The sequence below is a fragment of the Diceros bicornis genome, chromosome 11 (genome assembly GCF_020826845.1).
Source record: "Diceros bicornis minor isolate mBicDic1 chromosome 11, mDicBic1.mat.cur, whole genome shotgun sequence".
In the NCBI taxonomy this organism is placed as follows: Eukaryota; Metazoa; Chordata; class Mammalia; order Perissodactyla; family Rhinocerotidae; genus Diceros; species Diceros bicornis.
In genome coordinates, this window is record NC_080750.1 from 20,156,444 (window position 1) to 20,281,282 (window position 124,839).

Genomic DNA, 124,839 nt, shown 5'->3' on the forward strand with positions numbered 1-124,839 from the left:
AAGAAAAAGTTAAATAAATTTGACTGCATAAAAAGAAAAAGCTTTTGCATTAAAAAAAAAAGCGTAAGCAAAGTCAAAGTATAAACGACAAACTAGGAGAAAATATTTCAACAGATATCATATAAAGGGCTGATCTCGGGGCTGGCCTGGTGGTGCAAGCAGTTAAGTGCACTCGCTCTGCTGTGGTCGCCCCGGCTTCACCTGTTTGGATCCCGGGCGCGCACCGACACACTGCTTGTCCAGCCATGCTGTGGCGGCGTCCCATATAAAGTGGAGGAAGATGGGCACGGAGGTTAGCTCAGGGCCAGTCTTCCTCAGAAAAAAGAGGAGGATTGGCATCAGATGTTAACTCAGGGCTGATCTTCCTCACAAAAAAATAAATAAAAATACAGGGCTGATCTCTCCAATATGTAAAAAATTCATAAAAACTAAGAGGAAAAAAGTCCCTATCATGGGGACCATGGCCATAATGGAGTAGCGGAGACTAAATTACTCTCATCTTAAAAAAATTGAAAAACCAGGCAAAACACATGAAAGAATGGTTTCCAGACACTGGACCACAGGCAGCACAGGGCATGATCCCTGAGAGAAGCAAAACAAATGAAGTCATGCCTTTGACGGCCCCATCTCACTGCCTGGAGAGAGCTTCCAGGCCACAGCAAAGGGCAGGGGAACCCAAGTAAAGCCAGGCTGTCTCCACTGAGTCGAGAGACAGAGGTAGAATTTGAGAGGGTCAAGGTGGAGCAGAGTACAAGAGAGGAGAAAGATGCATGGAGGGGAGAGGGTTGTGCACATTGAGAACTCCAGAGGTCTGAAGAGGATTCCTCCTGAGTCTTCATCTAAGTACCACTAAGAACACCTATGTGAGGAAAACTCCTGAGGCCAGAGAAAGAACCACTGGAAAGGAGCAGACAGAACAATCCTCAGAGCTTACACAGCACCAGGTATAGTTTGTGTCCCCACCAGCCAGAATGGAGAAACCTCAAAGGAAATGGGAAATCCAGTAGAATAAGAATCTCTAGTGACAGGAGGGAGGTCAGTGTTTGCCTAGGGATAGGAGTGAGGGAGGAGAAAGAGATGGATTACAAAGGGCGTGAGGAAACTTTTGGGGATGATCAGTATGTTCATTATACATATACGTATGTTAAAGCTCAAGAAATTGTATATTTTAAATGTGTGCAGTTTATTGTATGTTGATTATACCTCAATAAAACTGCAAGGGGAAAAGTTTTTAAAAAATTAAGAGGGAGAGAAAAGAAACTAACCCCAATAGAAAAATGGGAAGACAAGGGCAGACAGTTAAAACAAAAGGATAAATAAATACCCTTAAACATATGAAAAGATGCGTAATTTCACTTTCCAGGTGGTAGTGCAAAATGGTATAATCCATTGGGTGGGAATCGGGAATATCTACCAAAACTTTGCATGCATTTATTCTGTGTTCCAGCATTCTCACTTCTAGGAATTTACCCTGAAGATACACCTCCACAAAACAAACAAACAAAAGTTTATTCAATGTGACATTACCGGTAATAACAAAATATTAGGAACAATCTAAATGCCCCATAGGAGCCTGGCTGAATAAACTATTGAACATCTACACAATTGAGTATTATGTAACTTTAAAGTTGAATTTTAATAAAAACAAATGAACTTAACTAAACACAAGAGAACCATGGAAAATTGTCTCCCAACACCCAGATCTTGGTGTCTAAATATCATCCCCCACTTGAAAAAAAAGGACTCCTTTGATAAATAGCTGATTATAAGTTTGGGGCGGGGAAAGTACACGTGAGTCTGAAATACTTAGTGTGTCAGAAAGCAAGAGAATCCTGAAAAATTAATGAAGACATTCAAAGAAACACAGGAGCTAGAACAATTTCAGCATCAAAAAGAATAATTATGGAACGGATTATAACACATTAAATATAAAAAATCCACGAGGCCATAATAATCCTTTTAAAAGGTGGTGGAGGCAACTCATCTTTACTGAAGAATACCAGCTAATATCAAGTGAAGAAGCAAGGAAAGAATGAAAAATAAGTATGGATCATCAATGAATGCTGTTGGTTTGTAAACCGGCCCCCGTACAAGGAGGGCAAGGAGAGACTGAAGAAAGAGGCAGACCATTCCAGATTGGCAGGTGGCAGGTTTAATAAGCAAGGGAATTTACTTGTGAAGCTTGTCTTGGATGGCTGCAAGGTGAGTTGATCTCCACACTCACTCACTAGAATCTTAAAAGTTTATATAGAGGCCTTAAAGGAGTTCAGCCACATATACCGTCCAGGTGATCTCAACAACACATTACTATCTCAAGGCTGTGTCCTTGGAGCAGCTTCTAACGCAAGAAGGCAAGCAGAACACATTCCTGAGACAGGGGAGTGAGGAGCCTCCAATTGCTCAGGTCCAGCTCACGGGTCAACCGGTGGTCACGTCCTCTCAATGATCTCCTCCAACAATGTCAAAACTCTTGAGTAACAAGTTGTTGAGGAACACAACCTTGACATATCACTCCAAAGATTGTTTATTGATTACAAATTGAAAGAGTAAATTTCATAGTGGGGAAATCGGACAAGCTCCACTTTAACCAAGTAATTAAACTTTACATCACCAATGATGAGGCACATTGACATTATATACCTCCTGGTGCCATGCACTCAAAGCAGTATCATCTATGTAATATTCATGTCAAAAACATTTAATCTGCATTCAGTCATGAGGAAACTATAAGATAAATCCAAATTGTGGACCATTCTACAAAACAACTGGCGTGGGCTCTTCATAAATGTCAAGTCAAGATCAAAAACAACAAAAAAAAAGACTGTTTTGGATAAAAGATTAAAGAGACATGACAACTAAACTTACCAAATAATTATTGGTTGGCTCCTGGTTTTTTACAAAGCTATTAAAATAGTATTGAACAATTTGGAAATTTGAAAACATGGATCATTTATTAGGTAATACTGGTGTATCAATAATGTTGTGGCAGCAGTAATGTGGTTATGTAAGAAAATGTCCTTTTTCTTTGGAAATATATGTTAAAGTATTAAAAATAAAGCAACTTGATATCTGCAACTTATTTTCAAGATGTGGAAAAAGAGTGCAAATGTGGAAAAATGCTAATAGATGAATTCTAGGTGAGGGTTTATTGTACCGTTCTTCCAAATTTTCTGCAGGTTTTTAAGTTTTCAAAATAAAAAATCAAGAAACAATTAATAAGTCACATTCCCTGGCCATCTTTCCGAGCTGTAATCCTAATCCCTTATGGACTTTCAGCCCACTCATCTTTACGATCATTTAAAGTACCTCTTTGGAAACACTTGCTGAGTTCCTTATAATTTTAATATAGAGTATCACCCAAAACTGCGCAAGGAATTCTGCTATAAGAGCACCATATCTTTGGCCTAGAGTTGATAATGGCCTTTATTTTATATCCAATATCAACATTTTGTTTAAAATCTTGAATTTCTAGACTATACACCTTGAGATTATATCTTAATTGACTCTCAGGTCCCTCGCCTGGCTCGTAATTGATACACATAGATAGATCTAATTTGGATTAATTTCCTGTGTATTTTCTATCACTGAAATTAAATATGCCCTTTTTTGTCTATTCATATGGTTATCAAGATCTTCCTACAGTTTATTCCATAGTCATTAGAATTTCCAAAATAGCTCAGCAACAAGTGATATCTTCAAATATGAAGATGTCATTGTCTGTGCCTGCTTTCCATCATTTACAAACTGTTAAACCCATCCAGCTCCAGCTTTGTTTTTGGAGGCCCCTACTGTTCACCGTTCTCTTCCCAGAGACTTTTTGTTTTCTCTAATACTATTCTTTACACCTTTTATATTGTCTACTCCCCTCATCACCATATCCCACTGTAACATTGGAAAATTTCATGAAAGGCTTTTTGAACGATAAAACAACTTACGTATTGTTTCTCTGTATCCTCATTCGTATATGTCCCCCCAAAATAAACATAAGCCAGATGTGATAACCACTCACTTTCTGTGCAGCCATTGCCTTATTTCCTTTTAGTTTTCATCTCATTTCCTTAATTCTCAGTTATGTGGACACATCACTCTATTTTTGCCACTTCACCATGTCCTTATTTACATTTTGACCACGACAGACTAAAAGGCACTTAACAAAGGCTCAAGGGCTTTGTAGCACTTCTCTGTCTAGTGCCTCTTCCCACACAGGTTCTTACACATTCTTATAGCTAACCTCACTTCATCTGTGAGATGCCCTTAAAGGTAGAGAAGGGTGGTACAGTCCATTATTAAACAGCATTAGTGTCAGCAGCTCGCACAAACACACAGAATCCAAGAGCGTGTTCAAAACACATTCCTGTATTCTAAGACTGAGTTGCATCTTCCAACTTAAGAAGCTATAGGTGTCGCTAGTGGTCTCTATGCGACTCAATTGATTCCCAGATCCTGAGGAGGGAGGTACATGCCAGGCCCTGGGGAGAGGAGTAGGTGGAAGAAAGAGCCCTTCCTATCTATTTTGTTCTACGGATTTGCACACAAAAAGGATTTGGATCCAGGCAAATAAAACTTTATCCACCTATTTGCCTATCATTCTATCTATCTATCACTCCACACATTTATTAAATGTTTAGGAAGAAAAAGCCTTAATGTGGGTTCAGTGGTCTTGGAAATGGCAAGTGTATATCAATAGGATATCAGACAGTGGAGGTATAGATGCTCCTGCTAGGTTCTGTAGAACAGCAGTGAGAACAGCCTGAGACAGGGCAGAACCTGGTGGGTCAGAGCTGAGAGCCAATTCCTGAGAAAGTGACCAGGATCCCTGACTCTGTGGGAGGCTGAGCATCAAACAAGATGCCTCCACTAGTTAGGAAGATGCAACAGGAACCAAGTGAGTGATACAAGGTTTTAAAAGCATTTTTAAATGATAACACAGTAATATGTATTTAAAAGTACTCATTAAATATTTGTTAAATCAATGAGAAAAAGTCAGAACTGCTAAATTGTTGTAACTTTGCCATTATGCCCCTTCAGTGTCTGGAAGAGCATACAAACAGGTATAGATCATTAGCAGAAAGAACACAATCTTACCAGAATTCAATCATGAACACACTTGAGAGTCCAGAGGGTACAAAACATTTCCTCAATATTTACATAACATAGGCTAGTGTGTACTCAAAAGCCCTATTTCTCTTCCTTATTCCTACTCAGCCTTCCCCTCACCTCCTACTTATTCCATCCTGCCCCTGCTGGGGGACCCATCCTTCTGGTGTCTTTTGTGGCCAAGGTCTTTTGAGGTCTACTTTTTGTTCCATTTTCTAGGGCAATGGTGGATCCTCAAATTCTTCATAAATGAGCACCTACTCAACACGTAAAACTCTCCTGATAATTTATAACAATTTCCATCTATCTTTAGGCTAAAAGACCCTTCCTAAATGATGAGGCGTAAATGGACATTGAGAAGCCTGTTCTGCCAATTATAAAAACTGAACAGAACTAATCTCTTTAGGTAAAGAGTAAAGATTAGATCAAGATATTTCTACAATTTTTAAAATCTAGACATCCTATGTACGTATTGTCCTGGAAGATAGAAGTAAGACTCCACTCCATGCTTTCACCTATGTTATGTCTTTTTCCTAAGGCGGAGAGTACACAAATGGTCACCACCTCAAAGCTGTGAGAGTGAGACAGAGTTGGCATGGACAACTGAAGCAACCAGAAATGCTCGAGAAGGAAAAAAGTTTCAGAAACTCTCCAAGCATTCACACTCCACTTCATTTTTCTGTTGAATGTTGGATTCTACTGTGCAACATCCTTGCCAGGGGTCCTGCAACCTCTGTTGATAAACTCCTCCAATGACAGAGAGCCCTGTCACATTACAGAGTCTTTCATATTGCATCAGATGCTGTGACGCACCACCCCAACCCCTCCTCCCTCTGCACCCTCTCTGCCCCTTTTAGGAAGAAGGCATTCATCCCCATGCTGCTGGGAATGTTGACAGGTGAGGCTGTCAGCTGAGTCCCTCTCCAAGAACTGCCCTCAGCTGAAGAGGGTCACTTTGCTCAAAATCACACCTCATTTCTGGGTTGAACTGATAAGAAGATACAAAGCTCTGTCCTTGCCTCAACTCAGGACAACTCTGCAAGACCATCCCATATCAAGCCCATGGGATTGGCTGGTGGCTTTGCTGAGACTGCATTACAGTTCAACTTCTCACTCTGCCCAATCCTGCTCCTTTCACTGTCCCCACAGTTGTTGATCCCATCAGGACTTCCCAATAAACTTCCTACATGGAAATCTCCATTTCAGAGTCAGCTTCCCAAGGAACTCAACTTGCAATATATATTAGGTATAAATCTGGCTTCCTACAAAAAAGTCTACTTGTTCTAATTCTAACCTCAGAAGCTGTACTGGTTAAAACAATCTCTGTTCCACATGATGGCCTTTCAGATATTTGAAAGCAGTTACTATGTGTCTTGGGGGTAGAACTCCAACCTTTAGAGTTTGTGAGAAGGAAAAGGAGCCAGACAACGCAATAGGACTAAAGCCAGGAGAGTGTGGTGTCTTGGAAACCGTGCGTGCATCAGAGCTGCCAAGCACTGCGAGAGATATTCCCACCCACAGGACCGACTGGTTTCACAGACAATTTCCCATAACCAACCTTGAAATCACTCTGTATTAGTTTTCTATTATGCAAACAGTTCCTGCATTAAAAAAGTTACCACAAACTTAGTGGCCTTAAACAGCACCCACTTATTAGCTTACCATTCTATAGGTCATCAGTCCAGGAGGGCTCAACCAGGGTGTCACAAAGGCAAAATCAAGGTTTCACCTGAAAGGTCTGGGGGAAAATCCTCTTGCAAGCTCATTGAGGCTGTTGGCAGAGTTTAGTTCTTTGCAGTTGTAGGACTGAGGTCCCCAGTTCCTTGCTGGCAGCCAGCCAGGGGCAACGTTCTGCTTCTAGAGGCCCCCTACATGCATTCTCGCATAGTCCCTCCATCTCCAAACCAGCAATGTTTTGTACAGTTCTGCTTATGCAGATTTCTCTAACTTCCTCTTCTGCCATCAAACAGAGACAGCTCTTTGCTAAGGGCAAACAAGAAGCTATAGATATATCTCACTTTAAGAAAATATGACACATATAATCTCAGATTTATTATGAAAACATAACTGAATAGTGATCTATAACATCATGGACTTCACAAAATTTGAAGTCAGAATGAAAAGTTATCTAATAGTTTCAAATAAAAGATAAATTAGTAAGAACTTTATGTAAAGTAGTAATTATCTGAAATAGCTACAAAATAACTATTCCCTATATAAAAGATTTGTAACGGGCTTTCTTTAAAAAGCACGCTACCCATGTATCCTTAAATGATACAATATTTTGCAAACCTACTTATGTATATCTGAGAACAGAAATCTAAAATAGATAATTAGAAATTTTCACCTGCAGAATTCAGTTGCCAATTTTTCTTTAAATCATTCTTTTTACATATTTATACTTGAATACATTCTGTTTGAAAAGTAATATATATTTATTGTATAAAATCTTGAAAAATACAGAAAAGCATAAAAGAAAAAATAAAAATCACTCATAATTCTACTTCTAGATGTAGTCATTTTTAAGATTTGATGAATATCCATCCAATCAACTTCCTAATTTTTACATGGTTAACAAAGGACTGTATGGTTTTGTCTCCTGAATATTTGTTAAAGGTTAATCTATAAATATTTTCTCATGCCACTAACCTTCTATTTAAATTTCATTTTAATAAATACATATTAATTCATTGTATGAATGAACCTTAACCTATTTAAGCATTACACTAATTTTGGATATTTATGCCTTTTATATATTTGCTATATATGTTAATACTGTGGTTAGCATCATGATTTTCATTTTTTATCATTTCCTTGGGATTAATTTCTGAATCAAAAAACAGGAACATTTTCAGATTCTTGAAACTCTTGTACTCAAGAACACCAGGCAGAGTGTAGTGCAGAGGTGAGGCAACTTATTTAAAATAGAAGGATTAAGTAAAAGTCTATATATATTAAAAGATGAGATCCCTATCACTCACTCTCTTCACCCATTTGGCTCCCAGAACACTGGCAGCCAGGATTCAAGAAACTGACCCAAAAGAAAAGTCCTGCATACATCCTACAATGAAATCCTACAATGAATAGCTAAGTCCCATCTAATAACTCTACAGCTTAAAATTAATTTATTATCATTTATAATTAGTCTGTAATCTATAATCAGTAGTACTTTATAATTAAAACTGCATTTTCCTGTGTCTTCTCCATTTATCCACCATTATAGTATCAGACATAATAGTTTCACTGCCCTAAAAATCCTCTGTGCTCTGCCTATTTATCTCCTCCCATTCCCCTGGCAATCACTCCATAGGTTTGCCTTTTCCAGGATGTCATATAGCTGGAACCATATGGTATGTCACACTTTCAGATTGGCTTCTTTCACTTAGTAACATGCATTTAAGATTCCTCCATGTTTTTTCACGGCTTGAGAGCTCATTTCTTTTCATTCTGAATAATATTCCATTGTCTGGATATACCACAGTTTATTTATCCATTCACCTACTGAAGGATATCTTGGTTGCTTCACAGTGCTGGCAATTATGAATAAAGCCACTATAAATGTCTGTGTGCAGGTTTTTAAATGAACATAAGTTTTCAGTTCATTTGGGTAAATATCAAAGGGCATGATTGCTGGATTGTATGGTAAAAGCATGTTTAGGTTTGTAAGAAACTTCCAGACTGTCTTCCAAAGTGGCTGTACCATTTTGCATTCCCACCAACAATGAATGAGCACTCCTGTTGCTCCACATCCTCACCAGCATGTGTTGCCAGTATTTTGGGATTTTGTCATTTTAATAGTATGTAGCGATATCTCCTTGTTGCATTAATCTGCAGTTCCTTAATGACATATGATGTGGAGCATCTTTTCATGTGCTTATTTGCCATCTGTATATCTTCTTTAGTGAGGTGTATGCTCAGATCTTTTGCCATTTTTTAATCAGGTTGTTTGTTTTCTTATTGTTGAGTTTTAAGAGTTCTTTGTATATTTTGGATAACAGTCCTTTTTCAGAAATGTCTTTGGCAAATATTTTCTCCCAGTCTCTGGCTTGTCTTCTCATTATCTTGACAGTGTCTTTTGCACAGTAGTAGTTTTTAATTTTAATAAGTCCAATTTATCAATTCTTTCTTTCAAGGACTGTGCTTTTGGTATTGTATTTAAAAACTCATCACCATACCCAAAGTCATCTAGATTTTCTCATATGCTATCTTCTAGGGTCAAGTGTATTTTTAAAGCAAATAGATCCCAAAAAGAGACTACTAGTCCATACTAGTCAGGTCAGCGACCAAGTTTAACTTATCCTTTTACCTCCAAAGACTAGAACGCAGCCTGGCACATAGCAGGTAATCAATATACGTTTCCCTGGATGGATGAATGTATATGGTTTCTTTAGGCAGAATTTAAATTCCCACCAAGAACCGACAACTAACTCGCCTTTCTTTCCCACTCATTTTCCAGTCTTCCGTGCGGCAGCGGGGGCCACAGGAGCCCCTTCAATGCCTCCTCCTCTCCTCCCTTGTTCCGGGCCCTCCAAGCTGCAGGTGGTAGCCTCCTTTGCCGGAGGCGGTGCCTGGACACCGGTGTCCGTCACCTGGGACAGCATCGCTGTCCAGGAAGGAAGCGTGAAGAGCACTAGGCGGCGAAAGAGCGCAGCTGTGGGCAGCCCGGCTGGAGGCGCTCGACGGCTCGCTGCGGGCGCAAGGGACCCTGCAGAGTGTCTGGAGAAGTTGGAGAGGCGGGGGGACTAGACGTGGAAGAGGGGCATCTGCACTTGGCCAGCCCCGGTGCGGGTGGCGGCCAACAGAGCGCCCACCTGCCCCTGGGCCTCGGCGCCAAGGTGGCCGCGCCGCGCGCCGCGGGTCTCCAAGATCCGCGCGGCTTAGCGAGAGCGACGGCGAGGGAGAGCCGTCGCTGACACCGCCGCCTTTCGGCCTCAGGCTTCTGGGCGTCCGAAGCTGGCAGCCTTTCCCTCCAGCTCTCGGTTGCCCAGCGGCCCGAGCTCAGCCCGAGGCAGGCGGCGCCACGAGTGCCGGGGCGAGACCTGGCCGCCCCCTCCGCCTGTTACCTGTTGTACGCCTTTGCAGCGAGTCTCAAGTGGGCATGTTTCAGGTGGGCAGGTCCAGCATCCCCAAATCTGCCCCTCGGAGCCTGGAGGACCTGGACTCTGTGCAGCGCGTCCTCTTACACAGGTCAGTGCTGGGCCAGGGGGCTCGGCGAAAGACCGCCCTCGGTTCCCTGCGATCGCGGCGAGAGGAGGGGCAACTTTTCCTCCGGGGGTCTTGCGGGAAGAGCCTCATTTGGGATTCTTCTTGGTGCGGTGCTCGCCGTGGGAGGGGCGTTGGGACCTGCACCCCACCCTTTCTAGAATCAGATGCTCCGGAGCCACCGGATCTCGCCGCTGGGAGTCTGGCCCCACGGGGGGCCGGATTAGCCACCCTCTTCCAGAAAACACCACTTTCTAAAGAAACGAGAAACAATAAAGCAAAGATATTCTTTAAACATCTCTAGACTCGTTCGAGGAAAGAGAGCTGAGAGTTTTGTTTGTACTTGGGTTGTGATTGGAGTGAAAACGAGCCACTTTTTAACAAATCTAAATTCTAACTTCCCCCAACACAGACATACGCGCGCGCGCGCACGCGCGCGCGTCCACACACATAACTACACAAAAGAAATTTGAGTTCCCCTAAGAAGGATAAGAACCCTACCTTTCCGTAAACTGCTAGTGTATTAATTTACTGCTGGTACCTTTGTCCAACCTTATACTTTATGAAAAATAGACTAACAAATATTAAATTCCATGGTAACGGTGATGAGTTTGTAGAAGAGAAAGAAATAATCCAGATGGAGGGCAAATTCTCTTTTAAGATTAAAAGAGGCTGGATGAAATGCCAGGCAGTTAATGCTGCTTTAACTCTAGGAAAGCCTGGCCTTTTTAAGACATAATATGGGAACAACTCTATTAGAAGTATATCAAAAGCATCTCTTGAATACATTTGTGGTGAGAAAGAGTAAGTGGCACTTAGTAAATATCTGTCAGGGAGAGGTTTATGTGAGTTTTCTCATCTGTAAACGTTTCAAGTGACCCTTTTAAGTCTTTGTACAAAACCATATGAGCTGTAGAAATCCTGTTCTGTTGGAAGTGTGAGTAAAAAAGAAAGACATTGTGCAAGGAGGAAATCGAGTCTCTTCGATTTAAAAGCTGTCTTCTGAAACCTGCAATTTTCCACAATTGGTTTCCTTCCCCCATGCCCCCAAGAGAGCCCCTGCCATATACAATAAAATATTATCAGATGAGCAGCTAAAAGGGGATTCTGCTAAATTCCCAAAGACAATTCCTGCTGCATTTGATAAAATTACAGTCCAGAAATAATCCCCAAAACATAGTAACTAGAAACTCATTCACAGCATGACTTTGATAAAGCTGGGAGGGGTGTTTGTTTTAAATGCCTAAGACTGGGCTGTAACAGAATTACTTCATGTTTTAAATGTCAGGTGCCAAAAAATTCCAAACTGATTAACACTACAGGGTTTCAGATCCAAAGCACAAACCTGTCTGAATGAACCAGGGCAAAAGGATATGTTTAAACTATAGTCATCAAGACTGAGATAATTATGTCAGTAGTAAGTAGTGGAGTGTTTCTGGAAAAAACTGCTCAGTATATGAAAAGCTACTTTATCTGAATTACGAATAACTGTTCCCACATGCTATAGGAACCAATGGAATCTGAAACTGTACATGTGTTTGTCAGTATCATGGCTAACAGTGCTTTATTTTTAAATTATATGAAAATCTTTTTGCTTTTGTAATGCATTATTTTTATTAGTGGTTATTTATTAATGTTTTCAAACACACTAAAAAATTTGAGACAGCTATAGAGGTTTCGCTTTCATTTAATGAAGCTATATTTTCATACAAGTTCATGTTTAATTAAATGTCTTTTGCTTGTATATATAAACTTAGACATAATGTAATAGAAATTAGAGATATCGGGTAACCTTTAAACCATACTCATCTACTCACCACAGTTCTCATTGACTAGTCCAGTGCATGTCTTATTTTTTTCAGTTTTACAAAATTTTAATGTTTTTCCTTTAAAACATCCCTTGTATCCACAAAATTTTGGCAACTGCATTAAAGAGACCACTAGCCTTGAGTCATAGAAAATTTATAGATGAGAGAATAGCAGACTGTTCTATTTTATTTTTACATCTTATTTTAGAGGCTAAGTCTTCTGAGTGTTTATTTTTTAATTGTATATTTTCTGTTGCAAATATGGTTTTCAAAATGTAAAGCATTAAATTGCTGTGCTTTGAGAAAGATATTTCGTCCAAACCAAAATGGAAGCAAAGTTGCAGACTTTTCTCTGCATGAGATGTTAACTTCAAAATATGTCAATACTAAAACGACAATAGCTCAGCAAAAAAAAATTCAGCTATCCTGCTTTTTGTTCATAAGTTACATATAGATTGTGTGAGTCAGGAAAAGGCTCAGTATTGTTTCTCAGTTACTTTTACATAAATAAATTAACATGTATTTGTGTCATCTTGATTATAAGAAGTACCCAAATAATCATATTAGTGCTCATTAGTATTTTGCAAAGATTTTTTTTAAAAATTTATGCATCTGGCTATTGCACTCCCGTGCACTTCTGTTTCTGTTACATACTAGCTGTGTGACTAGGCAAGATTTTTAACTTGTCTATATTTTCCTGTTCCTTCTGTAATACAAAGGGATAATATCCACATCACAGGATGCTGGTGTGAATTTTAAATGATACATAAGTGCTCTAAAAAAGCTAAAGGTCTGTCAAATAGAAGGGATTCTGTTAACAGCTATCCTAAAAAAAAACAGAAAAAGCTAGCTATTCTTAAAGGCTCTGAGAAGATTCAGCTAAGTGACTTTTGCCCAAAGCCTAACGGCTAATGTCTGGTGCTGGTCCCGGCTAGAGTGCTGGTGCGTTCTGACCCCTAAGCCAGCAGAGAAAGTGAGCTAAAGGTGAATCTCTGAAAATGTTTGATCACCTAAATTTCATGCTTTTTCCAACAGCAAAAATATGCATATTTCAAATACTTCAAAAATCCAGAACTCTTAGGGGTAAAGTTGTGCCCGATTAGATAATATTCCTCATGAATAAAATACCCTTTTTAGGGGCCGGCCCGGTGGCGCAAGCGGTTAAGTGCGCGCGCTCCGCTGCGGCGGCCCGGGGTTCGCTGGTTCGGATCCCGGGCGCGCACCGACGCACTGCTTGGTAAGCCATGCTGTGGCGGCGTCCCATATAAAGTGGAGGAAGATGGGCACAGATGTTAGCCCAGGGCCGTCTTCCTCAGCAAAAAAAGAGGAGGATTGGCGGGTGTTAGCTCAGGGCTGATCTCCTCACAAAAAAAAAAAAAATACCCTTTTTAACTCAAAAATTAAACACTAAAATAAATAATAAAATCAAAAATTTTTGAAAATATAGCACATAGCACACACTGCTCTATTTCTTAAGGTGTAAGGCATTAGATTTCAAGAGTTATCTATCTCATTTGGTTCTTAGCAACCCTATCTAATAGGCAGGAATTATTATTGCTGTCTTCAGATGAGAAAACTGACTTTGTCCACGTTCTCTTGGTTATTAGTGGCAGAATCAGGATGGGAACCCAGCTCCTCTGACCAGGGAATGCACTTAGGGATTATCAAGCATTTTCGCAGTTGTTATCAAATTACTGTAGGGTTCAACAATGCAATGATTTTTTTTTTTTTTTAGGTGCTACTGAGGGCAGTTGGCACTCATTTATATGCCATGGGTTTTTTTGTAATTCTTGCCTCTCTTTTGTTTTCTACTTGCCTCTTCATCAGGAGACTGTCACCCATCAGCAATTTCTGCTGCTGTTGTATTCTTGTGTTAAGGCCTCCCTTCTGCTTGGCAGCTGCTGATCTACGGCAGTAGAACAGTTCACCAAATTTGTTATAATTTGTAAATGAAAGTATAAAATGAGGATAAGTAGGAGTAAATGAATTGAGTTTGGGGCTTGAGTTCTGTGCCATCTACTTTAGTTACTTTTTTGTTTACTTCTGGATTCTCATCTGTACTCCATTATTCTTCAACTGGAGAATGTATGATTTTGGAACAAGTAAGTTCCATACACTTTTACAGGTCATTCAATTTTTATATGGGAAAATTAGAATTTTAAATCATAAGGCGATTCTATTAACATAGGATTGCTGAAATGTTATTCTTATATATTATGACTCAATCCCAAATTTTAAAAATTCTCCATTATGAAGTCTCAGCTTTTAAAATGCCATTTTGCTGATCTACCAAGTTATTTACTTATTTATGATTTAAAAAATGATTGTGGTTATCAGTATTACCACATAGTTCATGAATTATTATTTCCACGTTCATAATTAAGGCAATATCAATTAGTACCTAACAAAACTCTGTTACATGAATTTTTACCTTGCAGTTTAAAAATTTTTAATGGACATGATGACCTCCTATGGCCCTGTTTTCATTTCCTTCTCACTGCTAGCTTCTATTACTACTAGGGAAAGAATTCTTGAACCTGCTGAAGATACTAAATATTTAATTATGTTCTTATCTGGTGTATTTTATGCCAGAATTGTATTGTTTGCCTAATTGAGATGGTAACCTCTGGAAATAAGGACTTTATGTCTCATATTTGGGCCTCAGAAGATGGCTGGCCATTCATGTAGTGGAAAATAGAAAATGAGAATATACTCCAATCTAACTCTTTTAGGTCTTATGAAACAGATAGACAAAGACAGTATTCTTAAAAAGGCCCTGAAAATGGCATCTTATTCTGTTCCTTTGTTCATCCTCTCCAGTACATCTAAGGTTGTTAAATATTTAGTTAGTACAATATGATATATAAAGTTAGAAGTCTGATTAGCTAGTACCACATCCTGAAAACTTAAAAAAAAAAATTTAAATATTGCTATTATTTCTTCTTTTGAGAAAGTTCAAGCAAAGTAGTAACTTTTGGGGAGGGGAGATTTTGCCCATTAAACTAACATATGGAAATAAATTAGCCTAGGAAGTTGACATAACTCAGAGACATGTCTAGTGTGAAGGAACGTTTCTTAAAAGATATACTTTGGGGCTGGCCCCGTGGCCTAGTGGTTAAGTTTGGTGCTCTCCGCTTCGACAGCCTGGCTTTGGTTCCCAGGTGTGGACCTACCCCACTCAGCGGTGGCCATGCTGTGGCAGCAACCCACATACAAAATAGTGGAAGATTGGCACAGATGTTAGCTCAGGGCAAATCTTCGTCAGCAAAAAAAAAAAAAGAAAGAAAAGATATACTTTTATGTGGCATTTCTTTCTCCAGTTCAACCTTGTGTAAAAGGAAAGATTGAAAAAAAAAAAGAAAAGACCCAGTCATGTCTTACAGGAACTTGTCATTTGGTAGCAAAGATAGACACATTCCTAAATAATTTAGATACTAGGCAGACTGATCCATGTATAACAGAACTTTCTGGGATATATTATGAGGGGAAGGTAGAAAGAGGAAATCTTACTGAGGTAGACAGTGTCTGGGAAGGCTTCTTGGAACAGGTACTATTTGGATTGGGTCTTGAAGGAAAATGTAGTATTTTGGAGAAGTAGCATTCCACAGTGAGAGAACCCTGTGAGTAAATGATGTATCAAATAGCTTAAGTTTTATTGACACTTTACGTGCTAGGTATTTTACATGTATTAACTCATTGGACTCCAAACAGTCCTGTCAAGTAGCTACCAATATCTGAATTCATAGATAAGGAAAGTGAAGCTTGGAGAGGTTGATTTGCTCAAGATTATATAGAGGATGGGTTCTAGAACAGGAAGAGGTCTGTCTGCCAAGCTCAAAATCAGGAGGTGGGAGTGGGTTCCAGCCTATTCAGGAAATGGTCAGTGGGCCTATAGGTATGACTCATAAACTGAAGGAAGGCTTAGGGCAGTGTTTCCCAAGTTTGCCTTAGCCTAGGGATCAGTGGGGATATTTGTTAAAAATAGAGATTTCCAAGCCAAATCTTCTGGAGATTCTGATCCTGTTGAAGTGGGGCAGGGCCTTAAAATCTGCCTGTCTAACAAGCACCCCAGGTGATCTTTTGATCAGGCAAGCTGGGCATACTTGATTAACTTGATTAATGTATAGCAGGACATAGGCATCTAACTCCCAATTGGTGCAATTGTTTGTAGAATTAGAAATTTTTTTTAAAAGAGACTACACAGTTTAGACTTTATTCTCTATTTAATGGGGTGACATTGAAGGTTTATAAGCAGGGTATGAAATTGTCATGGAGGGAGAAATCTCCCCTCATCCCTCTTGAGTTATTAGGGCTAGACTAATAATAAAATTGACATGAGACCAGATTAACAGGAGAAGAACCAATTTAATATGGGCACATGGGAGATCATAAAAATGATGCTCAGAGGGTGAACAAAGCAGGCAGTTTACATATCTTTTTACACAAAGAAACAATAAATTTGTGAGGATTTGACAGAACAAAGAAACTTAGGTTTGGGTGCTTACTTAGTATGGAACTTAAGCAGAATTTGGGTTTGAAGTAGTAAATTAGTAAAGAAGTAACAAGGTTTGTTTATACGGGCTTCTCAGCCCCGAATTCCGTAGCTCTGGTGATAAGGACACAGGGAGAGCACCTTTCACATGGGAGATTTATTTCCTGCTTTCAGTGTTAACAGAGAGGAGGGTCAAAAAGGCCTTTTTGCATTGGCTTCTTCTCAAATAAGTTTAATTCAAAATAATCAATATGCCATTGTGGCATATTTTGAGGTGGCCTGCCCTGGGCCCCAACAAAATTATTAGATGCTTATAGAAAAAAATGGAGTGTTATTTATAGGAAGAAATATGTGGGGGGGTTGTTAAAATTTAAAATATATATACATTTTTTACTTCCAATAAGGTACTTTTAAAATGGGGAAAGGCTAACTTATTAAAGAGGTCCCTAAAGCATTTTTTATTTTGGAATAGAATCTTAAGTAATAAGATTTAATTTAAAATTAAATTAATTTTAAATTAATTAATTAAATCTATTAAAAATTTAATATTTGAGATTGTGGTGAGAATAAGTATGTATGTTTTAACATGAGACATAATATAACTATTATAGTGATTCCAATTTATTTTTATAATGTTGTTTCTCTGATTTTAAAAGTAATACTTTTTTTGGATTTCAATACTGATGGAAATATTTGTTTCCCTTCGTTCCTGGATCCACTCTCTTCAAACTTCTGACCCCATTACTTCCTCCATCACTTTCAGCTGGCAAAGTCGCCTTCTACTTACCAGGAAAAATATACACCATCACATGGAGACAGCCTCAGTTTCCTGACTGAAACTGGCAAGTCAGCATCCATACCTGCTCCCTCCTTGGGGAACCAGTTTTAGGGAAGAGGTATCAGCAAGGTCATATTCCTCCACCTGTGCCTTGGGTGCCATCCCCTCCTGCCAGCTCAAGGACCTCCTTTGTCCTTTATCCCTTTACGGACTAGTCCCCTGTTCTCCAATTTGAGTGATACGTGGACCTCTTTTAAGGAAAAACCTCTTACGGGTTTCCAGGGACGACTTAAATTTTTTTTATTATAATTTTAAATAAACAGGTATGAGCTCTGTGCTTTATAGCTGTTATATAAGATAAAAACAATTTTATAACTTAATACAAATAAACTACAAAATAAAATTCAATAGCTGGTATACAACTATAAAAAAGCGCATTTAGAAGTTAATACAAATAAAACCATAAAACTTAGGATATTCAAATGTACATAGTTTAATGTGACAAATGACACTAAGTTGCAGCTTGAAAGTTGAAACATTTGACTGCTACTGCCTAGGTTCTTTTGAGTTCTTCATGCATAGATCATTCCTGGCCACGAGATGACTCATCTCTCACTACTCTTCTCTGTTTGGAACATAATATCCCATAATAGCAAGATATGTTAAGATTTCCTGTAAATTTGCTGTGGCCCTACATGCCCTAGTTTGTTTTCCTTTGGGTATTCCATTAGAACTTTGTATTTATCATAATACTTATCACTATATGTTATAAAATGCCCATTCGCCTTTCAGTCTCCACCATCTGCCCATGGTAGTTTAAGTTGAATCCCTAGCACCCATCCATTGATATCATAAACTAACATTATATCCTTTTTTTTACTTGCTATAACAGGAACATTTCTCCCATGCATTACTCTTTGAAAACATTTCTATTAACATCATAATATTCATCGTATTTTATACATAAAAGTGTATTTAACTTTTCCTCTATTGCTGAACATTTAGATTGCTTTCAGCTTTTCACTTTTACAAATTTTATAAATTTTATTTGCATCCCTTATTTTCTTAGAATAGATCTCTTAATAGTTGAATTACTGGGTCCTGAGTAGGAAATACAGTCTAGTGGTTAATGACTTAAGTTCAATTCTTGGTTGGCTTTGTTGCCTGCTAACCATGTGACCATTAACAAGATGAATAACCTCTCTAAGCTTCAGTTTCCTTATTTTAGTACAGGGATATTTACTTAATAGTATGCGAATACTTAGCATAGTATATGAATAGAACAAGTAATTAGAGCAATGGCTGACTCTCATAAATGCTAGCTATTATTTTGTACTTAGAAAAATACCTGATGTAGGTATTCGCAAATGACAGGTAAATTTACCTCTTTACACTTCCAACTTCAGTCATGAGAACACTTGATCAAATTATAAGATTTTGAGTTACAAAATGAATAAGCAGTTGATTTCACAGTATTGCCACCCATGTGAAGCACCTCTCTAGAATATCTGCTTGAGAGAACTGTAAAAATGTTTGCACTTGCGAAGCGATTAAAAAAACCAAAGAAACAATGGCGCGTATTTACGTTACTTAAAAGCGTCCATTCCCTGCAGAGATGCAGAGGCCCTGAGAATAGGTAGAGGGGTGGTTTCCTTTACCTAAACGGAAACCCAGGGTGGCCTCTAAGGCTTTGGACAGCTGTTCGGCGTAGAAACAGAGCGCAAACGGGGAGAAAAAGGGAAAAAACCCAGTGAGTCTCCGCCTGTTTTAATAAGTCACGCTGCTCCAAAGTGCGCTTAGGAGAGCGTAAGCAGAGAAGTTTTAGCTACTTCCATGCCTTCCAAAAGCCCTCCTAGAAATTTCCGCTCATTGGCTCCTTTCAGTTATCCTAGTTCTCCCGAGGAAGCTTCCCCGTCTCCCTGGCAACCCGAGCTGCCACCAATTGCAGCTAAGGTTGGTGGTCACGTGGCCACTGCCCCGTCCCTAGCGGACGCAACATGGCGGCCCCGGAGAGCCGCAGCTGCGAGATTTGAACTACTCGTCTTGTTGCTGCTGCCTCCCTGACGATGGCGTCTCCAGCTTCGTGCGGTTCGCGTCAGAGCCCAGAGGGGCTCCTTGGAGACCCCTCTTCACAAGAAGATGAGGATTGTGATCCTGAAGATCGTGTCAGCGACTCGGGTTCATACTCCTCTGCAAGTAGCGATTATGAGTAAGGTTCTCGAAGAGGGACAATTAAATCCATCCCTTCAGTCCAGAGTGTACACGTGGGCTGGGGGGACTGCAAGAGTGTTGGCGTGGTGGGCATTGAGTGTTTGAGGTTCTATAATAAGCGGGATTTATTTGCGCCACGTTTCATTTGTGTGATATTGTGAGCCGAAATGACGGTGCCATCCTTTGCTGCCGTAGGTTTTTTTACGATCCTCAGATGAGGAGGCTCTCCTCTTTGTGGTGGGTTCTGTAATATTTGAGGGTATATCTGTTAGTGTTCATAAAACTTCTATCTCAGTGTCTTCCTGCTTCTCTGATGTCATGATCTTTGTGACTTTAACCTCGTTAGTGTTTAGAGTGAAGGGACACCCTATGTTTTATAAGAAACTATTTAAATTATGTAAATTTTTTTTCCTGTTATAAAAATGAAGAGATATATAAAATCCACCGATAGTCTCACCGTCGAGGACAACCTCTCAGCATTTTTGGATATTTCTGCTATATTTTCCTATACATTCTCATGGTTTTCTTGTTTTTTATTTTATGGCATAATGTAATTTTAAAAATACAGAATAGTGTTATTTTCCACTTTTTAAAATTCTTAATGAAAAAGTTATTTTGATTCACAGTACCCAATGCTACTTCAATTTTAAAGGAATTTATACCTTACTGCTATGGTTTAAGAACTTTTTGGAAAAGTTAATTAGTGATAGCTTGAAATGACCAACAGTGAAAAGGTTCAGGTGCCAAAACATCAACCAACCCCATAATGGACTGCCATACATAGTCAGTTTTAGGATGACATTTTATGTGTATTTAGGAATAACACTTACAAGTAGTTAATGTGTATTTAGGAGTAACAGTTACTTGGCCATTATTTTCACCTATAGATATGTAAAACATTTTTATCGTTATCTTTAAAAGCGTAAGGGGAAACCATCACTAATGGCGGCTTAATATACTCTAGAGGCTTAATGAGAACAGATTATATTCTTGAAGACTTGAACAAGTTTAAGAATATCGAATATTTTATGTAACCTACTGAGTCATTTAAAAATAATTACAAAATTCATGGATATCAAGCGAGGCTGCTGGAAGGAAGTATGGATTATGTGGAACCTTCTTTGGTCTTGCCATGTAAGCCATGGACAGTGTGAGACTCAACTCTTGATTTCTCTACATCTTAGGATCACACACTTTTCGCCCAGAGAGAATCTGTAATTTGCACATCGTCACACAGCTGAGTGTTGTCAGTGTAGGAGTTTAGGAGACCTGATTTCAAATGGGGCACCTTGATTTGAAGATAAATGAGCTAGCCTTGTTTCCAAGGAAACAAGCAATCTGAGGACCTTGTGTTAGGAAAACGTGTTATTTTAAAGCATTTTGTGATTCAGAATACATGTATATATGTCTTATATTTTAGTTTTTAAAAAATGGTCATTAAGCTTTCTTATCAGTCATTCACTGATCACTCCACTTGTTCCAGTGTCTTTATCCTCCTAATAGTTAAAGTACAGTAAATCCCTATTGTAAAATGTTTTGCTGGTCTATATTTTGAGTCCTACCAAGATTCACATTTTCTGGCTGTCTCTTCTTGGTGTGTAGGACATGAGAGTTGATTTGCTGACCTGACCAGGTAGGCTTGTGCTCTGTTCCTTCCTTATGGTATTAGGTATTTACCTCCCTAAGCTGCAGTGTCACCAATGCAAGAGGTAGCTTTCCCAACTTGGACAGAACCACTCTTTGATCAAAGGCATACAGATGTGAACCTAATTTTTCTCATCAAAACTAAGAGATATGAATTGCCTATTGTGTTTCATTGCCTACATGAAGGTTATTAAGGAAGTTATGCTACTTATTGATTCTCATAAAGTATCCTGAATTTTCAGAGTTCTGGATAGTTAATTATCTGCATATTCTTTCTGGAAATTGTCATTATTTCATACATGCTTTATAACTGAAAACCAGTTTGAGCTGCATGTGATTGTCAATACAAAGTTAATAAGTTTGTCATGTTTAAGATAAAATTACTTTAGGGTACATTCTGGTAAAGTACTTTTAATAGGTTTATTTAAGACTTAGGAGTAAAATTTTAGATTGGTGCAGTACATCTTAACCTGGCACATTATCAAGTCCCTGGGGAAGCTTCAGAGGTAATTCTGGTGGGTAGGTTGGATTGAGGGAACCAGTGACTAGTTTCAGTATTGAAATAATGAAAATCATACATTTACTTGCAATAATGCCACCTTTCTTTCCTTTGGTTTACAATTATTCAACTCATTGAAGCAACATTGGTTAGTTCATGTTGGCCAGAGTTACCAATTTTATGACTTAGATTTTTGATATTTCCAAGTGAATTTTTTGTTATTATTGTTAGTTTTAAAACCTTGACTAATGGAGAGAAACGGGGGTACTTTTAAAAGAGAATTTAGCTGTAAAAAGCTAAGGAACTTCCACTGAAAATAAGAAGAATGACTGGAGAAGAAGGAAAATATATCCTTTAAATTTTTTTCTGGGATTTTTTTTTAATAGCTTTATTGAAATATAATTGACATACAATAAACTGCACATATTTGAAGCATATGATTTGATAAGTTTTGACATATATACATCTATTAAGATAATGAACATATCCATCTCTTGCAGAAGTCTCCTCATGTGCCTCCCTAAGATTACTCATTCCCCCCTCACTCCTTACAACCACTTATCTACTTTCTGTCATTATAGATGAATTTGTATTTTGTAGAGTTTTTAAAAAATGGAATCATGCGGTATGGACCATCTTTTTTGTCTGGGTTCTTTATGCAGCATAATTATTTTGAGACTCATATGTTGTTGTCTATGTGTAGTTCATTCCTTTTTATTTCTGAATATGATTCCATTGTATGAATACACAAAAATGTATCTTTTTCTTGGGTTTTTAACATGGGAATGTACTACTTGAAGGATCAAAATATTTCATTCAAAGTCATGATGCTGTATGTTCACATCCAGTTTAAGATAATTCCTTTTTGCTGTCCTGCTCTGAACACTGACTTCTTTTTGCTTTTAATTTAACTTTTCTTTTATCAAATTATATAGATTAAAAAGTCAAATAGTATGTAACTAGGTTTATGATGAGAAATGGTAGTTCTCTGCTACTATCTCTCTCTGCTTCCAGCTCAGCATGTTTGAAGAGCATTCATTATCTTCCTTGTTTCTCCTCTTGTGTTGCCCATCTCATTTGCTGACATCACTCTCTCCTTGCTCCTGTCTTCAGATCTAGGAAGTTTCTAGTCCTGTAGACCTTCTTTTCTGATATCCACCCCTCCTTCTCTCTCTTCTCACAGGCACTGCCTTACTTAAAGTGCTTGCCTCTCCCGTACACCAGTGGAGTAGCCTTCTGACTGGTCTGGATGCCTCTAATTTCTCCCGTTTCCAGTCTTTCTTCCATACAGCTGCCAGAGTTTGCCTTCTAAAACACGGTTCTAAATCATTTTTCTCTTACAGAACCTACTACAAAAAGATATAATCTGGCAGTTTGGATCAAAAAGAGAATAAACACAGGGGCCGGCCCCGTGGCATAGCAGTTAAGTGCGCGCGCTCCACTGCTGGCGGCCAGGGGTTCGGATCCCGGGCGCACACTGACGCACCGCTTGTCGGGCCATGCTGTTGCAGCATCCGATATAAAGTAGAGGAAGATGGGCACAGACGTTAGCCCAGAGCCAGTCTTCCTCAGCAAAAAGAGGAGGATTGGCATGGATGTTAGCTCAGGGCTGATCTTCCTCACAAAAAAAAGAGAGAGAGAGAATAAACACATGCATGAATGTTACCAGCAAAGCTAACCAAAATGAAGCAGATATCCACGTGCTTAACTAGGTCATCCCTGTGATGGAATGAAGAAAAGAAGGCTGAAATTAAAAACTAACAACTAATATGTCAGGCTTGATCGCCGATGATTGTATTGTTCAAGTAATTCAACCGCTTAAGTTACAATGGAATTTCTTTATAATGTTGCCTGAAATAACTGAGACTTTTGAAAATGAGACTAATGCTGATAGTGTCAGTACCACATTTGCAATGTCAAAATAATTTTTTCAATAGATGATTATGAGAGACATCCTGGTGCAGTGTAATGAGTACTGATTTAAGAGTAGGGGTCAGACAGCCTGTGTTCTAGTCATCCTTGCCACGGCCACATGGTATCACGTAGCTTCTGTGAGCATCAGTTTTCACATGTTAAAATGGGAATGTGAATGGTCACTCAACTCTGAATTTTGTTGACTGAAAGAATGTTTGCTTAAATCCTAGGAACAGGAAAACTGTGAATAGTTGATGAGGTAGTTGTTGATGAGGGATTGACAGGAAGACAAGGAGGAGATTGATGTTGGAGGTGACATGTGTTTGATTTGGTGGAGGGTTAATCCAAGCTGAGTTTAATTTTTTTTCCCCCAGCTTTGTTGAAATTTAATTAACAAAAATTGTATGTATTTAAGGTATACAATATGATGATTTGATGTATGTTTACAGTAGCAGATTCTCTAAGAGGAATGCACATGCTCTTTTACAAGTTTATTTTGCTTTCCTGAAAGTCTTTTTAATTTTGTCAAATTTTCCCTGGTCTTGAGAGATTCAGAATTAGAGGAATTTTTGGTTATATCTTATTGTTTTACAAGGTGTCTCTTACAATAGAGTTTTCTCATCTTTGTCGGAGGTTTCACAACTTTCTCCATCTTGACGGGATGTATTCTAAGGGGCAGTGTGGCTAAAGAGAGCACTAAATGCAAGTGATTCTACCTCTGGTGTCTTAGAGCTTTGCATTTCCTCTTTGGAAATGAAATCTTTGTGTAGATGACCCTGGAAAGACATGCTTTTCTTTAACATGAAACTATATTCCTGGTATTGAAATTTTGATGGGCCTTCATCTATTCTGACTTTTATTTTAAAGTTTAAAATATTAGTATAATTGTATTAGGGCAGTGAAACTACTCTGTATGATACTATAATGGTGGATGACACCTGTCATTATACATTTGTCCAAACCCACAGAATATATAACACCAAGAGTGAACCATAATGTAATCTGTGGATTTTGGGTGATTATGGTGTGTCAATATAGATTCGTTGATTGTAACAAATGTATTGCTCTGGTGGGAGATGTTGATAATGGAGGAGGCTATGAATATGGGGCGGCAGGGAGTAGATGGGAAATCTCTGTACCTTCCGCTCAATTTTGCTGTGAACCTAAAACTGCTCTAAAAAATAAAGTCTACTAAATCATTTTTCTACTCTACTCAAAAGCTTGGTGGCCTCAGATAAATTCCAGATTCCTTAGTATGATTTTTAAAGTTCTTTTAGATCTGCTCCTAGCCTATCTGATCTCATCTTGATGATCTTCCTCTTTTAAGCCACCTGCATTACTACTTGTCTTAGCTCAGGCTACTATTTAAAAAATAGCATAGACTGAGTGGCTTATAAACTACAGAAATTTATTCTCACAGTTCTGGAGACTGGAAGTCCAAGATCAGGGTACCAGCATGGTTGGGTTCTGGTGAGGACCCTCTTCCAGGTTGCAGACTGCTGGCTTCTCATTGTGTCCTCACATAGCAGAGAGCAGAGGAGAGAAGCAGGCTTTCTCCTGACTCTTATGAGGGCACTAATCCCATTCGTGAGGGCTCTACCTTCATGATTTCATCTAATCCTAATTGCTTCCCAAAGGCCCTACCTCCTAATACCATCACACTGGGTGGGAGAGTTTCAACATATAAATTTGGGGGGACACAACATTCAGTGCATAACACTACTACACTGACATCCACCCATTCTTATACCTACCATGTATTTTCACACCTACACTTTTACGTACTTTGCTCTCTCTATTTGAAACACTCTTTCTTACTATCTCTACTTGTCAGAATCATTCAGTGTCCTACTTAAGTGCCACCTTCTCCTAGAACTTTTTTTTTTCTTTTTTTTGGTGAGGAAGATTCGCCCTGAGCTAACATCTGTGACCAATATTCCTCTTTTTGCTTGAGGAAGATTTGCCCTGAGCTAACATCTCTGCCGATCTTCCTCTACTGGCTGATGACTGGTGTAGGTCTGCCCTTGGGATCTGAACCCGCGAACCTGTGAACTCAGGCAACCGAAGCAGAGCACGTCAAACTTAACCACCAGGCCACGGGGCCAGCTCCTCCTAGAACCTTTTTTGATCTGTCTTAGACTCTACCCTCCTATAGTAGTTTTTATTCCTCACTTTTGGCACTTGCATTTCAGCTAGGTGATGAGCTCTCTGTCCATCTGACATCTTTAGAAGTACAATAAAGCCTATCACAAAATGTTTTGCTGGTCTATGATTTTGATTCTGCCAGGGTTAGATCGTATACCTAACTTAGTGATGTGTAGACATGGCCCATTTAGCTGAAGGGTTGGGGTTAGGGAATGTGGTCCTGAGAATGGGGCCATTCTTAGCATAGTTCCGATGGAGATGTGTTCCTGATATAAAAATGTATTTCACGCAATGAGTACACAGTAGTTCACCGGCTCGTCCCGTCCTCTTCTCTGACATGCTTTACATTTGTTCAAATGGTGACTGTGGCAAGGCTAGAAAGAACATCAGCCCATCCCAGGTTCCCCACCTCCTCAAGCTGCTATAACGTCTAGCATAGATTTTAACCATTAAAATCATGCTTTTCTCTTAGAAAACAATCAAAAGACTTCAGGGATGAAAATTAGATATTGCTGGCAGACAGAGCACAGAAAAGAAAACACAGAAAAGCATTAGGCAGACCGGTACTTACTGAACAAGCACCACATAGAATCCATGTTAACTTGTCATGGTGTTTTTATTGTGTGTGGTTTTTCTCTGTCCCTAGAGTTGTCCTGCTCTGCCTATTGGTACCCCATAAGGTATATTGGCAACTTTGATAAAGTACATTGTGCTTTGCCCACTGAAAAGAAAAGAATATATAATGGAACAGGTTTGGAGTAGTAGCAGAAGTCTGTTTTCCTTAGGGAAATGCACCAGGAGGGCTGGCTATTTCATATTTTCTTTCTTTCTTTTTTTTTTTTTGTGAGGAAGATCAGCCCTGAGCTAACATCCATGCTAATCCTCCTCTTTTTGCTGAGGAAGACTGGCCCTGAGCTAACATCCATTGCCAATCCTCCTCCTTTTTTTCCCCAAAGCCCCAGTTGATAGTTGTATGTCATAGTTGCACATCCTTCTAGTTGCTCTATGTGGGACGCCGCCTCAGCATGGCCGGAGAAGCAGTGCGTCAGTGCATGCCCAGGATCCGAACCCGGGCCGCCAGTAGCAGAGCGCGTGCACCCAACCGCCAAGCCACAGGGCCAGCCCCCATATTTTCTTTCTTGTGGTGGTAAAGGAAATCATGATACTATTTTAATTGATGAAAAATGCTGACGTTAATGTAAATAAAGACCTGAGAGATTCAATAACTTAGAAGAAAAAAAAGGTTTAGTATCAATGTAGAATTGTTGAATACATCAAGTAATCAGAAACTTAGCATTATCCGAAGTTCATTTTCTTTACAATATTTGTTATAGCTTATGTAAACGAACTTGCTTATTTGCAAATTAGCAAGTCTTTCTTTGGGAAGGACTCTGCTTGTGTTTACCACATCAGTTAGGGCCTTGAAAACCAATTGAAGTGCCCTCAGACTTTGTAAGCAGACTATACATATACAGTTATTTCTGTTTAGAGCAAAGTAGAATAAACAAGAATCTCATTGAAAGACTTTTACACATTGACAACTTTACAGCTTGCACCATAGGATCTCAGAAAAGGTGTGAAAAATATTTAATACTTATTACTGTTACCCATGTATTACAAAAATCTGAATTAAAACTGTTAGATTTACTTTATATATATATATATACACACACACACACATGCACAAATATATACACACACATATATTCTATTTTGGGGACATTGCAGTTTCTTTTTAACTGCTTTCATCGTCAATTTTCTGTGCAAAGTCTGATTTATTCTGCTCAGAGCTGTATTTCATTAAGTCATGGCTGCCCTGGAGATAAAACAAAGTTCATTTAGTGCAGCAGCATTTCACATTTTGCTCTGCTCTCAACACATTTCATCAATGATCCTTCATTTACACTTTCTGGTTCAGTAAATTTCCTTGTAAAGTAATATTCCTTTATAAAAGCTGGATCTGAAAAATCCTGTGTAGAAAGAACCAACCCACTTACTTTATGGCATCTACAGAACAATTTATTTGAGGATGGAGAGCCCTAGATTAAATTGGAAAGATCGCCACTTGCTTCCACAGAAATACAATCTCGTTTTTTCATGACAGCATCTCGAAGTGTATTTATACTATCACCTTAATAAAGAAATTTATTTACCAAAAAAAAAAAAAACTGTTAGATTTAATTCCTTTTTTAAAATAAACCTTTTATTTTGGAGCAAGTGTAGAGTTAGAGAAAAGTTGCAAAGATAGTACACAGAGTTCCCATGTATCCTTCACCCAATTTCCCCTGATGTTAACATCTTGCTCAACTGCGGTGCATTCATCAGAACTAAGAAATTAACATCGGTACAGTACTATTCACTAAACTCCAGACTTTACTCGGATTACGCCATTCCTTTACTTATGTCCTTTTTCTGTTCCAGGATCCAATCCAGGATATCATATTGCGTTTAGTCATCAGGTCCCCTTAGTCTCCTCTGGTCTGTGACATTTCTCAGTGCTTTCTTATTTTTCATAACCTCGATCACTTGGTTAAGGTAATTCTGCCAGGTGTCGTCACTGTGAAGTTACTATTTTTCACTTTCTGTACTCTGTTCTTTGGAAGAATGTCACTAAGTCCAGTCCACACTCAAGGGGAGGGAAGATTAAGCTACATCTCCTGGAGTGAGGAGTATCTACATATAATATTAATTTCTTTAATTTTGTTATTAATGAATAATTGTAATGAAAGGTTGGGTTTTTTTGTTTTGTTGTTGTTTTTAGTACACCCCCCTTCCTTCTAGTAGAACTAGTTTGAGAGTACAGTCTTTATAACTCTGTTAAACTTTCTAATGCATTAAACAACTATTCTCTTGATGCTTAGCTAAATAGGAATTAATCACTGGAGTAAGAATAAGGAACCATCTGGGAATACTGAACTGTGGGGGCTTAAAGGTAGCGTCTAGTTTTGCTTCCTATGTCACCAGTGCTTAGCCTGGAACCTAGCGAATAGAGGTCATTGGAGACATCTTCATTTATTGCCAGGGGATGGAAAAGTACAGAAGTACAAGAGCTGTATCTAATAAATGTGTAAGTTTCTCTACAGTTTTGACTCTGTCGGGCAGGAGGAAGGGAACTGACATTTATTTGGCACTTACCATGCCAGGCACATTATTTTATTTGCTTTTGATAACAGCCCTGTGAAGTAGCTATAATCTGTTTCCTAGAAGAGGAAAACTGAAGCTTATAAAGGTAAAAATCTCAGTAGAACAGAATTTGAACCGAAGTCTTTTTGACTTCTTAGTTCATTTTCTTTTCTCTGTACATGCTGCCTTCTTTTGCAGAGTCTCTTATGTTCATTTCCCTGTCTTTATTCCTGTCTCTCTTATCTCCTTTCTTTTAATTTCTTCTTCTTTTTTTTTTTTTTTTCAAATTCTTCTTTCTCTTAAAGTGGGGTATTTCTTAAATCTAGACATTAAGAAAATAGATCTCATTCATGCTGGTAGAAGTGTGAATTGGTAGAGTCTTTTGGGTAAAGGCTCATATATACACATACATGTAAGGATGGTTACTGTATTGTTGTCTATAGGGGCAAAAAAAAAAAGTGAACTTCAGTAGATGAATGACCAAATGAACAACATCCCTGATATGGACCATTAATGGAGCGTTTAGGGGTTTCTAAATTGTATTGTTAAGTGATAAATGCTAAAGATAAGTATATGTATATATACTGTACTTTTTCAAAACAAACAATGACAAAATAACCCTATATGTGTTTTTATATGATTATAAGAACATAGATTTTTAACATCATTTATATCAGTGAAAGGTAGGAAAGGAAGATGACATGTATGATAATGATGTTCCCATTTATGTAAAATGAGTCTGTACATATGTATACATAAAAGGATGCATGAAAGTACAGTCACCAACTAGAAATCTAGTCAACATTAATTCCTTCCTCTCTCTCATCATCTCATCTAATCAATCTCAATGTCCTGGTGATTTTCAAGCTTTTCTCAAACGTTTTTCCTACTTTCCATTTCTCCTACCATTGCCTTACTTATCGTCTTTGCCTGGACTACTGGAACAGCCAGCTAACTGGCCCCTTGTCTTGAGTCCTGTCTGCCTCAAATTCTTCTTGCATTTTCTTGTCAAAATAGTTCTATCCAAGGATGTCTGACATGTAAATCCTCTACCTTAAACTCTTATTGATGCCCTCTTACCTACGCTACAAAATCCAAACCCTTAGCTATGGTCCAGAAGACCTTGCAAAATTAGGACTTGACTACTTCTCCTGTCATCCCCCCAGCTCGCGAATTATGCTCTGACAACTGCGCACTAGCTTTAGTTGTCCACGTAGACCATGGAAACTATCCATCAAACCTTTGTTTATGCTGTTACTTCTGTGTGGAATTCTCTTCCCTTCTTCCCCCTCAGCTCCCCAGGCCCCCTCCCCGGTCACTTATTCTTTTAAAACTCACTTCTGGAGTCTCCTCTACCAGAAAGTCTCCCTTGACCTCACCCTCAACCCCAGGCTAAGATGACCTCTCTTTAGTACCTACCATGTGTATTGTCATGAATTCTTTCTCACTGTCTCTACCCCACTAGACAAGGGATGGAACTGATGCACTTACCACAGTGCCTGGCACTGTTTGCTCCAGGATCGACTGTCACCTCCTGCGGCCCCCCACCTTCTTGGATCTTTAAATCATAACCAAAAAGTGGTTTTACATTCAAATTTTAGAGCATAAGATGAACCATCTTTATGTTTAGCAGAGGGGAAAAATGTTTCTTTGGGGTCACATATCTCTAATACAAATAACATACCAGATTAAAAGGGTGAAATTATAAAGCACATAAATTTCATTCATTATTTGATATAGATCCTCATAAGTAATTGTATATAATCATGGCATTTACATTGTGCCATTTTAAGTTATGATACATTGTTATTGTGAAAATAAATAAAGGAAACCTCACTTAAAATGGAGTCGGGAAGCCCTGAAGGGAGAATGCTCATCAAGTACCACTTGTTGCAGCCTGCATAACCAGCAGAAAGGAGGAAGATAAGAATTATTTTGACAAGAGAGGACATTTTTCACTTGAGAACTTCATCTCCCGCTTTTAAATAAAAGAAGGAAGATCCCTCCCTGGCCAGCAACAACGCACTAACCACCGCTTGCAGCCAATGAGAAATCACCACAACCTCACACTCTTGTTCTTCTCCAATAAACTTTTGTTCAAAACAACCCTCCCCAGTTTCCTCCTAAAACCTAATAAAAGCTGACCTTCCCTTTGTCTCCTCCAACTTGCCTATAATTCACCATAGCTTTCTTGTCCTGAATTGCAATTCCTCTGCGATTCCCAAATAAATTTAATTTTGCTTTTATAATTTGTCAATTATTTTATTTAAGGTTGACATTATCTAAATTTTTTATAGTGGAACACAGTTATTTAGACTCTCTCATCAGAGTAGAAGTGCAGAGTTATTGAATACTGATTTGTGTGGGTACAGATAGGTGTGGTTAAAACAACTGATACATGATTAATGACCTGCAGTGAGTGGTGCTGAGCGGCTAAAATGATGCCACACACTGGGAACCAACAGGTTTTGATATTTGGGGCTAGTTATGCCTTTTTTTTTAAACCATTTATATATAGTTGAAAGTTCTGTATTAACTACCAACCACAGGCCAGAGCATTGGTTAGTTTCAGAGTTGAGTAAGAGAATAGTGCATTTTCTGGATTAATTTTCACAGTATTTAGATAGAGACATTTGAGTTTTAAAAGAACTAGAGTTGCTAATGAACGCTGCAGAAAACAGAAATGTCTTCTATCTGATTGAACGATTAGAACACAAATTATACCGTTTCACGCCAGGATATTACAGCTCATGTTTCTGAGAAGAGTCTTTCCACATTTTAGTTTTTCCATTGTAACCAGTTTTGCTTTAAAGAATAGCAGTTTGAAAGGTAAACTATTCATAACATTGAACAGAGTAGAGCTTGTGGTTACGTTTCTTACTTTAAAGTGAGTATTTTTTTAATGTTTTCTAATGCTGTTTCAATCATTTTAATAGCAATGATTTTGTTTTTTTCAATGGCCTACTTCCCAGTTAAAAGTTTTTTTTACAATCACATGATGAATTATGTAATATGTGGTTTACTTTTCCTACTACAATTATTCATAAAAAGTTTTATGGAAATTATAAGCTATGGAAGTGGTCATTATTAACTGTGATTATACAAACTGGTTGTTTTCAGCAAAGATTTTAGTTCATGGCGAGGTGAATGTTTCCTTGAAAATTTATTGTATAAACAAAGTCTATTAACGCTAGTAGGCTTTAGCTCTCATTTTAACTTGACAGCCATGTTGAATAATTTCTATGCAAATAAGGTGTTTTTATGTATAGTTTCAAAATGGTTTACATCTGTGGATATAATTGCATAGTTAACTACTAATGTAAACTATTGTCCAGTGAAATTGTCTAAAGTGAACAATAACCACACAGGAGCTAAATTAAATTAAAAAAAAAACACCTTAGATTTTAGAAGAGCGCCATCTCTTTTTTTATTTGTTTTCTATCTCTATGCCTTTTTGATTCTGATGGTGCTCAGGGCAAGCTGCCCCAGGAAGCACCACTCTGGTATGCGGATTATTTCGAGCTGAAGACAATAAGGACTCAGAGAGCTCAGGAAAAATATTTGAGTTTCCCCTCCCAAACTGCCTAAAGAATTTAAAACCAAAAAAAAATCTGTTTTAGGAAGGGGTTATTATCATGACTGCTATAAAAGATAATTTAGGATAGAGGTTACAATAGAAAAGGCACCAACAAGCCCATCTTATCGGGAGTCCTGTCTCTCTGGCCACATTCTTTGGATGGCCCTGCGAGGAGTTGCCAGACAATCATTTACATTTATAAGGGAAATCTCCATTTGTAAAGGTATCTCCCTCTCTGTTTGGAGAAGAGAAGGGGGGTGAGCTCATTTCTAGTAACTTATCAATGTGGAAGATGAGGACTTGGGGCTGTATAATAAACCTTACTCTTGTTTACTGTGCTTTAGTGGTAATCTCCTGTAACTGACTCCCCCACCCCCAAAATCCTCCTTTGTCATTGGCTGAAAATGATATTTAAGACGAGAATTTCTGCTATTGTGTGGAGAAACGCAGTGTCCCTGCTTTCTCCCATGTATACATGTTATTAAACTTGGTATTATTTTCTCCTGCTAACCTGTCTTGTTGATTATTTGGCCAGCCAGAAGAACCTTAAGGGAAAGGGCAGAGGGAGATTCTCCCTCTTCCCCCGACAGTTTCCTTTCCTCCAACTCCAGTTCTTCAAAGCTCTACAAAAAGCATCCTATAGGAAATAATGTTGATGCTCACAATAAGTTAGAAATAGTAAGGAGAATTTGAAATAATCAAAGAATTTTCACCCACCCTCCACCTCCCTGCGCCCCATCCCCCACACTCACCCCCCTGCCAGAAAGATATAACTGTTTTTCTTATGTTTGGCTGCTGTTCAGACTCTTTTCTCTTTCTCATAGTGACCTGGAGCCTGAATGGCTGGACAGTGTGCAGAAAAATGGAGAGCTGTTTTATTTGGAATTGAGTGAGGATGAAGAAGAGAGCCTCCTTCCTGAGACACCCACTGTGAACCATGTCAGGTTCAGTGAAAATGAGATTATTATTGAAGAGGATGATTACAAAGAAGGAAAAAAATATGAACCCAAACTCAAGCGGTTTACCAAAATTTTAAAAAGTAAAAAACTTTTACCTAAGCGCTACAATAAAAAAAGTAGCAACAACAGTGGCCCGGTGTCCATTCTAAAGCATCAGTCCAATCAGAAAACAGGAGTCGTTGTCCAACAGCGGTACAAAGACGTGAATGTTTACGTAAACCCCAAAAAGCTAACTCTCACCAAGGCCAAAGAGCAGCTCAAGCTTTTGGAAGTACTGGTTGGGATTATCCATCAGACCAAGTGGAGCTGGAGAAGTGGAAAACAGGGCAGTGGAGAGACGCTTGTGGTCCGTGGCCTGCTGCCAGGAGGATCTGCCATGAAGAGTGGTCAGATATTAATTGGTAAGTGTCGCTAGTGAAATCAGTCCTTGTTTGTGGAGATACGTGGTTAATGATGCCGTGTCAGAGAGGTGATCAAAGCAGAATTATATCCAGAGTCAGCAGATTAAGGACTTCTTGATGATATTCGGGACAGTAGTGAAATTGTTAAGGATGGTGTACTGCGAGGCACGGTGTTCTTAAAATAAGCACTGTAGTGCATTGAATATGTGTGTGCCTTGTTTAGGCCAGGTAATAGCTTAACTAATTTTTGAGCTTTGAATTTTATAATTTTATTTCATCTTGGTTATATTTGCTGACAAGAAAAAGAAAATAAGTTGATTATACAGTGATAATTTAGGTTTGAATGACCTATACCCAATAACATGATACAAAAATATATAATTTATGAATAAAAATACTTTTAAATTGTATGTTTGCACTTGAGTACACTAAGTTCTTGGAGTGGTTTTAAACCTTTTCATTTGGCATATTCAGCAACAGTGGTGTTATACATAAATTTCCTTTTGAGGATGCTTGTCATAAAATATCCTACCAATTTTCAGGGAAAAAATAAATCCACAAGTTATTCTAAATATACATATTTTGTCTTGCTGATATATTTTAATCATACATTATGTTGGATATAATGCTTGAGTTAGTAGCAACCTTATTACTTAGTTAAACATAAATTAGATGTGAGCATATATTATTAATGAAACTTAAAAGTTATTAATAATTCTGGGGCCAGCCCCATGGTGTAGCAGTTAAGTGCACACGCTCCGCTGCTGGCAGCCCGGGTTCGGATCCCGGGTGCGCACCGATGCACCGCTTGTCAAGCCATGCTGTGGCAGCATCCCATATAAAGTGGAGGAAGATGGGCACAGATGTTAGCCCAGGGCCAGTCTTCCTCAGCAAAAAGAGGAGGATTGGCATGGATGTTAGCTCAGGGCTGATCTTCCTCACCAAAAAAAAAAAAAAAAAAATTAAAAAAAAAGTTATTAATTCTAAAAGCTGACAGCCTAAGAGATTTAGATAAAGGAACTTTTATAGGTACTTTAGAAACATTTAAAAGTATTTCTTACTGTAAGTCTAAATTTCATTTGTTTGTTCATTGATTCAACAGATAATTTTTTGAGCATCTGCGAAGTGCCAGGAATACAAAGATTACTCTAATGATCCTATTAGTCCTCTTAAGGAGCTCATAGTGTGGTGGAAGAGATGGGTCAAAAATAGGCAGACAGTTTCACACAGTGTGATAAGTGCCGTGATAGGGGTTTGCAAGGAGGAATCAAGTAGGAAGAGCGTCTGTGCAAAGTGTGTGTTCCAAATGGTTGCAACAAGATCTCCACATTCTCTTCTTACAATGTAATGTCGATACTCCTACCAGGGAGTTACGGACTTTGTGTCCCGTCCCCCCTCCTTTGAATCTGGGTGAGCTGTGACTACAGCTTAAGTGGTACTGTGTGACTTAAGAGGTGGGATCATAAAAGATGATGCAGCTTCTTCCTCGGTACTCTTTGAACCCAGTGGCCATTCTGTGAGAAGGCCAGGCCACATGAAGAGGCCATGAGTAGTGTTCTGGCAGGTGGCCCCAGACACCCTGCAGCATCAGCCGCCAGACGTGAGTGAAGAAGCCTTCCAGATAACTCCAGCCCAACCACCATCTGGCTGCAACTACATGAGGGACCCCGAGTGAGAACCTCAGCTGAGCCCAGTCAACCCCAGAACGGGAGAGATAATAAATGATTGTTGTTGTTTTAAATTGCTGAGTTGTTTGGGTGATTTGTTATGCAGCAACAAATAACTGGAACAGAAGCTAATGCATACTTACATTCTCTCAGGTCCTCAACATTCTTTTTTGTAAAATGACAGGATTGGACTAACATATCTCTAAGGTTTATTCTTTTAGTTCTGTCAAGGAGGCCAGAATTCCTTCCTGCTTGTTGCCGACCACCATAATTTTAGGATCTCAATGATAGGAAACTCCACTAATGCCTCATCTCTATACTTACCTGGGTCCTGTGCTCGAAATGCCTGTTTGGACTGGGTCGTAGACAAATCTCTAAAGTCCTTTTTACCTTTTTCTCTTGAAACCTAGTGAAGAGGTGATTATGGCCAATGAGCCTCCTATTCCATATGTCCTTTCCCCTGATCCTCACTCCAGTCTGCTGAAGCTTCTAGGAATACCAGTTACCTCTAGGCCTGATCTTTTTGCGCCATCTGTGTGGGAGGAAAGAGAATAAACAACAGAGAGGAAGAGACTACCATGGTTGTCCTACTGTTTATCTTTAAAATAATTTAAAGATACACCAGATGCTAGTAGTCTATTTTTTGACCTGAGTGTGGTAACATGGATTTGTTCACTTTGTGATAATTCATTATATTGGACCCCTACAATTTGTGCACTTTTCTGCATGTGTATTAAATAGCAATAAAAATTAGAAAAATCAGGCTCATGATTTCAATTTTATAATGAAAAAGTTTATAATTTACTAAGAAGTAAAAAAAAAGGATTTGTCAGAATAAAATGATATTTCATCCTTGGCGCATAGCAAAATGCGTGGCTCATAATAAGCCCTCAAAAAACATTTATTGAATAAATGCATGAACTATGTAAAAAGAATATGTACAGGGAGAACAATTAGAAATAAATTTTTAAAACAGAAGTAAATATAAATACAGCAAAATGCTAATAGTGTCGGGTTACTGTGGGGTCATTTTAGGTGATTGTTTTCTCTACTTTTTCAAATTTTTTGGTTTATGATTGTTTTCTGTATTTTTTAAATTATATACTTTGAGAGTAAAGAATGGACTATTTTAATGTCATAGTGGGTTTGCCAATCCCATGAGGTGTTTCTGTGATGGAAATTTATCACTTGTTTCTTTCATAGTTGCATTTCACGCTGCAGTCTGGCTGAACTGTGAGGTCACCCCATAGGCAAGAGGATCATGAAACTGTCCCGGTAACACAGTTTGCTAGGGGTGACTTCTGCCATTGTTTAGCTGGAAAATGACCTTTTTTTGACTAAAGTGCTTTGGCTGGCACAGTAAGACTGGTGACGCTTTTCCTTCTTTCTTTTCAAGACAGCAGAACTCTATTCTACTCTGATTCTTCCTTGCTGGGGTCTTGGGGCTTTTGCTGCCTTTCTTAGTGCCATTTTTGCTGTTCCTGCTGCCAAGGACTTGCTTCTTTATTTTTTATATTTCTATTTCTGACTTTTTCTTAAAGTTTGACAGTCAGCTGATAGCTCCCTGACTACCTGTGGCCAGGCCCCATCCTCAGACCAGAACAAATGAAAGTCCTCCTTTTATCTACATCCTAGAAACTGCATATCACGTTGGTGACTTTTTTTCAAGATAACCCATCTTTGGTCATTTTAACTTTTTTTTTTTAAAGTAGTGGAAAGGATGGGGTTAGAGAAATCACACATTAATGTTCTAGTCATGCATATCCCTGTGGACCATTTCTGCTGAAGAATAAAACAGTTTTTATTTCAAGCTCTTTTTGTATAACTTTTAATATTCTCACCTCTGATCACTGAATTGATTTGTTTTGTACACACTCATGCTAAGTTTCTCTTCTGAATTTTTTGAAGTTTCTTTTGTTTACCTTTAAAAATCTTTTCAATTGAGGTATGACATCTGCAAATCTTAAGTGTACATTCATTGAATTTTGACATATGTATCTACCTATGTAACTACCACCCGTGTAAAGATATAGAACATTTCCAGCACCCAGAAGGCTTCGTGGTGTCTCCTCTCAGTCAATAGCCTCTCCTGGAGGTAATCTTCTAAAAGTCACAAATTTTCTATCAACAGAGTTGATTTTGCCTCTTCTTGAACTTCCTATAAATGGAAGTATATGGTGTTTATTCTCTTCTGTCTCTTTTCTTTAGGTCATAATCTTGGAGAAATATCCATGTTGTCACTATGTAGAATTCCAAAGTATGAATATATACTATTTATTTTTCCATTTCACTGTTGACGGACATTTTGGTTGTTTCCAGTTAAAATATTTGAAGTGCTTTTTTAAAAAGATAGATTGGTTTTTATGAACACCCAATGTATGGTTTTATTCTCTTATATTTTGCATGTTGTTATTTGGTATACATTTTTGTTTTCATCTTCTGTAATACTTGTAGCATTTCTGTTTTCTTAATGAAAGTAACTACTGTGTTCGTCTGTCTCTCCTCTCTCACATCATTTCTTTCCCACATTTTTTAGCTGCAGTGCTTGACCCAGTAGTAAAGAAAAGAAACTGAGTCAATGAGTTCATTGGAAAGAGAATTTTAGAGTTTTTAGGCCTTTCTAGAGAGATTCTGATGCAGTTACTTCCTTCTACAGATGAGCACCAAAAGGGTTACATGATTTACCCAACAGACAGCCAATGAGTGATAAAGCTGGGACCTGTGTGTTCTGATTACCAGTCAGAGAACTGTTTCACTTGCCAGGTGGCTCACTTGAATGAGTGGGGGAAAATGCCAAAGGATTTCTCTTTGAAGCAAAAACAAAAGAAATTATTTAATCCTTTCAAAATGTAATTTGGTGATAAGTATTAAGCTACAACAGTGTACCATTTAACCCAGTTAATCCATTTTGAGACATTTATCCTAAAAGAAGTAATCTAAAACGGATCTGCATACCACAGCCAGCAGGTCAAATCAGGCCTAACACTCCTTTGTACAGTCTGCAAACAGAGAATGGTTTTTACCTTTTTCAGTGGTTAAAAAAAATCAAAAGAATAATATTTTATGACATAGAAAAATTATAGGAAATTCAAATATCAGTGTCTACAAATAAAATTTTATTGGAACACAGCCACATTCATTTATTGTGTATTGCTGCTTTCAAACTACAGTGGCAGAGTTGAATAGTTGTGACAAAGACCACATGGCCCACAGAGTCTAAAATATTTACTTATCTGACCCTTTACAGAAAAAGTTTGCTGACCCCAGATGTAAAAGGAGGAAAAACTGCGCATGGAAATTTTTATTGAAGCGTTTTTTAGTAATAATAAAAAATTAAAAGCATGAAAATGTCAAACAAGGGTATGGTTATTTAAATTATAATTTAACACATTTATATGTTACTTGACTATTAAAATTATAGTTCCAAAAATTATGTAACAGCATAAAAATTCTCGTTATTTGAGAGGTTTAAAAGGATGAAATCCTTGATACCTGATTTGTGTGAACATAGGTGAAGACTAAAAATTATTTGCAGAAATAATCATGGCTATAGTGTTGGGGTCATAGGTAATTTTTCCAACATTTCTGTAGTATTATTTTCTATTTTAATGAGAAATAAAAACCTTGCACTAGTTTCTTATCCAGCATAATCAGAGAATGTGATATTTTACTTAATCAAATGTTCTGAATGATAGTTATAATATATGAGCTACCATTATTCAAGGACTTCTAGAATGGTAGGTTGGGAGTGACCCTCTGTATTATAGATGAGGGATTGATATTGACGCTCAAAAAAATACAATAAAATTCATTCTCTCAAAACTTAGGAATTTATCAGTAAATGCATTGAGAGTCAATGCATTCGCTTGAATGTATAAAATGGCAGAATGGTAACTATGTTTCAAAAGCCAGATTCTCTCTCCCCTTAAGTCAAATTGGACTTAATTTAAATGATCAATTTAAATTCATAGTCTGATCCCACCCCACTGTTCCATACATACGCCCCAGTCCTTCTGTGTGTAAATACTCCCTGCTAACAAGACTGATTAATTTTTTCCCCAATGACCTCCAAATGTGCCTTGTATATGCATCTCTGTTCTTTAACTTTCACGGGTCCTTGACTCTGGTTTGGTGCTTAGCCAAGATTGCTTTGTATTATTAGGTGAGTGTATTCATTTTCTATTGCTGCTGTGACAAATTACCACAAATGTAAATGTTTAAAACAACACAAATTTATCATCCTGTAGTTCTGGAAGTCAGAAGTCTAAAATGTTTCTTTCTGTACTAAAATCAAAGTTTCCAAGGGGCTGCATTCCTTATGGAGGCTCCCAGGGAAAATCCCTTTCCTTGGCCAGCTTCTAGAAGCCACCTGCATTCCTTGCCTTGTCCCTTCCTCAATCTTCAAAGCCAGCAGCGTAGCATCTTCAAGTCTCTCTCTGACTGACCCTTCTTCCTCCCTCCTATAAAGACCCTTTTGATTACATTGGGCTCACTTGGATAATCTTCCAATCTCAAAATCCTTAACTTAATTACATCTTCAGAGTCCCTTTTGCCACGTAACATATTCACAGATTTCAGAGATTAGGATGTGGACATCTTTGGAGGACAGTTATTCTGCCAACCATAGTGGGGGTGTGGGGGGGATGTTTTGGTAAAATAGGAGTTTTAATTTGTTTTCTCTTGGCGATACTAATAAGTTTATTGTAGACAGTTTAGAAAATGTAATAAGGCAAAAAAAAGAAAAAGCCCATACGCCCAAAGGCAACATTTTGCTATGTATCCTTTCTTTTTTCCTACATTTATGTGTAATAATTTTGTTTCAAAAGTAGTTTCATAACCTGCTTATTCATTTTGTATATGGTATAAGCACAGCAGTAAACAGACTTTTGCATATATATTTTCATAGCCCTTGGTGCTTTATGTAGTAGCCCTTCAGTATACATTTGTTGTTTGATATTAAGTAGACGCTGAGAAATTGATGAGTTTTCTCAAATAATGAACTTTTTACATTGAGGAATTGATTTAAGCACTGTGATAAACTGATCTCACCTCTTTTGTTTTATTTGGTTCTTGAATGTATCTCTTGATAAAATTTTCCTTTTATTCCCACCCATCAATAATCCTCAGACCATTTCTTAATTTAACAATTCAAACCAGTTCATGCAGTTCATTTCCTTTCAGCCTTTGAAATGGGACAGTGCATACTAATGACTCCCCAGTACTTGTTGAGAAAGAACTTTCCTGGAGTACAGGCTGCCCACTGCAGTGATGTGATGTCCAGGAAGCTGGCCATCTCTGAGTCACTTCACAGAGGTGCTCAGAAAAACGTGAGGAAAAATACCTGGGAGAATGAGAAGTAGATATAACACTTTTATAGAAAGAGAAAATTTTCTACTAAACATTTAAAAATATTATGAATACTACTGCACTTGCTCTAAAAATTATTTTAATATCTTTTATGATGATACAGGTCTCATACTTTTAGAGGTTTGTTAGACATGATGCTTTCACGTGATACTACCTCTAACACTCAACTACAGAACTGTACAGTCATGTGTCATTTAACAGAAATGTGTCATTAGGCGATTTCATCACTGTGCTAACATCATAGACGGTACTTACACAAACCTAGATGGTATAGCCTACTCCACACTTAGGCTATATGGTACTAATCTTATGGGACCGCTGTCATATATGTGGGTCCATCATTGACCGAAATGTCATTATTTGGCACATGACTCTTTAGGTGTCCTGAGGATAGCATCATCTACCAACAATAGAACCGATAGATAGAATGGTCCAGAAGTGGTTTTGTTTTACATTAATACTCATATATTGTGTTCATTCTTCCTTTTTTTAAAAATCACTACAGCTATAAATAATTTGATATAGTATACTTGCTTAATTTCTTATTTAAAAAGGATTAGCAGGATATGTTGCTGTTTCTTTTCCAAGTTGAACTGAAGTTGGAAGTTTGTTTTGGTTTGCAAGTTCTTTCTTTTAAGGAAAGTTACCAGGCTGCTCGAAGTGCTACAATAGTTGACCATCATAATGACTTGGTGCCACACCTGCAGAATTCTCAACTAAATAGCATCTCTTGAGCATCTAAACCTAGTGCAGGCCATTGTAAACCTTCGTGGGGATGGCCTAAAAAGCTCCTCCTGCTTGCTCTCCATTTAACCCCCATTCTCCATCTGAAAGAATATCAAGGAGAGCAAAGAAGGAAGGGAGAGAGGGAAGAGAGGAATAGCACTAGCTCAAGTAACAGCATTTTGACCTGTTCCTCAACCCTCATTCCCGCAGGACAACATGAAGAGGGTAAGGTGACACATAAACACATGGTGGGTTGCATTAAAGGAGAGAAACTTTGAGCTTAGGGAACGTGAATCTTTTATGAAGAACAATTATTAATAATAAGGTACATAATAAGATATTGAGGGAGATCTATGCTTATTATGCTATATATTAAACAAAATTCTCTGGAGGCAGACACTGTCTCTGTTGTCTAAGGCTGTTTACTATTACAAACATCCTTGAAAAGATAATCCAGAACAAAGACTTTCGGTGCCTTGGCTTGCAAGATGTACAAAAACATGAGAGACTGATGGAGAATTGTCTACCAACATCATTTTGTTTATGTACATGTTTATTATTCATCTTCTCCAAAGAATATTAAGCTCCATGTGAGTAGAGATTTTTGTCTGTTTTGTTCAGTTCTCTATCTGCAGTGCCTAGAACAGTGCCTGGCACACAGTAGGTGCTCAACAAATGTTTGTTGGATGAATTAATGAATAGATGAGTGTGAATTATGTGATCAATTTCCTAATGATATATTTAGGAATGATGAGAAAAACATAACCTTAGTATGTATATATTTCTATTAATATAGCTCACTAGTATCTTGATATTACCTTTATGTTTTACAAGTAAATCCATTTTAACACTGATCTTTATTTTATTAGAGACACCAAATTTGATAAACATACACATTTAAAGAAAAGCCATGGAGGAGATTTTTATCGAAAAATGCCATAGATTTTGATATGGTGGGACCTTTGAAACAAAGAGCTGTGTGTAGACACAGATCAATAGTAACAGTGAATACCACAGCATACTGAGTTATGATACACTACATGGATTTAGTGAAAATCACAGCAAAATTTTTTTTTACTGTGGGTCTAAGTAGTTAGATTGAATTTTGTTAAGTGCAATACTTGGTTTATGCTATAAATTTTTCATTTGTTCTTTGGGTTTACATAATTCTCCAATTGTATCAAAAATGAGAATATTCATCTCTTTAAATGTTCACAGGTTGTATTTAATTGTAGTGCAATATTGGGCTGTATTATGGTTTAAGAAAGACTAGAGTGGGGGATTATCTCTGCCACTAATAAGCTTTATAATTATCCTTAGACAAGTCCCTGAATGTCTGTAACACATTTTCCCATTGTACTGTGAAGAGGTTAGAATAGATGCTTTTTAATGTTCCAATTCTAGATCTTTTTGGTTTTTGGATATTCACACAGCTATCTTTTATTGTTATTCTGTTTTCAGGTGATGTCCTTGTTGCTGTGAACGATGTTGATGTGACCTCTGAGAACATAGAGAGAGTTCTGTCTTGCATTCCTGGACCTATGCAGGTATGGATATTCTTTTTCTGGGTTTTATGATGAATTGTACTATTTTCTTTTTTTAAGATTCTGAAAATTACTGTATATAATGGGTGAGTTATACTTAATGTTTTTAAAAAGTTTTAGATCTTGTTAGCATTTTTAACTTTTGGAGATTGTTCTAAAAAGAGAGAGAAGTATCTACAAATAAAACTCATCCTAAGTAAAGCAGGAACAAGAACAATAATAAAAACATATAATGACCAGCTTGTCATTGTAGCTACCATATGTGCTGATGAAAATCCAGTTCCTAGAAAAGTCATTTTAAACAGTCATGGAATTTTCATTCTCTGACTTATTAAAATCATTAATGCTGTAAAGTTTTTTTTAAAAGTGGTTTTGGGGCCGGCCCCGTGGCTTAGCGGTTGAGTGCACGCGCTCCGCTGCTGGCGGCCCAGGTTCGGATCCCGGGTGCGCACCGACACACCGCTTCTCCGGCCATGCTGAGGCCGCGTCCCACATACAGCAACTAGAAGGCTGTGCAACTATGACATACAACTATCTACTGGGGCTTTGGGGGAAAAAAATAAATTAAAAAAAAAACAAAAAAGAAATGTATTCACTTAGGCACACACTTAAAAAAAAAAAGTGGTTTTGTTTATTTTAAAAACTAATTATACTATTTTCTTGATATTTCTGTTATCTAGTTTAGCCTTATTCCTGAGCTTTTGTTTAACTACTTCATGAATTATTTTTCATTCTTTGTGGGTAAAAATAAATCTCTTTCATAATAAGTTATTTTGATACTCTAAGCATTGACATTTTATGTCAGAGATGACATTTTTAGGTCATTAGGTGTATTTTGAAAGTGCTATACCTCCTATTTATGAATATTCTGCTCTTGTTAGCATCAGGAATTAGCTTTGTCTCTTTTGAGGCATAGGGAGGATGATATGCTTTAGAAAGATTAGAAATTCCATCAGACAGGGAGAGGAGGAAGTAGTTTTTGGCTTGATCAGGAATAAGAACAGAATCCCTGATAAATCAGAATCTTACCTGCATCTGATTTGAGATTCTGAAATAATAGGACCCATGATGAAATTCCTTGTTTTCTAAGAAATAAGATTTCCCTTAGGCTCCCTATCTTCTCTTAAAACACACACATACACAGATGCTCTGTAAATTTAGCTGTCTTTGGACATGTCAAATGAAAGTGCTAGAATAATTACGGTAGCCTGTGACCATCAATGCCTGGGAATGAATAGAGATGGAGATGGAGATGGGATGGTGTTGGAAATATTAACAATGAGGCAGACACCAGGCATAGTGCTGGAGTAGAGTGTGCGTTATCCCCTTTAGTTGCTAGATGTAGGGAGGTCCTAGGGTGGACCAAGGTACTGGGGCCCCTCAGGGGGCTCAGACAGCAGCTACTTACCAATCAGTAGTGAAGAACTACAGTATTTTGACAACTGAAACAAGTAAACTGGCTGCACATCAGCCCTGAGTGAGGGCTCCTCCTTTCTTGCCTATGTCAGTTGCAGGTGTTCTGCCAATATTGCCAAGAGTTCAACCACGTCTCTTCTGCCTTCAAAAAAAGAAAAATTTTCTTTACAGTGGAGTCACATTATACTTATGTTTAATTAACATTTGCAAATTCAGCTATGCACACTCCACAGGAAAAAAGAAGGGAAAGAAGTAATGATTTAAATATTTTGAACCAATTTCACTCACTATTTGCATGTCCTTTTTAAGCATGAAGTAAGAATTGTGTATCTGCTGTTTGTACAGTTTGCTTTAATAGCATGAGCATCTTGCTGCATTAAGTGTGGCTCTGTGTTTAAACATATATATTTTTTATACAACATGACTTTTAAGTGCCAATACTTACATCTTTTGCCAAAATGAGGAAACAACAATTTGTTGTAAAGATGGAAGAAAAACTGACTGTTACGAGTCGAATTTATCATATTGAGAGAATATGTTGTGCTCCAGCATCGCATTCCGTTTCTGATGTAATTTCAAGAGGATTTGGACTATATACAACTTGAGAATATCATCCCTTCATAAAACATATATTATTAAAGTCTTTTTATTATTTAAGAAAATAAACTTTTTTTCTTATTATGCAAGTGATACATGTTCATTTTAGAAATTTTGGAAAATACAAAAAAGTAAGGGACAAAATCTCTTAAGACCTCACCATCTGAAGATATTTATTGTTAACATTGTAGAATATTTCCTTATGGTTTTCCCCCCTGGGCATAAACATGTATGCATTTGTTTGTTTATTTTTGTTTGTTTTACTGTCAGAATTGATATTGTAACTGTGGCTCATTCAAAAGCAAGCACCAGCATTGATGGTAATGTATCTTTAATAATAATTTAGAAAATAGTTACAATTCCTTTAACTAGAAATCATGTTTAATTAGTAAACCACATTTTTCTTACATCATTAGTGTTGAAAGGTGGGATAAACTGTAAACTTTTCATTACTAGTAGAACTGGGAAGAGAACTAGTGTTTGCACGTACCAGGTAGTATGTCGGTGCTTTGCTAATCTCATTTTCTTTAATAATCTCATTTACTCTTCATAACAATCCATTAGACTCCAATAATTCGCATTCCTATTTTATACATGAAGGAAAAAAAATGTAAGAGATTTAATGATTTGTCCAAGGATGCGGAATTAATAACTCAAAGAACTGGAACTGAAGCTGACCCCAGAGCGTGATCCTTCCATTTCTCACACAACCTTGGTGGATCTTTGTTCTTGCTGGGCCAGAACTAACTGAGGTGGACTTGTCCCAGAAAAAGTCGTTTTATCCGGTCTGTGTCTGTGGCATTTGAAACAGTCATTCAAGCAATAAGAGAAGAGGAATGCTCATTTATAAAGAATACCACAGGAGACTTTTTTTTATTGGTGTCGTAATAGTTTATAACATTGTGAAATTTCAGTTGTACATTACTATTTGTCAGTCACCATATATATGTGCCCCTTTACCCCTTATGCCCACCGCCTAACCCCCTTCCTGTCTGGTAACCACTAATCCGTTCTCTTTGTCCATGTATTTGTTTATCTTCCACATATGAGTGAAATCATACAGTGTTTCTCTTTCTCTGTCTGGCTTGTCTCACTTAACATAATACCCTCAAGTTCCATCCATGTTGTTGCAAATGAGATGATTTTGTCTTTTTTTTATGGCCGAGTAGTATTCCATTGTGTATATGTACCACATCTTCTTTATCCATTCATGAGTTGATAGGCACTTGGGTTGCTTCCATGTCTTTGCTATTGTGAATAATACTGCAGTGAATATAGGGATGCCTAAGTCCCTTTGAATTGCTGATTTCAAGTTCTTTGGATAAATACCCAGAGGTGGAATATATGGTATTTCAATTTTTAATTTTTTGAGAAATCTCCATACTGTTTCCCATAGTGGCCGTACTGGTTTACATTCCCACCAACACTGTATGAGGGTTCGCTTTTGTTTACATCCTCTCACAGGAGACTTTTTAACATTAAATTTGAAAATATCTAACGGTAACATTTTAAACTTATGCTCAGAGTATAAAAACGGTCTGAAAGTTTCTTGTCATCCACCAGAAGATGGCCTAGGAGAGAGTATAGTGTGGTAGCAAGGTCACTGAGGAGAAGGAGGTCTGGTCTCCATTTTAAACTGCACTCTGAGCAAGTTTCTAAAGTCTTCTGGGTTTCAGATTCCTCATCTATAATCTGAGGGGATTTGAGAGAATAAATCTCTAAACCCAATTCCAACTCTACAGTTCTCTGTTTGATTTTTAAATAAGTTCTGTTACAAATAAATTCAGAATACCAGAATGAAATCCGGAGGTGAAGCCTGTATGCTGGATGAGGTTAAAAACAAAAAAAAAACCCAAATCATTTCTTTCAAAGCTAGGTTTTAACATTCTGCAAAGCAGTTGTCTTAGATTCTTTGAAAATGTTAATATCATGAAAGAAAAAAAGACTGGAGAATAGTTCTAGACTAAGACAGACTTAGTAACTTAGTAACATATCACTGGAGTATGGAGTAACATACCACTAAATAAACTGGCTAATCTTTAATTGATCCTAGATTGCAGTGGGGAACAGCCATATTGGGACAGTGGGGAAATTTGGATATGGACTTTGTTAGATAATAGTATTATATTTAATATTAAAATGGCTGAGTATGGTAATTATATTGTGGTTGTGTAGGAGGATGCCCGTATCCTTAGGAGATACATGCTGAAGTACTTGGCGATGAAGCATTAAAATGTCTGCAAATAATTCTCAAGTCGTTCAGCCAAAAAAATTTCTAAATACATAAGAAGGTGAAGATGGAAGGAGAGGGGAATAAGACAGGGGAGAAGAGAAGAAGGAAGCAAATGTGGCAAAATGTTAACAACTGGTGAAACTAGATGAGGAATATATGGGTAATTCTTGTACTGTTCTTGCAACTTCTCTGTAGGTTTAAAATTTTTTAAATAAAAAGTTGTAGGTTTAAAAAAAAGAGGTTTTAGAAATTTAAAATGACAAGAACAAAGGTGCAAGTACTCTTCTAATTATTGATTTTTGTGACCTTGATCTGTTGCCGCAGGTCTATACATTCATTTATTCAACAGGCATGTAATTGTGCAGGTAGTTCACCATCCCCTCCCCTGGTTTAATGAGGGAGCTTGGGTCTAAACTTTGCAGTTGACTATGGTTGACTGCATTAAGCACTGGGCCGGAGCCAATTTTCCTGAAGCTTTGGAGGAAGCCAACTCTTTTTCTAGGAGATCAGCCTGCAGAACGTTAGTCTTGGACTCTCACCTCTCAAGTACTCTTTAGGCTTAAGAGAGAGAGAAAGGCTTCTTAAAGGAGATGATACTTGAGTGAAATGTTTTAACTTTTATGTTTCCTTGTTACATGAAAGTAATGCTCCATATATATTGTGGGAAAATTAAGAAATAGACTGCCAAAATTTTTAAAAAGTATTTGTGAATCTTTTTGATTCTCAGAACCCGGAAGTAACCATCCATGTCAGTATTTTAAAGTGGAGGACTGATGTGATCAGATTTGCATTTTAGGAATATAACACTCTGAATGGGACTGGAGGTTGGGAAACCAAGTGGTCAGCTTTACAGTAATCTAGAAGAGAGGTGATAAAGGCCTGAACAAAGGCATTGGCTGTGGATATGGAGGAGAAGGAGTAGATTAGAATTAAGTTATGTGGGAAGCGAAGAAGACAGTCCTTCCTGCAGGAGAGGAGTCCAAGATGGCTTCCAGGTTTTGTCTTGAATAATTCAGCGAGATTGCCCAAAATAGAAGAGGATCAAAGAGAGAGAATTTGCTGAGCCAAGCAGACTCAATTTCTTCAGAGTTTTGACTAAGGAATGTTCAAAGCATCTGCCAGCCAAAGGAGAAAGGATCAGATGTGCAGAGAGTAGAAAAGGTGTTGTGAGAGAGACAGTACAGACCAGGAGGCAGAGGTGAGAGAATGGTCAGCCTCTGGAGCTGCCTCAAATTCTGACAACCTCCCCAGGGCCCATGTGTAAAGAGGATGATATGGTAACTAACGAGGGAGGGAGAGAATTTGTTAGTTTGGCAGAGGCTGGAGAGACATTGTTTGTAATGAGATGGCGTGAAAATAGAAGTAGAGAGAGTGAATAATTAAAGCAACAAGATTTTGGAAGTGATGAGTTATAGAGAGCATGCATGTCCTTGGACCTGAGGAGAGGCGTATTATCTCCCGGACTGGGAGGAAGGAGGAAAGGATGAGCAAATTGCACAAATAAGAAAATGTTTTGAGGGAGACAGGAGATGAGGGATGATGAAACTTGTCACAGGTTAATGTCCATGGAGGAAAAACAAAAAACTCTTTTTATAAGAAGCTTTCTATAAACTATCTTATATTAGATATTTCTCGATAAAAATTTTTTCCTATGGGACATGTAATATCCTTAATATTTACTTGTATCAACCTCTTTTTAAAAATAGCACTTAATTCTTAATTTGGTTATCTGTCTCACCCTTTATCATTTTATCAGATTTTCTGACATTTATAGCTACTTAACATACAAACTTTTCAAAATGTCTTGCTAAAATGTAATTATCTTTGCATGATGGAGCCAACTTTACTTAAATTAGAAGAATGGTAGCTAAAATAGTTCCCTAAAGAATTTTAATGGATGGTTCTGTGGTGTGTGTGTGTGTTTGAGTTTTTGTCGTAGTGAGAGGAGAAGGTCCTTGCACCACAGAACAGAAGTGCTGTTGTTTGCCAAGTATAATATTAAAGTTAGTATGTCGTTTTTCAAAGCATAGGAAACCAGTCTTAAATTGCAGGTTGTTGTTGCTGCCTAAAGTAAAATTAGTGAATTTTTATTTTAAGTCTACCAACTCATTTCCTTTTGTCATTTTTGGTGAGTCACACCCTTTCTTTTGACCTCTCCACCCATAAGAATCTCAGTTGGAAAAGATGCCCTCCCTGTTCTGGGGCACATTTTTTTCTCTGAGGACCCATCTTTCTTCTTGTTCACCGCTGGTGTGCGCAGCTCTCACAGACGCTCCAGCAGACCCAGCCTGTCTCTGTGAGACCTGCTTCCCTCTGACATCACTCATCTCATGCTCCCTGCAATCAGGTTTCTCCCCCTCCGCTCCACTCATATACCTAGCTCCTCCCCAAAGCCCAGTGCTGGGGACAGTCTTCAAAGCTCCCATCTATCCTGTCACAAAGTCTGCCCTCCAGATTTCCCCAAATTCTAAAGATTTCTCCCATTTCCAAGGAACGCCACCAAAGGCTCCCATATGTTTTCTTTTGGACACTCATAAATCCTCGTTCTCAGATAAAAGCACCCCCTGACCACCAAGCCATTCACTTCATCAGATCCTTGTTCAAGGATTTTATGTGTTTATGCTTACGTTTATGTTTATGTATACATGTATTGAGCATTACTCATTAGAACACAGATGCTACCCTCAGACCATAGTCTTTCAGGCCATATAATGCTTACTTGTTGCTTGTTTGGGTCAAAACCTCACACCAAATACTCTTTTTCACATCCTTCTAAGATCATTTCTAAAACAGTGTCTCTTCAACTCTTCCTCACCTTAACTTTATATTAAATTTCATCAGATAACTCTTGATTGCTCCTATATAGGAGCTCTAAGTTTTTATATTTTTGTTTAGTTTGCTTAATATTTTTCCCCCCAAATATACTAATTTTATACTCAGTCTCTTTTGATACAGTGTTCTAATACCAAGGGCCCATTTTCAACATCAGGTTTACAGAAAACCTAAAAAATTTAGTAAAGTTTGATCTTTTCCATTTGGAATGATATTAAATGTTTTGTAAAGAAACATGATCATCAGGCCTCAGGAAAGTTTCGTGAGGGACTTTTCCTCTCTTACTCTCTCTACAGATTACTGCTGTTTGTGACCTAGTTCATCTTTACTTTGAATATATACATATTGATGAATTTAGACCTCACATCTCTTTTCTTTTCTACTTGTTAATAAAATAAAATCTGAGGCTTATTTTAAAAAAGATATTTATTTAACTTAATTCATTTTATATAGACAAAGATGGCTTAATGCCCCTGAAATGCCACAGACAGCTACAGATAAGCAAAATTGAATACAACCATAAATAGTCACTCCTTGCCAATAAAAAAAAGGATATCTAGATATTTTTCTTTTGCAAGGTTTTATTCATCAGGACAGATTTATTTTACAGTGTAATACTAACAACAGTTGGATGGGCTGGTGGGATTATAAATGAATTTTTAAAAATAATATGCTTAACATTTTTGATAAAAATATATAAAGCTCATTTTTTTTTTTTTTTTTTTGGTGAGGGAGATTGGCCATGAGCTAACATCCATTGTCAATCTTCCTCTTTTTGCTGAGGAAGATTGGCCCTGAGCTAATATCTGTGCCCATCTTCCTCTACTTTATATATGGGATGCCACCACAGCGTGGCCTGATGAGTGGTCCATAGATCCACCCCCGGGATCTGAACCTGTGAACCCTGGGCTGCCGAAGCAGAGCGCACAAACTTAACCACTGCACCATCAGGTTGGCCCCTAAAACTCATTTTTAAGAGTGACTATAATATGTTAGTATTTATCACATATTTAAAGTTGGCATTGAAAATAGTACCTCTTGTAATAAATTATTAAAAATAGGGATTGTTTATTACTGTCTTGATAATAATTTTTAAATATCACCCCCAAATGCAACTTAACTGCATATAAACAACTTTATCTGCTTTTAAATATTGACTAAACTCCTTTTTCCCCAGCTTCATTGAGGTATGATTGACAAATAGAAATCGTATATATTTAGGTTGTACAATGTGATTTTTTTAAATGTAAAATGTGATGATTTAATTTGTATATATAGACCAAACTTCTTTATTCTGGATCAAGCATGAATTTATTTTTTTATTTTTAAAATTTAATTTTAAAAAAGACAGTGAACTTTAATGTTTAAATTAAAAATTTTATGGATAATTACAGTTAGAATGTCCCATTTTACTCATCTGTATTCTAAGATTTTAAACGTTACAAATACTTTGTGCCTATATATCTTATGATGATGTTCTTGCTACACAAAATTACTATATTTAGTGAAAACTTCTTTTAGTCAAGATACACACTGGTGCGTCTTTGAAACGAGCAAGTTGTCTTTGGTCAACTGGCATCTAGACACATAGCTCCTTTTTCAAGGCAGGTAATTGAGAAGTGGAAGCTACCTTTCAACAACTGGAAAATGTCCGCATTCTGGACTCTTACCAGTCTAGCTTGACATCAGGCCATGAAATTAAAACTGTCTTGATGATAATCTTCTTAGGGCCATGGTCCAAGATCTGGCACGTTGATAGTTTTTTACTCTCCTTAGCGTTTATTTTAAAGGATCACAAAGAACGTCTAAACGAAGAATATTTGAGTATCACCTCACTTGAGAGCTAACTCTGGTTGTATGAGGTCACTTTTCATCCTGAATCTCCTCCTTTTGCTTTCCCCAGATGAGTCAGTGCTATCAGCATTCATAATGTAGTGGTACTCTTTATTACAATATCAGATCATACTGATTTTTGTTTTCTGTGGCATTTCTTGGTTTTGTTCTCAATACTTAGAATACAATGATTAAGTTTAAATAAATGAATTTTTGTACATAGATTTATACATTCTTACTCAATAAATATTTGTAATAATATCTGCCAGACACTGGGCTACAAGTGGGAGACACAGGCATGAATAGAATACACAGTCCCTGCCATCAAGGAATCCACGCTCTAGGATGGTTTTTATGCATATTGTGCGTACCTGAGTGCATGTACAGATCCTTCTTTGTGAAAACTGCAGCTGGTTTTCCCTTGTTGAAAAATCAACAGATTGTTTTAATTTTTAAAGGTGAAACTGACATTTGAAAATGCACATGCTGTGAAAAAGGAAACAACTCAACCAAGACAGAAAAGGGCACAGTCGAACACAAGTGATTTAGTCAAACTTCTATGGGGAGAAGAGGTTGAAGGTATCCAGCAGAATATCCTAAACACTCCTCATATCATTATGTATCTCACACTACAGCTCGACTCGGAAACATCAAAGGAAGAGGTGAGTGTCTTCTCAAAAGTGCAAAGGAAAAAAATAAGGACCTTTATAGTCTTCCAGGTGAATAATAAGCGCTTTTCTCAGTCATTCTGTGTGTTTATGGTTTTGGTATGTCTCTTTCAGCAATATTCTAATTGACAAGCTCACTGAGTCCATTTATAGAGATTACTGAAATAATTTGAATTTTTTTCTACCATCTTCTTTAAAAATTCCTCTTTGAACTGCTTTTTCCATGATATTTTTCTTGCCTATTTTTGGTTGCTTGTTTCATTATTATTTGTGCTGTGTACTCTATTTTTACTTTTTTAGTGATTACTCTTAAAATTTTATCATGATATTTGTCTTAACAAATTCTAACATTGGACACTATCTTAATCCCTTTTCAAAATAATTCAAGGCCTTTGGTACACCTTAACTCCAATTATCCCCTTCTTCACCTCCATGCTCTTGTCATCAATATTTTAGTGCTATCGTTTTTGTTAACTCCACAAGTTGGGCATACTTATACTTCTAGTACTACTACTACTAATTATTATTGTATTTTATACATTATATTTCATACAGATGAAGCGTCTTTAAATTTACAGATATGCTTGTCATTGTCTTTACTTGCTATTCTTTCTTACATCTCAGACTGTCCTTATTTGATTATTTTTCTTCTTCCTAAAACATGTGTTTTAGGCATTTCTTTCTAGTGAAAGTCTGGTGGTGATAAATTCTTTTTGTTGTATTTATCTGATGATGTCTTCTTCACCCTTTCTTGAAAGGTAGCTTTAATTCTACATCATATTAGTAGAATAGGCCAGTCTCTATAACAAACAACCCTAATGTCTCAATGGCTTAACATAATAAAAGTTTACTTCTCATTTTAAGTAATGTTTCTGTTCATGTGGCTCAGTGATTCGAGACCTTCATCTAGTGGTTCCATTATTCCCTAGGGCTTCAGAGTCCTCTGTTGGATCTTTTGCATCTAGTTAGCTAATGAGAGAAGAGAGAAAGCATGCATATCACATAAGACATTTCAGAGGCCTGGCTTAAAAGTAGGTACATCACTCTGCCCAGGATCCAGTGCCTAGAATTAGTTATGTGGTCTCTCTCAATGCAAGAAATTAAGAAATGTTGTCTTCCTGTGTGGCCAGGAAGAAGATGAAGTCAACACATGGTATTGCTTATGCCAACTAGGTAGAAAGTTAGTTTCTCCTCCCTGTTTGAAGATAGTATTTCTTTGTCTTCTGACTTCCGTAATTGCTGTTAAGAAATCTACTGTCAGTCATTTCCTTTGTTCAGTTTCTTGCTTCTGCTATGTCCAAACTGTTTTTTAACCTCTCCATTGTGTTTTCTATTTAAACAGTCACATTTTCATTTTTAAAAGTTCCCAAAAAGTTTTTAACTAATCTGCATTCTGTTCCTGCTTTCTAATCTGCCATGCTGTTCCTGGTAGTCTTTTGGTGCTTGCTCATCTTAGTAATTCCATACTTGACTTCTCTAAGCATTTCATAGACAGCTCTTCTCTATTCTGTGTCTGCCCAGTCCACTCTCTCTAAGTCCTGAGCGGATTCTGACTTGTGATGGCTTGCCTTCTTATGTCCTTGGGGATCACTGACTAAACTTACTGCTTGATTTTCTCTTTGGGAGTCCTGTGGTTCTAAAGTGGGAATGCCCTCCTCCGAAGAGAATTTGCTTCTGCTTCTGCCACTGACCTACAGCACCTCAGCCTTACTCAAGGGTTTGGGTTTAACACAATGGTCCTAGGCTCAGCTCACCTGCCTAGCCACTAGCCCAATGCTTGGTGGCCTGATTAAAGCTGTTGTAGGCATCAACCCTCAGGACAACTCTGCCTCTGTCCTTCTTACCACTCCCAGCTGAGGCCCCAGCTTGTTTTGCTGTGGTGGGGAAGGGGCTTGGAAGTATATGGAGAGGATGTCCTTGGAAACCTCTCTACTGCTTACATATCCAGCAGTTCAACAACAAATATGTTTTGGCCATGGATCTAGTTGTTTTACAGCACAGAGGTCTCTTAAAGCATCTAGATTTCCATAATGCTTCAAGCAGAAGTGAAATCTAAAAAGTTTTTACCTAATTTACGTTTCTTTGCTTTTGAAATCCTTGCAGCCTATATTCTCAATACCAAAGCCATTTTTTCCAGGGAATGTATTTCCTTGTGTTGCTTCTTCTTATATCAAAATTTAGTCAGTAATTGAAATGGAAATGGAATTTACTTATACGTATTTTTGTAATTTTCTGTGTTTTGAAAAATACATGGAGACTTGAGTTAATAATTCTAATTTCTTGCGTGTATTAGTAGTCCTTTATATCTTTAAAACAAATGAGAAATTTAACCTTTTGTTGTATAAAACATACAACAAATTGCTGGGATGGTAGCACCCTGAATCTTTCTGGGTCATCTTGGAGTAGGATACTGCTGAGGCCTTTTGTCGTCCTTGCCTTTCTTTCCATGGGAAAGTGTGTAGATGTTTCTCAAATGAACAGGTTTCTGCCTGTTGACAGCCCTGTATCAACATTGTAATTAGGAGAGGCTTTTTATTCTTATTGACCGGAGTAGAAGCTGATGCAAGTGCATGCTGCTAATAAGTGCTTTAAATACAGCTAATTAAATTGGTTAGGAACAATAGAACTTGCCAGGTCTTCAATAGTGAGGCTTTCCAGGCTGGTTGCTGTAGCAGATGGAATGGAAACTTTCGCAAATGACCTTTTTCACTGGTGTGACTTATTTTACAGTAAAATGTCATAGGGTCATTTTGCTTTCATGTGAGTTACATATTTAATAAAAGCTCATCTTCAGGTTACAAGATTTGGAAATTTAACAAAACGAATCAGAGTATGTGGTTATTTGTTTCAAGTAGTGTTTGGTATTTGTCTAAATACAGTAAGTTTATTTACTAGTCAAGGTTTAAATTTACTAAGTAGACGTAACAGAAGATCTTAACTGGTGTTTGACTTAATTTCTAGAGATAAAATGTTTTGTAACTGTTTTTACACTAGAAATATTGCAAGAAAATTTGAGTTGTTAGGCAGAGTGTATTTGGCCAACATATTCCATAGCAATTTGCATATATTGAATGTGCTTAATAAGTATAAAAACAGATGTGTCCAGTTTAATCATTGTTTATATTTGTTTTAATGTAAAAGTTGCCAAGACACGACCTCCAAGTCACATAATTATTTCTTGTAAAGAGTGACCAAAGCAAGGTGTAGAACACTTTTTAAAGAGAGAACCAAGGAAAAGATGTAATATTTTAGGAGTTTGGGCTTTCAATAGTGGCTATGTTAGTATTTATGGATATTGTCATTAAACAGCATAACTGGAAGCTACTCTGAATTCTCTGTAGTTTCTATCTAGAAATTTTTATTTTGCCTGCTTTTAATTTGCCTTGTGAGAAAAATTGCATGTTGCTTTAAGTAACAGCAAGAAAGTGAGGTGCAGAATGATTCATCCCTTTGTGTAAAAGTTCTAGCACAATGCACATCCTGATTTTGAAATTTATTTTATTTTGTAAAAACTGTTTCTGGGAACATGCTCTTCTTAAAAATAGAAAAATATTAAGCATTTTGTGAATTATCTTATAGATGTAGTATTTTCCATAATTTAAAATGTGCTCTCTTTTAAAGTTTGAATTCATATTAATTTGTGGTGGGCAAACCCTTTCAAATTTAAGACATAAGGTTTTATTATATCATAATCTACTTTCTTCCTACCTGCACTAATTTAATTTTGTATTCTCACTTTGTAAATTTAATTGCAATCTTTTCTTGGGTTTAAATGAAGACTTAATGATTTCACCAAAGATGATGAAGATTATCTTTTAAAAGTCAGTAATGAAAATAATTAAGTTTCAAGATTCCTAAAAATTACATGTACTATCTATGTAGATATGTGACCACAGGAGATAAGAAAATCTGTATAATGAAATATAATATAATATAATATTAGTATTAGATTTATTGTAAAGGAGATTAAAGTTTAAAACATTATTTGAAATTAATTGTAATTATTCCAACTAATCAGTGTCCTATTCACGATACATTTTGGTATCATGACCAACTTTGACAGTCTCTAACTTATTTTCAAATGTGGTATTTTAAATACTAGGTAATGTGTTAAAATTCCAGGCATGCTTCTCTCCTTGTGTTTGAATAAAACTCTCACTGAAGCTGAAAGGATTCATTTTTTTGTTCTTTCCTTAACACAAAGTCTGACCTTTCCATTACAAAATAATGGTTGGAAAATTTGGGGGATTTGATCATTTCTATTTCTTTTTCATTTAACAGCAGGAAATTCTTTATCATTATCCAGTATCTGATGCATCTCAGAAACTTAAAAGTGTGAGAGGGATATTTCTCACACTCTGTGACATGTTGGAAAGTGTAACTGGGACACAAGTTACTAGGTAATAATTGATTTTTATTTGTCTTTAATTCTGTTTCTTTCAAGTTCTTTACCTTGGTTCTGACAAACAAAATACTAATACAAGTATCTATTATACAAATATATTTGTATCCATAATGTAGATATCTGTACAGCAGATATGAGATCTGCAGATATTTTGTTTCTCACCTAAGTTATTTCTACCAGTCACCTGTTTAAGGTGAAGGTTCTCAATACACCTGTAGGTCTGAGTGTTTTGGCACACTTTAAATAACAAAGTGGGACTAATGAGCTATGCGTTAGAATTTCTTCCTGAAGGTCATATCTCTTAAGCATGGCAGTATGGTGAGTCTGGGCTTTATCATGTTTGTGTTTTTGGTTTTTTTTTTTTTTTGTGAGGAAGATCAGCCCTGAGCTAACATCCATGCCAATCCTCCTCTTTTTGCTGAGGAAGACCAGCTCTGAGCTAACATCTATTGCCAATCCTCCTCCTTTTTTTCCCCAAAGCCCCAATAGATAGTTGTATGTCATAGTTGCACATCCTTCTAGTTGCTGTATGTGGGATGCTGCCTCAGCATGGCTGGAGAAGCGGTGCGTCGGTGCGTGCCCAGGATCCGAACCTGGGCTGCCAGTAGCGGAGCGTGCGCACTTAACCACTAAGCCACGGGGCCGGCCCTATCATGTTTTAATCTTGATTATTAACTTGCTAAGCAATACCATTGTGTTGGTAAGAATGACTGAACGCTGAATTTTTCATATAGTTCAAAATATTCTGTTCTTGCAACAATGATAGAAAAATATAGAATACACGTATACTTTAGGAAGAGTATTCAGACTATAGTATCATTTGTGCAAGTTCACTCAGTGATGGATAAGCAAGACTGACGTCAAAGAATTTTTTGAAAGATAAAATACACCGTATAGTCAATTATAGAGCCACATATCCCATTCCACATTGATGTTTCAAGCTCTGACTTTGAAATGCCATAGTTTACTATGGAAGGAGAGGGTTCAAAGCTTTTGGGTTTTGATTTTTGGGGTTTTTGTTGTTTTTTTCATAAAATAAGTCTAGGGGTTATAAACCGTTTTTCTTCCTTAATAGTGCAACAATTTTAGACTTTACAAAAAAAGTTTATCTTGTTTATCTCAAATTTTAAGAAATTTTAAAATATTAAGTTGTATTTTCTAAGACTTTAACTTTTCCTATCTTCTAGTAAAAATGACACCTCTGTGGTTTTAAAAGAGGATCTGCAAGACAACAGGAAGAAGAATTTCCTTGTTTTTCTAAATAATAGTCATGTTTAACTCTGGGACTTTAATAGTGTATGCAGAAAATATTAGTTCATTTTCAAGACACCAGTAACTTAGGCTCCATTTAGTGTATAAATTGGCATTCAGAAAATCATGTTGTAGGCCTCCTTTTATTTTTTTAAACAGCTTTATTGAGATATAGTTCATATATCATACAATTCACCTATTTAAAGTGTACAATTCAGTGTACTGAATTGTACACTAAAAGAGTCAATTTTAGAACATTTTCATCACCTCAAAAAGAAACGCTGTACCTTTTAGCTGTCAATCCACCTACCCCATTCCAAGCCCTAGGCAATCACTAATCTACTTTCTGTCTCTATAGATTTTCCTATTCTGGATATTTTATATGAATAGAATCATAATATGGTTATTTGTGACTGGCTTCTTTCATTTAGGATAATGTTTTCAAGGTGTAGGCCTCCTTTTTACTATTATTAGAAAGAAAATTTCTTTAAGTTTCTCCATGTGGATTTGATTTTTTTTTAACTGTAAAGGATAGATGTTATTTTACTTGATATTTAGATCTTGTTATTAATGATAAGATATGGGTTAAACACGTGGAAAATAATAAATAAAGATAGAAAAACTTTCTGTGAAACAATAAATATGAAAATAATTATTATTTCAAGGATTCCTTAGCAACATGTATATCTTTTATTGTATGCACTGCCTTAAAACTACAGTGATATTAATGTATGACAATAAAAGAGTCTAATACTTTTCTAAAAGTATATGCATTTTTAAACTTTACTAAGGCAAAAGTAATATCCCTTTTGAAAAAAATCTGTTTAGCAATTCATATTTAAAATCCCACATACTTACCTACTATAGGTATAGAAGGTACACTATATCCTAAGGACTCAACAGATAAAGACTGATGTATGTATTTTCGTTTAAAGATATTTTTATTTTATCTTCTTCCCACCACCTACCCACACTACAGAAGGAATCATTATGTTCTCTATATGTCCATAGTTCATTATTATATCTCTTTTTAGAACACATTTAATTTGTTTTCCAACTTGATTGAAGTATAATTGAAGTACAATAAACTGTGCATATGTAAAATGTACAATTTGGCCAGTTTTGACATAGGTATAGACCCTGAAACCATCACCACAATGAATATATCCATCGCTCCAAAAGTTTCCTTGAGAACACGTTTAAATCTGACTTATATTTTGGTTACTTGTTTATGTATCTGTGTCCCATATTGAATTATCATCTTGTGAGCTGGGACCACATCTTCATTTCTTTGTAATCTCTTTTGGTAAATCGTGTTCATAAATAGACAATCAGAAAAGGTGTGTTAAATTAGCACACAGTGATGGAAGCTTTCTTTTGAAAAAAATAGTATATAGTCACTAAATGTTAGCAAAAGAATTTACTTTTGTTTGACCTAGAGTTTTTAGGTTTTTTTTTTAATATTTCAGAATATATTTTTGTTGTTATACAATTCCTTGCCTTTTCTGTGTGGCAGTTAGGTATATGCCAAGAAATCTGCTTATTAAGCATGCAGTTCTTAAATCATACCATATGTTATCTTTTATGAACGATTGTTTATAATTTTGTGACATTTAAAGATGTTCTAATTTTATTTGACTCTATTTTTTCTTAGCTCATCCCTTCTTTTAAATGGGAAACAAATTCATGTGGCTTATTGGAAAGAATCTGACAAGTTGTTGTTAATTGGCCTGCCTGCTGAAGAGTAAGTTGAGATTTTTGTTTGCCTTAAAATTGTTTCTAGAATATTGCTAGCAAAGTCTGTTTCATTAAAATTATGACAGTTTTGTAAAAGGCAAACTCTTTAAACGGTTTTATGATTTAAAGGTCTGTTGCACAATAGCTACCTGTGTTCATTTGTTATGAGAAGTGCAGAAAGGTGCCAGGAAGGTCCAGCTAGATCAATTAGTAAGTGTGGGGGCTGTCAGTACACTCTCCTCTGAGATGTGGCCAGTATAGAGGTGGCTGAGAGATGACCTTGTCCTCTGCTCAAACTTTTGACAGTATCGTGATTTGGATTTTGTATGTTTACAATTTTTGTAAAACTCATGGAGATTTTGGAGAATTAAGGATCAGCAGAAAGGTATTTTGCTCTGATGTTGAGCACCTTTGACAAAATAGTGAATATTTAACTCTAAAATGACTTCTCTAATGGTACATCTTGTATTTTCATTGTCTCTTTCTTAACTTTTTTTTAAGTATTTTGAAATATATCTAATTTTTATAATTGGAGGTAAGAGCAGGGTTGAAATTTATAATGAGCTGACTGTGAACTGGGATTGCATTAGGTACTTGACGTTCATTAATCTCATTTAATCTTCAATATTAGCTCAAAATATACTTAGTGATTACTGTCCTCATTTTATAAGTGAGGAAAGTAAAACAAAGAGGTTAAATAACTTGCCAAAGGTCACATAATCAGCAAGAGGCAGAATTGGAAATTGAATGAGAATGTCTGAATTTTTTCTACTACATTGCTTCCCCAGTGTCATAGGATGTTAAAAGCTGGGGGGAAAATGGGGTAGGAATATGGAGAACAGCCCCAAGGAGAGGGATTTAACTACTGATAGACTAGTCTATTTCCCTGTTCAATGATTTTTAAAACTTGTAATTTAGACTCTTGCCTACTTCAAAAAATACTGGGCTACTTCTATTAAACTATTCAACACACTTTAGTTTTCTCTTTTGCTCCATAGACATCATATATTGTCTACCAAATAGTAACCAAATATCAAAATAAATACTATAGTGTGTGACTTACACAACTTAAGAGAATATTGGTTTAGATAAATTTTCTTTTGGTGTTGCTTTAAGCTTCCCAAGAAAGAGAAAGGTGGACCAGAAAAATGTATTATACAGCCAATCTGAACACAAATATGACTACTTTCTATTACTAATGACTGTTAACCAGATTTCTTTCACTACATAACAGTGTATTAGTTATCTATTCCTGCATAACAAAGTATCCCAAAACTTAGGGACTTAAAACTCAGGGACATCTCATAGGTGTTTTTGTGTGTCAGAAATCCATGAGCCACTTAGCTGGGTAGTTCTGGCTCAGGATCTCTCCTGAGGTTGCAGTCAAAATGTTAGCCAGGGATACAGTCATCTGAGGGTTTAACTAGAACTTGAGGATCTGCAGTTTACACACGTGGTTTGCACACATGGCCGTTGTCAGGAGACCTTAGTTTCTTGCCACACAGACCTCTCCACAGAGCTGCTTGACTGTCCTCACAATGTATCAGCTGGCTTCTCCCAAAGCAAGTGATCCAAAATAGAGGAAGAGGGGGAACTGTAAGACCTTTCATGACTTAGTCTTAGAAATGATATCCTGTCATTTCCACCATATACTATTTGTCAGAAGAGAGTTATTAAATCCATACCCACTCAAGGGGAGGGGACTTAAGCTCCACCTCTTGAGGAGAAGAGTATCAAACAATTTGTGGACATGTTTTAACACCACAAACAGAAGCTCCAAAGGAGGCTGCAGCGAAAAATATCAAAATGATTTTGTTTTGAAGGTGACTTTAATTTTGGACAGAAAGAGATAAGATCTATCATAAATGTGGGGTTTCAGATTTTTAATATGAAGGAATGACGGTGCTGTGACATATGTACTAGATGATGGCTCTCTTTAACCAGCTAATGTGTGTTTTTCTCTAAAAATGGACTATAATGAATCCCGCTAGGAGACTGCACTAGGCCAGTGGGTTGGATTATGAAAAGCTGGGCTGTTTTGAAAGTGTGGGTTTACAAGAATTACAGAACATCCAGAATAAGATATTTTAGGAGATAGTGGCAGGATAAAACATTTGTCTTTAGACTCTTGTAGTAGCCCAAAAGGCAAAAGAAAAGAAACAAATAATACAATGGTAAGATAAAGGCAGTTAGAGAGGGGAGAGGAAGGCCCAGCTAAGGACCTGAGCAGAGGCTGCTCAACCAAATTCCGATGCCACCAGCCAATTTAGTTAGGCAGGTAGAGGTCCCAGGAGAGGTTTGACGCCACAAAAGGCCTGTCGCTGCTGAGCTCTGGCCCAAAATTGTACCACATAGGGGATGCTCTAGCCAATTTCTCAATCTTTATTATTGAGGAGGGGGTGGATAAAATTTAGAGTGGTCTTCCCTAAATGTTTATGTCATTCCTATCCTGGAGAACTTGGAAGAGCCCCTTTATTCTCTATCCTGAGCTTCAACTCAAAAATACGCCCTAGCAACCTGTTTATCCAGCTCTCTTAATGCTGATACCAACCACTCAGTACCAGATTCTTTTCCTTATTCCATATTGTTTCATGTAACTGTGAAAGGTAAGTTATTATTCTTATTTTTTTGAACTAGGAAATAGTGTTAGATTGAGAGATCTTGCACAAGCACCTCCTTAGTGTCAATTCCTATGTCTTTGTATCTCTAACATCATGCGTGTGGTTTGTAATTCAACTGGCAGCCTTGGGATTTTTGCCTCGTCTGTCTTAATGCCACAGGCTGTACATTTCCCTCTATATCATTATGCCTTTTACAAGGGAGTCAAATAGTGCAGCCCCAGAAGATAGGGTGGGGCACGTAATCCAGGCACATGTGTTTTCAGAGAGGGGATCATCTTCCTGTGATGTGATTAGTGGGCACCTAACCAGGAAGACAATGTGAGGTAGTGGAGAGAGTAACTTTGGAGCTAAGAAGATGGCTGCCCATGAGCAGGTTCTACTTGCTTTGTGTTCTTGCACAAGTTACTTAATTTCTTGGACCTCCGTTTACTCATTGGTATAATAAGAATACTAAGACCTACCTTGTAGAATTCTTATAAGGCTTCAGTGAGAAAATGTTAAGTCCATTTCTTTCTTTCCTTTCTCCTACTTTCTTTCCTTTCTCCGTTTCATTCAGGCATGTCTTTTTGTCACAGGAGTTGGAGATTCAGTTGTGGGTTATACTGGAAAGTGTCAAGAATTTAGCATTTCTTTCTATGGGCCCAGATACTACACTAACTGCTTTATGTGCATTAATTTTATTTAATCCTCAAAATGAACTGGAGAAGGGCTTAGTGATTATTGTCCCCATTTTACACATGAGGAAACTAAACCCTAAAGAGGGTTAAATAATTTGCATATAGATGATGATATAAAAAGTCACTACTTGGGAGCCGGCCTGGTGGCATAGCAGTTAAGTTCGCACGTTCCATTTCGGCGGCCCACAGTTTGCTGGTTTGGATCCTGGGCATGGACCTACACACAGCTCATCAAGCCATGCTGAGGCGGTGTCCCACATAGACCAACTAGAAGGATGTACGACTATGACATACAACTATCTACTGGGGCTTTGGGGAGAAAAAAGGAGGAAGATTGGCAACAGATGTTAGCTCAGGGCCAATCTTCCTCTTAAAAAAAAAAAAGTCCCTACTTGACCCATGCTAGAACCCCAGATCTGGACATCAGAGTCTTCCATTGCTAATGCAGTAAATAACCGTTTTACACAGCTATACTTGCAGTTGACACACATACTTTTCACATTCCTTACATATAAAATGTAAAGATATTCAGCTTCTTTTAGATATGTATCATTTATGTTGTAAATGAACAGACATATTTTTTCCTTTTTTAGAGTTCCTCTTCCTCAGCTAAGGAACATGATAGAAGATGTTGCCCGAACCTTAAAATTTATGTATAGTTCTTTAGATAGGTAAGTACTTCTTTGAATTGAATCTCAAGTTTTAAGTATATGATTCTAAATCACCTTTTGCACTTAATACTGTTCCTTGGTTGGCAAGTTAGTTGATTTTTCTTATTATTATAATTTTCTCATCCTTTTATTACTGGCTTTTATTTTACAGCTCTAAGCCGATTTTAATTTGACCCATTGCTTTTTCTTTTTTGGGCATATGTTACTTTAGTGAAATAATGATGTAGCCACACTTATATTCTGATTTGATATATTTCTTTAGGAACAAATGTAAGAGCATTTCTTCATAACAGATACAGAAAAGAGTAAGAAGATTTTAAATAAGTTTTTTGTGTTTTTCTTTGATTATAAGAATATTGTCAAATTCGCTATCCTACAATGTGATACTTCTTTCTCAAAAAAAATTTTTAGTAAAAACAGTGTGCACTATTAAAATAAATAAAAGACATAGTAGAGAAAGTAGTGACTATTTAGTTTCATGTGTATCCTTCCATATATTTTCTATACAATATGAATATACATACTCTTTTTTTACACATGTGGGCTCATATTATGCATATTTTTCTGCTTCTTGCTTTTTTAACCTTACAGTATAACATGATGCATCTTTCTTGATCTGAAGGAGGAAATTTGAGGTAACTTTTCAACATTTGAACATGTAAAATTATGGAAGGAAAATAGATTTTTCTCTTTGTGGGATTTTTGTAAGTCCCAGTACTTCAGAGAGCTAAAATATCTTTGCTTTCAAAGCTTTAAGAGTGTATCAATACAAGCTTCTAGTTCTAAAATAAGTCATGGGGATTTAATGTACAGCATAAGGAATATAGGCAATAATATTATAACTTTGTATGGTGACAGATGGTAACTAGACTTATCGTAGTGATAATTTCATAATATGTATAAATATTGAATCACTATGACATACACCTGAAACTAATAGGATATTGTATGTCAATTATGCTTCAATAAAAAAAAAAATTTAAATAAATAAAAAAAAATCCAAAGACAGGTTATACATTTTTCCCAACCATATTGGTATCAGCTCTCTAATCAGTCTGTCTCCAAAACATATCTCAAATCCATCCATTTCTCTCCATCCTCACTATTAACCTGAAGTGGATAGTGGATAGTGGATCTTTGTTGTCGCTGTTCAAAGCAGCCTGAAGGAATTTTCTGTGATCGTGCCATCTGAGAAAATCGTCTACTTCGCAGTGTTATCCTCCAGGAGCCTCTTAGGAGACACATCCCTCCCAAACCCAATTACTTATTAGCATTTTCCAAATGTGTGAACTACGAAAGGCTGGGCAGCCACAAACAGTTTTTTACCTTTTACTAATAAGGAGCTTTTTAACCAATGAAGAGTAAGGATGTGGTTATAAGCTACCTCCTTAAATTTCCACTAGATGAGCAAACCTTGCTATGTTTTGCACTCATTGAAGCTTTCTGTTTTCATAAAACCAGAGATAATCAAAGATTAAATTCCTACAATGAATTCCATACATGAAGACAATCAACTGGAGTTGTTCTGCAAATTTCAACGGAGTAGGTTGGGGACAGAGAAACTTAATTTCTCTGAATTTCATCTTGAAATTTAGCTTCCATTCATTTGGAATTATCTCTAAGTTGGCAGCAAATTTAACTAGTTTCTTGTTCAAGTGAGAATTTGAAAGGCTAAGATAATAAATGTGAACATCCATTGAGTTCTTAACACCAAGAAGCAGTATGGATCCAAGATGTTAATAGTCATTTTGCAATATATTTTTTAATAACAGGGTTTTTTCTGATTATGAAAGCTATTAAAGGCCCATTGTGAAAAATTATGAAAAGACTAAAAAGTCCAAAGACTTAATTATCTTTTTTTTTTGTGTGTGAGGAAGATCAGCCCTGAGCTAGCATCCATGCTAATCCTCCTCTTTTTGCTGAGGAAGACCGGCTCTGAGCTAACATCTATTGCCAATCCTCCTCCTTTTTTTTTTCCCCAAAGCCCCAGTAGATAGTTGTATGTCATAGTTGCACATCCTTCTAGTTGCTGTATGTGGGACGCGGCCTCAGCATGGCTGGAGAAGCGGTGCGTCGGTGCGCACCCGGGATCCGAACCCGGGCCACCAGTAGTGGAGCGTGCACTCTCAACCTCTAACCCACGGGGTTGGCCCTAATTTCTTTTTTAAGTTGTGAGCTGGTTAGTTCCCTGTGAGCCATAGAAGATTCATGTTATACATTAACAAAGTTTAGTGTTGTGATCAAATTAAAGATATAACAGTTTCCTTCACCATTCCCAGCCAATCCATTAGCAAATCCTAGTCAGTCTGTCTCCTAAACATATCTCAAAACCATCCATCTCTCTCCATCTTCACTGTTAACCTGTCCAGCCACCACCATCTCTCACTACTATAGTAACCTCCTAACTGGTTCCCTTGCCTCCATTCTTGCCACTTGAATTAATTTCCAGACGCAGTTAGAGTGATCTTTCTACATTATTATCTGGCTCGCACCTACCTTTCTGATTTCGGATCTCAAACCACACCTGCCCCTGTGCATTGTTCTGCAGGCACCTTGGCCAAGCTTGTTCCCACCTAAGGCTTTTGCACGCTTCCTTCTCACTGTACCTTCTTGACATTGGAATCTCAGCTTAAATGCCCCATTCTCAGAGACTCTTCCCCAACCAGTCACATCACCCATTCACATGGTCCTGTTCTCTGTGTGATGATTTGTATGAGTTCGTGTTTTTACTGCTTGTTCATTTGTTGTCTTTCTCCACTGGAATATGAGCTCCATGGGAGCAGAGACCTTGTCTTTTGTCTTGATATTTTTACTGCTGTACCTCCAGCAATGAGAACAGTGCCTGGAACATAGTAGGCACTCAGGTAATTTGTTGAGAATAAGTGAATATTATTCTGTTATATTAATGGCATATATGTCAGTTTTGTGTTATCCAGTGGGCTATTCCAACAAATGGTTGCAGGCAATACTGTATTACTTTTACATAGCTAAAACCAAGTGTTCAGTTTCTCTCTCTTCTTTTTTTTTTTTTGAGTTCTTCAATGGTTATGCCTTCATAAGTGAAGAGAAGAGGAAATAACTTAGGCTAATTATGTGCTTATTGTGTACCAGTAACTAATAAGCATAATAGGTACTTATACTTATTATGTACTAGGTACTTTGCGTGTAAGTTAGGTTCTATTATCCCCATTGTTAGAGAGTTGGAAACGAAAGTTCAGAGAAAGCTTAGATGATTTTCCTGCGATATCTACCTACTGAGAGCAGTGATAAGATTCAAAACCAGATCTGCTCTGTTACAAAGCTCAAATCTCTTTATTATCCCATGTTTCCTGAAAGATAGTGGGAGTTGTAAATGGTTGAGACAGTCAGAGGTAAAAGCAACTTACATTTTTTACAAAAGTGTACTTCAGCCCATTCTGTTGTAGATATACCACTTGTGTTAGCCCTGTGGTTCTTCCATAGTACCATCTACTCAATGCATTTGAGAGTAGGTTTTAGAGTAAAAACAGAGTGAATTTCTGAACCTACTCTATCAGTAACATCATAGCAGTAATTCTTATTAAGGGAGAGGAGTAAGGAAGAGAGCCTATGGAGTGGGGAAAGATCCAGTCACCTTAGGAGCATAGAAATGATGACCATCGTTTCCATATTTGTTCTAACTTACAGCTCTTGTTTCTCCAGTGCCTTTTGCCAGGTTGAGAATGTTCCTCGTTTGGATCATTTTTTCAGCTTGTTCTTTCAAAGAGCACTTCAGCCTGCTAAACTGCACTCCAGTGCCAGTCCCAGTGCACAGCAGTATGATGCTTCCAGTGCGGTACTTTTAGACACTCTCCCTGGAGTTCGATGGCTCACACTTCCACAGGAAATCAAAGTAATCTTAGGTGTCATAAATAAGAATCAGAATCAATTGCCTTATAATTCTTTATCTTCTCTCTCTCTCTCTTTTTTTCCTTGGGCTTTTTGTTATTTTCTGGATTGTGGGTAAGAGTTAAAGAGGCAATTGGTTGAAGAAGTAGGAGGCCTAGTGCAGTGAACTTAGAAAGACAAATTATTCTTTCCAAATAGAAATTAACTCTCTCATCTTACTTTAATATTTAAGCTTTGTCCAAACTTAGAATTCTTTTCAGAAATCGTAATTATGTGATGTGTCTTACTTCTGAATTTTGTGACTTTGATTTTATAATGCAAGGTTTTGTGTTAGAGTTTCTTTATAGATTAAAGGTAGATGAAATGATTGGCTAACAATGTTCTTAGCTAAAATATAAACTCCACTAAAAATAGCAAAATCTTTATGTGAACATATGTAATTTGCTTTTGCTTTGTCCCATAGATAGCTGACCAAGGGTAAGACTTCATGATGGTTAAGTATTATCAATGTAATTTTAGTCATATCTCTAGACCCAGAATAACTTTACTGTTGAATGATTGAAAAGATCATTTCAGACATTTTCATCACCAATAATCTAATACAATAGCCACAGCATTTGTATTAGTATTAAATGAGGCACTATGCCATAGCCAGTTCCCTGAGTACGAATATGTTGTAGTAAAAGCCCAATTTGAGATTCTACTCTTCATGAAATTCTTCAATGTATGATCAAATAAATGCCTTTTTGACAGTTTAATAATAATTTAAACTGATGTATCAGTGACTTTGCTCAGCTTCCTCATCTGTAAAATGGGCACAATAATAGTACCTACTACATAGGGGAGTTATGAGTTATTATATGTAAAGTGTTTAGAATCATGCCTGGCATAGTGTAGTTGCAGTTGTGAGAGTATTATTGTATAATTGTTCTTTAGAATGAATTGAAGAGTTAGAGCATGTTTAAAGGAAACTACCTTCTGGCATTTTTATTTTGTCCTTGACTTTGTCAACTGCCTGCTGCTGGATCTTTTGATATCTCAGGCCAATGATGATCATTTTCCAAAATCATGTAAAAAGTAAAAAGTATGATATATATAATTCTACTCCCACCAGTGTTTTCATAAGAAATCATAAGTGTTCAATATAAACAGAAAGTAATATATAACTTTACCTTTAAGAGAGAAAGACCCTGCCTCCAAAGTCTGTCTCATGCCCATTCAGGAATCTTTTTTCTCCTAGAAGACACAAGCCAATTTCATGAATCAGAAGGTGCCACCCATGAGTCCTGCCATTCTGGTCTTGCAGTTGCCCAGGTTCCTTCCCCTGTCTCAGAGTCTCTTCACTAAAGAAATCTCTTCCCTCAAAATACGTAGTCTCTTCTTTGTGTGAGAGTAGAGGTACTTAATGTCTTTAGGGGCAATGTCTTTAGACTTTGGATACTTTAAATATTTTCTTCCCTCTGAGAAATTTAAGACATTTTAAAATATAGCTTATTTTGGTCTTATAAATTCCATGTGAAGGCTACCTCCTGTATTCAGATTTCTTTTTTATTGGCATTTTTTTCTTAATTTAGCATACATTTGATTAAAAGGACCGTATGCTTTTATTTGTTTCAACCTAAAAGAATATCAAACTGAGAAATCACTGTGTGAATTCTGGTGTATGTTTTTTTAATTTGTTGCCTCAAATCATACCTGCAGTTTATCTCACCAAAGCTTTGGTTGCTTTTATCCTCAAGTCTAACACTACTGTATGGAGATGAGTCTGTGCCGGGTCCTCAGATTTCTGCTATCCGGGAATCCAGATAGCAGAAAGAAGAAAGAAAGCAGAAGAAGAAATTTCTTCTTCGGGGAATCCAGAAGAGTCCTCGGGTGTTCACAGTTTAGTTGGGTAGATGAAATTAATACACAGGAAACAATGAAGATATAGCTTAGATGTTTTCTATATTTTGTACTCTGGTTAAGAGATTTGAGAACAATATTTTTGGAGAGAGATAGCTTCTGATAAAGTGATCTAAATGTCTCTGATGAATGTGAAGTTTGAAAAATGTAACCCTTGAAGTTTTTGTTTTTGTTTTACCAGCAAACTCAAAGAACTTAAATACTTTCTTGTTCTCTGAGATTTCTTACTGTGTTAAAAATAGTAGGGTTTATTGACTATATATCTTCTAATGGAAAATACTAAGGAATTTTATGCCTGAAGAAATCTAGTTAAAAACACATGGCTGTGAGGTAACTTGTGGGTGATAAAATGTAGGTAGAAATAGTTATTTTAAACTTGGAAAAAAAACTTACTTGTTCTGAATTTAGTATATTATGGAGTCTCACTTCAGTTTTCTTTCCTAGATGTTTGAGAATTTCCTTATTTTATTTATTTGTTTGCAGATGTTCTTTTTTTATCAGTTTTCCTAAGGTACACAGGAGTAGTTAAGAGAAAAGATACTTCACCTTTTCTCTTAAGAAGTATGAAGAAACCATTATAGTAACCTTGTACATTAGCCTATGGAGTTCGATAGCAGGAGTAGCAACCGTTTGAACATTAATGTTTCTGAGATCAGAAATCACAAGTGGGTAATTTTCTTTTTGTCTGGTAATTTTTCACAAGAGAAACTATAGCCACACAAAGGAGAACATGAAGTATTTGCTAGACACAGAAAAATGTGGGTCACAAATGAGTAATAAGTCATACCGTGTGAAAAGCATTGAAAGGCATGACTAATGTTCCCAAAGCTTTTGTCATCTCAGTAAGACACAGTTTGTGAAACAGTCCTGCAGAGAGTGCCTTGGCCTTAAAAAAAGGAAAAGGATTCTTTTTCACAAGTAACATATATGCTGCAAGCTTCAATTGCGAATAGTTTTCAATTTATATAAATGCATTATAGATTAAACTGCAGATTAAATTTATTCTGTTTTTAAATTTTGAATGCTTCAGGGAAGAACAAATACATGAAAGAGTTCAGACAATTTCCATAGAAACAAAAGCTAAATCCTAAGTAAGAGATTTTTCTAATAACTCTGTAGGGTAGTTAAACTGTGCCAGATTCCAGGGGAACACTTGCCTTCATGTTTTAATCCATGAATAAAGATTTTAACAGTCCTTTTATATAAAACGTCAGAGAGAGACAGGGAAGAATGTTGATATTTTCCAAGAATCCAACTGTTGAGAAATATAAAGGAAATAGAAAAACAGCTCAAAATAGATTAACTACATTAAGATTGACTTTTTTCCTTTAAGAATTTTAATAGGTTAAAAAATTTTCTAACTTAAATTAAGATTTAATTGAAAAATGCCTATATGTTAAGTAAGTTAATTTTTTTTTTAATTGCAGAGCTTAAAAACAAGATGTTCCGTTTTGGGACCTTTCTTAAATAACACAAAGGAGAAAGATACTTATTCAATTCTTCAAATAATTATTAAGCACTTAAATGGCCATTAATAAAAAGTAACTAATATGAGTTAAATGTTTGTGTTACTCTTTTTTTTCTTTTCCACGTAGATGGAATTAGACACGGCGTTGAGTGACTTGGAGGCCGCAGATTTTGCAGAACTGGTAAGAAAAGCAGTGGATTTTAGGAAAGGCTCAGTGTTGATTTCTTATTTTGTAAATCCATCATTATTCTAAATATTTTCCAAGCAGCTATGTAATAGTCTTGAAATACATAACATTAGGTCTCTATTTTGACACGGACAGAATCTATTTTGCTTGCCTTAAGATTTTCTACTCCATTAAAAATATTTGTTACATAATGTATATGTAATGATTAATTGCATTTGTATCATTAAGAACTGGGCTTTGAGAAAAAGGACATATATGTAATATTGATTAAATTAGGTAAAGACTGTATAGATCTGAATTTAAATTGGAAGTATCAGTATGGTTTTTAACCTTTTAAAAAACATATATTTCCTAGCTCTGTCCAGTGAAAAGGCCTAGAAATAGTGACTATCCTAGTAGTGATGAGCACCACTAGTACCCAGGCCCTGGTATATAAATAATGTTTCTGGGCCAGCCCCGTGGCTTAGTGGTTAAGTGCACGTGCTCCGCTACTGGCGGCCTGGGTTCAGATCCCTATGATATATACTTAATCAGGCCTCAGAATCTAACTACCAATTTACAGGAAATACCAGGGGAAAACCAACATGTTAAATACCCCATTTGGGGGAGAAGGATTGCAATCAGCAAAATCCAGACTGGGAAACACTACAGGACAGTCTCTTCAACAAATAAATTGGGAGGGGGGCGGGAGGGTGGAGAAGTTGAGAGAGAACGTGTCATTTACAAGAGACTTAAGAAACATATCAACCAATTGCAATATATGGACCTTATTTGGATCCTGATTCAAACAAACAAAATTTTTAAAAACATCTTTGAGACATTCAAGGCAATGTAATTGCTGGTGACTGATATTAGATGAGAATAATTCTTTAGATGTGGTAATGGTATTATGGTTATATATATTTTTTAAGTCTGTCTGTTTTAGAGATACATTCTGAAGTATTTATGGGTGAAATGATTGAATTTGACATAGTACACCAGGGAGAGAGAAGAAGGAGAGAGGGATATAGATGAAACAAGATTAGCCGTGTGCTAGTCATAATTGAAGCTGGGTGATGATGGGTACATAGGAACTAATTATAGTATTCTACTTTTGTATATGCTAAAATTTTCAGTAATAAAAGTTCTTTTAGGGGGCCGGCCCCGTGGCTTAGCGGTTAAGTGCGCGCACTCTGCTACTGGCGGCCCGGGTTCGGATCCCGGGCATGCACCGACGCACCGCTTCTCCGGCCATGCTGAGGCAGCGTCCCACATACAGCAACTAGAAGAATGTGCAACTATGACATACAACTATCTACTGGGGCTTTGGGGGAAAAAAGGAGGCGGATTGGCAATAGATGTTAGCTCAGAGCCAGTCTTCCTCAGCAAAAAGAGGAGGATTAGCGTGGATGTTAGCTCAGGGCTGATCTTCCTCACAAAAAAAAAAAAAAGTTCTTTTAAAAAGTAAATGGAAAGTGAGGAAGTAGAAGCAGTGAGAGTTGGATCATTCTCAAGAAGATTGCTGGTGAAAGTGGGGAGAGGATGTTAGCTTGAAGGGTGACAGTCTTAACTAAGATCCTGAGCAAATGGAAGAGTATTGTGTTTGTAAGATAATGGAAATTTAAGCATAGTGAATTCTTTGAAGGTCATAAGTTTTTCACTGATGGAGAATGTGTAGATAGGTACTAATCATTATGAGCAGTTTAGCTCTAAAGTATTAAAATATCTGGGTTTTAGGAACTTATATTTGATAGATTTAATTAAAATTCTAATTCTTGCCTTTATAGAATATCATTTTTTCCTGCCTTTATAGAATATCATTTTAGTGAGCAGTGGAACTAACAATATTTTCTGTGGTTAGAAAAGGATTGATTGAGATTACTTGGATACAGCATCAAAACACAATCCATAAAAGAAAAAATCGATAAATTGAGAATGTAAAATGGTACAAGTATTTTGGAAAATAGTATGGCAGTTTCTTAATAACCTAAATATACACCTACCATATGATTCAGTGTTCTATTCCTATCTATTTACCCAAGAGAAACGAAATCCTGTACACAAATGTTCATAGCAGTTTTATTTGTAATAGACAAAAATTGGAAACAATTCAGATAACTCAAGTGTCCATAAACAAATTTTGATATGCTCATGCAATGGAATACTACTCAGCAAGAAAATCTGGTGGAAGGTATTGATGGAACTGCCCTATACCTTGCTTTTGGTGGCACTTACACAGCTATATATCTTTGCCAAAACTTGCAGAACAATTCAGTGAATTTTATCTTAATAAAAAAAAATGAAAATAAGGATCTATTCTAAACTTTTTGTGAAATTAAATTGAAGATTTAATCTTATATCCTAACTTTGTGTTCTTTCTTTGGTTTTTTAAAAATTGTTATTAAGGTATATTCAGTAAATTCTTCTGTGCCCCTTTATGGTCAACTCCTCTCCCTTCCCGTAGCCCCTGGCAACCACTGACCTGTTTTCTGTCCCCTTGGTTTTTACCTTTTCTGGAATGTCATATAAATTGAATCATACAATAGGTAAATTTTGGGGTCTGACTTCTTTTACTTAGTGTAATGCATTTGAGATTCAGTCATGTCGTTATATACATCAGTAGTTCAGTCCTTTTTGTTGCTGAGTAGTTTTCCATTGTATGAATGTATCACAGTGTTTATCCATTCCCCAATTGAGGGATATTTAGATTACTTCCAATTTTTAATTTTCTTTAGGTTTCATTGTTTTTTTTTTAATTATAAAAGTAATGCAGGCATATTGGGTAAAAATGCAAGCATGGGTTATTAAAAACAAATTTCCTCCCTCCTCATCCCTCTCCCTTGTTTCCATCCCCAGTTGTGACTGCTCTTACAGTTTAGAACATATTCTTCCAGACCTTTTCTCTACACATACATACCTGCATACAACCCAACACACATGTATATACATATATGTATATCATTGGGGTGCTATTTTTAACAAAAATTAGACCATAGTGAGTGTTTTGTGCTGTAGCTTGCATTCTTTCCTGAACAGTATATCCTAAAAACTTTTGTGCCTGCTCATATAGATCAATCTTATTTTTTTAACAGCTGTATGATATCCTGTGGTATGGACATACCTAATTTAGTCAACCATTCCTCCATTGTTGAACTTCACTTTATCTCCAATTTTTGCATATTACAAATAATTCTACTGTTAACCTTTTATACAAAAATCTTGATTCTCTTGGTTGAGTATTTCTGTAGATTTCTAGAAGTGGAATTACTCAAAGGGTGTATGTATTTAATGTTTTTACATACGACTCAGTTGTCCCCAAGTAGGTTGTACCAATTTGTACTTTCAAAAATAGTATATGGTAATATTAGATATTTTAGATGCTATATAGTAGAAGCTTTTTGTCTTGATAGATTTATTTTAATCCCTCTTGGGGTAACAAATCTTATGTTCTATTCTTAGATGTCTCTAATCAAGAGTATCTTATAAGAATAAAAAATAAGATTGTTATCAATCAAAAATAAATATGTACACACATTATCTTTCACCCTAATCCCCTATATTGATTTCTAAATATGGCACAATGAAAAGTTCAGTTACTAAAGAAGAGAATTGCCATTTTAACTGTTGTAGCTTAACTAGGATTTTATCATTATAAAACAAAAAATATAAATCCACTGTGGTTTTTTCCCCCAGTCTGAGGATTACTATGACATGAGGCGGCTGTATACAATTTTAGGGTCTTCTCTATTTTACAAGGTAAGTTGAAACTTGAAATTTTTTATAAATGTCCAGCTGCTATATGAACATACCTAAAGTAAATTTTCTCAAACGTTTACAAACATGAAAAATACATTTATCTCTGTTCCTCTGATTGTAGGTACCCTAAAATTAAGATCGTAAAACAAGACTTGGACCTACCTATTTACAAATACAATAAATATTTCTGGTTCCATTACATTATAAAGCATTTGCAAACGTGTAAAAGAGAAATAATACTCAAGGAGCTAAGTTGTAAGAGAGAAGAGCAATACTTTCTTGATTTGCTTTACAGTAGTGTGGTTTTTTTCTTACATTCATGCATCTTTTTAGTAAATCTTCTGACATTAAGTAGTTGACTTCCATGCAAAGCAAATGAAGCATCAAATGAATTTAAGTATTTTCATTTTTCAAAAAGATTTTAAAACATATCTAGAAAGGAATCGGACAATACAGACTGGTACACAGTGAAAAGTAAGTCTCTCCCACCTCGGCTGCTGCTGCTCCACTTTCCATCGTCACTTCTTTTCTAACTTTGCCAAACCCCCAGGCTTATACTGCTCAGAGGTGATCTTGCTTTGTGCCAAAGTCTACCTGTTGTTGACTTAAGTTATCATAAATATTTGATCTCTAGTTGACCTCAGGAAAAAAACATTTATTTTTACTATGTCTTCATTTATTCTATTTGAATAAGTACCTATAAAATTCTTAGAAATATATTATGCGATAATTGCCTTATATCACTAGTTGACTTTTGTTCTTTGTAATTGAATTCAAGGGTTATTTGGTATGCAGTCATTTACCTAAGGATGATCTTCTTGACATTACTGTGTACTGTCACCACTATCGCCTACTGCCATTAGCAGCAAAACAAAGAATTGGTCAGTTGGTAATATGGAGAGAAGTATTTCCTCGTCATCACCTCCAGCCTTCTACAGACTCAAACACTGAAGTCTTTCAGGAACCTGAAGGGAGATATTTTTTGTTAATTGTTGGCTTGGTAAGTTTGACTTGGCCTCTTTCTTGGGATTCTTTTTTTCCTTTTGCCATTTACTAAGTAAATACACAAACAAACATGATAATTTAAAATTATGATCATGTCAAATACCAGTATTCAAGAAAATGTTATATGTCCCTTATTCCTTTTCTTTTGTATCCATTTAATACTTGTGGGGAAATATTAATTAAACCCAGATAAGATTTTAGCAGGTTCTTAAGATCTTTTGTTCCCATTTCTATAGTGGTTTTATCCTCTGGTTTGTTTTGGGAAATAGAGGGGGACATGAAAAGAATCTAGAATCAGAATAAATGTGTGATTGTAAATGAAAGGCCTTCCAATAATTGAGGCTCTTTGAAAGCTACCTTAAAAAATGCCATGTGCCAAAAGTAGTGGGTGATGGTACATCAGAATAGGGCAATATGAGATTTGTTTTCAAGGGTGATCAAGAAGCATTGAGAATAACTAAGAGGGAAGGGGAGGAAGGAGTTTTTAATAACCATCACATGATTATGCCATGTCTTTAGTATTCATAAATTTTTACATGCATATTATATATAAATATTTTCATGTAGCTAAACCTATATTAATAATTTTTTTATTGTAGAGACATTATATGTTATGTGTACTATTAGAAGCTGGAGGCTGTGCATCCAAAGCTGTTGGGAATCCTGGACCAGACTGTATATATGTGGATCAGGTCAAAACAGCTCTTCACCAGCTGGAAGGAGTAGATTCCCGCATAAATGAACGGCTAGCATCTTCTCCAAGCCCCTGTTTGTCTTGTGCTGACTGGTTCCTTGCTGGATCACATGAAAAATTAGATAGTTTGACAACCTCACCTATCCTCAGTATGCTACAAGGTACTTCCAAAGTAGCAACCTCTCCAACATGCAGAAGAACTCTTTTTGGTGACTATTCCTTCAAGACACGTAAGCCCAGTCCTTCCCGAAACAGTGGAGGATCTGACAGTGGTTGTGAAGGTGGAGAAGGTGTTGGCCTGAGCACCTACGCTACACTGGATGCAGTACGGAAACAAAGAGACTCTCAGGGCTCTGATGGTTCAGAAGAACGTGGGGCGTTGCTTAAGGTATGTGTTCTTTCAAGTGTGTACATTCTGGGAGCTAAGCTGTCTTTCCAGATCTTATTTTATAATTGCAAGAGAATTTTTAATGGCAGATCATTCTTCATTTGAACTGGTGGTTGTTTTAGTCACTGTTAGCAAACCAATGATTTAGAACCAAAAAGAGAAAGAAATATCAAGTCATAAAACAGTAGTCCCTTAACATCCAGGACATCTATTTGATACTACTTAAAAGTAGGGAAACTCTAATCCTGATTTCCCTGTTCATCTCTTTCTTCTCTGTTCACAATGTTAACAGAGAACATCCTAGGTGTGGGGCATTCAGGGTGCTGATCTGACTAAATAGCCAATAAAATGTTCAGCAGAGGCAGCCCGGGTTCAGATGCCGGGTGCGTACCGACGTACTGCTTGTCAGGCCATGCTGTGGCAGCGTCCCACGTAAGGTGGAGGAAGATGGGCACGGATGTTGGCTCAAGGCCAGTCTTCCTCAGCAAATAAAAGAGGAGGATTGGCATGGATGTTAGCTCAGGGCTGATCTTCCTCACAAAAAAAAAAAATGTTCAGCAGAAACAAAAAGAGAATCAGAAACTTAAAAATATATATGTGTGTGTGTGTGTGTTATTTTATTTTTTATGGATCTTTTTTTGTCTGCACCTCTGAAAGTGTAGTCTCCATACTCAAGAATTCAAAATGTGACTATAAAGCAGAGAATGTTCATTTTTCAGATTATGTATCATTTTTCCATGTTTTTTTCCATGAAAATACAATAACCCATCCAAATGATTATCAAAATAATCACCCTGGGAGGCTTTGTACTTATTCTAGTGATGCTGCTCTTTCAAAACATTTTTGGGACTTGTCACATGGGTGGAGGGAGGTCTGGCATAAAGAAGGAGGAGTCTGAGAAGGGGCACGAATAAAATATGAGATTCTGAGTGTCACGGCATAAATAACCATAGATTTGATCTCCTAATTCCAAACAATAGAGCACTCTGGGAGACCTAAGTGGATGTATTTAGGAAGTAGTCACACTGGTACTGTACTCACTATCCCAGTCAGTGAAATTGGTAGGAAATATAGTTTAAGAGAATTTGGATAGATTTAAGAAGCCAGGAAAAGCTCCTAAGAGGAACTGAATTAATCTCTAAGATTCAGCCATTCAACAAATGTTGATTGAACACCTGCTATGAGCCGAGGGCCGTACTACACAAAGGAGATACAAAGATGAGTAAGACACAGCCCCTGCCTTTGAGGAGTGCAGAGGCTAGAGAAGGAGACAAGTATGCATACATATAATTGTAACAAAACTTGGTAATGGCTCTGGTAGGAGGTTTTCAGGGAGAACTATCATGTCCTATGATACGGCCCTGGGGTCATTGTTAGCAAAGTATAAGCCAAGAGGTACAAGTTAGCATCGAAAATATTGAAGGGAAACATTGCAAAATGGTAAGTAGTTGTCTTAGAAGAGTTTAGTTTTTACATTATTTCTGCTGTTTAATTTCATTCTTAGATATAAACTGATCTACTTAACTGTATTTTTCAGGTCACTAAGAAGAAGTCTACTCTTCCAAATCCGTTTCATTTGGGGAACTTGAAAAAGGACCTTTCAGAAAAAGAATTGGAAATATATAACACAATGAAGTAAGAAACTTGCTTATCATATTCTTTTTCACTTAAACTCTGTGTCTTCGAGGAAATTTTATAATGAGAAAGTACTAGTTCATAATATATGGAGATTTTATTCAAGAAATGTAATTATGATATATCTTACATATTAAAGGTAATATCTATGCTGTTTCTGTAATGTTTTTCATTACACATATAGGAAACATATTCATAAGAGATAAAAAACAAAGTAGGGGCTGGTCCAGTGGTATAGTGGTTAAGTTCATGTGCTCTGCTTCATCAGCCCAGGGTTTGCAGGTTCAGATCCTGGGCACGGGCCTAGCACCACTTATCCAGCCATGCTGTGGCAGGTGTCCCACATATAAAGTAGAGGAAGATGGGCACGGATGTTAGCCCAGGGCCAATCTTCCTCAGCAAAAAGAGGAGGATTGGCAACAAATGTTAGCTTAGGGCTAATCTTCCTCACCAAAAAAAAAAAAAAAACCATACAAAGCAATATTTCAAAATATGAAGGTCCTCCTTTATTTCTGTTCCACAGGTAACCTCCCTTGTCTGTGTCTAATTTTTAAATGAGAGTTTACTACTTTTAGACCCTAGTGGGTGCTGTGGTGGGCTGCTCAGATACTCCTTAGCCCGGGGTACTCATTCCCAGTGCTTGGGGGTGATGGCTGCTAATGGCTCACAGCGGAGGCCCTCCCTGGCCTTGCCCTACTTGGAAATTTATTGACTCAGCCAAGGTTACATACAACCGCTCCCTGGGAGCAGCCGACATCTAATGACTAATAGATAAGTGAGTACAAAGGCTTGGCCTAAATTCAAGACACCTCTAAAAGGCCATCCCAGCTTCAGAGTTCCCAGTAGTATCTGCTGAGGCCCGTGTTTTGACTTCAGTGAAGTTCAACTTCTCCCTCTGCTCAGTCCTGCTTCCTTCACGCTTCCCCCCACAGATATTGTTCCCAAGAGTACATCCTAATAAACTTCCTCCCTACATCTCTCCCTCTCAGAGTCTGGGTCCAGGGAACTGAGCCTATTAACACCCTTTTTAGAAAAGAGATAAAACCTCAAACTTACATTAAGTAGAGAATTTTGAAGTAAAAGGCACTGAGCGAGAGGAGCATGTTTAGCGACTTGAACTGTCTATAATTATTAAAATATGAAATGTTACATATTCACTTCTTGTTATTCAACTTTTATGTGATGACAAGCAAGTCTGCCTGAGCTTTGCCTAGTATTTAATTGCGATGTCATGTGTGGGATCAGTTAGTGTAACAAACTTAATTGCACACTTATATTTGTTCGTAGATGTGCACAAATAGAATTCACACAAAAAAAGTTCAGAGCTACCACTTTCTTAATCATTGAAATATTTTTTAATAAGTTCATATATATATGTCACAGACTTGTCAAGAAAAGCCTTTTTTCTGAAGTCAGGGCAAAAACAAGTTAATTTGTCTGCATAAAATAATTCATTGGAAATCTAATGTGTTAAAATTTGGTATTTAATGCTTTCAGATATGTTTAATTTTTTAATAGTTAAAAATGTTTTTTAAACAAAGAAATCTAAATCAAACCTTTTGTGGAACCCTTAAACACCTTCCTAAAATCCTAGTCTTCCATTTAATAAAAACTACCCCTCTGAAATTTTATTACCTCCATAATCTTATCTTTTTAAATGTGTGTGGTATTTTGGCCTAGAGTAAAAGGAAATTCCGTTTTCCAAGTTCAGTGGCTTAAACATAAATTCATATGTGATGTAAATCATAGGCTTTCCTATTTAAAAAGATGCTGCAAATGCATGTTTATTCTCTTTTTTAAAAAAGTTTTTTATCGAGGTAACATTGGTTTATAACATTATAAAATTTCAGGTATACATCATCATATTTCAACTTCTGTATAGATTATATTCACCAACAAAAGTCTAGTTTCCATTCATCACTGTACACATGTGCCCCTTTACCCCTTTCACCCTCCTCCCACTCCCTTTCCCCTCTGGTGACCACCAATCTGTTCTCTGTATCAATGTGTTTGTTTGTTTGCTTGTTTATCTTCCACGTATGAGTGAAATCATATGGTATTTGTCTGTATTTGTCAGACTTATTTCACATAGCCTGATACCCCCAAGTTTCCAGCGTGTTTTTGAAAATAGCAAGATTTCGTCCTTTTTATGGCTGAGTAGTATTCCATTGCATATATATATATATATATATATATATATATATATACCACGTCTTCTTTGTTCATTCATTCGTCAATGAGCACTTAGGTTGTTTCCAAGTCTTGGCTATTGTGGATAATGCTGCGATGAACATAGGGGTGCATGTATCTTTTCAAATTAGTGTTTTCATGTTCTTTGGATAAATACCCAGAAGTGGAATAGCTGGATCATTATTCTCTTTATTGACATGGAAAGATGTTCTTCCTCTGTAGTTAATTTAAAAAATATGATATAAAACTGTGTAATATATTATTCTAATTTGTATTTACATGTTTTTGTAAAATATATAATATATCAAAAATCATAATATACACAAAACATTTTATTGAGTAACTAAGTCCTATCCATTCTGCATTCTAATAATTCTTGATTCCATTCAACACCTAACGATGCTACCCTGGTTCAGGCTCCCATTCTCTCACTTGATTTTATTGCAGCAGTCTCCCAGCTCCCAGCCCACCCTGAATCCATTCTCTACTGCAGGAGTGACCTTCCTGAAAAACAGATCTGACTTTACTGCTTTCTTTTACAAATATTTTATCTTCCCATTGGATAATTGCTTGTTTGATGATTTTTAAACCTTCAGTTTATACACTGAGTGAGTTAATATACACTGAGTGAGTTTATGGTTTTTAAGAGCCAACATACTCATTGTGTTTTGGGGTTTTTTGGAGAGAAAATAAAAAATGATAACAAAAATGTTAGTTCTAAACCTCCCAAAAAGGAATCCTCTTAATAGCTCTTTTTTAAAGAATCATTTCTATTATGTACCTTTTCTTGAATTTGAAGACCTATGGATTAAAATGTATGTTTTAAATTATTTTCCTTTTTGAATAATCATAATTTCTCTTATCTTGATTATTTACATTTTTATTGATTGAAAAATACCAGCCACCAGTTGTTAATCAGCCAGTACCCTATGGAAAAGTATGAGAAAAATTTGTAGATGATCTCCTTCCCTGCCTACCCCTGGTCTTGAAAGAGAACCAAGGCCATAAGTCAGTGATAAGAAGTTATTCTTTTTTTTTTTTATCCTAACATTGGTTTGTAACATTATATAAACTTCAGGTGTACATCATTATATTTCGATTTCCGTGTAGATTATATCATATTCACCACCCAAAGACTAATTACAATCCATCACCATACACATGTGTCTAGTCATCTCTTTCACCCTTCTTCCTCCCCCCTTCCCCTCTGGTAACCACCAATCCAATCTCTGTCTCTATGTGTTTGTTTGTTCTTGTTGTTATCTTCTATTTATGAGCGAGATCATATGGTATTTGACTTTCTCCCTCTGACTTATTTCATTCAGCATAATACCCTCAAGGTCCATCCATGTTGTCACAAATGGAAAGATTTCATCCTTTTTTTATGGCTGACTGGTATTCCATTGTGTATATATATCACATCTTCTTTATCCATTCGTCCCTTGATGGGCACTTAGGTTACTTCCAAGTCTTGGCTATTGTGAATAATGCTGCAATGAACATAGGGATGCAAATATTTTTATGCAGTCGTGTTTTCATGTTCTTTGGATAAATACCCAGCAGTGGAATAGCTGGATCATATGGTAGTTCTATTCTTAACTTTTTCAGGAATCTCCATACTGTTTTCCATAGTGGCTGTACCAGTTTGCACTTCCACCAACAGTATATGAGAGTTCCCTTCTCTCCACATCCTCTCCAACACTTGTTGTTTCCTCTCTTGTTAATTATAGCCATTCTGACGGGAGTGAGGTGATATCTCATTGTAGTTTTGATTTGCGTTTCCCTAATAATTAGTGATGTTGAACATCTTTTCATGTGCCTGTTGGCCATCTGTATGTCTTCTTTTTTTTTTTTTTTTAATTTTTTGTTTATTGCAGTACATTGGTTTATAACGTTGTATAAATTTCAGGTGTACATCATTATAGTTCTATTTCTGCATAGATTACATCATGTTCACCACCAAAATACTAATTACAACCCATCACCACACACATGCCAAATTATCCCTTTCACCCTCCTCCCTCCCCCCTTCCCCTCTGGTAACCACCAATCCAATCTCTGTCCCTATGTGTTTGCTTATTGTTGTTATTATCTACTACTTAATGAAGGAAATCATACGGTATTTGACCTTCTCCCTCTGACTTATTTCACTTTGCATCATACCCTCAATGTCCATCCATGTTGTCACAAATGGCTGGATTTCATCATTTCTTATGGCTGAGTAGTATTCCATTGTGTATATATACCACATCTTCTTTATCCATTCGTCCCTTGATGGGCACTTAGGTTGCTTCCAAGTCTTGGCTATTGTGAATAACGCTGCAATGAACACAGGGGTGCATGTACCTTTACAAATTGGTGTTTTCAAGTTCTTTGGATAAATACCCAGCAGTGGAATAGCTGGATCATATGGTAGATCATATGTATGTCTTCTTTGGAGAAATGTCTGTTCAGATCTTTTGCCCATTTTTTTAATTGGGTTGTTAGTTTTTTTGTTGTTGAGATGTATGAGTTCTTTATATATTTTGGATATTAACCCCTTATCAGATATATGGTTTGCAAATATCTTCTCCCAATTGTTAGGTTGTCTTTTCCTTTTGTTGATGGTTTCCTTTGCTGTGCAGAAGTTTTTTAGTCTGATGTAGTCCCATTTGTTTATTTTTTCTATTGTTTCCCTTGCCCAGTCAGATACAGTACTTGAAAATTTGCTGCTAAGAACAATGTCGAAGAGCATACTGCCTGTGTTTCCTCTAGAATTTTCATGGTTTCAGGTCTTACATTTAAGTCTTTAATCCATTTTGAGTTAATTTTTGTGTATGGTGTAAGATAATGATCTACTTTCATTCTTTTGCTTGTGGCTGTCCAGTTTTCCCAACACCATTTATTGAATTGAAGAGACATTCCTTTCTCCATTGTGTGTTCTTGGTTCCCTTGCCGAAAATTAGCTGTCCATAGATGTGTGGGTTTATTTCTGGGCTCTTGATTCTGTTTCATTGATCTGTGTGTCTGTTTTTGTGCCAACACCATTCTGTTTTGGTTACCATAGCTTTGTAGTATATTTTGAAGTCAGGGAGTGTGATGCCTCTAGCTTTGTTCTTTTTTCTCAGGATTCCTCTGGCAATTCAGGGTCTTTTCTTGTTCCATAGAAATTTTAGGATTCTTTATTCTATTTCTGTGAAAAATGTCATTGGAACTTTGATAGGGATTGCATTGAATCTGTAGATTGCTTTAGGAAGTATGGACATCTTAACTATGTTAATTCTTCCAATCCAAGAGCACAGAATATCTTTCCATTTCTTTGTGTCTTCTTCTATTTCTTTCAACAATGTTTTATAGTTTTCAGTGTACAGGTCTTTCACCTCTGGTTAAATTTATTCCTAGGTATTTTATTCTTTTTGTTGCAATTGTAAATGGGATTCTAGTCTTAATTTCTCTTTCTGCTACTTCATCTTTAGTGTATAGAAACTCAACTGATTTTTGTATATTGATTTTGTATCCTGCAACTTTGCCATGTTCATTTATTAATTCTAAAAGTTTTTTGGTGGATTCTTTAGGGCTTTCTATATATAAAGCTATGATATCTGCAAATAGTGACAGTTTCACTTCTTCCTTTCCAATTTGGATCCCTTTTTTTTTTCTTTTTTTTTTGCCTGATTGCTCTGGCTGTGATTTCCAAGACTATGTTAAATAAGAGGGGTGAATGTAGGCATCCTTGTCTGGTTCCTGTTGTTAAAGGGATAGCTTCCAGTGTTTCTCCATTGAGAATGATGTTAGCTGGGGGTTTGTCATATATGGCCTTTACTATGTTGAGGTACTTTCCTTCTATACCCATTTTATTCAGAGTTTTTATCATAAATGGATGCTGTATCTTGTCAAATGCTTTCTCTGCATCTATTGAGATGATCATGTGATTTTTATTCTTCATTTTGTTAATGTGGTGCATCACATTGATTGACTTGCGGATGTTGAACCATCCTTGCATACCTGGAATAAATCCCACTTGATCATGGTGTATGATCTTTTTAATGTATTGTTGTATTCAATTTGCTAGTATTTTGTTGAGGATTTTTGCATCAATGTTCATCAGTGATATTGGCCTGTAATTTTCTTTTTTTGTGTTACTCTTTTCTGGTTTTGGTATCAGGGTAATGCTGGCCTCATAGAATGAGTTAGGAAGCTTCCCCTCCTCTTCAATTTTTTGGAAGAGTTTGAGAAGGATAGGTATTAAGTCTTCTTTGAATGTTTGGGAGAATTTGCCAGGGAAGACGTCTGGTTCTGGACTTTTGTATTTTGGGAGGTTTTTGATTACTAAGGTTTCAATCTCCTTACTGGTGACTGGTCTATTCAAATTCTCTGTTTCTTTATGATTAAGTTTTAGAAGGTTGTATGATTCTAAGAATTTATCCGTTTCTTCTAGATTATCCAATTTGTTGGCATATAGCTTTTTGTAGTGTTCTTTGAAATCTTTTGTATTTCTGAAGTGTCCATTGTAATTTCTCCTCTTTCGTTTCTGATTTTATTTGAGACTTCTCTCTTTTTTTCTTGGTGAGTCTAGCTAAAGGTTTGTCAATTTTGTTAATGTTTTCAAAGAACCAGCTCTTCATTTCATTGATTTTTTTCTATTCTTTTTTTAGTCTCCATTTCATTTATTTCTGCTCTGATTTTTATTATATCCTTCCTTCTACTGATTTTGGGCTTTGTTTGTTCTTTTTCCAGTTCCTTTAGGTGAACTGTTAGATTGTTTATTTGAGATTTTTCTTGTTTGTTGAGGTAGGCCTGTATTGCTATAAACTTCTCTCTTAGAACTGCTTTTGCTGTATTCCGTAAATTTTGGCATGTCATATTTTCATTTGTCTCTAGGTATTTTTTTATTTCTCCTTTGGTTTCTTCATTGACCCAAGTGTTGTTCAGTAGCATTTTGTTTAATCTCCACATATTTGTGGTTTTTCCAAGTTTCTTCCTGTAGTTGATTTCTAATTTCATACTGTTGTGGTCAGAAAAGATGCATGGTATTATTTCAGTCTTCCTTAATTTATTGAGACTTTTTTTATGGCCTAATATGTGATCTATCCTCGAGAATGTTCCATGTGCATTTGAAAAGAATGTGTATTCTGTGGTTTTTGGATGGAATGTTCTGTATATATCTACTAAGTCCATCTGGTCTAATGTGTCATTTAAGGCCAATGTTTCCTTATTGATCTTCTGTTTGGATGATCTATCCATTGGTGTAAGTGGAGTGTTAAAGTCCCCTAATATTATTGTGTTGCTCTTTCTCCTTTTATGTCTGTTAATAATTGCTTTATATATTTAGGTGTTCCTATGTTCGCTGCATACATATTTACAAGTGTTATATCCTCTTGTTGGATTGTTCCCTTGATCATTATGTAGTCCCCTTCTTTGTCTCTTTATTGCAGTTTTTTGCTTTAAAGTCTATTTTCTCTAAGTATTGCTACCCTATCTTTCTTTTCATTGCCATTTGCATGGAGTATCTTTTTCCATCCAGAAGAAGTTATTCTGATCATGCTACCTAATTCACAGTTTAACAGGAATTTAACTAGCATAGATGATTAAGACAGTATCTAGCCTAAGAGCTGAAATATGCCTTTTCTTTGCCTCTGTACTTATAGCTGAAAAAAAAAATCAACTAAAGGAATTTTTTAGTATAGACAATAGAATTAGAATGGGGCAGCTTGAGTGTCTGAGATGCAGATGGGGAACTGATGTCCGAATATTTAAAGATTACCAAATCAGAAGTTAGCAGTGGAGAGGAAAAAGCAAGGTATAGTGGAGCAAGCTTCAGAGTCAGCTAAGCTCTGCCACTTGGCCATGGGACCTCAAGCAGGTTAATCCAAGTCCTTTGAACATTGATTTCCTCATGGTTAAAATGAGGAGAGCAATATTGACTACCTTGTAGGGTCATTATGAGAATTAAGACTAAGGTATTTTAAAGCACCTACTCTGGCATATAGAAGGCATTCAGTATATGATTATTATTATTATTTTGTTGTTGCTATTATAGTTGTTCTTTAGCTCTTCTTACTACTGGTAGAAATAAGCAGTATTGATGTGTTCTCTGGCCTGTCTGAGACCTAAATAGGGGAAGAAAAGATGGAGAAGAAGAATGAAGAAAGGAGAATAGTAAAGGATCATAGGAGAGAAGGAAGACTGTAATGATGAGAAGTAGTAGAATGCTAATAGTAATTGCTGTGGGATTTTAGAATATTAACCCAGCTCAGCAGTTGGTGATAATAATTTTATTTTTCTTCGGGATCATCAGTTTGACTATCATGGTAAAAGACTTTAATGCTACTAACTTAAATGTGTTTAGTTTGTTGGAAGGTGTTTTTATATGTGGTCCACCCTAGACTGATACCTTGTTTGTAGCTTGTAGATATCTGGACCAGACATGGGCTGAGTTATTCATTACCAACCATGGAAAAACAGGGTTTTAGCCAATTGGGGTTGGTTAGCAAAGGGATGATTAAGTTACTTGCAAATGAATTGGTGTTTGTTTATCCTTGCATAACATGTAGTATTTGCCTCCATAAGGGAGTTAATAACCCCTCTAGCCTGTACTTCAGTCAAGGAGGAAGAAGAAATTAAATGTTTGGCCTAGTTTCCCTTCCCTAATTACACTCCTAATATTATATTGTACATAAAAGCTTATTAGGAGTCTACAAGATTCAAAATGAAAGAATGTTTTTAAGTTTACTTAAATATCTTTTTTCTTTTCAAGATTGACATCTGGTCCTGAGAACACACTTTTCCACTATGTTGCCTTAGAAACAGTGCAAGGGATCTTTATTACCCCTACCCACGAAGAGGTGGCACAGCTAAGCGGCTCTCTCCACCCTCAGCTAATAAAGAATTTCCATCAGTGTTGTCTCTCCATTCGTGCAATTTTCCAGCAGACATTGGTGGAAGAGGTAGGGCACTGCTATAAATATAGTTTTCTGCCAATTTCTTTTCCAGGTCTCTAAATATTCTCTCTAAAACTTTTTTAATCAATATGTCCAGCAGTGACTGTTTTCATTTAAATTTTTTTTAATGGTCACCTAATCTAACTTGAGTGCCAAAAGGATTATACTCACAGTACTTAACTTCAAACCTTTGTTTCGTAATACTGAGTTTGATGTCTTGGATTACTATTTCAGGAAATGGTGGACCTGTGTTTTTCTATAGCAAAGTAGAATATAGTATTTTTTTATGTAAATTAGCCTTCCATGTTTGATATCTGTGACTCAACCATTATTTTGGACAGTAATATCTACTATTTGGTAACTCTGATAATTCTTTAAGTATCCAACCAGCAGTATAAGGTATTTTGGAACATAATGAGGTAAAGTACAGCAATAGACACAATACTGTTGCAAATGTTTTAGTCACTTGGTTGGTTGCTTAATTGCTTTTCAATGCAGAATGAAGTTTCATTTAATATTCTACCTTCTGGTAGTAATGTTGTATATAATTAAAATATCAATTAGATTGTTTTATTGGCAGGGAAAGGTAAGTGTTGACTTCTTGAAAAGGATAAACATACAGAAGTTTACTTGTGACTGGTCAAACGTCGTACAGCCGAAAAACCTCTCTGAGGATGACTGTAATGTGTATAGCAACACATATGTTAAGGATGCTAAATTTGTGAAGAACTTGAGTTTAAAGGTGGAAGAACATTGGGCTATGAATAAGGAATCCTAGACTGAGCCTAGACTCTTCCTATTTCTTCAGCTATAAAGTGAGTGGGCTGAATCATATCATCTCTTAGGACTCATTCAGCAGTAAAATTCTGTGTGTTATAGGATTTCTTCCTTGAACTATCAGAAATTGGTGTTCACCAGAATGTGATGTTTGACTATGTTTACCTATGTGCTTTGCATTCTTATGCTTCTCCTTTCCTATTGAACATAACTGATAGATTCTACAAGGGACTATTTCATTAACTTATTCAGTAATATTTAGTAATGTAAATTAGCCTTTCCCATATTATTTAAATATTGAGGTACCTACTATGCACCAGACACTATTCTAAGTGCCATGGATACAGCAGTGAATAAAACAAAGTCCCTTTCCTCATGAAGCCTGTCTTCTAACAGGGGAGACTAATGAATCAGCAAGTAGTGTAATATGTCAGGTAGGATAAGTTTCAAGAGGAATGATAAAATAAGGAAAGGGTGAGAAGTGGGGGTTACTATTTTAAAAGATCTCTTTGATCATGTCAAGTAATATTTGAACAGAGACCTGAATAAAGTGAGGGAGCAAGCCATGTGGCAGATCTGGAGGCAGAGCTTCCAGACAGAGGGAACAGCAAAAGCAAAGCCACAGAGGAAGTTGTGGCTGAAAGCACTGGAACAGACTGCCTAGGGAGGAGAGTGGTAGGAGTTGAGATGGTGTAGGCAGCAGGGCCAGATCATGCATGGCCTGATAGACTTCAGGACGTTGGGCTTTGTTATGAAGGGGATGGGAGGTTCTTGGACAGTTCTGACCAGAACAGGGACATGATCTTTAGTTTTTGAAAGGGTCTCTCAGGCTACTGTGGGAAGAACAGGCAATGTAGGTTAGCAAGGGTGGAGGCAGGGACAGTTAGGAGGCTATGGAAATTCTCAAAGCAAGAATTGGTAGTGGCTTCTGGAGACTGGATATATTTTGGAAGGTGAGCCAAAAGGATTTGTTGATGGATTAGATGAAGATTATGAAAGAAAGAGAAGAATCTAGGATCACTCCACTGTTTTGGCCTGAGCCTTACAAAAGGTCTTTATATTCCAAATGAATTACTGTTTTGCTAATGATTTAATCAATGGGAAATTTAGAGAGTATACATCAGAGGAGAAACAATACTGCTTTAAGTGTAAGTATTTTAAGTATATTACAAAATCATCTATTCATTTAGTAACCTACTCATTAGTAATCTATTCATTAAGTACCTACTATGTACCAGGCACTGCTGCTTTCAGAAAATACAAAGATGAATAGAATAGTATATCGTCTTTGTCCTGGAAAAAAGCTTATAATGCACTGGGGAAGATGGACCTATAAACTGCTTATATGATATAATGTAAATTCTAACATATGGCTGTGAACAAAATGTTTCCTGGGAGAGTCAAGGCACACTTTATCCATGACGTCTCCTTTAGAAGATGGTATTTAAAGTAAGAAGGAGGAAGAGTAGAAATGTTGCTACAGGTAAGGAGAAGAATGTCGCTGCAGAAACTTAAGTATGAGGATCAGCCAATTCAAATCTATATGTGAGGGCCGGCCCCGTGGCTTAGCGGTTAAGTGCGTGCGCTCCGCTACTGGTGGCTGGGTTCAGATCCCAGGCGCGTACCGACGCACTGCTTCTTCGGCCATGCTGAGGCCGCGTCCCATATACAGCAACTACAAGGATGTGCAACTATGACATACAACCATCTACTGGGGCTTTGGGGGAAAAAAAGGAGGAGGATTGGCAATAGATGTTAGCTCAGAGCCCGTCTTCCTCAGCAAAAAGAGGAGGATTAGCATGGATGTTAGCTCAGGGCTGATCTTCCTCACAAAAAAAAAAAAAAATCTATGTTAAAACATTTTAAATTAACACTATTAATACTAGTTAATACTAATAATACCTATGAAATTACAGAAAAAGAAAGCACGAAATGGTGGAGATCAATCAGGTTCTACAAATTCAGTGTCTTCTCTTAACCCTGTGAGAGAACATGGTGTGTTGTTTGAGTGCTCACCTGAAAACTGGGCTGATCAGAGAAAAGCACCCCCAGTCATGGCTTACTGGGTAGTAGGGTAAGTGGGAAAAAAATATTTGAAAGTGAAGTAAAATGTTAGAAAAGTGGCAAAGGAGATAAACTTTAAGATGTAGGCATGGAATGATTAATCTAACTATAATATTTTAATATATTTTAGAATTTTATTTGCTATCTCCTTTAAATTCCTCCCAAGTCTTTTTCTATTTAAAAAAAAAAGCTTATTCAGTTATCTCACAAAATTATATTAGTAATACACTAAAAGATAATGATACCACAATTTTACTGCTATTTCCTTCCTTCCATGCCTACTTCCTTCCTTTCTTCCCTCTCCTCTCCTTTCTTTCCCTCTTCTCTTCCCCTCTCCTCTCCCTGCTGACCCCTGCCAACTACAAGACTTTGCCTGCCCTGGCCCCTGCCCACCTCTCTGTTTCCACCTCCTGTCACCCTCCTCCTCCATCCACTGTGCACAGCCACATTGGCACCAATCCAGTCTTGTTCTTGCTATTCCTTCTGTGTGGAATGTTCTACCTCTCAACCTTTGCATGTCTGGCTCCTTGATATTCAGACCAGTGCTAACAGGTCATCTCTTCAGAGAAAGAATTCATGATCTCTTTCCCACATTAGTTATTCTCTATTATGTCACCCCTTTATTGTTTATTTTCTTGTTTGTTTATGGTCTTTCCCTCACTAGAATGTCAGCTTTATGAGCTCAGGAATCATATCTGTCTTATCCACCACTGCTACCTGTAACAGCACCGGGCACATAGTCACACTTGATAAATATGTAACCATTTAGTAAATGGAAATGTGCTTGGCAAAATGTGGTGGTGGGTGGGTGGTATAGCAAACACAAAGATAAAGTCACAATTGTTGCACCTAATGGTCTTACGTCTAGCAGAAGAAATCTGAAATATGCTCAAATATCTATATATTTATGGATTTATATTATATGGATATATGTAGATATCTATATAGATAAATAGATATAGAGAGATAGATAGATGTACATATATAATAAATTAGTTGATACAACGAAATGCTATGGGAATTCTGAGGAAGGGGGAAAAATCTAAGCTGGGATTACAAAGAAAGGCTTAGAGATTCCATTTGATCTGGTTTAGAAAATGAATTGGGTTTGGATAGAACATTCTTAAAAAAGGATGAGATGAACAAAGACCCAAACAAGAGAAATCATAAGGCATAGCAGTGAGTAGACTGGTTTGCCAGGATGGTAAAGGAATGACATATACAAAGATAAAGTGAAAGATCAAGCTGGAAAGTTAAGTCAGGACCACCAGAGAGAGCCTTCAATTCCTAAGGAATTGAATATTGAGGGAAATATTGAGCCACTGAGGGTTCTTTGAGTAGGGTAAAGAATTGGTGAAGGAAGGGGCACAGAGTTAGGTGAGACTAATGTTACTGGACATCTACCATGTAGTCTGAAACTGTATGACAAACGCTTTACAAATATCCAAAGCAGTAATTCCCATATGCTAGTCCATGGGATTTAGAATCACCTGAGTCACTTGTTAAAATCAGAGATGCCTGTGCCCCACCCCAGACCTACTGAACCAGAATTTATGGGAGGAGGACTCTGCGTTTTTAGTAAACTCCCTTGTGATTCTGATGTGTAATCAGCCAAGCTTCGGAGCATCAGCATAAGCTCAATTCCATGTGGTGTGATTAGAGCTATGCTATTGAAAGATTAAGCTGGGAGCAGCAAGTGGAATGGTGTGGACACAAGAGAGAATAGAGATAAGAAGAATAGTTAGGCACACACGCAGGTGTGCAGTGGAGCCTTAACTACATTCACAACAACTGGAATAGAATCAAGAGGTGTTGCATTACGATGATGCAGATCTGTGTAGAATACAGAAATTTAAAGAAATCAGGCAGAACTACCCCTGATTTAAGTATTTTGATTTATATACATTAGTATTGATTATTTAATCAATCTGTTTAGATTAAAATTTTAACTCTTCAAGAAAACCAAATAAAATTTCAATGTTAATCCCAATTCAATACTATCTACTAAAAAGAATTATCATATATTTAATATTTTAATAGTAATTAACCTTTAGAAAGTAAATGGCAATGTTTAGTAACTATTGTACTTAAAATGGTGGTAACACCATTGGCTTTATTGTAATAATAATGACTGAATTTAATATTTAAAAACTGAGGGATGTGGTAATACATGTTGATAAAGTAGGTTTTTTTGCAACCTGAAAAAATAAAAATAATTGAGCTAAGGCATATATTATTTATTTAAAAGTAAACCTAGCTGCATTTCCCCCAACTATAGATTTAGATTAGTGGTTTTTGAATTTACTACTGATTCTCTCAGAAACAGAAAAAATAAAATAAATTGAAAGGTTGGTTTTTTTCCTTTGTTCTTTGAATTTCTGAAATGAGTGTGTTCTTTTCCTCTACAGGAGACTTTTTCTTCATCCCAAACTTCAGGAACTTTACGTCTGTTTTCATGACTCAGTCACAGAAATTGCCATCGAAATGGCTTTCAAATTATTCTTTGGATTAACCTTGTAGTTGTGTTTTCTTGATGTACAGCAACACTGTGCCTGGAGCATTGAGTAGTGGTAGAATTGCTGAAATCCATACACAAAGAGAGAAGGTTTAGCTTCTCTTCACTGTTCAGTATTGAACATAATATTGTTAAATATTGAGATGACACGCTGTTGGATTTGGTGCACTAAATCTTTTGTAGTATTGTGAGGCTTTTGAAAAGATACTTGATCAAAATATGAAGAAAGGATTGTTAACTTATTTCCATTGTGGTATATAACGTTAATTTATTGGCTAGTTTGAAATAATGTGAAGTGTTTTATATAAAATTCACATAGGAAATATTTATCTTGGAAAAATGCTCAATTCATTGTGTATTTTTCTCAAAACCAATATTGTATCTGGTGCAAGAATGATGAAATAGGGAGGACGTGACCAGGTTCTGTAACTAATTAGTGCTGTGACCATGAGCAAGTCTTTTGTACCTCTCTGAGGTCAGAGTTCTGTACAAATGAGACGATTGCATTGAGGTTTCTAAAGTCTCTCTTAAGTAAAATGTGCATTTTTTTTTTCCTCTTGCCTCTTGGTCAGTACCTAAATTTGTCATGTCCAAGTACTGCTTCCTTATTAGATCAAATACTTTTTAAATATTTTAGTAGATACCTCACTGTAGAGGAAGAGTGGAGGAATGGAAATTAAACTTATTTTTTTATTTGTTTCATTTCCTTTACTCTTTCAGGTCAGCTCTGTTTCGGGTAGGATATATTTTTTAAACTAGTTGTCCATAAACTTTCATTGTTTTTCTTTTTGTTAAACTATATTCAGGCATACACACACATTTTATACAGTTCATGAATTTCAGGAAAGCTGTATGTAAATTTTTTTAATCATGTTAAAAACACTGAAAAAGTTGGCTAAAGAAATCCTATGGTGACTTCCTTTGTTAAATACTAATTTTTGCCTTATAAATATGAATCATTATGTATTGGGTTTTCCCAAAAGGAGATGCTTTAATGGGCAATAATTTACTTGCACTTTAGTAGAGAAAGAAAACTAATGGGATGAGAATTTTCTTTGGCTGTGAGAATTTGATGGATTGAGAGGAAGGAAGAACATAACAAATACTGCATTTTTAATTGACATTTACCAGTGGATCCTCCTGAAGTCTCCGATGCCCCAAGACTTTACAATACTGGGTTCTCTCTTCAGGACTTAAGCTTTAGAAGGCAAATTATGCCAGCACATCCCAAGCCAGTCTCTGCATTTCCCCCACTTCAAACATGAGCCCTCCAGCTTAGTCAGAACTAACTGCAAAACATAGTGGGTGCACCATTTGAAACATTTGGTTTTAGAAACACCATTATCCATCTGTCATCAGTTTAAGAGGTTTTCACCCAGGCATTTAAGATGCAGACCACTGTTATTAGTCCTCTTAGTGACTCATGGGCCTTAATTTTGGCATTCAAAGCAGGGCAAGAAGCCTTGGTTCTTGAAATGTAAAAAATGCTTGAAATAGCCTCCCCTTAAGATCACAATATTGGTCAAATGGTAGACACTTTACTACTGTCTTAGGACTGCTTGTGTACATACAGTCATGCGCCACATAACGTTTTGGTCAGTGACAAACTACATATACAATGGTGGTCCCATAAGATTAGTACCATATAGCCTAGGTGTGTAGTAGGGTATACCATCTAGGTTTGTGTAGTACACTCTATGATGTTTGCACAATGACAAAATCGCCTAATGATGAATTTTTTTCACAATGTATCCCTGTGGTTAAGCAACACCTGACTGTATATACGGGGTATTAAGACACTTTGTTTAAAAAGTATTTATTATCTCCCGAAACACCATGAGCTATTTTTAATACTGAGAATTATTAATAAATGCAGCTATTGATCAACTCAGATTTTCAAACAGACTAAGAACTAAGACTTGGGGTTTTATCATAGAGGACTTTTTTTGTTTCATTTAATGAAATTTTGGTCTTTTGAACTGCTTTCCTGGTGTCAAGGAATCATGAGACCACTGCTCAATAACTGAAATAAAAAGTTATTTTTGTAGCAGACTACTAATCTTAATAAGGGGAAAATCATTTGCTATATTGTAGATGTATACTGTAATGTCCATGTTGCAGAGACACTGCAGTTTAAAGAAATAAAACCAAACATTATCTTGGTTTTCATCTCTAAATGGATATTGAAGCAAGCATTGTAAGTAAGAATTGTAAGTAAACTTACCTGCCAGTTTTTCCAAATATGTTCAGATTCACATCTGAAAGTAGATCAGTCTCATTATTGGACAATAAGTGTCTATCTGCCACTTTATTAAATAAAGGGGGACAAAGTGACGGTGCAGATACTCCAGAGGTATGCTTTAGCAGATACAGAAACATCCAAGTTGGATTTTATTAGCATCCTGCAAATGTTCCCTTTCACCAAAGACTATTAATGCAAACAATTATATAACTACCGTTTATAAAAATATCAAGTACTGTCTTATCACCATCATATATTTTTTAGCCCCCAAAATTACATTTTAGATTCCAGCCCCCGCCCTTCTCCCTCCCTCCCCTTTTTTTTGTCAGATTAGAGAAGTGTACTCAGCAAGGGAGAGTTTCTTATTTGTGCCAAGGGACTGATGATGATGCTTACCAGCAAGATAGTAAATTTGCCATGGCTGCTTTTTTATATTTCTAATACAAATGGGAAAATCTGTGAAACCAATTTACTAAGTTTGTCTGCTTTGAATATTCTTGAAAATAATATTATGAATAATTATTTGTTGTCTGTGTGAGTTCCCTCTAAATAGTGCCTGGCACATGTTAGGGGCTCTAAAAGTGTTAGCTACTACTGCTACCACCATGTATTATTATTATTGTTAAATATCCATTGGTTGAAAACCAAGGAGTCAGCTAAATCATACCTGCTTCTGTACAAAATGTTGGACAGAAGCTGAGAAAAAGTATTCAGCACTAAACACTTTTGAGAACAAGCAATTATACTTTGGATATTTTAAAATATATTATTAAATGTTACTAAGACATTAATCTATACACTAAACTGTGTGAAAATAATTTAATTTTGTAGAGTTGCATTTCTATATTCTATATAATGGAAGCTATTTTAATAAAATATTGATAGTTTTTAATAAAGATGGTTTGGAAGTTTGTTTGCAGTTGTGTTGCCTTTTCATGCATTTGTCCAACAAATATTTATTGAATTTCTACTCTGTGCCAAGCACTGTTCTGGATGCCAGGGTACAACACCGAACCAAATAGCTAAAAATTCCTGCCCTCACGGAGCTTATGTTCCAGTGGGAGAGGCAGACCACAAATAAGTAAAATATGTTGATAAAAACTACAAGGGAAAAAAAAGTGAAACAAGAAAAGGGGATATGAAGTGTGGGAGAGAGGGTGGCCAGGGAAAGGGTTGCTGAGGTGACCCCAGACCTGAAGTGAGGAGACTAACCAGGCTGATTTCTAAGGAAAGCCAAGTGAACAGCACAAAGGCCCTGAGATTCCATCTTTTAATATCAACGTAGAAATCACTAGAACTTTTTTGTTCCCTAAATCAGTAAATAAAATGCAATGCAGCAAGTTAAATGTTTATTTTCAGCTCAGTCTATTGAAAATAGCTGATTCAAAGCTCTTAATAAAGTAAAAAGCTACAATTCTAAGTACTTTCACTTTTGCTGCCTTCTATCAATGAATACATGTCAGAAATAAGCCTGAGGATATCATAAAGGAATATGCTATAAACATTGTCTACTGTAGAGTCAAATGTAGGGGGCAGGGAGGAAGGAAGACAAGAAAGGAAGGAAGAGAAAATTGCCAGGGGAGCAGCAGAACACTTGCTTTTCTGTCCTTGGAAATACTTATGTTCCCTGTGACCAGAGATGGTTCCTTTGACCTCTCTTGGCACCTTAAAAAGAAAGTCTTGCCTGGAGTGTGATACAAGTAATGCTCCCCTTAAATTTCTCCCGGTGTGCTTGTTAGTGCTTCAAACTTCCTTAAAGGAGACTGAAACCTTTCATTTTTCATATTTTTGCAGATAAAATGCCAATCATTTCTTGAATTTGCAATGGATTTCTCACAGGATTTTGAAGTCAATGCAATGAGAAGACTTTAAAATTTTTTAAGCCTAGAAATAATGATTATTAACGCAATTGCTTCAGAAAGATTAATCTGGCAGCAGCATGTACAATGGAGGAGATTCGGGCTGGAAAACCAGTTAAGAGTCGAATAAGCTGCTATGGAAAGGAAGGTAGCACCAAACATGCTACCAGTAGGACTTGGCAACTGGTTTTACACGAGGTAATCAAAATATTAACAAAATTCCTGCTCTGGAATCCTTCTGGCCTAAATATTTGGTTTTGTACTAATGACAACTAGTATCAAAAGCATTACAACACACTTAAGATAATAAAGGAAAAATTAGAAGCTAAAGTTCAAAAAAGTCAATAACTCCTCCTATTTTATAGATGTGTTTCAAGACTCTGCAGGTCCTACAGAGGAAGAGATAAGAAGGAATCTCCATTTATTAGAAACCATCAAACAAGCTATAAAAAGGAATCAGGTATATATTACATGCTACTATAGAGGGATCTCCAGGATATATGAAGTGAAAAAGTGAAGTAGAAGAAAACAGGGACAGACAACATGTGCAGGATAGATGTACATCTACTGAGTATTATTGCCCAAAGAAGTCAAACCTAAATCTGATAAGCCTCCAGATGAGTTCTCAAAGTGTGTTATGAGGGAGCCACAGATGTCACCAAGACCCTATCCTGGACTCTATGACGTTAAAACTTTTAATACTAAAGATATTATTTGCCTGTTTTACTCTCGTCTCAGTGGACAGTGGAGTTTTCCACTGCTACACAGTGTGTGATAATGCAACAGACTGAGTGCAAAAGCAGTCATGTAAATCCACCTGTCTTTTATTAAGCCACACATTAAAGAGATTTTCAGAAATATAAAACATCACTATTCTCAATACATTTTTGTTTGTTTTGGATAATAGTTAAAATGTTATTTATGTAATGGATTTATTATTTTAAAGGAATTAATATTTTTAAATTATCTGTTTCACTTTCTAAAACAGTAAATAATATAGATAACAAAAAAGAAGCTTCTTTGTGGTCTTGAATAATTTTTAAGAGTGAAAAGGGGTCCTAAAATCAAAAAGGTTGTGAACCACTGTTCTAGAATAGGTCATTGGTTCTCAACCCTGCACATCAGAATTCCCTAAGCCCAAGCATTAGTAAAACAAAACGAAACACTCCCCGTCTCCTTTGAATGTGCAGTCTGGATTGAGAACCACTGCTCTACATAGAATTACCAATTTAAATAAAATACAGGAGAAAGAGGAACATGTTGAATTAGGCCATGGGGGTGCAATCCGCAAAACCAGACAGTGGGATAGTGCCTAGACAAACGACCCCTGGTAAAGTAACAGAGCAGAAATTAAAGTGATTTCTACCAGAAAACGGAAGGAATCCTGGGAACTAGAACTAAATTCAGTTAATCCCAAACTGTTGGTTTACTGCTCTGCTCTAGTTTTGGCTGCTAAATATCCTTATAGAGAACGGGCTTTCTCAAGTCTCTTCCCGCATCTTCCCGGCTCGTAACCCCCTGCCTCCTGACCCTGCCCCCACCCAGCAAGGAAAGCCCGGCACCGAGGCTTCCCCACCCAGCAGGAGAGCCGGGCACCGAGGCTTCCCCAGGCGGCACCGCGCGCCCAGGAGCCACGTGCCGGGAGTCACGTGGCTGGCACCACGCGGCAGGAGGCGGTTGGACGCGCCTGCGCAGCTCCCCCGCCCGCCCTGGTGCTCTGGTTTCCCGGCATTCTGAGCGCCGCTTTCCCGCCAGGACGACGCTGAAGCGGTTTTCTGCTTCCTTTCGTCTCTCCCAAGCTCTCTTTAAGCTGCAGCGGGACGGACGACCCGTTTTTACGTCCGTCGTCCCACCATGCAGCGTGAACCTCCGAAGAAGAAGGCAGAGAAGAAGGCGGAAAAGCGTCTCTTCGACGCCGCGTCCTTCGGGAAGGACCTGCTGGCAGGCGGGGTCGCCGCAGCTGTGTCCAAGACGGCAGTGGCGCCTATCGAGCGGGTGAAGCTGCTGCTGCAGGTGCAGGCGTCGTCCAAGCAGATCAGCCCCGAGGCGCAGTACAAGGGCATGGTGGACTGCCTGGTGCGGATTCCCCGCGAGCAGGGTGCGTACGGGAGGCCGGCTTCCCAGAAGCGAGTGTGGGCCGGGAGGGGGCGATTGCGGGCCTCACGGCCGTGTCTGTCGGTGATGAGTCTGTTTCTTCATCTTCGCCAATTCCATTTGTTAAGCAATCTAAGAGGCTCTGCTTTCCCAGGGCCCAGAAGGCCTACACGTGACCAGTCCTGGTGCAGGGAAGACCACCACCTTCTCTTTCTATAAATTTCTCCTTCGCAGCAGGATTTACACCTTGGTGCCCCTGTGCCTGGCTCAGAGGAAAGTGGTTGAGCCCCCAGGATTGGAGGAGATGCCATTAGGCACTCTGCTGTATGTTAACAGGTGCTTTAAGTTGTTTAAATGTTTGTTGAAATAATACGTTTAAGAGAAATATTCTAAATATGGAAACACTGGGCCTCCCAGTAGTCTGGTATCTATTCAGTGAAAAGTTCTCTTTATTCTTGAGAACTGCTGAAGACCAGGGCTGAGACTAAAGAGGCACTCCACCTCTGCACAAATTTGAGGGGGGCGCCAAAAAAAGGAGAGACAGATAATATTTTTAAAAATCAAAATTAATGTGAAAAATCCAAAGTGAGCAAAATATCAACATTTTAACTAAAGACAGGATCAGTATTACCAGTTTTTTCTTTTTGCATCAGGCCCTGTCTTTATTTAAAATTTTGATATTTTTGTGCATTTTGGAATTTTTTCTGTTAATATTGAAATGATTTCAAGGAATAAGTTATGAAGGTGCTTTGTTAACCATTAAATGCCCTCCTGTTGCAGAATGGCTTCTAAGGTTGCTGAGTGGATAAGAGGATAAATTTATCAGAAATCTATAATCCACTCGTATAGTTGGATTCAATTGAAAACTATGCGAACTTTAAGAAAGAAATAGGTCTATTTACTGCGTATTCTGAATAAGAAGTGAAGGGTTTTCGTCCACTCCTAAGTCTAGGGCAGGTTACTCTCCTATAAAAAAGCATTCTGTCCCTAGAGATGTGTTTACTACTCTTCTTGACCTGTTGGGTCCCCTATTTGGGGATGAGGGTAGACTCTTAAGGCATCCTCTAACTTGAATTTAGAATGCGCATTTGGGAGCTGAGCTCAGATCTTTCATAGTGAGTGGTTCACCTCTCCCTACTCCCATTTATTTTATCAGAGCAAGCTTCCCATTTCCCCCAAGATTTTTATGGGAAAAGTAGAAACCTATCTCTCCTTGGCTTGTATTCTAAGACGTCTTCAGAGAAGTAGGGGCCTCTGTATTATTAGCTAATCTGCTTTATCTGTTTAGTCAGGTGAAGTTAAATATTCTGATCAGATTGTGCTGACCACTGCTAATTTATTTTATGTTTTAAATGTTTTTTGTAATATTTAAACCTAAATATATTCGGTATGGCTCTTGTAAATTGAGATCTTCCTGGATAGTATTCCGGTCCCTGCTTTCTTCACCTTCCAAGATGAGATGGTCCTAAGCAGAACTTTATAGGTGTTTTCTATTCTTATATACAAGGCTTGTTATGAATACACCGTGGTATATCCTATGGTAAGAGGATATACTTACCTAGTACTATCCTATACTTAGGATAGGATATCCTATCCTAAGAGTAATTCACAACAGGAATAACAGTGCCATCTAGGGGCATTTTTGGAAACTTGTGGGGAATTTTTTGTTTAGCACCAAGATAGAGAGGTGTAATCCTTAATTGCGATGGTATGAAAAGCAAAAGCCAGGGATGCTAAACATCCTGCTGCTGTTATGTGGCCAGTCCTACACAACGAAGACTTATCCTGCAACCTGAATGACTCAGATCTCCCACTAGACATTCATGTAGCAGTAAAACCTGTTTATGATTATCTAAGCCTAGATTCTAACTCTGATTTACTTACAAATACACACTATCTGGGGCGTAGTTCTGGTATACACTTGATTGCATTAATGCAGCTACCACGTAAGTAGAGGGAAGGTTGTATTTTGTTTTGTTCAGAATTTTACTGAGAGTTGTTCATCGCTGTGAAAACTCATGTCAGCAACTCTGCTTGTCGTATTTGGTCACCACTTATATCGCCTGCATTTTTGACTGTTGAATTCATGGTGATTGTACATATATTTTCTGGAATTTACCTTCTGTCTCTTTTTTGAAAGTCAAGACACATCCCCATCTCAACTGTTCTGAAGTTTTGCTTGTTTTCATGTTTTCTCTAATTTTACTTATAAGTTTTACTTTCTTTAGGCAACGTGGAATGAGCCTAAGAGATGTGAACTCAGAAAGCACAACATTATCCAGAATGGATTTTTATATAGAGGCAGTAGGGATTTAATAGCTCTAAGTCTAGAGTCAGATCTGGAATCAAGTCCCAGCCTTTCCCTTACCTTATGACCTTGAACAATTTTTTTTTCTCTTTTCGTGAGGAAGATTGGCCCTGAGCTAACATCTGTTGCCAATCTTCCTCTTTTTGCTTGATGAAGATTGTCCCTGAGCTAACCTCTGTGCCAGTCTTCCTCTATTTTGTTTATGGGACACTGCCACAGCATGGCTTGATAAGCGGTGTGCAGGTCTGCATTCGGGATCTGAACCCGCAAACCCCAGGCGGCTGAAGTGGTGCACGTGAACTTAACCACTACCCCACTGGGCCGGCCCCTGAACAATTTTTATTTAACCTCTCTCAGCCTCAATTTCCTCATTTGTATACTGGGTATAATAATAGTACCTACCTGATATGGCAATTGTGAGGGTTAAACAAGATAATGCCTGTAAAGTATTCAACCACATGTCTGTTGCATAGTTAGTGCTCAATGAATTTTAACTCTTTAATCATTATGTATTCCTATTTTACAAACATGTATTCCTCATGTTCATTTGTAAATGAGTGTATGGGATAAACTTGCATTGTACATAGAGTAGATTTTTGTAATCTCTGAGGGAACCTACAGAGTACAATTACGATGTATATTTGAATAAAACCCTGAAACCTGGCCCCAGAAATATTTCTATAGAAAATGCATTCAAAATTCCACTTTGAGGTTCCTCCCCCTTTGCACTCTTAGCAAGGACATTGGAGCTTCTAAAAGCATGGTACAGCAGTGAGATGCAAAGAGGGGAATAAGAATAAATTTTTTAAGTGTGTTCTGTGGAAAAAGAAGTTAACACAGAGGTTCTTAACCTGACATCTGTAGCTTTAGGGAATCCATGAATTCTGTGAAATATATGCAAAAGTATTTTATGTATGTGAGATTATATTTTTTTCAGACACAACCCATTAATCTGCCAGTTCTCCTCTTATACTTCTAGGGATTTACTTGTTTCTAGATTTTCACTGGGACACTGACATTTGTTTTGATGAATCCTCTCGGTTTTTTTCTTGCAAATACAATTTTGCTACAAGGAACAGATTCTTTAGCCAACTCTAGCAAACTCCTTTAGTCATAAATCTGGCACTCTGTCACAGTCTCATGTTAATTTCCAGATGTCTTTGTCATCACAAGCTCCCGTTTATATTCAGTACATTAGCCAAAGTTATAAACCTTATACTGCTCTTATATGACACTTTTTTGAAATAAATATTAATTCAGTGCTATAATCATAATTACAGAATTATAACTAATAACTCATAATCTGAAACTCGTAATATCTCAATACCAACTAAATCAGCCATTTCTAAAATGACTATTAATATTTAAGAGCCATGTATAAAATGGGAATTCTGTTACCTTTTTGATATATGACACTTTTTCTAAACTCAGTTTATTAGTTTTTTTTTAAAACCAAGATGATTTCAACTTAAATCCCATTTGATCAGATTGGCAATTTTCTAGCCAAAATGTTTTTCTTGATCCTTTTAAGATTGACTTTGTCCTCTGCCAGCAATCTGTCATTTTGTTACTGTATTGTGTTACTATAAACCATGGTCTAGGAAATCATTCTTATTCTTCAATATCATTTACACAGTCATATTTCATTCTATATTTCTTTTCCAGAGTCTGACCTCTGAGAAAATACAAATGTTTAACTATGTTTTTAAATGTGTTTATTAACTAAAAAGAACTTAAAAATCACTGAAAATACCTCTAAAAATTAGATTCACTAACCCCCCTCAGTAATTCAGTGTGGCCAAAACTAGCAAGAACTATTCCTTTGTAATTTGCTTACATTTCTCATGTTTTAAGATTTTTATTTTGCTTCCATTAAAGAAAAACTTTTGACTTTCTTAGTAGAGAAAATATGCACGTGATTAGAGCGTTTATGGAGAAGTATTGTAGTTAAGGGACTGAGTTGTTGAGCCAGATTGCTTGGGTTTGACTTGCAGCTCTCCAATTTTCTGACTAAGTGATCTTGGGCAAGTTACTTAACTTCCCTCTGCCTTAGACGTTGTTTTTAACTTATTTCTTCATCTTTAGAATGGAGAGACTATGCAAATCAAAACCACAATGAGATATCACTTGACACCTGTCAGAATGGCTTTATTAAAAAGACAACAAATAACAAGTGTTGGTGAGGATGTGAAGAAAAGGGAACCTTCATACACTATTGGTGGGAATGTAAATTAGTGCAGCCACTATGGAAAACATTAAGGAGGTTCCTCAAAAAATTAAAAATAGAACTATCATATGATCCAGCAATTCCACTTCTGGGTATTTATTCAAAGAAAACGAAAATGCTATTCCAGAAAGATATATGCACCTCTATGTTCATTGCAGCATTATTTACGATAGCCAAGATATGGAAGCAAAGTCAGTTTCCATTGATAGATGAATGGATAAAGAAGATGTGGTATATATATAGAATGGAATATTACTCAGCCATAAAAAGGAATGAAATCTTGTCACTTGCGACATCATGGATGGACCTGGAGAGTATTATGCTAACTGAAGTAAGTCAGGCAGAGAAAGACAAATACTGTATGATTTCATTTATATGTGGAATCTAAAAAACAAAACAAATGAACAAAGAAAACAAAACAGAGACAAACTCATAGATATAAAGAACAAACTGTTGGTCAACAGAGGGGAGGGCGGTGGGGGGATGGGCTAAATAGGTGAAGGAGGATTAAGAGGTACAAATTTCCAGTTATAAATAAGTCACGAGGATATAACGTACAGCATGGGAATGTAGTCAGTCATATTGTAGTAACTTTATATGGTGACACATGGTCACTAGACTTGTGGTGGTGATCATTTTGTATATAAATGTCAAATCACTATGCTGTATGCCTGAAACTAAAGTAATATTGTATGTCAGCCATACTTCAGAAAAAAAATAATAAAGCAAGTCACATAATCAAAACAAAACAAAAATAAAGTAGACTAATAGTACCTACCTCAAGGGTGATTGTGAGGATTAAATGAAGATAAAGCAGTTCCTAGAAATTAGTATTGTTATTTTTGTTAATATTGCCTCAAAACTTTTTATATTAATGTTTTTTGTTTTTTTGGTTTTTTTTTGGTGAGGAAGATCAGCCCTGAGCTAACATCCATGCTAATCCTCCTCTTTTTGCTGAGGAAGACAAGCTCTGAGCTAACATCTATTGCCAATCCTCCTCCTTTTTTTTTTTTCCCCAAAGCCCCAGTAGACAGTTGTATGTCATAGTTGCACATCCTTCTAGTTGCTGTATGTGGGACGCAGCCTCAGCATGGCCAGAGAAGTGGTGCGTCAGTTTGCACCCGGGATCCGAACCCGGGCCACCGGTAGCGGAGTGCGCGCACTTAACCGCTAAGCCACGGGGCCGGCCCTATTAACCGTTTTTTAAATAGGGTTTTATTTACCATACTTTAATATTTTTAGGACTTTTCTAAGATTTGTTTCTCCAGAAACCCAAAGCTGGAGTAGAGCTTTGGAGTCAGACAGAACACTTGATTCTAAATCCTGGTTTGGCTGAAACCATGTTTTTAAAGTTTTTAAACTTTCAGTTTGTGCATGTATAAAATGTGTACTATAGGAGAACCTACATCGTAAGCATAACATGATGATTAAATGAAGTAGACATATGAAGCTTTTGCCAGTGTCTGGCACAAATTAAATGCTCAGGAAGTGGTAGCTATTACTATTACATGTTAAATGTCTTCGTATCAGCTGTGAGTACTGAGAAGGTTGTTCCTTGGCTATTAAATATGCTTCTTAATTGTCTTTGTGCAATTGCTTTGTATTCAGCTTGGGATTCACCAAGATTTTGTGTTTTTTTCCCACAGAGCATATTTACTTATTTAGCAAACAAATATCTTTCCCTCTGTGTACTCATCTAATCTTACTCTCAGTCTCTGAGCACCAGCCCAGTCAACTGAGGTTATTTTCATTTGAATCTTTTTTCTTTAGAAGACTGATCCTGGGTATTCTCCAAGCTGAGACTAGAGGTATCCTATTCAGAGTAGCAGGGTCAAACCATTTAACAATTTGCAATCTAGTAAAAACAACTGACTGCTGAAGAGCTAGCCTATTGTATTCTAGGGCAACTCTGGATTATAAAGGCAGCTCTGAGTTATAAGGGTAACACAATGACTGAATTATAAGGATTGGAGTCCATGGAGATTTGAAGTGGGAACGTTATTGACCTCAAAAATTTCCTCCAGTCGTTCCATCAGGCCTCTGGAGACTGCTTTGAATTGTAAATTGATCCCTTTTCCGGCTAGGTTCCAGAACATAAAGATAAGGATGGTTTAGACTCTCATCCGTTTCTCATTTTCAGAAGTGTATATACAAACCAATTTTATTCTACCAGCGTTATCACCATAGGAATTGTATATCATGATTTGAAAATGAGGCTAAGGATTACTAGCGTCTCTGACAAATACTATTTTTCTACTAGTAAAGAGCCCTATATTCAACTGATAATGCTTTCCATAGGTTTTTAGGTATTCAAGGATTTTTAGTGGAAATTAACAAAATTGGAATGGGGTACCTGGAGGTAACACTACCTTTTTTCTTCAGTGGAGACACACACAAACTTTATTTTTTCTCATGAGAAAGGGTATAAGTTTTAGATAGTTCAAATAGCTAAGTTTGTTAAAACTATTCTGGGAATTATTTAATAATAATACAATTTAAGTTTATATTTAGTATATTTTCTTTTGTAGGTTTCTTTAGTTATTGGCGTGGCAATTTGGCAAATGTTATTCGATATTTTCCAACACAAGCTCTAAACTTTGCTTTTAAGGATAAATACAAACAACTTTTCATGTCTGGAGTTAATAAAGAAAAGCAGGTAAGTATATTTTAATATCTAAAATTTTCTGATAAATAGTTGGATTTGTCTTATGTGTGATGTTTTATTTGGGGAGGAGGTGCTCAAGTGGTAGAAAAAAATAATAAAACACAGTAACTATTAACATAATATATAGTAAGTTATAGAAATTATATATGAAAAACAGAATTATGTTAACTTTTACAAGTTTCTCTAAACTTCTTGACAATTTTAATAACTAAAGAATGTTTTGTCTCAAGGCAGTGTTTCTCTGAATAAATATTTATTTTAATGTAGTTTACATTTTATTATCACTATTCTGCTGCACTAGGAAAATACAGCGTTTTATCTACTTTCATTAAGCAAAAAAAGCAGTCAATAGATATGTATTCCTATGAGTGAGGAAATGTATTCCCTAGAGAGATAAATTGTTTCTTCTTTATGACTAAGGATCTATTTAGGTGAGATTAAAGTGCATAGGAAGATCACATCAAACAAAATAGGAAAATGATAAATTTAAGTTAGAGAATTCTCTTTTTTTATTGCAAAGGTGCTTTTTATTTTCAAGGTAATTACTCCCTTGGTTACAAAATCTCAGTTTTAAAATTTCCCGCTCATCTGAACTGTATGTCATTTGTCCTGGTCTCTTTTTGTTTTGTTGCCTCCATGTACACTATACCACCTACATTACTCTCAAGGTCTTCCCTTCACCCTTATAAAGTCTCTCTTCCCTTTCTTTCTCTTTTTATCTTCCCCTCAGCCAACTAACCAACCAAGCTGTCCTAGCAGGTTCTTTAAAAGCAACCGTTTCTGGAACATTTCTTTGTTGCTGTCTCCTTTAATTTCCTTTTAGACCCTGTATTCCCTTTTTTTCACAATTTATATTTCATTAACAAATATTTATTGACTGCTTTCCACTGTCTATTATGTAGTGGGAGGTATAAAGGTAATAAAAAAAAATTCTTGGGGCCGGCCTGGTGGCGCAGGCAGTTAAGTGCGCACGCTCCGCTTCCATGGCCTGGGGTTCGCAGGCTCGGATCCCGGGCGCACACCGACGCACTGCTTGTCAAAGCCATGCTGTGGCGGCGTCCCATGTAAAGTGGAGGAAGATGGGCACAGATGTTAGCTCAGGGCTAACCTTCCTCAGCGAAAAAAGAAGAGGATTGGCATCGAATGTTAGCTCAGAGCTGATCTTCCTCGCAAAAAAAATAAATTAAATTAATTAATTAAAAAATTCTTTAGACTTAGAAGATCTGGATTGGATCCTGGCACTCTGCTTTTTAGCTTTGTGAGTTTTTGAAAGTCACCTCTCTGATCCTTAGTTTCCTCATCTAAAAATTGGACATTATTGTGAGGTTTAGATGAGATTACATGTAAAGTGCTTATTGTAGTGCTGTGCTATATGATAGGCACTCAGAAAAATGTTCCTGTCTTCTTTAGCAGTCCACTCTAATAATTGGAACTTCTCTTGACTCAGAACCTGTGTCAGAGGTCCCCAAGACCACCTTCACATTCAGTGATTCACTAGGACTCGAACTCAGAAAAGCTGTTATACTCATGGTTTATTACAGCAAAAGGATATAGATTAAAATCAGCAAAGGGAAAAGAACAGAATCCAGGAGAAACTAGCTGCAGGCTTCCAGTTGTCCTCTCCTAGTAGAATCACGTGGACAGCACTTAATTCTCTCAGCAATGATGTTGGACAACACATACGATGTGCTGCCAAATAGGGTTGCTCACTTGAGCATTTGTGTCCAGAGATTTTGGGGGAGTCAGTTGCATAGGCATGGAAAGTGACAGAACTTAACCTCTCAGTCTCCAGCCACCGCCCTCCTCCCCTAAGAGGTCCAACTGATGTAGTTTAGTCCAAAGCCGCAAGCATACAAAAACCGTTTTTTACCATAAATCACATGTTAGCATAAACTGTCTGGTGTGGCCCAAAGCCTCAGGCATAGAAGGACACTCTTATCAGGTAAGATATTCCAAGGGCTTGGAGGTTATCTTGAAGGAACTGATCAAGGGCCAGTCCTGAACATCTTTTCAGTATGTGCAGGGTTTGGACAATGCAGGCCTGCTGAGTTAACCCTTTACTGAACACTTCCTACCCCACATCCCAAAAAGATAATTTCTATAAGGCTAAGCTAAATGGAGCAATTAAAACCAGAATTAACCAGAATATTTATGGTACTAACATCTATTCCTAACAGTGTAAATAACATGGCTCTAAAAATTTTAAAGTTAACTTTGATCCTTGCTGAAAATCTGTAATAAATTTCAAGTTAGTAGAGCCTGAGGTAAAAACATTTTTAGTATGCCTATAAAGAACATGCTGTCTTTAGAATGTAAAGGTATTCAGTCACAATTAATAGTGTAATATTTAAACATATATTATTTACTAAATTTGGATATTAATGACCCTTACATTTCTGCCATTGGGCATCAAAATTTTATCCCATATCTGCCCTCTCCTCAAAAAGAAGTACAAAAAGAAAACTGAAAAAAAAAATCAATATTTTTGGGCTTTTTTTAACCTAGTCTTAAAAGAGGCAGAGAAGATAGAAAAAACAAATACAGTATGTGATTTTAAGTGATTGATCTACCACAATGAGATATCACCAGACATGTATCAGAATGGCTAAAATAGTGACAACACCAAATGTTAGCAAGGATGCAGAGAAGCTGAATCATTCTTACGTTGCTGGTGGGAATGTAAAATGATACTGCCACTCTACAAAAGAGTATGACAGTTTCTTACAAACTAAACATGGACTTATGATACAACCCAGCAGTTTTACTCTTGGGCATTTATCCTAGAGAATGAAAACTTGTGTTCACACAAAAACCAATCTACACAGTGTTCATAGAAGTTTGTTTCATAATAGACAAAAATCTGGAAATAATCTAAATGTCCTTCAGCAGGTGAATGGCTAAACAAACTATGGTGCCTCACACCGTGGAATATTACTCAGCAATAAAGAGAAACAAACTTCTGATAAAACAAATACTGTATGATTCTACTTACGTACCTAAAATAGGCAAATTCGTAGAGACAGAAAGTAGAGTAAAGGTTACTAGGGGCTGGAGGGAGGGGAGATGGGGAGTTATTATTTAATGGGTACAGGGTTGCTATTTAGGATGATGAAAATGTTTTGGAAATAGATAGTAGTGATGTTCATACAGTACTGTGAATGTACTTAATGTCACTGAATTATACATTTAAAAATGGCTAAAATGGTAAATTTTATGTGTATTTTACCACAACTTTTTTAAAAAGAACAAACTTTTGATACATGCAGCAACTTTGGATGCTAAGTGAAAAAAAGCCAATCTCAAAAGTCATTTGCTTTCTGATTCCATTTATATAACAGTCTTGAAAGGGCACGATAATAGAGATGGAAAACATAATAGGGGTTTCCAGGAGAAAGGGAGGTGACTGTGGCTATGAAAGGATAGCACTGGGGATCTGTATCATGGAACTGTTGACTATGGTGGTGGTCACATGAATCTGCACATGTGATAAAACTGCATAGAACTAAATATACATGCAAATTGTGAAATCTGAATAATGTAGGTTTTTATCAATGTTAATTTCCTCTGCTACAGTTAATGCTAGATATTACCATTGAGGGAAACTGGTTGAAGAGTTTACAGACTCTGTGTGTTATTTCTTAGGATGCATGGGAATCTGCAGTTATCTCAAAATAAAAAGCTTTTCAAAAATAACCATGGTAGGGAGGTGTGTGCGTACTATATATTGTTTCACTGAATTTTCACCTCACCCTTTGAGGTAGTTATTCTTACCCCAAATGTATAGGTAAGGAGAGCAAGACTCAGAGCTTAAAGCACTTGCCCAAGTCATTTGTTCAGGTCTTCTAACTCCCAAATTCAGATCCTTCCACCACACTCTATTCCTCTCTCAGCAGAGGTCACTAGACTGGATGAGCCTTAGCTGAGCCTGGGTATAAAATGTTTCTCTGCTACCCCTGAGCAGCTTCCAGCACAGCCCTCAACAGAGAAGACTAGAACTTCGCCCAGCTCTCTTACGTGCCCAGACAAACTGTTAGAAAGAACTTTGGTCCCAGGGCATTTGTTCTTTGATGCATCATTGAGTCTGTTCACACAGTATCCATTTGTCAACAGTTGGAAATAAAAGGATTGTTTTCCTCCAAAACTCGCAGACTCTTTCATCCTCCTCTCCCTTCCTGATTCCTCTCCATGCCCTTTCTTTTTACAGTATAGTAATATGTGAAATTACTAAATTATAGTAACTGAAACTCATTTGTATTGCTATAGCACCTCTCCTGCATCTATTTTATTTTCAAGCTTAATTGTGGAAGGACAGATTTTGTTTATTACACAAACACTTGCAGGATTATCATCCAACATAGATTCTAACTTTTTTTCTCCCTCTTCTTCCTTCCTTCCTTCTTCCCCCACTACGTCCCTTCCTTCCTTCCTTCCATCAGTAGGTTGGCCATACTATTTATACATGTTGTGCCTGCCTAAGTCACTTTTTCATAGGCCCCACTTTCACTATCAGAAGTGTCCTGGTTTGAATAATAAATTATGTGATCATCCATCCGGAAAGTCATTGATCTGCCCTCTTTCTCTTATCTAGGAAGGAAAAAAAGATTAAATAGAACATAAGACGTATTTTATAAACCTTTATGCTGCATGTTTTGTTTGACTTATTTGGTTGTAAGAAGCAGAGACACAAATTACCTCAAGAAAAAGAGGTATTTATTGCAACGATACACTGGTACTGGAATTTGAACCAAAGGGAGCCCTAGGGATCGAATTATACTCTTCATCTTTGTCTCCCAAGTTACTTGGTCTCTCTCTCTCTCTCTCTCTCTCTCTCTCTCTCTCTCTCTCTCTCTCTCTCTCTAATGATCTGCTTTTTGTGTGTGTGTTTGCTATTTTCTCATTATTGCTCACCTTTTTAATTTACCTATACTTTTTTATTTCTTTTAAGTCCAGCGTTATATCATGGTGGTCCCTTCTGACCTTTCAGAAGGCCAGAGGTTCTTTACCTGGGATCCATGCATGTTTGAGGAATACCTTAAACACACTACAAGTGTGTGTTTGTACATATATGATTTTTATTGCAAGAGGACCTGTAGCTTTCAACAGTCTCAAAGTAGACTGAGACCTAAAAAAAGTTATTTTATACCTTTTCTATTTCTATCCTTACTGCTAACTGGCATAGAGTTTCTAGAGTCAAATTCCCAAGAAATATACTCTGGCCCAGCTCGTCTTTTTCTACCAGGTTACAGATCATCTACTAGACTGTGGATTAGCTACCCTGGTGTCAGATGCAATCTCCTGATCTGATTATCTCTATGTGATTATGAAACATGGCTGCCTATACAGAACTTGAGTTTCACTTAAAAGGAGCCATGGGAGTCTCAGGACAGTAAGTGGCATTCCTAGTACCCTTCATTGAATGCATTACTATTACTCTGGGCAAGGCCCCATGACTTGCTTTGTGAAATAAACAGATGAATTAAGAATCCTGGCCTCAAAAAAATGCGAACAGCGGAAATGTCCATAAATTGATGAATGGATAAATAAAATGTGGTAAATCCATATACAGTCACGCACCGCATAATGAATGACGTTTCAGTCCATGACAGACCACATATACAATGGTGGTCCCATAAGATTAGTACTGTATAGCCTAGGTGTGTAGTAGGCTATACCATCTAGGTTTGTGTAAGTACACTCTATAATGTTCACACAACAACAAAATTGCCTAACGATACATTTCTCAGAACGTATCCCCGTCATTAAACGACACATGACTGTAATGGAATATTATTTGGCAATAGAAAGGAATGAAGTGCTAATACATGCTACAGTGTGGATGAGCCTTGAAAACATTATGTTAAATGAAAGAATCCAGTCACAGAAGACTACATATTGTGTTATTGCATGTATAGGAAATGTCCACAACAGGTAAATCTACAGAGATAGAAAGTAGCTTAATGGTTACCTAGGGCTCAGGTGGATGGAGGAGGATATGGAATGACTGCTAATGGGGAAGGATTTCTTTTTGGGGTGATGAAAATGTTCTGAAACTGGTGATGGTTGCACAACTCTGTGAATATACTAACAATCCATTGAATTGTATACTTTACATGGGTAAATTGTATGGTGTGTAAATATATCTCAGTAAAGCTGTGAAATTAAAAAAAGTGATAATAATTCTGGCCTCAAGAAATGTGTAGTCTGTAAGAGGTAAGATAAGACATGCACACAAATAATTATAAATTGAAAGTAGAAAGTGATTGTAAGTACTATTAAAAAAATGAGAATCTGGAACAAATTGACAGTTTACATATTGGTCACATGATTCACCTTTAATTCTCTGAGGGGTGAAGTATTTATGGGAAGAAGGTATGATTACATACAGTTTTGGATGGGTTGGAGGTCAGAGCTTTCAGTGGAAGAAGGCGAATTTGAATTAGAGCATAAATCAATAACTTACTGTTTAAGAAAGATAGGAAGGGCATTCCACACCAAGGGAAAACTGAGAATTCCCAAGTTAACTGAGACTTAAAACTATTGTTAGAAATAAGAGTCAGAGAATAAAGCAAGAAACTGAGCTTGACTAGAATATTATTCACTTTAAGGTATTTAATGGTTACAGCAGCCTTGTACCCTAGGTTTTCTATAACAGCTCCAATTCAAGTATTCCTTTCTTCTCCAGTAAGCTCTAGATGTTGAGAAGCAGTGTGCTGGACCTAAGCAGAGCACATTTTATATGTTTATCAAAAAGAAACTCAACAGCCCATGTGAACCAGTAGATCAATAAGGCATAACTTACGTGCCACTCAACTACATTATAATTGATTTCTGCCAATTTTCATGTTAGCATTTGAACATAATATATATTTTTGAGCTGTTTAAATTTAATTCTACTGAAGTTACAAAGTAAAATTGTGGCATTATAAAGTATTACTGCCCCACCACCAAAAAAAGACGCAACTAATGCCTCCATAGATACTTGACATTTTAGTCATAACTAACACTATTATTAACAAAAAATGTATACAGTCTAAAGAGATGATTATCTTCTGTGGCCTTTTTTGCTAACGTGGGCGACTTTTACTGGAGGACATTAACAAAATATCTTGGAATTTCAGTATGTCAGCATCTAAACTGTATCTCCCAGACTGCCTGGTAAGAAACAAAGGCTACATGGACATGAAGAGAAGTATTTTGGATAATACGATGTGCATTATCATAGATGTTTACTTTATAAAAGCAGTTTGTAAGTCTGGCTTTTTAAGCTTTATGAAAAATGATTTTAAACAGTTAGATTCTATAGTTTAATAACCATTTTTTAATTAATATCTTTCAGTTCTGGAGGTGGTTTTTGGCAAACCTTGCTTCTGGTGGAGCTGCTGGGGCAACATCCTTATGTGTAGTATATCCGCTAGATTTTGCACGAACCCGATTAGGTGCTGATATTGGAAAAGGTATGGGATTTTTAGAAATACTAACTCTTCCTTCTTTATGTTTTGAACAATGTATTATTTATTGTAGAGTTATGCTATAACAGCAGTGTCAGATACAGTCTAAAAATTTTATTCTCAACCAAATGGTATAGTCATTGGGCCTTAAGATTACTACTTTTCTCTTTTCCCTTAGAAGAGGGAAGGGGAAGGCCAACAGTGTAGTAACAAAAGAGCAAACACAAAAACTGCTTATAACTTACTTCCAGTTTTTTCGTAGAGAATCATCTCCCACATCCCTGTATGCACTTATTCCAGTCTCCACTATGGCTCCTCTCTGGGTTAGATGTATAACTCTCATCCTAGAGATTCCGTTTGCCTCTGTCTTTACTTATTTATCACATCTTCCTGTGTTTTTGTTACACCCTTGTTTTGGTAGATTATGCTCTTTGGGAGCTTTCTGAGAAGAGTGGATGGGAGATAAATTGAGATCTTGCATGTCTAAAAATGTCTCTGTTTTCCCTTCTTAATATTTGGCTATATATAAAATTCTTCCTTTAAAGTTATTTTCTTTCACAACTTTGAAAGCATTACTCTGGATTCTAGTTTCTAATATTGCTCTAAAGAATTTGATCTCTTACTGCTGATCCTTTTGTATGTGACTTTTTTCCTCTTTAATTACCTTATATCCCTAATGATTTGACATTTCACAATGATGTATCTTTGTGTGTCTTTTTTCAGTAATTGTGGAGGTAACTCAGTTGGCCCCATTCAATCTGGAGCCTTACCCATTCTGAGGAGCAAGTCACTTGGCTGCTCACGGTGAAGTTGTGGATTTTGAGCATCCAGCTGCTACTTTGCTTTCACTACAAGAGTTGTACTTAGTTCCTCTGATTTCTAAGTCTTTCTGAGGTTACTGGGTCAAATGGCTCGCTTCTCAACAATATCTCCCCCTGCAAGATAATAGGTTTCAGCTTTCTCTGCTCTACTTAGTGAGTTACCACTCTTCCACCTCCTTTCTATCTTGCTAAAATTTGTCGATTTTGTTCTCTGTCGTGTACTCTTCTTTGCCTATATGGCTTTAAAGCTGTTTTACTCCTTTAGTATCGTTTTAATAGAATTTATTAAGGGAGCAGAGATTTGTTCAACAAATATTTATTGAGTGCCTGCTGTGAGGCCCTTTTAATATTTTCAGTTAAAATCTTTTAAGATACTACTTGAAATCTTAATTATCTTTAAATAAATGGGAGGATTATGATTTGTTCCTTTTTTGTTAGATTTCTAAGTGACACTTCCACATAATTTAAATCTATAAAATGTTTAGTTTACTTTGATTAAGGTGTTTATCTGATATATAATGTTGCTAATAAATTTTAAATTGCTTTATTTTAGGTCCTGAACAGCGACAATTCAAGGGTTTAGGTGACTGTATTATGAAAATAGCAAAATCAGATGGAATTGTTGGTTTATACCGAGGGTTTGGTGTTTCAGTTCAGGGCATCATTGTGTACCGAGCCTCTTATTTTGGCGCTTATGACACAGTTAAGGTAATTTGGGGCTTTAACTAGTATATATTAAATAAATGGTTTGCTTCTTTTTATTCTAATTAGTAATATGTTCAGCAGTTATGTTTACTTTTAACTGTAGAAATCAAAATAAATGATGAAATAGACAGTATAGAATTCTCTTTAATCATGACTCAGCCATAACCTAATTAATTTATGACTCTATTGTAGATCTGACTTTAGATATAAAGCATAAACCCAAACATTAAGTTTTTGTGCTGTTTGCACTGAAAGATTCACTATACATCATGTTGCAAATAGAAAACATGCTAAGTAGGCTTCCAGTATTATCAATCTTTGGCATATAGAAAAGCATCTTCTAACAGAGGTTTTCTGATTTTCCATTCACTTTATCATCACTTTTTTACATGCAAATAATCAATTTAATATCTCATCATTTTGGAAAGTAGGCAAGGCATAATTAGTTAAATGTAATAAAGGCTACTATAGCACGGTTATCTATTGGGTACTGTTAGATTCTGTACGGTATTATCCAGCTTGTTCTGCAATTTGCTTTTTTATTTCAGATTTTAATAGCACTTCCATAAGGTAGGAAGGAGAAAGATTGTAATAATGGCTACCACTTTTTGAGCTATTACTTAGTTCTAGGAAGCTTGTTAATAAGTACATTACATTCTCACAGTCTTCTAGGATAGCTTTTAATATCCCCATTTTAAAGATAAATAACCTAGGAATGGTTAAGTAATTTAAGTGGCAAGCCGAAATCCCATGCTGTTAATCATTACATCATAATGCTTCCAAAAGGAAGCAATGCATTAATAACATGTTAAATGCAATAAATTAATATTATTTACTAAATAAGATTAAAACTTGAGGGAAATTTTATAATAGTTTTAGATATTATCTCTGCCCTCCCTCATTAGTTGAATGTTGAATGAATCAGTTGAATGTCATTTTTATTGTGGTCTGGACATATTAATTTTAGTTGGTAGTGTATTTTTTAAACAACTAAATTAATGGAAATTACAGGATCTTATGTATGTTTATTTAATCACAGGAAAATTTATGTGTATTCTCCCTCTGCTTTTCTCTATTATCACCTGTAGTGGTTGTGAAATTTAGGAATGTTTCTTCATTAGCTTAGAGCTTTAAAGCTGCTTATCAGATATCATCTATTGATGATAATAGCAGGCATACTTTAATTTTTTTCAACTATATAGGGAAGAGCCATGGAAGAACACTTTTGGTCACTGGCTGTGATCTCCCCTAGTTTTAGGTGCCATTAATAGCAAATCTCTTGTAATAGCAAATATGCTTTTCCTTTTCAAATATATTTTTAAAGTATAACCATGTATAGCATTCTTCTTTCTTATTGATCTCCTGTTATTATTTTAATCTTTCCATGTTAAATCCAACTGTTCTTTATTGCATTTTAAGTATCATTGAACCCTGTTTCATATAAGAATTATTCTTTTTTTTTAATCCATTAGTTTATTTAAACGCTCCAAAAAAAAAGAAGGATGTCAATATATTAGCTCTGTTTTAGAGATGAGGAAACTGAGGTTTAGAGAGTGTAAGCAAGAATTATTCTTTGACTTAAGGATTTAAGATATTTTGGAAATTTAGATGGTTACTTGATACATTTTTCTTTTCTAGGGCTTATTACCAAAACCAAAGGAAACCCCATTTCTTGTCTCCTTTTTCATTGCTCAAGTTGTGACTACATGCTCTGGAATACTCTCTTATCCCTTTGACACAGTTAGAAGACGTATGATGATGCAGGTATTTTATATTATTATTTGTAAGCTTAATCAAGTTTTCCAATATCTCTGATATTCAGGTATAATTTATTCAAGTTTTAGAGAAATTCTGGCTGAAAGGTGTAGATCATTTGTTTTACTTACTAAAATAAATGCATGATGTGTTCTGTCTTACATTCTTTCCTATCCCAAAACAGCCATCATCCAGCAAAGCTTCTTCCTTGTCTGCTATCAGAACAGAAATGCCTTCCACTACTGTAGCATAAATTGGTTGGAGGGTATAGGGGGATGGCAGGGATTAGATGAGCATGTCTATCTTAACTGAATATTAGATTAAGTAGAATAAACCCAGTCACAAGCCATTGACATATGTCATCATTTGTTGTAGTATATTTTAATGAAAGTAAGTAATTTTTAACTCCAAGGATGAAAACTTGTTTATAATGATATGTGTTCTAAATATAAATCCCCAAACCAAAATTTTGATACATTCAATCTCTATTGCTAAACTTTTTACATTCATTCCTTCAGCAAATATTTGAGTGCCTGATCTATGCTAAGCTATGGTGACACAAATAAGGCAGAGCCTGCACCCAAATTCATAGAGCACAGTATTAAAGGCTTTCAGTTAATGGTTTAAGTAGAAATGTGCATAGGTTCCCAGAATGCAATAGAGGAGGGGTGCCCAAATGCTTAAAGTAATGAACTGTGGCCTGTTGGAGAGCTAAATCTCAATAAATAAGCTTTTTCTCCAGACAGTGAGAGAATGTTCTAAGCAGAGAGGAAAAAACATACATAGAGGTATGGCTGGAAAAGTAGTTCAGTATACTCAGATGATAGATTTCATGAGGGCAAGTGAAAATAATGAGGCCAGAAAGCTAGAATAGTAATATAATGCTGCTTATGTGCCAGATACTGTCCTAAGCATTTGACAATTTTACTTGTTTAATTCTCAAAACAATGCTATGAGGTGTATGTACTATCATCATCTTCATTTTATGTCTACGAAATGGTCCTGGAAGAATCCAGTAGGCCACCTGAAAGGGTAAAGCATATCTAACCTATTACTTCACTCATGGACTATTCTTAAAGTAATTCTTTTTATTTATTTACTTATTTATTTACTTAGTTTTTGCTGAGGAAGATTCGCCCTGAGCTAACATCTGTGCCAGTCTTCCTCTGCTTTGTATGTGGGACACCTCCATAGCATGGCTGACGAGTGGACTAGGTCCGCGGCTGGGATCCGAACCCACAAACCCAGGCTGCCAAAGTGGACTGTGCAGAACTTGAACCACTCGGCCATGGGGCCAGCTCCAGTTACTCCTTTTATATCTCTGTTTCCTCTTGATCTATATCTAGCTCCAGTTTAATACATTGAAAGACTTTTTAAAATGGAAAATTAATTTGCATATAGACTATGGATTAGGTAAATGGTACTGTATGAATGTTAAATTTTCTGATTTTGATAACTACTTTCAGTATCTAAGAAAATATTCTTAGAAAATGCACACTAAAGTGTTTAAAGATAAGGGGCATGATATCTGCAACTTCCTGTCAAAATAATTCAGAAAAAAATTATGAGGGTGTGGGCTTTTATATATATTTATTTGTGTGTGTGTGTATTGCTAGGGCTGCCATAACAAAGCACTACAAACTGGGTGGCTTAAACAGAAATTTACTTTCTCACAGTTCTGGAGAATAAAAGTCTGAGTGAGGTGTCCAGCAGGGTTGGTTTCTTCTTAGGGCCTCTCTCCTTGGCTTGTAGATGGCCATCTTTGCCCTATGTCTTCCCATGATCCTTTTTCTGTTTCTCTTCTTATAAGGATGGCCATATTGGATTAGGGCCCACCCTAATGAGTTCATTTAATCTTCATTACTTTTATAAAGAGCCTGTCTCCAAATATAATCACATTCTGAGATACTGGGGGTTAGGACTTCAGTATATGAATTTTGTGGGGACACAATTCAGCCCATTTAGTACTCTTTTTTAATTTCTGTATTTTCATTTTATATCCCACAACTTTGTTAAACCCTATTACAAACACTAATCTCTATGTACACTCTTTGAAGTTTTTTTTTTTTTTTTTACACTCACAGGTATATAATCTGCAAATAATACCAGGTTTTGTTTCCCCTTCTTTATCAATTCTTACACCTTTTATTTCCTTTTCCTCCATTTTTTCACTGGCTGAGACCTCTGATTCAGTGTTACATTAAAAAAGTAATAACTGACTACCTTGTCTTGTTCCTAATCTTACAGGGAATGCCTTCAATGTTACATAATTTAATGTTTGCTATAGATTTTTTTATAGTTATTCTTTATCATGTTATGGCTGTTCCTTTCTGTTTTAGGTTACAACAATTTTGAATCATGAATGGTGGTCATGTTTTTTCTTTACTGATATGATGATATCATTTTTCTCTTTTCATATGATAATGTATTACATTAATCTGTTTTCCAGAGCTAAACCAACCTCATATGCCTGGGATAAATCCAGCTTCATCATGATGTATTGTGTTTTGTATCTCTTACCGAGTTTGATTTGGTAGTTTTTGTTCAGGATTTCTGCATCCGTGTTTCAGTGACATTGGCTTCTAATTTTTCGTTCTTTTATTGGCCTCATCTAATTTTGGTATCAAGGCAAGTCTCATAAAACATGTTAGGGAGTCTTCCCACTTTTTCTCTTCTCTAGAATAATTTCTGTAAGATTGGAATTAAATGTTCATTGAAGGTTTAGTAGAACTCATATAAAGCCATCTGAACACATGGTTTTCTTTATGAGATTTTCAAAAATTGATTGAATTTCTTTAATGAGTTTAGTATTATTCCAATTCTGTTGTTAAATTATACTTTTTTAGGAATTTATCCATTTCTTCTGAGTTTTCAAAATAATTGTCATGAAGTTGTTCATAATATCATCTTGCTCTTTCTTAATCTCTGGGTCATCTGTGGTAATGTTATCTTTGCCATCTCTAATAATTTTGGGGTCTTTTCTTGTTTTTCTTCAAACAGTGTTTCCAGAAATATGTCAGTAAATTATTTCAAATAATTACCTTTAGACTTTTTTTGCTTTCTGTTGTGTTTACTTTCTATTTCCTTTTTTTCTGCTGGTTATTTTCTTATTTCTACTTTCTTTAGGTTTATTCTTTTTCTAAAAAATGTTTAGGTTGCTCATTAATTTTCAGCCTTTTCTTGCTAACATTTCAAGGTCATTAATTTCCCTGTAAGTTACCACTCAGGCTGCATCTTACGAATTTAGTTAAGGAGTTTCATGGTTATTATTAGGTTTTAAATATTTTCCTAAGATGTGTTTTTCTTAGTATCCAAACATATGATATTTTTCTAGTTATCTTTTTTGCTGTTGATTTCTCACTTAATTGCAATGTGGTGAGAGGATAAATCATGGTATGTGATGCCATCTTTTGAAATTTGTTAAGCCTAATACATGGTCAGTTTTCAAGTATGCCTGAAAAGTATGAGTATTCTCCACCTGCTGGGTACAATATTCAATATATGCCTAACTCAATATACTTATTCAACCTTTATCTATCCTTAGTGCTGAATAAAGTATATCTTAAGATAAAAGATATTAAAATAATGGCAAACTATTTATCTGTCTTCATATAGAGTGGTGAGGCTGAACGGCAATATAAAGGAACTTTAGACTGCTTTGTGAAGATTTACCAACATGAGGGAATCAATGCATTTTTTCGTGGTGCCTTCTCCAATATCCTTCGTGGTACAGGGGGTGCTTTGGTGTTGGTATTATATGATAAAATTAAAGAATTCCTTAATATCGATATTGGAGGCAGTTCATCAGGAGATTAAATTGAGAAATGCATATATTTAATTTGTTAAACATACAAATTACATAGCTGCCATTTGTATACATTTTGATAGTGTGTTATTACTGTCAGTATTTTCCTAAAGTGCTAATTCTGCGATAAAGCACAAGCTTTTTTCAAGGATTTAAATACTGAAAATCAGATAAAAGTCCTACTTAGACTTAAACTCACTTTAATGGACATTTTACTTATTATAAATAGTATATTTTATTTCTATTAGTTTAAAATCCTTTTACTTCTGTGATGAAAAATTAAAATATATAATGCTAAAATCTAAGAAATGAAAGTATCTTCTTTTAAAATGCAATTCTTTTGATATAACTGTCTTCTCATCTTTTAAAAATCATACGACATGATAAATATTTCTTAAAAGCTTATCAGGAGATGTCATCATTATATCTACAGGCTTAAGTAAGCTTTCTTCTACAGCATCTCTACTAAGACAGCTCAAGTATTACTATGTATAGTGTTTATGGTATCGTAGCTTTTAGTAAGCAGATTCTAGATCTTATCACAAGAAATTGATAAGGACTTTAATGACACTTTAAACCCGTAGTTGGAAAATAAAAGATATAAAATGGCATATCTGCTAACTTTTATCTTTAAAATAAATAAAATCTTGCTAATGTGACTATGTCTTGGAACAAAAAATATCCTCCTGAAAATTAGTTTGTGTACTCTGTATTGATAATAAAGGAAATTGAATACTGTTATATCTGAGGTTTTTTTTCCTTGATTCTAACTTTACTAATAAGCAGAGAGCAACAAAATTTTTGTCAGAATTGGGAACTGGCTTAAAGACAGACAGAAAGCAGGGTTTCCAAAGTTTTGTGCGGGAGTCTGTCTTGTTTTTCAGAAATGTTGTAGAGATAGTATATTTGAAATACCCAAGATTTTAAAGATCTAGTAGGTAAAGGAATGTTAAGCTAGTAGGGATAAATTATAGAAAGATTTTGTGAGGCTGTGAGTGGGCAAAAATGGGATGGGTGAACTTCCTGGTACACAGGCGCAAATCATATTTCAAGGAGAATAATCCAAACTATACTTTTTAATATATTGGTGTTATCACTTGAGAAAAAGAATTAACTCTTTTGAAAACTCTCAACATGAGTTCTTGCGGTGGTCAATATAACACAGAGATATAGAAACAAAATAGAAAATATTTTTCTTTCCTTCTACACTATCAGTAGTTCTGTTTGCCACAACAAAATGAAGATTTAAGATGGCCCCAAAAAAGGCAATTAAAATAATCAAATAGTCTCCATATAAAGATTAACTAAGAAAATATAAAAGTTTTTCATTTGCACAGAGACATGCTTAGGGTAAAGCAGTCTTTAAAATCCTGAATGACATGGATAGAGGGCAAATTACTAAATTGCTAGACCAAAAGCCTATTTATTATTTGAAGCCTAGAAGATGTATAGTTAGGACAAAAGAAAGTAAAATGTTACTTAGTGTCCTGGACTGAGCTAAAACTGTATATTACATTAAACTGTGTTAATTAGAGATGTCTTATAGTAAGCAAAATCTTAATGGAGATTTCATAAGGAAATAATTTTTTTTAATGTTAACACAAACGTTGGAAAATGAATAGCTAAAGTATATTTAAAATGTGTACAATTTTTCATCTTAAATTACTAGTGCTGCATCTTCTTGGGTAGAGAATTTTCTTGGGTAGGATTTTTAATTTCTTTCCCTAAAACTATATCCCCAAATAATACCTAAAATTCTATTCTCAGAGCTTCATTCTTTTAGTTCTTCTTTACTTCATTAAAATACATCCTGCATTGAAAAAGGTAACCGTTTAGATTTGTAGTCATTTATATTTACTGAAACTACATTTCTTTTGGTGAATTTCACATTGTTTTCTCACAGCAGGTTTTGCTAGAGAAAGAGGCAGGGGAGAAAAAACATGTACTAAAACCAGAACCCCCTGAAGAAATTTTTACTGTTTTATATTCCTACTCTGGATTGATGTTTTACAGTAATGGAACTTTGGTACACTTGAACTAAAACTTCTGAAATAATTCTCTTGTTCATATACAAACATTGTGCTTCATAAATCAGAAATGATACCTTTGTTCCTCTTTAGCTGATTGACCTAAATGTAAATTCAAAGGGGCTCCTTTTCTTCCATCATATCGTAAATGTTAATATTCTCCAGAGGCCAGTCCTAAGCTCTTTTTGTACTTTATATATGCTCCCCAGTTCATTTCTTCTATACCTTTGGTTTCAGTTACCATCTGTATGCCAGTGACACTCAGATTCCTCTCTAGCCTGGCCCAGATTCCTCTAAGAGTTTCCAGATGCAATTCTGACTGTCTCTTGTACCCCTTTCTCTGTATATACCACAGATTTCTCTAACCTAGCATTTCTAAAACCTAACTCATTGTCTCAAATCAGACCTGCTTCTCTTTCCATAACCCCTGTCTTGATCAACAGTACATAACCAAGTCTACCCAGTCATCCACACTAGAAATCTGGGAGTCATCTTTGCTTTCCTTCTACCTCAGTTCATATAGCAAATAGATCACCTACTCTTGTAAATTCTGCTTTCTAAAAATTTCTTATAATTTTTTCTTTTCTTTCCATTTTGACTGCCATTGCCTTAATTCTGGACTCGTCACCAATGCAAGCTATTTTAATAACCTCAGTGAGAGTAAAGGCTAAACTGCTGTAACAAAGAGACTAAAAAGTACAGTGGTTTAAGTAAGATAGGCGTTTTTCTTAAGTAGTATTTGGGAGGTGAGCAGTCAAAGATAGCAGGGTATGTGCTCCATGAACTCCTTCAGAGACCCACCTTGCTTCAGTCTTTTTGCTCTAATCTTTTAGAGCAGGGGTTCTTAAACATTTTTGTGCCATGGACACCTTTGGCAATCTAGTAAAGCCTATGAACCCCTTGTAATAGTTTTTAAATGCATAAAATAAAATACCTAGGATTACAAAGGAAACTATTTGAAATATGGTTATTAAAATATTAAAAAATATAAATTTGTGATATAGTAGTATGTGCTGCTTTTTAATATTTATAACGAGATCCAATAGTCTAATAATTACTATAATTTCATAGTATTGATTACCGTAAATGTTGTTTGAAATGATATATCCAACAATTATAATGTAGTATGAAAATATCTGATTTCTATTGGGAAAAATCACATACTGTTAATACTACTGTGACTTGTGCCTACATTTAAAATTGAAAGAAATGTTAAGTTTTAGTTAAAGGTTACTTTAAGACAACCCCCCCTTAATTCTATCTGTGGATCCTTTGGGGATCTTGGGACCCCAGGTAAAGAACCCCTGTCCTAGAGCATTGTACTCATCTGCATAGTCAAAGCTGGATGTCTGGCTAATCTGTCTCCCCACTTACAGGAAAAGGGAAAGATAAATCAGGGCAAGTGGAAGGGATTTTCACTAGGTGAAGTGGAAGTTGCACA

At 36.5% G+C, this 124,839-nt stretch overlaps 2 protein-coding genes across 5 annotated transcripts; both read left to right on the top strand.

Annotated features, from left to right (window-relative positions):
• The first annotated feature begins 19,344 nt into the window (after positions 1-19,344).
• On the top strand, positions 19,345-96,596 carry INTU (inturned planar cell polarity protein). Of its 4 annotated transcripts, XM_058550026.1 has the most exons (16): positions 19,345-19,586; positions 33,315-33,850; positions 43,072-43,157; positions 52,524-52,727; positions 57,015-57,133; positions 60,044-60,133; positions 64,018-64,095; positions 67,777-67,966; positions 71,460-71,513; positions 75,192-75,254; positions 76,033-76,254; positions 76,859-77,341; positions 78,879-78,976; positions 87,903-88,092; positions 90,780-90,937; positions 93,336-96,596. In XM_058550026.1, the coding sequence occupies exons 1-16, from the start codon at positions 19,444-19,446 to the stop codon at positions 93,445-93,447; spliced, it is 2,826 nt and encodes a 941-aa protein (XP_058406009.1). In that variant the 5' UTR covers positions 19,345-19,443; the 3' UTR covers positions 93,448-96,596. The 4 variants fall into 4 exon arrangements, with proteins under 4 accessions (XP_058406009.1, XP_058406010.1, XP_058406011.1 ...); XM_058550027.1 differs by lacking the exon at positions 90,780-90,937 and having other exon boundaries at positions 19,346-19,586; positions 93,336-93,447; XM_058550028.1 differs by lacking the exons at positions 87,903-88,092; positions 90,780-90,937 and having other exon boundaries at positions 19,346-19,586.
• Positions 96,597-99,345: 2,749 nt separating this feature from the next.
• SLC25A31 (solute carrier family 25 member 31) lies at positions 99,346-121,534 on the top strand. The gene is made up of 6 exons (XM_058550030.1): positions 99,346-99,641; positions 106,701-106,828; positions 114,174-114,291; positions 115,660-115,814; positions 117,450-117,575; positions 121,182-121,534. The coding sequence occupies exons 1-6, from the start codon at positions 99,398-99,400 to the stop codon at positions 121,380-121,382; spliced, it is 972 nt and encodes a 323-aa protein (XP_058406013.1). The 5' UTR covers positions 99,346-99,397; the 3' UTR covers positions 121,383-121,534.
• The last annotated feature ends 3,305 nt before the right edge of the window (positions 121,535-124,839 follow it).

Bases quoted from the DNA above. Each gene is read 5' to 3' on its own strand.
- INTU (XM_058550026.1), top strand. From the start codon at position 19,444: ATGGCGTCTCCAGCTTCGTGCGGTTCGCGTCAGAGCCCAGAGGGGCTC. The intron at 60,134-64,017 runs GTAAGTTGAGAT...TTCCTTTTTTAG, and splicing joins ATTGGCCTGCCTGCTGAAGA to AGTTCCTCTTCCTCAGCTAA. The intron at 71,514-75,191 runs GTAAGAAAAGCA...TTTTTCCCCCAG, and splicing joins CCGCAGATTTTGCAGAACTG to TCTGAGGATTACTATGACAT.
- SLC25A31 (XM_058550030.1), top strand. From the start codon at position 99,398: ATGCAGCGTGAACCTCCGAAGAAGAAGGCAGAGAAGAAGGCGGAAAAG. The intron at 99,642-106,700 runs GTGCGTACGGGA...TTTCTTTTGTAG, and splicing joins GCGGATTCCCCGCGAGCAGG to GTTTCTTTAGTTATTGGCGT. The intron at 114,292-115,659 runs GTATGGGATTTT...GCTTTATTTTAG, and splicing joins AGGTGCTGATATTGGAAAAG to GTCCTGAACAGCGACAATTC.